The sequence below is a fragment of the Sander vitreus genome, chromosome 18 (genome assembly GCF_031162955.1).
Source record: "Sander vitreus isolate 19-12246 chromosome 18, sanVit1, whole genome shotgun sequence".
Taxonomy (NCBI): domain Eukaryota; kingdom Metazoa; phylum Chordata; class Actinopteri; order Perciformes; family Percidae; genus Sander; species Sander vitreus.
This window is the reverse complement of record NC_135872.1, coordinates 9,809,767-9,953,945: the sequence shown is the minus strand read 5'-3', so window position 1 is coordinate 9,953,945 and position 144,179 is coordinate 9,809,767. Positions and strand designations below refer to the sequence as shown.

The window sequence follows — 144,179 nt, the reverse complement described above, 5'->3', positions numbered from 1 at the left end:
TAATTTTCATTACTCGGGATGAAACGCACCAAAGCACAAGAAACCTCCATTCGCCCAAGCATTGGTCATCGCTGATGGCGCCCTACCTTTTCATTTAGGAATTTATGAGGGCTTTTTATTTTCCACCCTTAGCCATAACTTTGCGAGGTTTGACAGCAGACAATGTTCTTAATGTCTGCATCTGGGATGTCTGTGTCTGGAATATGAAATGTGATCTGTAGTTCTGGCCCCTGTGTTCACAATCTGATAGGAAAGCGTTTAACACGTCAACATTGTACCGGAGGATCAAAGTCTGGCCGAGCTAATGTAGGCTGGGGTTAGAGCCAGCTTCATCCAGGATTTGTACACAGGCCATGAAGGATTATAAGCACAGGGAGTTCCTTTGAAGCTGCTTTTGTTGACTGACAAGAACACACACAAGCATGCATTGGTGCCCATTGCACACAAATACTAGTCAGAAATTATGTTGGATTCTAACTCGTAGAATTACATCTTCATCAAATGTGAAACAAAAGTTTAAAAAAAGTCTGCTGTATCCAGGAGTAACAATGTGGGAGGTAAAATGTAAAGGTCACATTCATTTCCTGCATACAGTAGACAATGTTAGGTGGCAGGTAGTTGATAGCCTGGTTCCAGACCTCTGAATCGCTGCCCCCCCATTTATGATTTGTTCAGTGATTCAAATAGGTCTGGTCTTGTGCCCACTGACTGTTGTTACCTCTGGTTGGAGAAACAGTCAGTCAGAACTTAGTCAGCAGTATCAAGAATGGGGGCGTCATTTTTCTACATAGAAAGCTACTGTATCTTACTAGCGACGTCCATGAAAAATAGCATCAGAAAAATGGCTTACAATAGATGAGACTGATGCAGCTTTAAAGGATGACTTAAATCGACATATTTCTTTTAATGATGTTGAAAACACTAAGCTAATTGCTCCTAGCAATGGCTTACCGCAGCTTCTGCGTCAATTGAAAATCTTTAAAATGCCTCCTCCCGCTTTGCGACTCTATATTTACATGTACAGCACACCCCCTAATGCAAACCTCCAGGTATCTGTCTCAATCCACCACTGTGTTATAAATCACTCCGATGTGAAATTACTTACAAGACTCTACGCATTTCATTGTAATATTCTTCCTGATTCATGTGGCATAAAGCAGCATCATGTGGCTAATCCAGCAGCCACCTGGGAGCCTGGTTGGTTGTGACAGGAGGAGGAGGAGGAGGCACCATTTGGGGATAAAAATGAGAGTGTGGTATACTTCAGATGATTAGGTGAGGAAGACAATGAAGAGGATATGTGTGCATGCATTTGTGTAAATGTGGGGGGTAGAGATGAGCGATAGATTGGGCGTCGTGCTCTGTCACTTGCTCAGGCCCCACACCAGTGTCATCATAAGCCAGCGCCTGAGCACCTGTCACACACAATAGATGGAAGGCAGCAGAGTGTAAATACCTGTGCGTATACCTGAGAAGTGAAAATTGCAGTCCTTTCAGCTCCTGAAAAGTGTGGGAGTTAACAGCTCACTCCCGGCTCTTGCTGCTGCAGCTGGAGCCTCTTCACCTCCTGACCTGTATGGTGAGGAAGTATTCAGATGCTTAACTTGAGCTAAAGTAGAAATACTGCATTACAAGTAAAAACTTAGCATTTCGTTTTTTTCTTAACAGTATTTGCAGCAAAGTGTACTAAAGTGTTGTACTTCAAGCACACCTCGTGAATAATGGCTGCAGTCAGTGTGTTAAATAATTGATGCCTTAACATGTAAACAGCAGCTTAATTTTGCAGCTGGTCCAGGTGGAGGTAAGCTTAAAGGCCCTAAAACCCCATTGTCTTAATCAGCTCTATATTATAAGCAATGGGGTCCTGCAAGAACACACAATTATCAGCTAAAGGTAAACCCATACTGGTACTTCCCATGAAAGATTTCTGTATTTTTGTCTATGCTTTTCTGCCTGGTTTGAAGTGGGCAAGGCTTTATTAGAAAAAGATGGTGTCATGCACTTCCATGGACCAATCAGAGTTAAAAAAGGTAAGAATTAGAAACTGAATCTGATTACAGTTGTGGGTTGTGTTGCTAAGGAGACCACACTCACACAATTATGAGTCAAACTTTAACTTTGATTGTTGCTTAGTTAGTCTCTTGCTAGAGAAATGCATAAAATGTAAAACCAATTTTTCAGGTGTTTGACAAAACATCTCAATCCTAAACTAAAGCTTTCAACAGCTTATTTCCCTGAGATGTGGTTGACAGAAAAACTAAGTTCACAGCAAGTTTTTTTTACCGGAAAGACTAGGAGTCCTTTCTGAGCAGATATAGTTTCAGGAAGACCGTTGAAGTTGAAGATTTGTAAAAAGGAAGTGGACTTTCTAAGGTCAAGAATAGGCTTTTGTGGTTGTGAAGAAGCCCTTACCAAAGGTTCTAGGAAGGTGATAGGAGGCATACTCAGATTCAGATAAAAAAAGGGTGATGTTTTACAGCAGAGCAGCCAAACTACACATGTAACAAAAGTCAACAACAAACTATGAAATCACAAACTAGGCTTAAATGGGAAAAACTCAAGTCAAGCACGATATCACATGCACACAGCTACAAAGGCGTCCTTCTCTCCGGACTGACAAACATCTGCCCTTAAACAGGCCCTACAGTCGACTACACAATCAGTTTAGTCAGAACCACATTTCTGTCAGGGGTGTCTCAGTCTCTCACATTGCAACAGGTAGGCCTAAATGACAAAATGTTACTTCTTTAAGTCAACATATTGGTAAAATAAGTCAACTTTTCGCACCATTTTGAAAAGAAAACCCTTTATACTCTTTATAATGATAAACAAAGTCTTATCAACATAACATGTTACTCAATATACCCCCCCCCCCCAATACTTTGTTTAATCCATGACATTATTGTTGATGCCATCAAGAGCATAAAAGTAGGAAGTGTTTAGTTGCCTCCCCTTTTACCTCCAGGAAATCATGGTGCGTATGTAGAACAAAGGAAGCTAATGTTTAACTCCAGCAAACAATAAACAATAAATGAACTGTCTGCCTTCCAAATGTCTGTGTTTTGATTAGATGGTTTGATGATAACTGTAAAACAATAAATAAATAGAATGCTAAACATTAACAAACATGGGATAGTAAGTGCTAGCAATGCCACAGGTGGTACTGGCTAAACAAACGTATGGTAAGAAATATGTGTGAAAGGGACAAACTGACCAAATTTGTCACAATGCTCAAGCTTTTAGGTACTGTAACTGCTTAAAGTCTGTCTGAGAACGTGCTCTGTCTGGTCAGGGCCTAAAGGAGCATAACATGGAAATACTAAAGTAGTAGTAAATTAACATACGGTGTACTCTCATTAGCTCATTGTGTTTCTGTCAGATTTATCTGGCCAGGGTTCCTCAGTAGGTCTTCCTCATTTATTTATTTTTGCTTGATATTATTCGTCTGGAGGCTGTTTTGTAGAATCTGGTTCTCTGGACTCACAATGTGTCCTAGCCAGCTCAGTGTTCAGCGTGATCTCATGGAGAATGTTATGGCTTTGGATCTGAGCGTCTAGAGCTCTCGGTTGGATATCTTGTTGAGCCAGAACAAAAGGCAAACGTTTCGGTATCTGTTGCGAAAAGACTTTAGCTTTTTCATATCAGCCTTGACAAAACATAAAAATATAATCACCTTTCTGAAAATCAACTGTATGTTAAAAGGTTAATATAACAATGAATGAGAGCAAATCACAGTTTGGACAGATGCTCATATCAACCTGTTCCTTTAATTAAAGGAATATGTGGATATGTCGGTATTCATTACACACCATATTTTATATATATATACACAGTATATATGCATTTCTATTTTTTGCTTTTCAAAATACAAACTTTATGCTGTCAAAACAGCTTGAGATTAACTGCGTCTTAGCAAAAAATGCCCTAAAAATTAAAATATGAATGTGTGTGAAGTATTATGCAACACGTTTTGAGGGATCATTTCCTGGTGGGGGCTGCATCTCGAGTTTCAGTAAAATAACAGAATAAGGATTGTGTAATGATGTGTGCAATGATATACAGTAAACACAGTTCGCAAAGGACACAGAAACACTGGCAAAGCCAAATGAAGGCTTCCTGTTAAAATTAATAAATTATTCCACTCTGTGAAACTTGATTTTCGTATGTTCGTAAAAAAATGTTTGGAAACACATTGCTTCTTCTGAGGGGAAACCCTGTTATATTCAACTACGCTTGACTGCGTGCAAACACAAGCACAGATAATGTCAGTTATGGTTATTTGTAGAGCCCTTTATCACAGATGCAGTCAAAGTCGAAGGGCTCCATGAAACCCACGAGCAATGAATCAAAGTGACCCTCCATAAAATAATGAATAACTCAAATGTTGGGAGAAGAGAAATGTAAACAAATGGTACAAATATAAAAACCTTAGTGATTAATTTGAAGGCAGAGAAGGACTGAATTAAGGTCAAGAGAACATACATGTCCATCAAGCTCAGCTGGAATCAGCACTTTAGGTGTAAAAAAACATATTTTAGTCAAGACACCATCATCAAAATTGATGATGGTGTCTTGACTAAAATATGTTTTTTGCAACAATAACATACATTTGTCTGTTACTCCAGCAAAAGTCTGCACACACTTTCCTCTAAACTAAATACCCCCATGGCAGAGATCCATAACAGTTAAATGGATATAATCTTATACTGAATTGACAAACATGCTGAGTTCACATAAATCTAAATCCTTAAACTACTGGGAAGTAGGCAGTGGCTGAAGCAAAAGGATGCAGAGCTGTGAAGAATGTAGAGGAAGAATTAAATGTATTTATATGGATCGCCTAGCTGTTTTAGTGAGGTCATAGTTATATATGATTGGAAGGTGCATGTGGCTTTAAAGCTACGTCTATACCAGGAGGCTTCATGGATGATTGCACTCAACATGACATCATGACTTCACATAAACATACACACCACTTTCCTAAAGCCAAGTGGCTGTGTTAGCTGTACGCATTTTGAGCTATCCGCGTGTATGTCTACGCTGTATACAGCGGACGGCAGTCTGCAACGTCACAGCGGAAACATACACGCCACTTTTTAAAGCCACGTGGTGTGTTATTGCGAGGCTACGAGGAAAAGAAGAACGGGGTTGGGTTTAGGAAACGTGACACGCAGTTTGGGTTTAGGAAAAGAAGAACTGGTTGGGTTTAGCAAAAGAAGAACGGGGTCGGGTTTAGGAAAAGAACAAACATGGAAAGGAAACATTGCACGCGAGACACGACGGAAACGTCACACGCAGGGACACGATCTCCTGGGTGAAAGTCCTGTGTTTTACCCATCCACCACCCTGACCAACCTCCCTACGTGGATTTTCGCCCTTTCATACTACTCGCTACGGCGTAAATTCACACGTAATCGCAAGGTAATGTAAGTCAATGGAGGCCAAACGGCGTTGATATACACGCTAAAAAGCGAGTATGCGTCTTGATAACACGCCAATAATGGCGTACGAATTGGCGTGTCATACATACGCCACTTCATGAGATCAGTCTGGAAATACATGCGTTCCAGGCAAGAATATGATTTTAGTAGCTATAACCTAACCTTTAACCTTTACATCATGAATGTGTTTATTACCATGCCTTGCACTCAAGAGACTATCTCAAAACATTTCTCTTTCTTTACACCCATGGTTCCTCTTAAAGTGACACAATCTGCTTGTGATTCCTCGTCCCAGGTTGCTTATGTGTGAGAGTTGTGAGCAGTTCACCAAAGCGTGATGTTTCCTTATCAGAATATTATATTTTAATAGTTTTTAGAGTCTTGGAACATTTAAAATGATCTAAAATTTCAGAATAGAAAAGATTGGAGAAGGGGCGCCTGGGTAGCACACCTGGTAGAGCGTGCGCCCCATGTACAGAGGCTCAGTCCTTGCCGCAACCGCTGCATGTTCAATTCCGACCTGCGACCCTGTTTGCATGTCATTCCCCCTCTCTCTCTCTCTGCCCCCCTTCCATGTCTAAGCTGTCCTGTCAAATAAAGGCCTAAAATGCCAAAATAAAAATCTTAAAAAAAAGAAAAAAGAAAAGATTGGAGAAAATCTACATCCAAATGGTTGGGTCCATGGGCCCTGCTCCAGTTTGCTCTGGAGGAAAAACTTAAAAGACCTAATTACACTTGAATACTACCCGTTTTTCTCAGAATATTTTTATAGAAGTGTCCAACACAGTGAATTGCTCAAGAATCTCATCCACCCTATTCGCACCCACTGGTGTTCAGGCTCTGTTACAACAGACTTTCATTTATCATCATCAATATAAACCCGAGGGACCTCCACCCCCCACAAGCAAAGCTGTATCCTGCACATCTTTTTCTAACTGCCCTCCACTGGTTTATTATGCACACCGTCTACCTCACACTCTAACAATACTGCCATCTCTGCAGTCCACTGTAACAAAAACTCTCTGACAGCCTAGCAGCAACCATTTCTTACTTCACCTTTTGGTGTGACACCAACTTCCCAAGAGCTTAATTGCTCTGAGACAAGTGAACTTTTCATCAGGCTCGTCCACCATGTCTGACAGATCCCACTCATCAACTGTCTTCAGCCATCATTAACAGGGAGACAGAGGAGATACTGAAGGCTCTAAAAAAGCTTGCATCATGCTGACCAATGATCTCAACTTTTACCATTGTTCTGCCAACATCCATACACAACAACTGTACACACTGTCAATAAAGAGGTAAGCTGCATCCACATCCACGGATGGAGAAAGTGTGAACACATGGCATGCTGTCCCAATGTATATACTGTGTGTTAAAGTAGGCAGATGGTAGTCTACTCTCTTGGGACAACCAAATGGCTTTTTGGTCAAGACAGAGACCATATACTGGTTTGATTCCTGTTAACTCTCAACTGTCCACTATCAAATAAATGCACAAAAATGTCCCCCAAAAGAGGGAAACATCTAAGAAAAACATTCTAATTATAACCACCACAATATTTATTTGTATTTATATTAGTTACACCTTAATAATTAAAGTATAAAAAGGGCAAATACATAAGGCAAATAAGTAAACTAATTCCATTTGTTAAAGTGTGTTTTTCCATTTGATTTAAAGGTGTATCTTAAAGTGTATTTTACCATTGTCAGCTTTGAACACTGGGTGTGATGACCATAAACAAATGTAGCCTGTCACATCAGTGCTAGTGTTTTTCAAAATGTATCCACCTTTCGAATTGTTCACAACTGGGTATAACAAAAAGTTGAGTCCAAACATGAGTTACAACTGTTAGTAAGAAAACATGACAAATGAAAAAGTGAAAACAAGATGGTGCAGCAAAGTACAAAATGCAATTGATCCAAATAACCAAACCAATAACACATTACAATAAGGAACACAAAATACTAAGTAAAGTATTTAGGAACTGATTTACAAATAGTTTCTTGATGACAAACCAGAGACAGAATAATTCAAAAAGAATATTTTATGTATTTTTATTTATTCCTCTTGTAAAGTGTTACTGTACTAAACCAAAAAATAACACCTCTGAAAGGTAAAAATCCTTTTAAGAAGAGAAAAAGTAGTAAGGCCTGTCCAAAGTGTGGTCACACTCATACACCCTTCGAGCTGCAAAAAGGGTGTTGATACTGTCTCTTTTCCAATTTTATAGTGTTGTTTTCTCTGTGTTGAAATTGATTTTTCCATTACTAACTGACCTCCATCTCTGCCGCTACCACCTCTTGTTGTTTTGTGCCATACAGCAATCCACTGAAGTCCAGTTGGTGGTACACAAAGTCAAATGCAGTGTGACATCCAATATTCCAGTGTAATGTTCACTTATTCTTGCTCTGCTTGGGTTGAAGTTGGGTAGAGCTATGCTGGCACTTATGTAAAGTTATCAGTCGATGTATCAGTAAAGCTGCAGTCAGACTGAATTATGCCTGGAGACATTCTCGCATGTAGAAAAAAGCCGGAGACAGGAAATGGCGTGGTCAGGGTTTAAACACAAATTGTGGGGGCTAGCGTAGCAGGCTAACAACAGCAATCAAAGTTTTAAATTACAGTGTTTTATCAAACACTTTATTGTCATTAACCTCTGTCACTGTCTTTGCACTGTGCATCCAAGCAGCATCCCTCCTTTTATGCTGCTTCTATTGCTTCGCCATACAGTTATAAAACAAGAATACAAAACAAAAAATTCATAATTTAAAGAGGCCATGTTTCTTGGCCCGTTCCAGATAGAAATGAATGGGAAGCTAAATCCATCTGACTTCACCATGAAAATGATAAAGGTGTAAATTGACCCAGCTTAAGATGCAACAAAGCTTACAGAAAGTCAGAAAAGGGCCATTCAAGCACTGTCTTTCTTGACACGCCAATCAGGAAAATAAGGTCTAATCAGGCACATTAGGTGAAAGCACCTGTGTTGGTGTACTATGGTAAAGGATGACATGACATTTTGGCACCCTTTTTTCCTCATTCGTTTTGAAGTTTAGGGAACTGATAAAAAAAAAGACCAGTTTTCAGAGTTGCCAGAAAGTTGCTCTCCGGCTTGTGCTTGGCTTATCTTTCTATGAGATATGGTCAGACAGAGTCAAATGCTTTCACTACACAAAAGAGAAATGGCAGATACCAGAGCAAAAAGAATTTAAGAGCGTAAGCAGGGAAACTCTGATGATTTATATAGATTTAAAAAACATAAGAACAGGAAAGACAGAGAGATGAAACCAGCAATGAAGGTTTCATATGTGCCTCTGCAGATTACACTCAAAAAAAGAATTCATTGGATGAACATGATTTAATCATGCCACCTATATTCCATCTAAACAAACCAAGTTAAGTCAAACCACCTTTATCATGTTATTTGAACACAGCATACATGTGTTGGTTAAACATAATATTAGTATTTGCATTCAACTCATTTGCATCTTGTTGAATTTATATGTTTGTTTTTGAGTGTATTCTACATTGGTCCAAAACTTCAGTAGAACAAAATTTCAATTTCTTTCATATAGGGTTTGTCAGTTATATTAATGTCAGTGTTGTTGAATGAACTGATGTCAATCTTGTTGGTTTAATTAGTGTTGTTTTCATTCCTAGGACAAGAATGTATTGTATATGACCAAACATGCATACAAAATGACAACATGCAAATCCATTTTACATTTTTATTTATGCAACATTGGGCTTAAAGTCATCTACTAGGAAATGTACAACTGACAGATCAAGGAGGCCACCCACATTCGTGTTAAAGACTTGAACAGAGACAGGGGTTATGATCTCCCCCTATGTACATCAACCTTTACAAAAACTGAGCAAACTCCATCCACTGAGGAAGACGATGTGATTCAAAGTCCCAGGGAAAGCAAGTCAATTGATTGTTTTGTCAAACTACTGTTTAAGGCCAAGAAACTTTTACACACTCATTGATTAAATTAGAATAAAATCGTGATTATTGAGTGGGCGCATCAGCACCAGCAACCAGCCAGTGCAGACATTTTTTGTACAACAGAATAAAGGTAGAGATGTCTAATGTTACACATATGTCATGTGTGATGGTTAAGGTCATTCAAACCTCACGTTATAGTAACAGGTGCACGTAGGTACAAATGTTTGGAAAGGAGAGAGCTTGTTTTTTCATGACTAAACATGGGGGACGAAGTTTTTTAAACTCAAGAATTCACGTTGTTTTTTCCAACATTGGGAAACAATGGGGACACCTGTGCTTTGTTATTTGAACTAATATACTAAGTTACCCAGCAGACCTCAGATTTTCAGACTTTCGAAGTGATGCAGAAGATTCTTATGAATCTGGATGGGCAGAAGTTGTTGTCCAAGGCACAATTCCTAAAAAACAAGCTCATGGAGTAAATTTGCTCAAAGTAGAAGTCTACTATGCAGATTTCTTTTTGCTTCCTAGTTTTCACAAGGACTTTTAGTTTACAAGTTAAAACATCTTTTAACAGGTCTGAGATATTTCTACTTATGTGAAAAATGTGTTTGTACTTTTCCAGAAGAAGCTGTTATGTTTAGAGATGTTCCGATACATTTTTTTCCATACCGATTCCGATACCCAAACTTGCGTATCGGCCAATACCAAGTACCGATCCCATACCGGTGTGTTAAAATGCTTACATTTTATTATGTTTTAACAGCTGTACTATCTCTGTATGGATGTGATAATATTGCTATCATTGTTGTATGTGGCTCAGGTTAAACGTTTTGTGATCATACACAAACAATGAATGCCATAGAACTTTCTTTTATCTAGTTTGACGGTGAGTGTAACAGAAGAATTTTTTTTTCACTACTTTAAAGTAGATTTTCTTTCTTGGCTAAAATATGTATTGGCTAAAATACGTATTGGATCGGTGCATAAACTCCAGTACTTGCCGAAGAAGTTGTTCCAGAATGTGAGATTTCAGCTTTGGTGGCGGGCTCAAATAAGTTCCACTTGCATTGCATTCAGCATTGGCCGTTTCGAGTTTGCAGCGAACGGGTAGTCATCAAGTAGTTCCCCATGCTCAATCAGAGCCACCTCTTTCAGTATCTGTAGTAAACATAACAGACATTACTCAAGTTAATGCAGAGGAGCATATATTTAATTTAAAAAGAAAAAAGTAATATTATACTAACCCAAATAAAGATAATTAAATCAATAATTTTAAGAATGGCCAAATGAATTCCACGACTGACCAGTGAAACTCTAATACCAAGGAAACAATCATACTTATGATCTAATCTTAGGTTAGAGGCAGAAAAATCACATGTAATTAATTTTGACGCAGATACAGATTTATCTTTAACTTGCTTCTTGTTATTACCTTGCCAGAGCTGCTGCAACAGATCTCCATCTGTTGCCCTCCAGTTTTAATCTTACAGTAACATTATTTAGTCAGACCCCTAACCGAAAATCTCGAGGCTCACACACACTCTGCTAGAGAAGGGCGGTTGTCGTCACACTCGGCTGTAAAAAAAGAAATAAAAAGTTACAATAAAAACAAGTCCGCGGATGTATTACTTACAGCCTTGCGCTTCTCCTGGCATTAAAAGTTATGGTGACTTTAGCTGTTAACGTAACGTTAACCGCTCAAAGCCATGTTCAAAATACATTTCCCTGTGGCTACGACTAGTTGCTGGCACTCTCCCTCTTCCCCTTCCGCCCCGCACACCGTGTCTAATTGCAGAGCAACTTACAAACTTGGTTGTACATTTTATTTATTTCTCGCCATTTCACTTACATGCAGCAAAAAAGATATTACAAGAAATAATGTACCCGGGGTGTAAATTATTAAAACCTAGCAAGGCGCAGTTGAGCTAACGTCAACGTTAATTAGCTAATGTTAGCTAACTGAGAAATTAGTGACACAAATTATATTTCAACGTTAGGCCTAGAGAAAACAATTGCACTGAGAAATGTCTCACGAGGGCCAATGACTATTATTATCACTCACCAGGTTAAATTAAATAAATTAATGTTTAAATATATGTATTACTTACACGTGGATGGAGGATGGGAAGCGATGCAGCTGTAGTCATTCCTGGTCCGCTAATGCTGCTGTGTGTCCAACGTCAGTGTCATGTCCCCGCTTCCCATTCATTTCTATGGGAGCAGCCGTGCAATGCATTCTGGTAGCGTCGCGGGAAGCGGGGCGTTGAGTCTCCCGCTCAATCTTATGTAGTTGAATCAGTTGAATCCAACCAACTGTATGCAGATGAGTAGCGGTCGCTCGGCTCGCCGCCTCTCAAAATTTGACGAAAATCTTTTAAATTGACCTTTGTCGATCTGAAATGAAGACAGATTCAGCAACTGTACGGCCTATTTCTCGCTTAAAATGTTTTCAGAAACACGTTCCGGTGAACTATTTTCGTAAAATACGAGATTGTATTCCGAACGAGCCGTCATTATGGTTGCTTTTGAAATTCGGGAGGAGCCAGACCCACGTGGCGCGTTCGTCCAATCAGCTGCCGGTCAAGGGTGTGGAGCATGCGCAATAGCTGACAGTACACACGGTCGTTGTTTTGATTAATAATTCATCTGAATTTTCTTTTAATTACATTTTACAGACAATAATTAATCATTTAATGAAGATAAACACCATTAATTAATGTAATTTAAGCAAACTCCTAATTTGCTAATCAAACACATGCCCTTTTGTGTACTTTTGATAATAGATATTATATATATAAAATAACCTTTTATTAAGTCTTTCATAACCACAAGCATTTTACTTGCCTGGGAAGCTAGTACAGTAGCAGACAGCTGGTAATACCATAAGCTATACAATAACCTTAAAGATGATGTATGATTTAGACAATACTGTAGTGTGTTATCACACCTGTTCACATATGGGTGCTGTAATTTCTCTCAGATATATGATTAGAATCAATTTTCTATCTTTAGTATTGACTTTTATAAGTTGGATTTAATGCACAGTACCAGTCCCACATCACGAGTGCTGTCTGTGACCCCCTAAAATGATGCAGACACTGAAACACACACGTGAGGATGCTCCCCGAGTCCTCTAACTGTAAACCAGTCTAGCCAACAAACAGTGCCTTGAACAACTGAGTAACGGTCCTTACTGTATTTTGCAAAACTGTCGTCACTCTAAAGGTCAACAACTTTGCTTTCTCACACACGCATTAAATGTTTTATTTGAATACAACAACTACTTTCAAGTATACAGGACTACAACAACCATAACCCCTACACCCTAAACACTAATCCTAATCTAACTAGAAAACCAAGTCTTAATCCTAACATTCAACGAATCATCATGCTTAAACAACAAGTCATTTGGTAGTGCCTTTCAAAGTTAAATGATCATCAGTTACATGTTAGTCAAGTCAAGTTTGGACAACTAACAACTCCTTGGTTAAACCTTTATCACCAGACTCAGTATTTCTCTCCTGCTCTTTGGACTGTTTTAGCATCTTTCCGCTCATTGTTTATCTTTTCCGGCCTGCAGCTTTACTGTTCTGGTTCAGTCTCGCTCAACCTTATTTCCAGATGCATCAGGCAGCAGCCCAGCACCAAACGGCAGACAGACAAAGTTAGCAACTAGCTGGTGAGCATAGTGGAGCATACATCAGCTGAGTTGGTTGAGACCAAAACAGAGCTAGTGTAGAAAAAATAATTAATAATAGGCTCACATTCATCAGGTTGCGAGAAACACGACTATATACTGTATATAAATGCTAATGGTTCTCCGTGTCTGCTGGATGTGTAGATAGGCAACTGTTTGCTAGAACATCTTCACCATATACATTTAAAAAGATGGTAATGTGGCCGGGTTGGTTCAGTGGGTCGAGCAGGTGCACATATACTCAGAGGCTTATGCCTCGATGCAGAGGTCCAGGGTTTGAGTCCGACCTGTGGCGATTTACTGCATGTCTTCACCCTCTCTCTCCCTTTTCTCACCTAGCTGTCCTATGAATTAAAGGCGGAAAAGCCCAAAAAAATAATCTTTAAAAAGATGGTAATATGTCAAGCTACGGTGTGGTGCCCACAGTGGCCAAATCAAATAAATAAACTGATGCAGATTTAAAGTTGTGGAAAGATTGTGGCCATGGAGCCACATTGACATATTGTAGGGGACAGGATGAGGGCATTAGTCTCTGGTGTCAAAGTGAGGCACTTTGCACATCTTAACGTCCACCTTGACCTCAACTCTAAGAGGTTTTGTGGCACATGCTTCTTCCACCTTTGCATCTGAAAGAAGACAGCAATTACACAAGGATGCATTTGAACAAAAACAAATGCTGTGGATTTTCTTGCGAGAACAGTCTCTAAAATGTAGTTAACCTTAAGACTTTTTGTCCCCACATTGGAGTTGAGTACCCTTATCATGGGAATAGATACTTGTCCCCATAACCTGATTGATACAGGTACATACACACAAATGCCTCAGAGCCATGCCGCCAGCAGATGGACTCCTGTGTGTCCCCAGGCCAGGATCCAGCAGACAGCTAGCCTCTCTATGTCTCTGTGAAGTCAGCACTTTAGTGTTAGATCAAATAATTGGATTTCCATTTGTCAGCAGAATACACATGTACCCACACTCAGCAGATCCCAGGAAGAGTGGTGAGGGGGGATGGAGGGGGCGTCATTAGGGTTTCCATGTGAAGGAGGATTTAGACAAATTATTTTACCTATTGTGTGATTTGCCAAATCTTATCTCACAAATATTATCACTAGGAGAGTTTTCTTCATTCAAGAACACACTTCCCGAGCACAGTCTCAGAAATGGTGAAAAGACTTAAGGACACTTTAAAAGCAGACTGTCAGAGACTTTCAGGGCAATGACACTCGTCTAGTGGACGCAGGCAGCAGTTAAAACCCTCAATGCAATAAATCATTATGTTGCTTTCCCCTCAGGGACAAAAATCCAATATTGAAAATCTGAAAATTTAAATGACTCAGTGACCCCTTAAGGCCGAAGGGGAGAATAAAAATCGAATGTGAAATAGATACTGCGAGGAGGACAAAGCAAGCACAAGTGGGAAAACAGCAACTAATTACTGTGCATAACCACACTGAAGGTAATTGCTCAATTAAAGCATTCACATAATATACCTAATAACCCAGGTTTACGTTTTGTCTGATAATCAGGTTTGTCTGATAGCCTAGGGAACATTTCCACACATCAAAAAAAAAAGAAGCAAGAAGAAGAAATTCACTGCTGTTTATTGGCTATCATGTTGTTTAATTTATTTTCATTTTCCACTACCGCTAGTCATGCAATAAAAAAAATAAGGCCTGCACTTATTTTCTATGCCACCTCTCTGTTGAATGTGCCAAATCCAAATCTTGAAAACAAATCTAATGTGTAATACTAAGGTAAGGTGAAAGATTGATGACTATCAATGTAAATTGTGTTACTTGTATGTTTGCTGGTTATAATTGAATTATTGGCAAATTTCTTAAAATAATGACCCTCTTGAAGCCAGCCCATAGTAGCCATTAAAAGAAGCAGCTTAAGGCATTTCTCCATCAGTTTAGCACTCAGCAAGTAAAACACTTTAATCAAATTGAACTGGGACCCAGTGTATCAAAAAGTGGGATATAGAGATATAAGAAATATAGGTATAATATATGGTAGAAACAGGCTTTATGCTGTCTGAGGTTGTACAACTCCTACTAATTTAACTTGGATCTTGTCCAAACAAAAAGTCATAACGATATTCTAAAATATGCTGTCGGGTTTGTGGATTCATCTGAGGCTAAACCATTTGGAAATTTGACCATCCCATTAACAAAAGCAACAATTTTTCTATATTCTATATCTTATCTTCTCATTAGTTATTGAAATTCTGTCTGGACTAGCACTCACCCATATTGCGACTTATCTTCAGGCAGCAGAAACATGCAGTAAAATATAACAAATCTGCAAAACCAAGATACAGACATTACCTCAGTTCCATTAAAATGGTTTATTAAATGTTTACCAATTGAGTCACATGCAAGTAGCTCAATTTGTCATTTGTAATCAGTTGCTTAGTCCAGAGTAAAATATCTAGACAACAAATGGAATGCCATACAATACAATAAAACCCTAACATGTGCATCCTGCACATTCAACTCTGCTGAGCCTAAGTACAGCCTAGACTGATGAAAGTTGACATTGTAGAGCTTTGTGTAATGTCCAAAGTTGATCAATGTACAGGGGGCAAACCCTTAAATTATGGAACATGGCCTTTTCTAGTTTCCTAGTATTTCTAGTTGCACCCTCAAGATAAAATATTTTGTTTTGCCCCACTAGTGGTAAAGATTAAAATCCAATCTTTCAACAATTCTGTTTCCATGGTGTGTAATGAGCATTGCAGCCTCATGGGATCACTAACAAGGCATGAGACTATTGGTTCTATTGTTTTTATTTCCCTACTTTTGCTTTGATTGATATATTTTATGGCCTGCCTACTTTTGTTTACCTGCACCTGCATCAGTGTGATGTGTGTGCAGTGTGTTTCAAATAAGCGGTAGACTGGGGCGATGGGTAAAGGTATTGATGTGATAACTTTTAGCACAATTAGGGATCTGGTATTTGAATCTCTTGGTAACTTTTCTCATCATTTCTCCTGCATATCTTTCAGTATTTTTCTAGTCTGTTTCAGATGTGCAGATAAAACAAACCAAACATTTTCTACATACTTGAATTCCAGCTGGGTTTGGTAGTGTAGAATAGCTGCTGCAGAGTTCAAACACATTGTGTGATTAACATTGTATGTGGATGATCATTTTTTCATGTGAATGGAAAAAAACACATTGAAATACGGTGATAAGGATTAGAGGGGGCATTTTATTTGGAACTAAGTTGTTGCCTAATGGCAACATTGCATGAATATTAACTATGTAACCAAATTAAGTTTTACTCAAATACTACATTTATTAGAAAATAGTACTCCTCTAAAATATGCAGCCTTTCCTAGAACGCTCTTCCATATCTCTTATCTGACTCAAAATAAATCAAACTATCAAGAAATTGGAACACAAATTACTATAACATTCATATGTAAACACATTCCAAGTGACAGAATAACTTAAATTTCTCCAAAGCTTTGAAAATGGTATCATGACCATTAGAGTGACTGAAGACACCAGCTCTGCATTTAAGAGGAAATAGTTCCAAATGTGATGCTACCACATGGAAAGTATTACATGTTATAAGTTAAAGAAAAGGTGACATGATCTAAGCATGTTTTGATGTAAAATGCGTCTTAACAGATAGTGTTTATAAAGTTTCAAATGTCTGCTCAGTGTGTTGATGTGTTGATGATGCTGGTTCCTGTGAATGTGGAGATACAGGTGACAGAGGAAATAAATGTGAATGTGTATGTTTTTTCAACATTAACCTCATAAATCCCAGAAGAAATAAGGCTGTGTTGCCTACTAATGTCAGAGAGGCAGAGAGAGGCAGGGGGAAACCCATTCACTTTAGATTATGTGTAAGAAATGAGGATGGACACCACTGGATGTTCAACTCTGCAGGTAAAATGCAAATGTAAAAATTACAATGAAAGATGATCCATCAGATTGTCAGGGAAATTCCACTGTGTGTAAGTGAAAGTGTTGAAATATCCTCAGCAGATATATCCTTGACAAGCTGACTGTAGTGCTGGCCGTGTCACTGTGCAGTTGTTCTGTGCAGGCCTTTTGTGACCTGAGAATTTGGACAGAGCAGCAAAAAGGCGCAATGAGATGCCCATAAGGTCAGAATCCCTGGTTAGAAATTCATGAGACTAAGAAGCTTGTTGTTGGTCAAGACATCCCACATACACCTGGCCGATATGTCAATGACCTGCAGTTACCTAAGGGCCTCGTTGTGTTTTGAGTGCACTGGATACCTATATAACATAACAGGGTTATCTTTTTTTTTCTCCAAAGACTGGAAGTCTTAAAGATGCCCTAGCTAGTGTAAAGTTCATGCAAAGTCTAAAAAGATATGTTAATCTCCTTTGTACCACGCACCATGAATTTTTAATCATCTTAAAATGTAATTTAGTGTTGCCGAATACCACATGAAGCTTTAATTTAGTTTTACTGGATTTTTACTTTGTCTGGTTAAAATATCATGTAGATAATGTTCATGTATCATCTCTGTGCCTTGTACTTTTTTAATAAATGCAATAAAACTTTGATAACAGAATATAGCCTCTTTTCAAATAAGAGCACCCTTTTCCACTATGTGCTGCTTGTGTTGCATTAATTCTACATTTGCGCTAAATAATGTAGAAGTGTACACAATTGGCTGCTGTTAAAGAACACAAAAAAGGTATTTCTTTTCACAGATATTCTTAAGTAATCACCAAGTTTATACAAATCACTCTTTTTGACATTTAAATGTGGTATCTACCTTGTTACATATGCGCCACATATCTGGAACAAGCTCCCAGAAAACTGCAGGTCCGCCGCAACTCTCAGTTCTTTTAAATCAAGGCCGAAGACCTTTCTTTTTGATGTTGCCTTTCCTTAAATAATTGTTCATTTCTTATACTGAAGTTGCATTGTTGAAACTGTATGACAATCTATATAAGCATATAAAGTGAATTAAAAAGTAAGACCGGTGGGACCTCTTCCGTCCTGGGAACGGCAAGGATTGCGGGTGGATTACGTGTATAGAACAACGGCTTATACATTGTCCCATACTAGCAGCCTAAAATCTCGTATTTGATCTGCTTTTATATTTTTAATTGTTTTTAACTGCTCTTTAATGTTTAATTTCTTATACTGCATTGTGACTTTTATTCTCGTTTTATGTAAAGCACTTTGAATTGCCCTGTTGCTGAAATGTGCTATACAAATAAAGCTGCCTTGCCTTTCCTTACATGTCACTAGTGCATCCCTGTATCAGCGCTGACAGATGAAAAACACACCTTGGTGTCATTCTGCACATTCTGTCGATACAGTTGATGCAGGGCTTTTGCTTATTGTAAATTATGTTCATGCATGATCACCTCTGTATTATTTAATTCCAAATCCACAAGTTAGGCCAAATGAACCACAATGAAGTCCATGATGAAATATAAATGTTAATTAACCAGTTATGAGACACGCACTAATAGTGAGCCCTGCTTTCTACCGTGTCCTAGCTCAGTCTCCCACCCTCCCTATTTTGTCTGCAGGTCTCCCGGGATCCCAGTGAACTCATCTATCTGTAAGGAGCGAGAACAAGGTTTTTGATTTTATTTTTGGCGTGTATAAATTATTCAGAGTGCATCCCCCAACATTTATCTCCGATGGAGCCTGGCTGCTGAGTCGGTGTCGAACTCTCTCTCTCCATCTAACTCTTACTCCATCTGTCTTTCTCACTCGCTCTGTCTCACAACCCCCACTCCTTCCTCCTTCTTTCAAACACACACACACACACACACACACACACACACACACACACACACAGTAGATAAAATCTGTCTTTACCTCATCTCAGAGGGGCCTTGGCAAGCACTCTCAGGAATATTGATCATGACACCCTTGTATGGCAGGCCCTTCTCTGCAGCTGCAGCACACAGCAGGAACTCTTTTAGATTTTAGCTCCATGTTATGAGCTCCAAGCAAGCTTGGTGGCCCACAAAGCAAAGCAGGAAAAGCTTTTACATGCAGGTACCAACATACTGTGGGGCTCTCAGGGGCTCGGATTAGTCGTAGAGACTCTGAATAGAGTCACTGCATTATTAATCTAGAAGGAGACTGAGGCTTACTTTCTGTCTTGTCCTACCCCCACAGGCTAGACAAACCATTCTTGGCTTCCTCAGACCAGCTGGAAAAAAACCTGTCAGAGAACAAATAAGACTCTATCTCACTGCACAAGTGACTAACTGCTTCAAAGGTGCTTTTGAGCCACAAATTGACATTGAATTGCCCAAGTGAAGCTGCTCAGCATCCTACAGTTGAAGACTGTGGTTGCAGTCTTCTGTATATAGGCGTCAGACTATGAAGTAGAGCAGAGCTAAAAAAGAAGTATGCAAAAGAACATGCCCGCTCAGCAAAAAACATTCCCTGGATATATAAAGGCTCAACTAAGTTCATCCTGTGACAATCTGAAGACGCAATTCTGCACATTACTGCTTTGCATCTCATTATTCTAGTTGAATTTCCACATACAGTATGTATACTAGGGGTGTGCAAAAAACTCTATTCACATTCGAATCGCGATTCAAGCTCTACCTATTCACAGAATTCCAAAAATCTATTTTTTTTTTTTTTTTTATTCTACTGTCTACATGGGAAAAGTAACTACATTTACATACTGTGAATAGTTTTTAAAATCTGAAAATCCATATTGAATCAAATCGTGACATTTTCTGAATCGTGCACCCCTAATGTTTACCCATCACAGACATGTTGATCTGCAAATACAATACACATTGTCCTGTTCTTGAGAGGCATGTTAGAAGTGGAAACATTGTACACACTCATGGTTATTTTAACCCTTTAATCTTCACCTGCAGGTGGATCAGTCTTACAAACTCAGAGGACATCCCAATGTTTCCAAAGATACCAAATATGTGTCAGGTTAAATTTTGGAGAAGTGTGTATAAAATGATGCTGCAGTATTTGCGTATTAGGTATATTTCACTCAGCAAACATCCATAGTTAAGATGAAGAGCTGGAACAAGTCGATACACATTATGTATTAGGGCTGGACGATTAATCGAAAATGTATCAACATCAAAATTCTGAAGCTGTTATCAACGTATTTTTCCCATATCAATAATTTCAGTAATTTATTTCTGTTGATAGGCCTACTTTCTCCTTAAAAACATTCTACCACGTGTGTAGTCACGTGACTTCGCCCGGACCAGTCATGGAAAGCATAATGGAGGATAACTCAAACACCGAGTCCACTGAGCAACTTGTGCCTAAGTCATTAGCATGGCTTTGGTGGAAGAAGTCCTCAGACCTTCTACTTAAAGATGCAGTAGGTAAGACTTATAAAACTAACTGTCTGTCATATTTGCTTAAACTGACCCTATGTTCCAGTAGAACTATATGAAGCTGGTAATTAAAAAAAAAAATCTGACTCCTCTGGCACCACCTCCAGCCTGTAGTGCAATTTGCAAAAATCCACCACTCCCTGTTCAAATGCACCAATCATGGCCGGGGGGGTGTCTAACTGTGTGTCAATCACTGCTCATGCACACGCATTCATTCAGAAGTTGTCGATGTTCAAATTCTTTAGCTAAGTCCTGGATCTTTACAATCCTACCTACAGCACCTTTAAGTAGAAGTAGCAATACCACAGTGTAGAAATACTCCGTTACAAGTAAAAGTCCTGCATTCAAAATCCTACTTAAGTAAAAGTACAAAATGAATAGCATCAAAATAAACTTAAAAATAAAAGTACTCATTATGCAGATTACGTAGTAAGTAGTACTACCTCAAAATTGTACTTAAGAACAGTATTTGAGTAAATGTACTTAGTACTTTCCACTACTGATCGACACCCACAAAATGCTATATAAGGCCTCCTGCACACTGCCTGGGTGGTGTGAGCGTGACGTTTCTGTTGCGTGTCAGTTGCGTGGCGGCTGCGTGGCGTTTTCTGTCTTTGCACACCAGAAACGTGTCTGACGCGGCGCTGCTGCTGCTAGCCTTGTCTGTACACATGTATGTTTCCCATTGATAAAATGAAATACCATGTTAAACATAAATATATACTGATTTGATAACAGCAAAGACAACGTCGGCAGTATTGATGGCAAAATAGGCTCCAGAATATTTCGTTCTGTATTGACAGGTGCAATATTTGAAAATCGATTATTATTATTTTTTTTAATTACATTTATATCTGCATTTATGTCAAAACCTAGAGACTTTCAAACATCAAAATGTCATTTATTAAATGTATTCGTGTCAAAATGACATATAAAAATGTTTTCGTATTCTATTTTGCCTGGAAACGCTTCCAACATGCTTGCGTGTCGCGTGAAAAATAGGCGTCGGTCCTATTTCTAGCAGGCACGCGTTTTCGACGCGCCTGAGACGTGCTTGTCACGCAGGCAGTGTAGAAGCTCTAACCTGTTAACATGGGAGCCGAAATAAAAACGGACACGCCACGCAGCTGACACGCTCACGCCACGCAGCCAGTGTGCAGGAGCCCTAAGGCTACCTGTTCTGCTCCATTTGTGGGGAGGTTTCATTCACAAAAATGTCTCCCAAGAGTAAAAAGAAGAACTTTACACAGTGGAGCTTGAAGTGGTCTTATCTAAAATCAACAGAGAAGAAAAACAAATTTAGCACTGCAAGTCGTGATATTTGGGAACAAAAAGACAAAAAACACTACAAATGATGTCAACACTGTGTCATTGAAGAGCTGTTCTGTGACAGAAATAAAGAAGGAATGGTTTGACACATTAAGTCAGATGCCAAGTCAGATTGCTAAAGCAAAGTGGTCCACAATTTAGATAGGATGGTGGTCAAGGGGACGTGACAGTCCTCAGTTCCTCTTAACAGCAACTTGCAAGAGGACCCTGAGGCAGCTATTGGAGTGTGAGAAATCTCCTAGCTAGTATGAAATATGAAATTGTTGTAGCTGTCATGCCAAAATACTCATGCCAATACAAGCCGAAAGCAAAAACCCTGCTGTCACAGTCCAAACAAACTGGCAAGCCAAATCACACTAAACAGAATGTTAAAATAACATTAAGTTTTATTTTATTTTTTGTTGATTTCGGTAACATAATGAAGTCTAAATTCATTCAATATTCTAAATACAAGAAAGTTGGTAAATGTCACAAGTCCTTTTAAATCACTTCTACGTGAGAACAAATCTGCTCATTTGATTAGTTACTGCATTAGGCTCACTGTTTCTGGAAAGACACGGCAGGATTGAGTAACACTGCACTGAGCACCACAATCTAAATTGCATTCACCACCTTTGTGTCTGGGTGGATGCAGACCACGCAGTAAAACCAGGACAAAGAAAACGGCACTGGAGTTGAGTGTAATAAATATTATTTTTTTTATAATTTGGGTGAGCCGACCCTTTGAAGAGCTTTGAGTAAAAAGGTGTTTGCGGCATGCAGTTTGTTACACTCCAACTCATTACCGAATCTCCGCTGTGTGCCCCTTTGGCTGGGTGACATTAGAATTATGTCATTTTGCATGGAAACTGACAGCGCTAGACTCAGCCTCTCAGTGAGTAACCTGTGATTAGCCAGGGTGCTTGTTTGCTTTGGGGTATTGCATATGTTATGGATGTTAAGTAAATTGGCAAACATCTGGGATGATATGAATAACCTGAATTTTCCACAAAACTTGGGAAATGAAATAACCCCCACTGTGCGGCTGATGAACAGCGTGCTCAGGCATCCTAATAAACGCTTGCTCATAATTTCGACTCGCTCTCATACTGAGAGGGGGCGACAGGGGCGGCTGGCGAGGTCTCACTGCTTTGAATTGGGCCTGACAATAAAAACACCATGAACGCCATGTGTGAGTGCTAGCTTAATTTACTATCTATGCTCTCAATTCAAAATACAATCTGAATCTGCACTTGGCAAAGTATTATTGCTTAATGTTGAATTAATGTTGAATTCATTGATATCCTTTTTTTTCTTCATTTAGATTTATGATGAAATGTGAAAAATGTGATTTGAGACCCACTGTAATGTGTGTCAAGAGTGAAATTGCACCACAGTGAGAATAATAAGTTATACTGTTGTATGTCCTTTCAACAGCGACCACAAAGTGAGCAAAAAAAGGCCCATCGATCTTGGAAATACTGTCACCAAGGCCACAGTAAAATACGATCCAATGTACTATCTGCAGGGCTAACAATAGACAACTTGGAGGGATCAGGCGGGTGAGATGAAAGACAGCGATATGACATTTTTCCAGGTCAACAAAAAAGAAAACACAAAATTGTCCGAGAGCTCATCCATGTGTGACGCATTCTGCCCAGCAGACGTGTCCATCCTTACGCATGTATATACAAGCACACTCACAGTCTGCAGCCAGCAGCCTTCACTGTACCCGAGATGACAGTGGCTAGGATCACAGGGAAGCAGGTAAGTGTTGGGTCAAGGGCGAGGCTATATCATCACAGGGAGACTGGAGCTTGAGGCAGTAATCTAACAGCGTGTCTAATCAAAGCTTCAGACTCCATGACTTCACCCATCTGCATGGGGGGGGGGGGGAGAAAAAAGCTCCACTTGGAATTATACAACCTTCACCGAGCCAAGCTTCAAAAGCTACATTCTCGTGTCTTAGAGGAGAATATTCCTCACAAACCAATGGAGAGCAATGGAGAAGCTCAACACAAAAAAAGACAACAAAACTCGCTCAGATATGAGGTTTTTAGTTATTTGAAATCAAAGAGTTACACCTTGTAAATAGCTAAAAGCACTCTGCTTTAATCCCCCCAAAAGAGAAACAAAACTAAATCATGGAGAAAATATCATCTGACTAACATGAATGGGAACATTAGGGCTTATTCATTTTAAGGCTTATAGGTAATACCTTTCATCCAAGGCTCCTTTAAACACCCGCTTCCTCTAATATTAACTGGATAATTGTGGGGTGATGTCAGATGTGTCTGAATTAACATTTGATTAAACTACACATAATCAAAATGACACTGAAACCTTTGTTTTGAAACTCATGCCAGTTACGTTTTTTGGGGGGTCTATTAAAAAAGCCTGACAGTGAATGTATCATAGCAGGAGAAATTAATGAATAAGTCTTCGGCTGGTTGGGTGCCAACTGGCAAAAGTGGCTACTTTTCCATTGGAATGTCACAAGCACAGTCCATCATTTCCCTAGTGTTAATGGAAGACATTTTTTAGAGCACTTCAATTATCATACTCCATGCTGTGCAATTACAATTTTGCTTTTCTGCATTACTCGTTTGAGACAGAGAGAAATGTACAGTAGATGTTAAAAGAGGCGGATAAAATAAGCAAAGGCAGAGTTGGACAAGCTAGTCTGGCTGCTGCAGGGACCAGAGCTGTGATCTTTTTAGGCATGCAAGTAGATATGTTCCGATACTGATACCAGTATCGGTATCAGCTCGGATACTGCCTAAAACACTGGTATCGGTATCGGGAAGTACTGGAGTTTACGCACCGATCCGATACCACATAAAAAAGCCCTAAAGAAAATCTACGTTAAAGTAGTTTATTTATGTTCTTTTTCCGTTGTAACTGACTGTCAAACTGCAGAATGAAAGAAAGTTCTGTGGCATTCATTGTTCATGTTTCACAAAGAGTTTAACCTGAGCCAGACTGACAACAAAGATAGAAATAATATCACATCCATACAGGGATAGTAGTATACAGTTGTTAAAACTAGTGCTGTCAGTTATTAACGGCGTTAACACAAACCCATTTTAACGGCGTACATTTTTTTATTGCGAGATTAACGTTCTTTTTGGCCTAGCAAACGTTGTCGTTTTTTTCACATGCTGTTGCAACAACTAGTAACATTAGAAAAACTACAACACCACACCGGATCTAGCTAGACCGGAAACAAAACAACAGCACACACTTGTTTGGGCTTGCGAGCCGGCCAAAGAGTAGTAGGCTAACGTTGAGGTTTTGAGTGGATGGCGAGCGCGAGACGCCGAAATGGATGCCAATAAGATTCTGAATGGAAAGTTTACTTTTAAAAAGTTGTTGAGGGGGACAGTAGTTTCACGCATACACAGCCTGTACGACGCGGAGAAAGCAGCCCAACTGGAACTGCTGCAAAGTGCTGCAAACGCTGTCTCATTAACCGGTGATCACTGGACATCAGTGAGTAATCCAAATTATTTAGAAGTTAATGCACACTATATTGACTATGTATATCAGCATACGGTGTTGTTTGTATCGTTTTTTTGACTGTTTTTGTCATTTGGGACAGTGTCCACCCCCTTTTCTGTCCAGGAGAATTGTTACTTATTAGAAAAACGTAAAGGTTACAAATGTCCTGCTGTGGCAACCGGTTTTTGGAACACTTTGTTTGTACTGTATAAGCAAAGTGTTAGTGTTACATCTCAGTTAGGTTAGGTACTTGTAGGAATTGTGCAATAATGACAGATTCACACGTTTCTTTTGTTTACAGTAAATAAATAATAAACAATTACAAATCTTAAAGTCAAGTTCATAAAGTAACTTTCTTTGCATTCATTTGATTCCCAATTAAGATACACTGGTAAGAATGGCTTTCCATTGTTAATATGTACTTAAAAACTGTTCTGAAATGCTAAATAATAGAATTTTATTCATGTGATAAAAAATGCGATTAATCGTGATTAACTATAGAAATTTGGCGATTAATTGCGATTAAAAAAATGAATCGTTTGACAGCCCTAGTTAAAACATAATAACATATATGACACACTGGTATCGGACTGGTACTCGGTATTGGCCGATACACAAGTTCAGGTATCGGAATCGGTATCGGGAAGCAAAAAATGGTATCGGGGCATCTCTACATGCAAGTGGCCTGGCTTTAGAGATGGCAATGTCGGTCGGTCAGCCCAACACTTTAGGCCAGACTGAAATAGTCCAACAACTATTGGAAGGATTGCATTGCAATTCAGAGGATGACACCAATGTGTTGATCACAGTGACCTCTCCAGTGACCCAATGAGGTTTATATATTTTTTTATTTTAGTGACATATCTCTAAAATTATTAGATGGATTGCCATGAAATTTTGATGCTAATACCCATGGTCCCCACTGGATGAATCCTAGTGACTTTATTGATGCTCTGAAGTTTCATCTATCCCCACTAGCAGGACAAAGTTTTTACATGTATATCTAGAAGTGCATCCAAAACGCTTCGTAGAGGAAGCCTTTTAGTGTATTTAGGTTTACCAAAGACTGGTTTTGGGAAAACAAGAAAGCCGAGTCTTTTCTGTTGGAACAGTCATTCTCCCAGAGTTATTCTTCAGTGTGTCTGTGGTGTGGGAATCATTCCACTTGAGGCTCTCTGCCACTGCTCCCAGCCCCAAAGCAATCACCTCACTCAATCTCCACCATGAAGCTCCCCTTCCACACATGCACATCTGGCTTATCAAGCATCGCACACACAGGCCCTCTCATGTCACATGTCAGTATCAGCTCACCACTGAAAAGACACTAAACTGATATAACATCCAACAAACTGCTACTCAAAAGTCGTAACACTTGTCATTGCTAGCATATTGAGCATTTAGCTGCAAGGACAGAGCTGCTAGCAAGGCTGTAATGGAGACTTGATAACTAGGACTGTAACTGTAGCTGGTTGGGAATAGGTGACCACTGTGGTGCATCGGTAAGAATGCAGTTGAATGCTCTGATGCTTTTCAATAGATTTATTTGCAGCCAGCCAATGACTGTCTGTGTCTTTGTGAGTGTGTGTATAGTTCTACAATAATCAAATACAAAAGGGAAATATCTGCATACAAGTAAAAATGACAGTGCTGACAGGATGCAATTAGAAAGGCTAATAAATGTTCAGACATTTTTAACACCTCACTGAAGACATGCCACATGCCAGCCTGGTTCAAGACCTCAACCATCATCCCTGTTCCCAAGAAGCCAAGGACCACAGGACTTAATGACTTCAGACCCGTCGCCCTGACCTCTGTGGTTATGAAGTCCTTTGAGCGCCTTGTGCTTTCACACCTCAAAGACATCACCGACCCCCTCCTGGACCCCCCGCAGTTTTCCTACAGATAGGTCTGTAGACGATGCAGTCAACCTGGCCCTACACTACATCCTCCAGCACCTGGACTCTGCAGGAACTAGGGCTGCAGCTATCGATTATTTTAGTAATTGAGTATTCTAGCGATTATTCCATCGATTAATCGAGTAATCGGATAAGAAATACTTTTGTTTTATTGAAGAGCAATAATAAACAATAGTTTGGTTAAATTTTCGGAAAAAGCAACATTTGTGTTTGCCTACATTGCTTACAATATCATCTCTCCAAAAACTAAACATATGAAGTGCATTTAAGTGCCATATTACATTGTAAAATTTAAAAAAAACATTTTCTGAAATGACATCAACCTCACACTAAGGCATACATTAAACATACATAAACATGACCTTAAGTTGTGCAACTTAACTTTCAGAACTTAACGGAAAGTTCCATCCTGAGACTGATCTGTATATAGGCCTATATGTAAATATATGTAAATATTAATTATACTCAATCTATTTGTATTTATATATTTAATATTTAATCAGCTGTTTCTCCGACGGGATAGTCAACAAGTCGTCTCTTTAGATCAAATTGTGGTCACTGCTACGTATTTTCTTGTCTTTGTTTTTGCTAGTTGTTGTGTTTGGTGTAGTTTCATCGTCCATACAACTCCGTGATTTACTTTTGTCGGGTCCACTTCGTGGAACGGATGAGAAATGTTTTCTGTTGAGATGCTGAAGCATTGACGTCGTGCTATTATTGTGGTAAGCTAGTTCGGTTTTTCAGTAGACACACTGTACAGAGTTCTCGTTTTAACTACGTTTGAACTGATTCCAAACTTTGGACACTTTCTGTCGTTTTCTCCAGCCTGTCTCTTCTCTTAGCCCCGCACTATTTACGCTCTGGCATGTGTCGCCAGCAGACTGAGCAGCGTCTGGTATTATTCGAGTTATTCGAGGAATGGTTTCAGCCCTAGCAGGAACCTACGCCAGGATCCTGTTTGTGGACTTCAGCTCTGCCTTTAACACCATCATCCCGGCTCTGCTTCAGGAGAAGCTCTCCCAGCTAGGCGTGCCTGACTCCACCTGCAGGTGGATCACTGACTTCCTGTCTGACAGGAAGCAGCATGTGAAGCTGGGGAAACACGTCTCCGAACTCACAGACCATCAGCACAGGATCCCCCCAGGGATGTGTTCTTTCCCCTCTGCTCTTCTCCCTGTACACCAACAGCTGCACCTCCAGTCAACAGTCCGTCAAGCTTCTGAAGTTCGCACACGACACATCCCTCATCGGACTCATCTCTGATGGTGACGAGTCCGCCTACAGGTGGGAGGCTGACCACCTGGTGAAGTGGTGCAATCAAAACAATCTAGAGCTCAACGCTCTAAAGACAGTGGAGATGGTTGTGGACTTCAGGAAGAATTCAGCCCCACCTGCCCCCATCACCCTCTGTGACTCCACAACTAATATTGTGGAGTCTTTCCGCTTCCTGGGAACTATCATCTCCCAGGACCTCAAGTGGGAGCTGAACATCAGCTCCCTCGTCAAGCAAGCCCAACAGAGGAAGTACTTCCTGCGGCAGCTGAAGAAATTCAACCTGCCAAAGACAATGATGGTGCACTTCCACACAGCCAAACCAGCTCCATTTAAGTTTTTGAAGTAGCATATAAAAGGTTTGCAGTCACTTGATTTTGATTCACTCAAAAATGATTGGTCTTATAAAATCTAAGTAAGATAAACAGCATAGCAAGAGAATATTTATTTTTAAGCTGATATAAATTTTTCTAAAAACAATACTTTTGTGCTTGATTTTGGGTTTTTAACTGTAGGCTATTAGGTGAAATACTTAAAGCAAGAATCTATCAACAGAACGATTTTCACTAAAAAAAAAATTCACTTCTTTCATTTCACATTTCACTTCTAAAGTGGAAGAATCTGCGCGCTATTTTATTGTTTTCTTTGAAAATTGTGTTGCGACCCTTCACTTTTTAGAGCCTCAAAGCTAATACAATATTAAGTAAGCTGTTTAGTGCCCTTTATACGGTTAAATTTAAGTTTAAACAATGCTTTGTTAACTCTTTTTATGTTCGCGCCATTTTCATTTCTGTGCAATGTAAATAACAGAAGCTCTGCAGTCCAGTTTGAGTGTGTAAATTATGTTATTTAATGTTTCCCAGCTGGCATTCGACTGACATTAAACATTTTAATGTTGTTGAAATAATGTCAGTTTATGAAAAAACATTAATTCAACGTCAAAACAACGTTGAACACCAAATAGTTGAAGTGGTGTTGTTAACTCACTACGGATTCAACATAGAAATATCAACAATTTTTGAGTTGTACGTCAAATCAACAATATTTTTACAACCATGACTTTTAAACATTTTGTTGAAATTTATCAGTAGAAAAATAAAGTTGTTCCAACATCCAAACAATGCTGATCAATTAACTGCTGAAAAAGTGTTGATACATGAATAATGATACAACGTTGAAAGATCAACTCTGAATTAAACGTTTGTTGAGTCGTGATAAAAGCACTGTCTACATCTCCCGGCGTACTTTGAGAGCAACTTTTGAGAGCAACATCGTTCAATACAAGCAGTGGTGTAGTCTAATGTATTGTAGTGGGTATACTGTACTGTATATGTATGGGCCTATACTGTATGGACCAGAATGTGCCTTTTCCTCCAGGGAAGTTTTGAGCATCAAAGACTTAATTTCCTGTATTTTGACACACTTTTATGCACAAATTTACAGTAGAAATCCCTTTATTTAGCCTATGTGAAGAAAAAAAAACACAGGTGACAATTCTAAATATGTCAAAAATATAATGGAAAGTATGTTGTTGCGTGTCATTGGACATTTTTAAGAGGGTATATGGAAATTCTGGAGCTTTCTTAGTGGGTATATTGCTTATACCTGCGTATCACGTAGACTACACCACTGAATACAAGGGATTGATTGGAGGACGGCGGTTGTCCATCATACAAACGGTGACTAGAACTGGATTCTATTGGCTCTGACGGTTCCAGACAACACCCGCTTGCGCATGCGCGAAGTGGATCTGTGTCGTCATCGTCAGGCTAGCAGATAGCTATTTCTATGGCAGATTCTGACCTGGACCGGTTCGGACTGAATTTGGGGGTAACAGCTCAAACAGTATGCAAAGTTTTTGAAGTGACATTTTATAACTAGAAAATTCCTAAATAAATTTTGAGTGTGCCTGACTCTGGCCCATATAAGAAATCTTTCCATGGGAACCAAAACCTAACCAAAAACCCAACCTTGAGGGAACATTCCCACAACCAGAAGAACGTTCTGGGAACACAGATTCCAGCCAGTGGTGGACTATGAACTAGTTACACACACACACACACACACACCTAAATGTGTATCCATTATGTCAGTGGTTCCCAACCTTTTTTCCTTGGCGCCCCCCCCTACTTATGTCTAAGAATAGCTGAGCCCCCCCTCCGAAACTGAAGTATCTTTTTTGATACAGAGGAGTTATCAGCACTTTTATGTTTCTCCGCCATGTTTCATTCATAAAATAGTGATGCCGTGGCGGCAGGAAAAACGAGGATGATAGCAGCTGACCTGATGACAGCAAGGGTCCCAGGTTAAGAGGTCCCGGAGGTTTGGCCTACTAAGTAGCCTGCCTACAATTTTAAGCGAGAACAAAAATATATAGTTTTTATACAGACTTTTGTATACATTATATATTCTAGTGTAGTATTATCATAATTTGTTTAACATGTGCAAATTTTTTTTTTTACCTCAACCTCAAACCAGATAAAGACTTGCACACCCCCTGTGATCTTTGCCGCCCCCCTGAGGGGTCCCCGGACCCCAGGTTGGGAACCACTGCATTATGTGATTCTGACACATCACAAAGGTTCTGTTGAATGGATTGTAGATGCCACAGTTCTAAAAAGAAAGGGCCTAATTTTAGGAAGTTCAATGTGCCCAATCAGGTTCACATTTCAACAGTCAACCTGGTAGCTGAAGTACTCTTTAAACCACATTTAGCAGTATTTTTTTGTTCGATCTGATTACAGCACTTTAAAGCTAAATGTAAAAGCTCTTTTTATTTAACAGTTTTATAATTGAATTAAATGTATTTGAAAGCTGGCCAAAGCTTGGCACTTTTGCAGTTTTTAGTTGCAAAAGTTTTTTATTTTTGTATGAAGACATATAAAGTAATATCAAACTACATGTAATTTGTTATGTTTCTTTTCTTTTAAATTGTATGTCTACTGCAATCACATGGGAAAAGTAACTACATTTACATACTGTGAATCGTTTTTTGAATCGAGAATCATTTTTGAATCAAAAATCGATACTGAATCGAATCGTGAGCCTAAAAATCTGAATCAAATCGTGACATTTTCTGAATCTACACCCCTAGTAGCTACAGCTGCTTATATCAAAATAACCAAATAATATACCAAATAACACACATCAGCTCCTTATTAAACAGCCTTCTTACTGCTGGGATCTCAGTAACAGCAACCCAAACATAGTTCCCTAATACAAAACCATTGTAAACACGATAATGATTATAGTGTCATGTGAGTACACACATAAGCACAGTAGTGTAACACTAATAATACTAAGCATTAGCATGCTGCTAGCGAACTTTATGCTAACATACCGCTTTTCAACTGTATCCCAGAACAGACAATATCCATATAAACCTAAGGCACCGAAATACACATATGTAAACATTTACACCAGTGTACTCACATGTCTCTGAACGCACGCATGCACAGATGACACAAACGACAACTTAAGAAATATCTACGGTGTGTTTCTCTCTGCCACTCTCACTACTAACTTAGACTTAACTTGTCCTCTCTGTGACCCCGAAAACAAAGGCACTGATTGGCTGATCCACGTTACCCGAACATAAATAAGTCCTTTTTTTACACTTAACGTCTTGATGTTATTCGATGGGTTTTCTAACTACTAAGCCACCCTGGGACCAATCCCTCCTGATCACCCGAGTGCAGGGATCAAACAGACTTGAACGAGGAAGCACTCAAGACTTGGGCCATAATCTGCCATCAGGAGGAACGTATTAACCTGTGCAATACAGTTAATTTGCATATAGGCACTTTTAACGTTTGCTTGGTCATCAGCTTTTGAGGGGACAAAGGGTAAAGCGAGTAAGGGGAGATGGAGGTCTGAGAGGTAGAAGATAGGAAAGAGATGGACGTAGAGAAGAACGCTAGATGGACAGCCCACTCTTCTCTCAGCGTATGTCCAGACAAGATAACTTGTTGTCCTTTAGCTGCTGCTGAGGCTATACTGCTGTCACACAATGACACCATAATTACAGAGCAGGGACTAAAGGAAGACAGCCACTGCCCACTTAGCCTCCACAGTGGTGAAAATCAGCAAGCAGGGGCAATTATACAACTCCTGCTCCACATCTGAATTTAACAGTCTCTTTACATCCAATCTCCTTTGGATCATCAGTGTGTTTTTCTTAAGATAACAGGCATTTTTCTCTCATGCCCTAGAGATAGTGGATATTTCCTCACATATGCAAAACCAACAAGTATGAAGTAGGCTAATCCCATTTCCTGCTGGAGGCTGCCAAATATGTTATAGCATTAAGGTTTAATCACCAGTCTATTGGCATGTCAAAGACTTCTGAGCAATCAGTAGGAATGATATTTCTGTCATTGTCGTTGCCCTGCTCCGAGGTAGAAAGCCCTCAACGACATATAATGCCTTTTTCTGTTGAGGAATGATAACATCTCTGGAGCTTTTATTGGTGCGCCTACTGTGATTATGGTTTGGCACTGTGCATGAATAGTTGATGTACGGCAGCCCTGGGCGATTATTATCCCCACCACATTCATCTCACCAAGATCATTGATTTGCAATTAGTCCAGGGGTGATGTTACATACTTAGGTCTTTCTTTTACAACCAGGTACAGTATCTCTTGTGTGCTGCGCTCAGCTATTGTTGTCGAGTCCCACTGTTTCGCCCCGGGCTCTAAGTCAGCGTGGATAAAGTATTCAGCAAGCATGATGTTGTCAACTTCCACCGTGATCCTCTGTATTGCTGTGTGTATAAGTATGCAGGCGGAGTGGCGGTGTGTGTCTCCTCAGTCTCCCACTCCTCCCCCTTCGTGTGGTACGCAGGCGGTTTTATCAAACCCTGACTGGGAAGACAGATGGCTTTGAATAGGGGAGCCTAATGTAAAAGTGTGTGGAATATGGCGGAGGGGAAGATAAGCAGCAGCCGGCCATTTCTCTCTGGCTGTGTTGGGGTACAGGGCCCTAAATCACCTGTTATCTCCTGCAGCCTCAGCCAGACGCTAATGGTCATCACAGCGGGCTGAACCCTGCAGGCGGCAGCAGGGGGAGGCGGGGCAGGTGATGGAGCTGTGGACTCTCCTCTCCACAGCTGCTGCAGCAGGCTTCACATGGAGACTCAGAGGGATAGTGGATGTTTCAGCAGCAACATTAGTCTTTGTTTGTGCTTGTACAGTAGAGCCGAAGTCCAACAGACACAAAGCATATTAGGTCACTGTAAAGTGTGACATCCCTGTCCAGGCAGAATTATAGCATCAAAGACTGCACTTTAAAGGAATATTATTGTTTGTTACAACTTGGATTCTATTTTCTGAGTTTTGGCCATCATTTCTAATTGGTTATGATAATATTTTACTCACTAAACTAATTACTGAGAAAGACATCCACATCACACCAGCAAAGTCCAATGGGGCCAAAACATGAGACATTCTGACAAGTTGTCAATGAGCCCAGAGTTTAGCCAGAGTATCTAAATCAGGCGCAACAGTTGTGGTGGCTAATTAACGTGAGTCATTTTTCATGCAAGAAGATAAAGTTAAAAAGGGGTCTCCAGGTTCACCAATCATGTACATTTTAGTTCAGGTGTGACCTCTCTTTGTTTATCCTCCCAACACACAATCATAATATCAAGTTAGACAATTACAGAAAGAGACAGGGAGAAAGGAGAGCGCATGAGAGAGAGACAGAGAGAGAGAGAGAGAGAGAGAGAGAGAGAGAGGAAGAGAGATTGGATGAGCATAAAAAAATAACCGTTATTAGGTCTGTATTTCACCAAATATAAACATACAGGTAGACCTCCCAGCAACACTCACATATTGTCATCACAGATTTCATGTGCTAAATGCTTTTGCCTTGCATGCTGATGACCTACTGTTGTTAGACATCTGTGTACAGGTAGTCATGAGGAAAAGTGCAGAACAGACAGACTGCATCAAGTTAATCACCATGAAAAAAATTAATTCCCCTTAATAGAGTATAACGTTATATAATTAGTATTCAGCTTTTATTCCCCAACCATATCGTTTCCCTGCAGCCCTGTAGCATATGATCCACGATCCAGTACTGGTCTGTTGCCTGGCGACCTCTAGCTAAACCACTTTATTTAATGGTAAAAACCAAACTTGAATGGTAATTATCCCTCACGGCACAGGAAAACCATGTGTGCGCACAACAGTGGTAAGTGCAGTTGGTCTGAAACCGTCATGAATGTTTACTATGTACAATTTGGGGAATCATTTCACAGGTTGCCTTAATTTTCTCTCCAAAATAAGCTTGAAGTCTGGGGGTTTGATTACATCCTCTAACAACTTACTGTATTTTCTCAGTTGGCGTCTTACTTTGAGCAATAGGTTCTTACATGAGCACAGTCTTTTCTGCCAAAGTTACATACAGCAGTTTTTTTTCACATCAGAGATTTCTGTATTTCTCTTTTTCCTCTGTGCTTTTCTCACAGTTTTGAAGTGGGTGGGGCTTCTTTGGAAACATGTGATGTCACATACTCCCATGCACTAATCATAGTTGAGCAACATTTGGATCAGTTGGTGGGTTGTTTGGTCACTATCACTGTAAAAACACACAGTTTGATGTTGTTTTTTTTTAAACTTTGATTTGTGTTTAGTCATGAATATTCAATGTTATAGAGAAATACTTAAAATTTGAAGCGAAGACCTCACAGCCTTCAAAAAAATTGGATAATTTTGGTGCTGCTCAAAGATGCATTCCCATATCTCAACAATTACTGATAGCGATGGCCAAAAAACTATGAAAAAAAGACTTTATAATAAACCACAATTATCCTTTAAAACATCTTCATATGCTATCACAATATTACATGCACTGCCATCATTACCATGTATTAATATGCACTGTTATGACATCATAGCCACAGTGCTAATAACACACTTGGTCTTCATCAGGCTGGTAATACAAAGCGCTCTGTCTGTTTTACAACAAAGGAAGCTACAGAGAGTCGAGGAACTGCAGCTCCATTATCTGTGTGACATCACATAGCTCTCAGGCCAGCTGTGTTCTTCATGAAACTGTCAACAACTCCACTGCTAGTACATGCAACTCAGGAAACCGCTGTCAAGCGCGTTCTGCTGATATTTCTGACAGAAGAAAAAAGTGTTTTAACCTTGATCACCTATGCTTGCAGGATGAAAGCAATATGTAGAACTTTTATTGAATGCTATTACTGTGTTTCATAAATATGAACATGTAATCTTTTCTGTCTTTTAGTAAAAAGTAATCTAGGCACAATGCATGGCAGAGTATACAACTAAAAGCTTAATAATATAGTGTACAATCACAGCGGTCTGGCAGTCCGACAATGTAATACATCCTTGAAAACTTTCCAAATACACTACAATACAAATAATCAAGTTGGTCTTAATTCAGACAGACCTTCACCTCCACCTCCAAAAGAAGAGTGGAGTGGTTGAAATGTTAAACCTGCTGTATGAATCAAATAAGAAAATGACCATTCTTTATGTCGTTCGTAAAGAAAAGATATCTTTTTTCCAAGTAACACTATTGTCCTCAGGTGTGTCAGCACTCCATTAGAAACACTGATTTATTGGATTCACAGCAGGGATCACAGTTAAGTACAGTACGTGTGCCAAGCAAAATGCCTTTGTTCCTCTGAGTAATGATGTACTTCCCAGTGGCTTAAGTTGGCCCTGCTCTGTGCCAAGAATCAGGTTTATAGTGAGTTGAGACAACAGGTGGGATTAAAAAAACTGAGCTAATAAAAGCCAAACTGCGGCAGATTGCTGAGTTGATTTAAGGCGAAGAGGAGAAAGATTCACACCCTACAATCTTCTTTGCCTCGTGAAAACCCAACAGTTCCTTGTTAGAGTTCCTCCCCTCAGCTTTGATGTGGGCCAGGTACCGTAGGGCAGACATGACTTGTTACTGCTGCGCCACCAGAGTACTGATTGGAGCCGGTCAGGACTACAATAATCATTTCCATTTCCTCTCCCTTTTTCATGAGTCAGTCAGAATTAATTCAGCTGCCCTTTACAAGATTAGAATTCCACAAGGCGATGGCGTACCCACTTATCTCTATATTATATGAATTCCATCAAAGCTACACCGCCACATTGGAATCTTGGTCCATGTTCTTGAAGCATTAAAGGACAGGTTAACACGTTTTCTAATTTGTTTCTAACTTAAAGCAACACTCATGTGCCCACATGTACATTGCAATAGTTATTGGTCACTGTAATTGTTCATACAGGCTGTGAAGTGGTTTATCTCTAAGGTGACTCCAGTGTAAGAGATTGGGGACAAAATCCTAACCCCCCCTTCCAATGTATAGACTAAATAACACAAATAGTTCCTCTCAATCATCAGTTATGACCCACTAGAGGTGTGTATGGGCGTCAGCAAAAAGCCTTTAGGCCCCACATGGGTTTGTAACTCCCAGCCAATAACAGTGTGCAGATTGTGAAGCTTGTTCTTATTCCTAACCGCCGCTTTACCCCTCAGCGTCTCATACCGCATACAACTGACACACACACACACACACACACACACACACACAAAGGGTGAACCTCTGCATTTACTCATAATCCAACAATGTGACACCTTCCCACGGAGGTGTGTACTGGATGTGTGTTTATTGTGACTGAAGTATCTCACAACTAAGGCATTGTCATGAAATTTTGTACAGACATTCATGGTGCTCAGAGGATGAACCATAATGAATTTGGTGATCCTCTAGCGCCACCAAAAGGCTGATTATTCATTATTCAGAGTGAAATATCTCATCAACTATTGGATGGATTGCTATGCAACAGATATTCAAGGTCCAGAGAGGATAACTTCACATGACCAAATACTTAATCAGATACCTTAAGTGTCTCTGTGTTAGCATGCTGACACTGCCTGGGGAAACAAAAAAAAGGTTATATGGAATGAAACAAGGACTGGATTTCCTGCCCCATCTCTTACACGGTAGTCACCTTACAGTGGGAGTAGTATTGCATTGACAGACCTATCTCCACAGCAAGTATGGTTTGGCTGCATGAGTTAAATTTCTGGGATAGGGGAAAAAAACGCTTTCGCTTGTCTGTATTTCTTTGAACCAATGACAATTGTCTTGGGCGACGCTGCAATGGTGCCCTTGCAAAATAGATGGTGGAGATAGCGGAAGGGGAGGAGAAAGCCTGACATCCTGTGCATCTCAGGTTTTATCTCAGCACTGTACATCCGGTAAGCCAGGCTACTTTAGGAGAAGGATCTCTTTGTGACCAGTATGGAAAGAAGGAAGCAACCAATAACTCTTTCTATACACCTATGCCATGTGAGTATTGCTTTAAGACAGACTTGTACACATGAAAACAACTTAACCTGTTGACACATGCGTTTGGAAATGGATGAGGCACTCAGATGGGACAGGTTCCCTAGGCTTTCAACACACACAACTTCATGTAGGAGGCCTCACTCTGCTCTCAATGAGCTTAGATTTTTTTAAACCACTAATGCAAAGAAAGAAACCAGCCTGCTGAAAACCTGAATGCTCTCTATCACGAGCAGTGTCCAATTAACAGAATAATTAACTGAACTAACGTCTCTTTTAAACAACTGTTACAGGCCACTGTGACAGCAAAGAGTGCATTTTAATTAAAGTGCCCTCCAGTTAGCGTGTGCATTTATAAAGCCCACGAGGGACTCTTTCTCAGTGAAGAGAGATGGTTAATGAACTGCTGTACGCTGCATGTGCATTGTGAACGCTTTGTCAACGTGGGCTAAATTGGTTGCGGATTGTTGTCAGGCAGAAAAAATACCCCAATAAAACTATTCGCATTTGCACTTGCAAAAAAGCTCATCTCCGCGGCTTTCCTTATGGGCGTCCAACGAAGCATGCAGATCAGCGTTGAAATTAAAGAGGGATCTGTAATGAAACTCCCAGAGCCCCCTCAGTAAGAAAGTAACAAGACAGCCCATAAATAAGACACCGAGAACGAGATCATAAACGATTGAGACATGCAGGAAGTAGGACACTAGATGAAAGCAGGAAGTCTATGAGTGCGTTTTGGCTACATGGAGACAAATGTTTGGTATTTGGGGCAGAAATGTCATGTAGCTGTCACAAGGAATATTTAAATGAAGGATGGTAATGTCTCTGTTGAAGATACTGATCTCGGTCTTCAGTTTGAAATTTAAATCCAAGATAGATTTAAGAGTTTTTGCTCTGTAATGACTTGAAAATGGATTCAGTCTTACTGAATGATTAATAAAACAAACTACTGATACTTTTGAAGGTAAGAGTGTAGCTCTAATCCTGGGATGCCAAAATTATATCAGTTTCAGAAGCAGGGTCCTCCTTTTTATGGAGATATCAAAAGATGAACTTCAGGTAATGACTTTTACTCTTCAAAAATAGATGATACCCTTCAGGAAATGAACTCTTCAAATATATAAAAAGCCTTGATTCCCAGTTTGGAATGTGTGTAATGCAGTTGAAGCATTTTCAGCGTTTTTGAACGAGCAGGTGCTGCCTGTTAAGAGATGGAGGAGCAGATGGTGAACAGAATCAGACCGAAAGGAGAAAAAAATGCCGTGTTGGTTTCTCAAGTTTATTCGATCTGTGGTTATCAAAGACAATGCCCAAGAACATAAGTTATGAAAAAAAAGCCTTCATGATGGGGACTCTGGGTTTGATATGACATAGCATTATTTTTTTTAAACATAGGCATATTTTTCCTCATTTATTTTAAAACAGCAATGTTAAAAGTAAAAAATAAAAAATAAACAAACAGATGGACAGAAGAGACAGCAGAGATGCCGAAAAGGACATCATCTCAGTGGAGTGCTTCTTTTGGTGAGCCTTGGGACGGCTCCTGTGTCTGTGTGTGTGCGTGCACCACGAGTTCACCATACTCCACATAATCTTACCATTGTTCACTAGAGGTCACCAGCAGAGTGACTGGAGTTCACCATTGTTCCAAGTGCTGGAGGGGCTGAGGACAGTCCCTGCTGTCACTGCCAGTCTCCTGCTGGCCACACAAACACTATTCAGTCAGGAGGAAAGCCAGAAATAAAAACACACACTGCTCACCATTAATCAGGCTGTGACATGGCCCCTTAGACTTAAACAGCACACACAGGCACACTTGATCACGCATACATCCATCCACGCACGCAAACACACTGTACAGTATACAATCCACAAGCCCCATACGCACAAAATTAAGACCTTTAAAAACACTCAATAAAAGCACAATATGGTATTTTAAAATTAATTGCACATGTAAAGACGAGATGGATGAAGCACAGTGAGGGAAGCAGGAGGAGTGTGTGTGTGTGTGGGGGGGGGGGGCAGCGTTGAGCATGGCAAGAAGAGGATACAGTACATTCAGTAAACAAAACAAAAAAAACAGGAGAAAAAGATAAAAGGCAAGATTAGAATCAAAACCACTGAAAAGAATTAAATAAAAATCAAAACACTTTTTTTTCCCAGTTTGTCATCTTTTTTTCCAGTCATTGATCCGAAGCTCACTCTGGGTTGTGCGAGTCCTACAGTAGTCCCAGTCTTGTCTCGGGAGAGTGAGCTCGGTCAGTTGTGTAGATTAGAATTGTTTTCTTGCTTTATTTAAAATCAATGTTCACGTCTACATCTCTACAGACCCAACGTCAGAGCATCGGGCAGGGGGAGCAGTGGTAGGGTGCAAGTCTTCCATGACCTGACATATGCAGAGGCATTTACACAAGTGCACACACACGTCCGCACGCGCGCGCACACACACACACACACACACATACACACACACACACACACACACACACACACACACACACACACACACACACACGCTCTCACATAAACACACAGAGTGCCTTCTCATTCCTATCAGCCCTGGGTACAGGCTTTTTCTTTTCTTCCCAGCTTTGCGCACTAAGTACGCCTCTCTCCTCTGTACAAAAGCAGCCTCCTTCCCTGGAATCGGAGTCTGCATGTTTCTCCTCACTCCTTCTTTTATTTTTTTTCATTTCTTCTTCTACTTCTTTTGAGAGTTGAGCAGTTTGTCTGCCTCGGGGTACATCGGGTACTTCACGGTCTCGATTTTCTCTTTCACCTTGTAGGAAGGGTAGAGGCCAGTGCGGCCCAGTTTGCGGTTGATGCCTTTGGAGTATCCGTCCCAGTGGTTGCCGGCCACGCCTATCACGTCTCCGGGCTCCAGGGGAATGTCCTCGCTGTTGCGCGGCTGGTGGGGGTAGATGGCGATCTGGTTGTGGGCGTTTTGACCTCCAAAGTAGTAGATATCATCCAGGGAATAGAAGAAGGAGGAGGCGTCTGGATGCAGCGTCTGCATAATCTCATAGGCCACACGACAGACCTGAGACAGAAAAGGAAACAGGGATTATTTTCTTTGATCAATAGATGTACATGCATGTATTTGTCTTAATAACAAAGCCGTAGACTAGAGAACACGCTGGTAGAGGGACCAAAGGACTTCTCTAAGACATACAGCATACAGCCCTGGTTAAAGAGGGATAAAATGGGCCATGCGACTCATTGTAGTCAGATCCTGGTCCCTAAGTGGACCATTAAACCCAGGGTGTGAACAGGAAGTATGTGGCTCACACATTATTTTTAGGGTTGGAAGGAAGCCCGTCCACTCCACATTTTAAGTCTCTATAAAACAGCACTTTAGAAGCTGACATGATTAGAATAATGGAAGACAAATGCCATTGTAATCTCAAAGCTGTAATAAATAGGCTTTGAATCATGTAAGTGATTGTAAGTTGACAATCACATGCTTGTGATTAGCAAAAAGGTTCTGGTTTGCCTCATGACAAACTGGAAACATCAAGGGATGATTGTCTTTCTTGCAGCAATCTCTGTTGGTTGGTCTTCTTCATAAACTGTAATATGTGAATCATTTTAATATACATCCAAACATTATTCATTTTATTTCACTTACAGTACATGCTTCCTTGTCAACTAGCAAGCGCACATCAAAATTCCAGGCCGCCTTCCATGTTAGTTTGGACTGCTTTCATGCCAACATCAAATCCATCCCAACCAGTTGCATCAAAATACCAAAAACACAAAGCAAGAAAATCCCATTTTGTGTCTCTAAATGTCGATTGAGGAGAGTGGGCTGACCTGTGAGGAAAAGGTGCAGACCAGGAAGTCGGTCTGAGACAGGAAGTGGATGTCCAGGATGACTCCTCTCAGTGAGTTCTCAGTGTAGCGGTTGTGAAGGCCTGCTGACCACGAGATGGAGTTATCACTGATGAACTCATAGTCTGGATACCTGGAAGGGACAATAGGACAGGAGACTGAGTAAAAATAAAGTCACAAGACAAAAGACACTTAGAACACATATGGATAAAATCTCTCTCTCTCTCTCTCTCTCTCTCTCACTCTCACACACACACACACACACACACACACACACACACACACACACACACACACACACACACACACTGACTTGGTCTTGGCTTCCTGCAGCAGGGATGGATCGTCAGTGGCCAAGTAAACTCGTTTCTTGTCGATGTGGACACGTCTGGCCAGATTTTGGAACTGCTCCTCCACATGCAGCATGTACTCCTCTATCGGATGGAAGGCCGCCTCCGTCCCCACTTTGTCTGTCCTCCTCACATGGACTCTACAGACAGACAGGGACACGGACAGGGTTACAGACTAGTATTACAACTGCTGTAAATGAGAAGCTAAAAGGGGATGACACTGATGTACTTGTATGTATTTTATTCACGTACGTGTTTTTATCACCTAGTTTTGATTCAACAGTCGGTTTTTGTTTTCATGTGTTGTAAAAATGGCACTTCAACTCAGATGGCATATCTTCGAAATCTTTGTTGGTATAAATGCAAACCCCAAGATGATGGGGCAAAATACAACAACAAAAAAGGAAAAAAGGAAAGTGAAGCGGTGACAGAGCGAGAGAAAGAGAGAGAGAAGGTTTAAGAAATAGAGTGGGACAGAAAAATGGACAGACAGAGAGAAATATCCAACTGTAATTTCTTTTCAGAGTAATTGTCATTGCTTGCATTAAGCAAGGACTGCTGTCAGTGGTTGTATGTATGAGAAAAAGAGCACAGCGTGCAATCAGAACAAAAGATGAAACATTCCCTCTCCTGACACAGAAGCATCCCTCAAACTGATGGATGGCGAAACATAATTTTATTCCATCCAGAACTATTCAATTACAAACTACCAGCCCCATCTGCATTGTGAGTTATGGCCGTGAGGGGCAAAATTATTTTCAAAATCTAAGATGGGAAAAACTTACTTACTTACTTACTTATTGAAGGAAAATTGAGTGAAAATTCACATAGTTCCACCTGGGAGCTGCCCCAGTACAACTAGCTGTCTACTGCTGACCAAGGAGCAGCTCCACTGGAACATATGGGGTTATGAGCCTTTTTAAGGACACTTTGGTGACGAATTGTAGTCTTTCACTTCCCCCATTCAGGATTTCCCAGTTGCATTAGGGGTTCAAACAGCTTCTCTAAGCTCAAGGCTGTCTCTAGCTCTTTTGTGAGAATGAGGTAGAGGAAGAAAAAATAAAAGAGAACGAGTCAGAGGTTCAGAGAAAGAGAATAAACAGATTGTACCTAATTTCTACCCTTGGCCAGTGATCAATCAACGACTTGGGGATGACCCTTTTATGTATGTGGCAAAAAAAAATAAATAATGGAGTGAGAGCAGGTGGGGGGCAGGGGTGTCGGAGCGTTTCATTCGGTGTCTCTCTGATCAGAGAGAGGTCTTGACTCAAGGCTTTTCTATCCTTTGTCAGACTCAGGGTCCCTCTCTCCTGCTCCCTTACGTCTTTCATGTCTACAGTTGTTTGTTCCTGTGAACTCTCTTTTTGTCTTGCCCTATTCTCTCTCCGTCAGAGCAGGAGAGACTGCACTGAGGCATCGCTTAGCTCTAAGCCATCTCCTCCATCCCTCGCCTCCCCTCTCCAGAATTCTCCCACACTACAGGCACAATAATTCAATTCATTTCTCTCTATTCATACAGCCCTGGCAAGGCAGGGCAATCCTCATGGTGGGCGTAAAAGCATACATTAGAGACCTCAAACACACCCACACTAGATATAGCATGTGCTGATCCTGGCAGATTGTGACAATAACACATAGACTGAATAAATGATTTGTTTGACAATGACCTCTGGGTGCCTATCAGCTGAATATTACCATATTAAATCTATACTTGATGTAAAATCACTTCTTATGCAACATGCACTTTGACATCCATACATGTCAAAGTTCTTCTTAAGATTTACCTTTATTGTTCATAATTAGACCAGAACAGCTTCAGTACTCTTAGATTGTAAATTTGTGGAACTCTACTCAAGTTTTTCCGTCGTTTTTTTTCTCGTCTGTATATAGATAAAGTACAAAACCATAAGCTTTACTTTTCGCAAAATGATAGATGACAAACTCAAACTTGTTCCCCAGTATTATGTAAATCAAATTAAGCGGAAGTAGAGAATTATGAAAATGTTGTAAAAAATCAGCTCATGTTAAAGCTACAGTTATCAATATTTTATATTTACAAATATGGATCAAATCACATATGTTAAAGGTATAGCTTGTAGTGATGAAAAATTATCATTGACTCTTTACAGTTAATGCAAGCTTAAATCTTCATTTCAAAATTCAAGAGAATCATATTTTAATACTAAGATACCACTTCATGAATAACACTCATCATTTTGATCAAAACGTACCTAAAAAAACAATTTTCATTTTTATGTTTTGTGTCCCCATGCACCCTTTCTACAGAGTTTCCACTTGAAATTGTATTTTTAATATAACATTATCACACATATTTGTACCTGTTTTAAGATATTCTGTGATTTAAAAACAACATTTAAAGACATACCGTATATACACAATATATTGTAAGCCTTATTCATATAGAACAGATCTGAAACAAGATATTTTAAAAGATATATCCATATAATCCATCTCTTGGTAACCACATTGCCATGGCGATAAGGCTACTCTGGTATCTGCAATAGAAGCAGTAACTCTACTTTTTCTCTCTCTCTCTGACTAACCTTACTACCATTAGGAAGCATTAAACGTTGGCAGGGTGGAGCTGTGCTGATAGCTGCTTTTAGTCGGTGGCTTCCAGCCTTCTTGCAGCTCGTGTCCTGAGGGAGCGACAGGGAGAGAGTGGTGATGGGGGTTGGCTGGCGGTTGTTGGGTTCTCTGGGGACAAGCTGCCTTTCTATCCCTCTAGGTACTCTCTCCATCAACCCCTGGTTCTCCCACTGCTGCCGCCCTCTCGCCTTTTTCTTGCAATGACACTATGGATCTCGTTCAGCCCCACTTTTACATCTCACATCCCCCTGCTCACTTTTCATACACACATATCGCCTTCCCCCACAGTGCTGATGGAAGCGCATAGGCACTTTGTTGCAACATCAGTGCAGAGTGGAAAGGAGGTATCAAGAGCTGAGAAGGGACCGGACAAAAAGAGATGAAAACTTTGTTCTACCCAGCACATCATTTCAATAAGCCTTTCCCCAGTGATATGGAGGGAGAAGAGGACAGGATATATGAGTGTGTGGAGGGGGTGGGGTGGAGTGGGAAACGCAAAGAACAGTGATAGAGATGTGTAAAACTATGAGAGCAAGAGAACTGCGGGTAGGGATGTGCGCCTGTGGGAACATGAGGGAGAGGTGAGTGTGAAATATAAACATTTAAAAAATCTCGAAGCAGGATGAACAAATGAAGACAGAGCAACGATCGCAAATGAGTTGAAAGATTGAAAAAGTTGGGATGAGTCACAGAAAAGAAAAAAATTAGGGAAAAAAAGGGGGAGGAGAGTCAAGGGGGCTGGGAGAAAGAGACGACAGCTGCTGGGGTGATGAAAGGCATACAGGTAAAAACCAAAGAGAAGAGCATCTGAGGAAAGAGAGAGAGAGACAGAGAAAAAATGAGCGTGTAACAAGAGGGAGTGAGAACTAAGCAGAGCAGGACAGTAAAAGTGAGGAAGAACGGTGACGATCGCTTGCAGCGAAACATAAAGAAGACGGTGGGAAAAGAGGAGTTGAAGGGCGAGAAGCTGGCACAGAGACTATGAGCATATGGATGGGAGAGTTATGAAGGGGATGACAGAACTAAACCAGGCTGACTTCACAAACTATAGAACATAACTCTTAGCGTTTGTTTTAAACTACTTACTTTACCAGGCGGGTGGAGTCAGCCTCATGGGGCGGTGCAGAAACTTTAGACAATCTCAGCAAAGTATCTTAAAGTCATTGCATATACTTTCCCATGACTGGCAGCTTACCAGTCATCACGTGCATTGTCCTAATATGGTAAATCCCCTCAATCTGCTAGACCAAGTAGGTTAAAACAACTGAGTTATTTATGAGACAAAAGTGGCTGGCAGACAGCACATGAATGTTCATTTACTGAATGCCTGACATGAACAACCCATTTCTTAGAAGTTGCTATCAAAAGTGGCTTACGGTATTGTGAATGAATACATTCCCACAAGGGGTGGCCCTCATGGGAACTGAGCGCCTCACACTGATAAATACTTTCCAATAATGGACACTGGACCATTAGAAGTCCCAAGATAGTTTCAATCTCTGGAAACAGCACAATACTAAGTACAGTAGTCACAATCAAAGCCAGGATGATCTCAAAGACTGAAATCAGACCTGAAAATGGCACATTTGGAACGGTTGGTATCGGCTCATCTGCGCCATTTATGCCAAAAGTAATATCTGGGTTGTGTCAGATATCAGGGCACTGAGGAGCATTGTGTTGGAATGTGGAGACACATAAAACAGAAAGATGGTGAACATGGTTAACCTGCTAAAAAAAAGCATGCTAAGGTTTAGCATTTAGCTCTAAGGGCCCTATTTTAACGATCTAAGTGCACGACGTGAAGTGCATGGCGCAGGTGCGTTTAGGGTGTGTCCAAATCCACTTTTGCTAGTTTGACGGCGAAAAAAAGGGTCAAAAGCGTTGTACTTAGTGTCATCATTAATTCAAAGGTGTGTTTTCGGCGTAACATGCAATAAACCAATCAGGCGCATTTGTACCTTGGCGCATTGCTATTATGATGGCAGATTTGCACCGTAATATTTTTATTTGTAATCTTTTGCATGTTTGTGTACTGCTGCACTTCCCTGTGTGTGTGTAACAAGCATAGTGTGCGCGCGCTGTGCACGAGCCTAGGCACATTTTACTAATTTGCTGTTAAAATAATAATAATGAAATGCTGCGCCATTGACTTTAGACCAGGTTTTTGTTGGTCAATGGCGCGATCACTTTCCGCTGCCTCAAGATAGCAATACGCAAAGAATTCACCTGAACACACCTTTGTGTAAGACCAGCATGGCCATGGGCGCAAAGATGGGCGCAGGTGCATTTGCTATTTAAACGACATGGGCGCTGGGCGGGAAATTGACAACTGCGTCAAAGACCCTTGCGTTGGGCTTTGCGCAGCGCTGCGCTGGGTGCAAGATAGGGCCCTAAGCACCACTGTGTCTAGAGCCGTGAGCATGGCTGCAATCTTGTTTTTAAAGACCAAAACCAACTAGAGATGGTCCAATACCATTTTTTGCTTTCCGATACCGATTCCGATACCTGAACTTGCGTATCGGCCGTTACAGAGTACCGATCCGATACCAGTGTGTCATATATTTTATTATGTTTTAAACTGTATACTACTATCCATGTATGGATGTGATATTATTTCTATCTTTGTTGTCGGTCTGGCTCAGGTTAAACTCTTTGGGAAACATGAATGCCACAGAACTTTCTTTTATTCTGCAGTTTGACAGTCAGTTAAAACGGAAAAAGAACATAAATAAACTACTTTGACGTAGATTTTCTTTAGGGCTTTATTACGTGATATCGGATCGGTCCATTAACTCCAATACTTCCCAATACCGATGCCAGCGTTTTAGGCAGTATCGGTATCGGAACATCTCTAAAACCAACCATGTATTGTACCATGTTAGTCGTGTACAATACCTTTTGACTTCTCTCCCTGTCTGTGGCACTCATGCCTATTCGTCACTACTATAAAAATAGGTCTCAAATATATATATATATATATATATATATATATTTAATTTAATAAAAAGGCTAAATAATTTCCTAAAACAGCTGGGCACTGTAACTTTTAGAGAACATTATTCAAACAGGAGTAAATTGTGTATTTCTTGGGACTATTTTCAGCAGAGGATTAATAACAGTGAGTATTTATGGCACCAGGACAGTGTATGTGGGGTCAACTCAAAATAAACTACAGTGCCCATGTTCCTTGTAATAAAGGAACATGTTTGTCATTGCAACAGTGAGGCTCATTTACATATGTGATGTTAATAGGCTTTGGACAACAATGGAGCTCTGTGGCACAAAGGAATAAGATATATCAGGCTTTAACCACACAGACAATAATTATTAGTGGGATAGTCATTGTTGTTTCTGGTCTTTTGATGGAATTTGTTGACAATAAGAAAAATATAGACTATAGCCAGAATTATCCTTTTTATCAACAAAAAATACTGACGATAAAAGAAAAGCTGCCAGGCTATTCATTTTTAATGCGGCCATTAACTCTGTTATAAGCTTCTCTTGCCTCGTCTTGTTCAGTTTTACTGATTTTAAAATCTGTCAGAAATGCTTTTACTTTTCAGCTATTTAATTGCTTTAGCAACAATATCAGATCAGGAGGTCTTCAGCATTTAAAGCTCCATTGTGTAATTTTTTTAGTTGATTCTTAGCAAAAAAACCTTTGTTCTTTCACAAATACGTGCTCATTCACGTGTAATTACTTCCGCCAACTAATCAAAGTATTCTTGTACGCGTAGAATCTGCCATTCAGAATCATTCAGAATACATAGGAGCGACTCGCGCAAATGACGGCAGCCAGGTTGCACCTCCATCTTTAAAATACATTAGCCAAAGTGGGACATACCTCCGCCTTTCACGCTTTTACACTCAGTGGGGCCGTGATGAATGCCAGGGAGGGAGGGGGAGAAGATTACTTGCTACTGCCGGCAGATTTGAAAGCCTGTTGAAAATGGAGGATTGCGCCTATTCCCGAGGACATCTAACTGAGTCGCCAAATAAGTTAAAAAGAGAATTAAAACGACAACGCGACTGGCAAAGCAACAAGACCAAAGAGAAAGTAATATTCAGTTGGTTGTCATATACAATTTCACTGCTAGATGGGAGAAATTCTTACACAATGTAGCTTTAAAGACTTGGATTGGACAAGAGAATGAAAACCCTCATGGGGACGTTAAAATATAAAACAAGGCAGAATCAGACATATCATACCAATGCTATTAGGAAAAACAGAGTGATGAGTAAAGAGTGATGAAATTTCTTTTAATCGAGTCGATTTGCATGAATAGGAGCTGCATGAGTGTAAAGGAGGGAAGTAATGAAAACCTTCCAAGGATAAATAAAGGTAGAAAATTAGCCAAACAAAACACCACCATCAAATTAAGTTACTTTAAATACTATTGTATTAACCTCATATTAACCTCACCCAGAGCAGTGTTTGTATTCCACCACAGCCCTTATGGCTATGTCTTTGTTTTATTCTTCCTATGCCTTCTGTTTGCTTTGATTGTGAAGCACTTTCTACACTTTAATGTAGAGATATGCTATAGTAACAAACTCATTATTATTGAAGTGTTTATAACCACAGAAAAAGGTGAAAACAAAGCCACACACACACACACACACACACACACACACACACACACAAAGAGAAGTGATAGCTGAGTGTCCTTACCCGATGATGGGGTGTTTGAAGCCCAGCTTGGCGGTGGTCTGCTGGATCTCCTTCTCCAGCCATGTCTGTGGGCGCACCAGGTACTTGACAAACTGGGAAACCCACCAGACGGAGGGGTCGCCGTGCAGACGGTGAAGACGCGGGGCCAGGTCCTCAGGGATCGCCAGGGGCAGGTAGGGGGGCCGAGGGTGGAGACTGTCCACGATAGGCAACTCCACAACCTGGACGTCCTTATCGTGGGCCTCTCCTGGATGGTCCAAAGAGGAGCATGTTGAGTTTACACTCGATATTCAACACCTATTCAACATATTTGACAGCACAGCTCAAGAATAGGGCTGTAACGAATGATTATGTTTATTATCATTCACGCAAACATAGTTTCTATTCATAAATAATTTAATTTAAGATATCAGAAACTACAGAAAAATGTTCATCACAGTTTCCCAGAGCCCAAAGTAATGTCTTCAAAGTGCTTGTTTTGTCCGGCAGCAAACGCTCACTTTTCAAAAGCTGAAACCAGCTAATGTTTGGCATTAAGTGATTAATGGATTATCAAAACGAGGTGGCAGATTCATTTTCTACAGATTGGCTAAACATTTCAGCACTACTCAAGTTAAAAACCTGTTTAAGGGTCTTCCTTATCAAAACTGAGGTTCTAAGGGTAGAGGGTATGGCATGATGTACAGATTGTAAAGCCCTTTTTTTAAGCTGTGTAAAAGAAACTGACTTGACTGACTTGGCTTCAGACCTTGTATCGGTAACTCATTTGACTCATTTTTACCGATTAACCTGTTCAGGTAAAAACCTTGCACCTTTTATTGTTTTCTATTTTAAGTATATGGAGTTTGGAGACATGACCAAGTTGATAGTATAGCTTCCTGTCAAATAACAGACAAAACTGATTTACATCTGTGGGTTTGCTGAGCCTTTCAGTGTCTTTTTGTTTTACTGAAATAGCTACTATAAATTATGTTACTCTGTCAAAATAAAATATGATGTGATGCAGTGAGATATTTCAGCATTATTCTTCAGCCCTATTATATTCATTCCTATTCTCGTTCCAGCATGAATCCAAATCCCCCAACCCCATGTGAGTCTAGCTTTTGTGATTGACAGCTGCTCTTTGCCTGTCCTTGCTTAAAGGCCAAGGCAAGCTCCTTTCTATTGAGGCATTGTAGGGCCAGGGGCTGATGGAAGGACCTGGATTGGAGGGGTTTGAGGGGGAAGGGGCTGGTGGTCTGGAATTGGCCCCTTCAGGCTGAGTCCTGCTTGGCAGAAGCCCTGGGCAGAGAGTTGAGCAGAGCTGATTACAAAGGTCACATCTCTGGGCAGAAGAAAGCCCCCCTGCACTGCCAGACCTCCATGCACATCAAGGCCAACTGTCCATTCACAAAAACACATGCATGTACATGATGCACACCTGCATGTGTAAATAAAAGGTGGAAAACACACACACTTACAAGCATGCAATTTGTACAGTATGTACCTACCAACAGAATACTACATGAAAATGCATATGTACAGGGTCTTGTGAACAGAAGGAAAAAAGGTGAGCCAACAACGGCAACTAAAGCGGATCCCAAAAAAAAAAATATATATATATATAAAGAAATCCACATTCACACACACACAAAGACACAAACACACACAAAGAGCCCCAGCTAATCTCATCGCACCAGAAGGGATATGCCTGGCAGACAAAACCTTCACTCTCTTTCAGTCTTAAAACCTGAAGAGTTTTTTGTCCGTGTGTTTGTGTGTGTGTGTGTGTATATGTGTGTGTGTGTGTGTGTGTGTGTGTGTGTGTGTGTGTGTGTGTGTGTGTGTGTAAAACCCTGATTATGCAAAAATGAGTTTGAGGTCCGTGTTCTGTCAGACTAAAGTGGCTTCCCTAACTGCCACAGACAGGCCCTAATACAGCTGCAAACACATCCACAATACACTTCCAAATAAATGGCATAATGAGTCATTAAAAATGGCCTTTCACAGAAAGGGTACATAAAAAAACAAGGACAGAAACAGAGGCTTCAATTTATGTGTGTGTATGCCTGAGCATGAACTGAATATAAATTGGTGGAAGCATTAAATATTGAACAGAAAAAATATTCCCAGGCCTGTCTTTGCTTATATAACAAAATTGGCATGATTCACATAAGGGGGAATGGGCATATTTTGAGGCCTGCACTTCTTGGCACAATGTACAGAGTGCAGTATGTCTGCTTCCCACAGCTACTTAATTAGATCACAAAGCTCTTTTAAATTGCATCACAACTCCAAAGCATCTGCATATGGTTTCTGCATGCGATATGAACGCATATGGGTCTGCACTGACACAAAATTCCTACACTGTATTTTAAGCCTATGATGTATACTAAACCTCATAAATATTTCATAAGATTAACATAGCTATGAAACCAGAGAACCAAGAGTGACACCATCAACACACAAAATGCCCCTCCATTCATAATACATTTGAAACAGAGTTTATGAACTTCGAAAACTCTTGTTCCAGTTTTTACATGGCAGGGAACATTATGTTTCTCCTGCTGCTCTGACTCACTCATAAGGCAGTACTATCTTTACAGAGAACCTCAAAGGAATACACTCTCTTTGGCAAATTAGCTCTTTGATCAACGAACCATTGTTCCACAAGAAGACTGGTTTCCCCTTTGTGTGTTCAGAATTGAGTCTGTTATACCAGGCCTGCAAGATGGTGTTAAGCTCTCTCATGCTGTCCATTGAACGTAAAAGTAGTAAAACAGCAACATGCACCAGTGGGTTAATAGACAGAAGGGCTGGTTCTGAAACCCACCATTACTTTCTTTGGTACTTAGAGAAATGTGTCTGAGCGCCGAGAATCTAAAAATGCCAAGTGTTAAAAACTGCTATTGAAGGTCTGATTATATTTGTAGTCATAGCTCCAAACTAAAACCAGATTTTTGCCAATTTTAGACTGTTTTAATCTGGCAAAGGTTTTGTACAGCTGCTTGTAGCACAAGTATCCAGTTTCTAATCCCAAGAGAGAGACAACATGGGTCAACCTTTATCAATATTTCCATTACATCATCGTAATCTAATAAGAAGTGAAACTTGAGTGTTGTATCTGTACTAGTAAAAGAAATTCAAATAATGTTCAGCCCTTAAAGAGGGACAGGCCACTGGGTGAGACCAATTTGTATCAATATTCTAATTATATGATGATAATCTAATAACAGGTATACTTTTTCTCATTCACTTGAATGGGAAAGCGTGTCCAAACGTTTGACTGGTACCGTCACTTGTTTTCTCTGCTCAATTATTATCTTCTTCTGGCACAAAGCAAATCATAGAGGGGTACCTTGTATGATTACTTTAATGTGGATTTTCTTGTAATGTTTTGTTTTTCCCACTTCCCATTGGAGGGAAGAAAATCAGCAGGTCCCATAAAGACGTTATAACTATCTTTGATTTCCCCCCCAAGCTATATGTTTTCAAGACAGAAATACCCTGTCACAGATGCATATATCATGCTTCCTCTCTCTGTCTATAAATGACTCGCATCCTAGGGGAAACACTCAGAAGGAAGTGGGCTGACCTTGTAAAGATAAATGAGGAAAGGTGGTAATCTGGTACGGCTGCGACATAAAATACTAACTATGTCAATTTCCCACAAGGTTAGGCACACAATACAAATAATTGCTAAGTATAGATAACTAAAAGCAGTATGCTCATCACATTTCTAATTGAAGATGACCACCAGGATTGGTGGCATTTAACACAAAATGATAAAGCAGAGATAAGGTTTCAGGATTAACACAATTAGAAAAGTTTAGTACATTCAAATGCTTTAATTGTACTGGGCTGGCATCTGCTGAGAAATATTCAATGCATATCTACTTATTAATCCAAGGTTTTAGCATCCCTTCTGGTCCAGTGCCCCAAGGAATGTTATTGCTTGCACTGTTAACAAAAACAGGCATGCCCACAGGCGCAGCCAAGTACCCAATAGGCTTACATTAGCTATGCCTAGCTAGTTAGCTGGCTTGGTCAAAAGAAAATACTGCCTCTGCAAATTACAAGACTTGATAAGTATACAAATTCAGAATGCCAAAAGGCCTGGGGAGTGGCGTTTGTAGTGAATTTGCTGCAAGCAGCCAGATGGCATTTATGGATCTATAGGAGGCTGTTTGTAGGACAGACACCAGAGAAAGACATTAGATAGTGGAAAAGGACACATGAAAGGCATGAGAATAAGAAAGGGAACGCGCTAGGAGAGCAGGAGATAAGAAGGGAGAGCACAAGTCAAATGAAGTGATAGGAGAACAATATAGAGCTGAAAGGATACAGTGATGAGAACAAGAAAGCAATGAGAGAAGTGCAGGCACAGTCTCATAGTACAACCTCCAAATCATCACTGATTCTCATTAACAAATGCTTTGGTTTTTCTCATCTTAACAGAGGCAAACACACCCATACTTTAGGATTATCCATTAACCATATCAAAATCACAATTTTGACTCATCCTATATGTAATCTCATTCGTAAATGATTCTGCTGCTTGTGCAAACAAGCCCCCCAAACAAGCACATCGATCTTCCGTCTAACGTATTCTGGTACCAGGTATACATATGAACTACCTTATGCTTCAACATGGCGTTCATTATGGACAGTCAGCGACTGGCGCAGAATTCTAATAACACACATAAATAACAAGAAAAAAAGGTCTAGAGCCACGCTAGTAGCTCTGTGAGGCTGTACTTGAGGAGGTACAGCGGTGCTTTGAGCTCAATTTCATTGTCAGCATGCTGCTCTAAATGAAAATGCTGACATGCTGATGTTTTGCAGGTATAATGTATAATATCATGTTCACCATCTTAATTCAGTGTTAAGTCAGGGAATCACCAAAATCAGTAGAATTCAAAATCCCCTCCCAAGCCTGGCTCACCAAGAGGTCCCCTGTTTCAAGATTCATCAAGGCTGCAGTAGCCCTCTGACAAACATCACAAGGCTGTGTTGGTGTAGGGGTGTTGCTACAGATACCGGTGAGAACGTGAAATAGAAACCAGGAAGTACGGTTTGAAGGCTGATTACATGCCAAGACCCTGAATAGATGTTCACACTCCTTTGGGGCCCCCACTGACCTTCCTTAATAAAAAAATAAATACAAAAATGTTATATTTATGGCTTAATACTCAAGATATTTGATTGATTCATACACAACAATTGCTCAAGAGTAGAGTAGTTGCTCAGGGGGCTGTCAGTTCAACTAGATTTTCACTTCCAAGCATTAAGGCAAGCACAGATTTCTCATTGAATGCTAGATTAAATGTTGATGTCAAAGTCGATTTTCGGCAGGGAAATGTTTAGGTTGCACAAGACAAGCTTTTAATGTGAAAATATGAGGCCCTTAAGACGGTCTATGCAACGACCTGGGGCTGCAAGAGAAATGGATGCAGTCTTTCTCAGATTAAGACTCCATACATTTGCTGTTGTGGACAGTCCACGATAGATATTCTCAGTGTACAGGAAATGATGAATCAAAACTGTGCAGGGAGTTAACAATTAATGGACAACACAATTTCCTATAGGTCAGAGGAGCAGGCTGTTTACTGAAATCAAGTCACAGGATTTCTTGGCAATGAAACCTTTGAACAGTAACTTGCTGCTGCTACATTGGCTGCCAAAGTGCTTTAACAGGAATTGCACAGTCGTGCTTAGCCAGGGAATTCACACTTTGTTTTCGCTGTAGCAGCACAAAAGAGAGGTCTGGCAGACCCTATCTTTTAGCAGAGATAGACCAAAAAACAGCCAGGGTTATTTGATTATTAAGCAACCAATCACAGTCATTTGCAGGCAGCACTGAGGCTATGTGAGGCTGTGTGCAGCTCACAATGGTGCTGGTATGTGTGTGTGTGTGTGTGTGTGTGTGGGGGTGTGTGTACCTACCTGACCAGTGTCCAGTGGTGGCCCCAGAGCGGTCGGTGCAGGTGTTACTGACAGGCAGGAAGACGGTCTCCCAGCCGCCGGGGGCGTAGCGCCAGTTGTGGGACTCCAGGATGAGCGTGCGTTGGGTGCCATAAGCGATCATGAAGCAGTAGACAACATGGTGGAGCTGGCAGCCATAACCACAGCCCTTATTAATGTTACACACCAGCTTCCTCGCCTTACTGCAGTCTGGGGGGTTCTGGGAGGAAAAGAGAAAGGAATGTTTCAACACTTTTTATTGCTTGACCTTCTTGTATCGCTCAAAGCCCTGCTCTCTGACTTGTAATAACACATGACTGATATTGTTTTCTTTGTTCCTTTTGCCTGTCTGTCTCACACTCCATTCCGGACTAATTGTATACCTGTTCACTCTTTTTCTCGGTTTGCCTCGGTTAATAGTTAAAGGATAAAACTGGTGATGTTCTATATTTTTACATTTTATGGTAACAAGTATTGTCTTGGTAGACAAAGCCTGTTTGAGTAACATTTACTAGAAATTACTAAGCCACAGCAAAAAAAAAGGATTTGTGACCAGCTTTTTAAGATTTAAGTTGTCAGTAGGAACTAATGGGCTTGGGGCTGAGTGCCAATGAGGATGGGGGGGGAGAGATTATTGAGGGATGGGACTAACTCTCAATAAGATAAATAAAGAAAATCACCATCCTCATCCTTTAATATCTCTTCCTCCTTTATCTCCCTTTTGTTGTTCTTGCATTCTCTCATTCACTGCCCCTTTTTGCTTCCTGTTCTTTTCCCCGTCTTTTTCTTACTCTCATTCTCATTATTTTCCCCTCTCCCCCCTTTCTCTCTCTCTCTCTATGTTCTTATGCTCTGATACTTCCCCCCCCCTCCTCCTTTTCCTACTCTCTCTTTTATTCCCTGTCTCACTCTCATTCCTCATCTCATAAATTAGCTTCAATATCATACACACTCTGAGGGAAGGAATACCAAATAAGAGGCGCTGGGGGGAAGAAACAAGGACTTCTCTTTTTTCCATAAAAAAACAGGGAAACCAACAGAGTCACACATGCTGTGTTGTCGATGTGTCGCCGGGCGGTTTGTGATTTGCTCGGCAGCCGGTCTGATCGAATCTGCAACGCTTGTGCCAACCAGCTTCCTAAACAGCAATTACGGGCTGATGAGAGTGTTTTCCTCATTAGGCTGCTGCAGCTGTGGATGGTTCACAGTAATCAGGCCGCGCGGCACCCACCAGCTAGCAGAGTACAGCAGCCATGGAGCTGACAACAAACCACACAGGTATTTCCCTGGAGTTACAGGATGCCGGTTCATTACTAGCTCCATAGGTGTAAGCTACGTTACTGTGCTAATAATCTACATCTAGATCAATATGTGGCATGAGCCATGTGGCGTAGAGGCCACCATTAGATCCCTGGTTGATAGTGATGAGGCTGGAATGACTCCGAAACACTGAGAGACTCGGTTCAAGGATAATGACGGCAGATGCGTGCACAAAGGCAGTATCTGAGTACCGCTCTGTACTGTATGTTAAGTGCCTGTTTAAATGGTGAGCTTTTCAAGTGTCAAACATAGAGGCCGTTGCAGAGTGATTCAGTTCAGAGAAACCACAGTGATATTGTTTATGTAGGAAATATGGCTGAGAACAACTGGATAAGATAAATAGTATGTCAAGCTCAGGTAATTATCCACTGTGATGTCCATATTCCAAAAAACAGAGTGGAAGATGAAAAGAAGCTGTGCACACTTGAAGATATCTGAAGTAAAACTCCACTACATTTTGTTACTCTGTTGCCAGCAGATCTACACAATATCCAGCTCATTAAAGTCTCTGCATTTTCCTTAATGGAGGCCTTTAGAGGAAAACCACCTGTAGTGTTGTGACACTTTTTTTTTGCTTTAAGAAGCAACAGTGTGTCATTTAGAAGGAGCAGGTAGTTAGCGTGAGTACTAGGCGTGGGCGGTCGCTTATATTTTCAAATCATCCAATCATGGTTACTCGAGATCGCTGATATGCGATCTGATCCCCAGTCTGACAGGCTGGCTACATTGAACACGTAATTGGACACAACATTATTCATATGCTACACCGGCCTGGCTGACAAGCAGCTGTATTGCTACATTTGCGTTTGACGATGCTTCTGTGTTGCTGATAGCGTCTAGTTCACTCAAACACTCACAGCTCTCTCCCGCTTTTAGCGACTTTCTCGCTAATCCCACAGTTGTTTACACGTTATTAGCTCTGTTAGGTGCTTAAGTTTAGCAGTTAGTGATGGCTTCTCTCATTCACTCTCCTACTCTCTGTTGATCGGTGTGTCAAATGTTAGCTATTTCTCTGCCTCCTACAGCATATTGATAATTTTACATGTAATAGCTGTAGTTTATTTGCCGTGTGGGAGGCAAAGCTCCACACCGGGGAAATTCAATCATTAATGTTAGCTGCTCTAACTTAGTAGTTACTGTCTGAAAGAAGCATAGCCCATCAGATGTCCGATCCACGGAAAAGAGATGGAAAACAGGTTTATAATTAACATTTAGGATTTAAAATTCACCCATCACTCCTGGTGAATAATGTGGCTCAGTGAGCGGACTTACAGCTCACCAGAAACCTCTCTAAATGAACAGTAGGGCGCAGATAGTAAGCTAGTTCAAATTGCTTTAATATAGGCGTTGAAAAAAAACAAAAAACAATCGCCAATCATCTCTTCAATCGATATTTATCTGATCACCAATCGGCACAAGCATAGTGAGTACTTACATCCACAGTGATTGAGCTGACAAAGAGGTCCACCGAGAAAAAACTCAAATGTTATCATCTCAAGAAGACATTTTTCATCAGTTTTTATGTTTTCAGAAAAAAATATATTTTGGGAAACAGTTTTGGTACTATTACTGATGGCAATGTTTCTCAGCAATATCCATTTAATGTTTTGCATTCTGTAATTGCCTCTTTGTATAGTTAATTTTTGCTGAGCTCATCTTTCCCACTATTGGATTCAAATTGTGTACCTACACACAAGGGATTCACAGAAAAGGATGCGCACTGGACAAGATGTGGAAAACAAAAGCCAGTGCAATGCACGCATTTAAATGCAGAAGACAACATTTGATCATAGGTTCACACTTTTACTGTGCCACAATGTTGCCTGTGTGTGTTGAATGCTTTCACTCCACATTTCACTCTCTCATTTCTCTCGGCAGATCAGCTTCAAATGGAACTCTGGGATGTGTATTATCAACACGAACTTTGCATTTAGTAAGGCCTATGCTTTAATATGAATGTATTTTAAACACCCATCCTTTGTATCAACTGTTGTAACCTTACTGTTATATAACAAGTAAGTTGCCAGTAAGTCTGATACTCAAGTATTTTTCTAGACTTTTCAAATGCGTCATACCCTCAGTAACCACCGGTGTCGCCAAATCAACCAGGACTAAAATCTTAAAGCTCCAAAAACTATTTTTAACAAGCTGTAAACACAACACTAGTCAGGTTTCCATCCAAATGTATCGTAAAAGATAGGCAAAAGAATACTTTCCATCCTGTACCATTATGTGGTTATTGGTTCATCGAGATAAGCAGAAGGTGGCTTTGATTCCATTATACTGCAGAAAAAGAGGGTGCAACAAGATGACGTGATTAAAAGAGCACCAGTCAAAGCCCAAACAGTGAAAAACAATGTAGAAAGCTTGATTGAAATATGACATTTCTGTTTGTTTCATCCCCCTTGCCCTTGCTCTCTCTCTGTTCATCATTCACAAGAATTAGCTAGCGCACTAAGAAAGTAGTGGAGCCTCTCCTCTCGCTGTAGCGGAATTCGAGTTGCTGCAACACCTAAGGTCCCTGACAGCAGTGAGACTGAACAAAAACAGTAACGTTGTAGAGCTGAGGGGAACTGCCTGAGTCAGCTGATAATTCTCTAAGAGTTCATAAATTTGACCATCCTCTTCACACACAATATAAAAATACTGATTATAGCTGCTTTAAGGATTATAACTTTAAGGTACTGGACACGTTTGTTGAGTGACATTGTGATCTTTAGGAAATGCAGTGCAGAAACGGAAAAGATTGAAAAAAAAAAAAAAACACGATTTTTGTCACTACCAATTATAACCAGCATATAAAGGCTCACAGTGCAAAAATAGATGAAAAGCGTGTCCAACAGAAATACATCTGAAGAAGCCAGCCATGATCACCGAATGTTGTGAGTGGACAGATGGAGCAGACGCAGAGATGGAGTTAGTCAAACCAGCACTGAAGGGAGAGGCTGGTGCGGGTGGCAAAGACAGCATGATAGGAGGGTGGAGTCTGTCACTGTGTGTACATATAGATGTGTGAGTGTATGTGAGAGAGAAAGCAACGCACACACACACACACACACACACACACACACACACACACACAGGGCAACTCACTGCATAAGAGTGTGTGCATCAATCTTGTGGCTGTGCGTTGTGTGTGTGTGTGCCGCAATTGCTTGCGTAGGTGTGGGTGAATCCATCTGTGCACGACTCGGTGTGTGTGTGTGATGAATTAGTGACGGCAGCTGGTGGAGCGGTGTGATCCCTCAGCGGTGGTGACAGCAGCTGTTAGTGGTGCCGTCTCCGCCCAGCCAGACTGACTGGGTCCTCTTCATCAAACACACCGGCTCATTAATGCTGCAGGGCCCGGTGCCGCGGCGCACCACCCCACCCGGGAACCTAGCAGCACCAGAGATGGGGGAGGGGAGCAGAGCTGCTGGGGTTGATTGGATGTGTCATGGGTCCCAGGTTGTGTGTGTAGCTCTATGCATATCTGCATCTACCTCAGCCTGAGTAAATATGTGTGTGTCTGTCTTTGTACAGTGTAGACGTTTTTTGCATTTCTGCATATGTGTGTCTGCCGATCTGTCATTTTGCAAATCTGTATGTGTGTCTGTGTTTGTGTGTGTCACTAAACTGCTGACAAGCAACAGGAATTCTGCTTGTCAGATCCGACTGCTGAGACAGTCTGCTATCACACCCCCTCACCTGCTCCTCGTGGAAACTGATGCCGACAGTTATGGATGGTGCAAATGAGACAAGCAAGTGTGAAAGATGTCCTAAAAAACGCATATACGCAGTCGTACCTGTGAGAGACCCATTCGTATAAATGCTTACCGTGTATTTGTGTGTACATGTAGGTGTGTATATGACACTGTGTGTGAGTGCGAGAGTGCAAGGCCAGTTGGCTGAGCAGCAGGTGGGTCTGTAGATACCTGTAGGTAGGTGATTCTGTTCTGGACCAGATCCGACAGGTCTTTAGCTTCCTTTATTCTCCACTCGCCCACTCCGTCTGCCTGGCTGAGGTAGTACAAGTCTGTCATGATGGACCTGCAGACACATACACATTTCAAAACTTTAATTATGTATGTATTATAATGAGCTGAACAGAGACACTGATTGCTACAAACTCTGTTGGGAATGTTTTAACGTTTGTAATACAACGTGCAAATGTCCTTAAATAACCCATCGACAACTCTGTCATGTCTTGCTTTGTAAAGCGCTTCATTCCCATGATAGCAGCCATTTTAAATGTGTGGCAATGATTCAACAACAAGTTCATGGTCATGACGCAGTTAAAACTTGTTTGACTTACAGATCCAGTCAGTTCCTGTTAGTCCATATCAACGACGTTTCATTTACGGGATAGTTCCGGTGCTGTCGGAAGTTGCAGTTTTCTCCTATCCAGGAATGTTGTGTTCACTTGCCAGACCTTCCTCTGCAGCGCTGTGGAGAAGGTCTGGCAATGCGAGACTAGTTCCTGGTAGACCCGATCAGGGACCTGGATCTTCTTTCTCTATTTGGCTCTGTTTGGGTCAACTGCATTTTTGATCGTGTCTGGTTCACGCTGCCTCCTGCTCCTTTCAGATCGGGTCTTTTTTCTTTTTTTTTTTTAACTAATATATTAATGTTGTGCTCAGGTATGTTTTCCAGGTGTCCATTTCAGATCGGCTACAAAATAATGAAAATATTTGCTAGTTGTACCAACTAGAACATAGAGCAAATCAATCAGCAGGATTGTTTTACAGGATTTATGCATCAACGTGATGACGTACAGTTACTGAATTTTTCAGTTATCTAGTTCACTGGATCAAACAAAAACAGCCAGTTTCTAAACTGTTTATAGAAAGACAATTTACAATAGCACGATATATCTATATGAAAATATAAAAAGACGTATACTGTCCATATCAATACTGCCCACCCCTACTTAAATATGCAGACGAGTTTTGTCAACATGAGCTTGACTAAGTGAACTTGCATATTTTATACATGTCGCATTACATACTTGCATATCTTGTCTGTGACCTTACTTTTAGTCCAGATAGGATGCTTACTTACTTACTCTGCACAGAAATTCTCCTCAACAAAACGTACAGCCAGATGATAGCAAACTACCGAATCATGTGACTGTGTTCTCCAGCAGGAAGATTGCGAGACCAAACCCTTCGCCTACAAAAGTCCCTACAACATGACGTAGGGCTTTAGATAGAACATCCACTAGACAGCATATGTTAATAGTTGGTGTGTTTAACATTACAGAGGCTCATCATGGTTTCAGAATGTTTCAAGTGTTGTTGTGTCAAGCTGACTGATGACAACAACGTCTTTCTGGTTGTTTAGCTCGTTTTTGGATTAAGTCTGCCATCTGCAAAGCCTCTGACAGCGAATTTGTGCCATGTCACACACCGCCAACTATTGTGACCATCCACTTACAAACATGCCCAAGAGCTCTGATTCTTGCAGCTAAGGGGAGATATAAACACATCACACACTCACACACACACACACTAGCAAGCTTCATTTATTACTCACTTCTTTGACCTAAATCAGTCACATCCTGTGTGACTGAAAGTTATTTTGCATATATTCAGTAGTGCATGCAAAGACACACACACACACACACACACACACACACACACACACATAAATGCAACATGTCCCATTTCAGCAGTGTGGCAGGGTGAATAGTGCATTTTTCTACAAATAAGACAGTATCATTACTCATTGTCCCATTTTGAAGCTGGAACCACAATGTGTGCACGGATGTCAAACTCTCTTCCAGAAACGCACGGGGGAGCAATCACCAACTCTCTGTGGGAAGGAAAAGCTAACCTGATTGGCCGCAAAACTTAACAAGAAGGAATCGACAGACAAGCCCTGAGGAATTTGGCAGCAAGACAGGGGTACACCACACCGCCGTGATGTCCCTATGCATCGGGGGGGTGTATGCTCTTATGTGTGTTTAAATGTGTGAAGCTTGTGGGCTTCCCCAGTGCTTCTGATTGGCTGCAGCCGCTGGGCTTGGCAGCAGAGCACAGCTTTTCTGAGTACTGATGCTGCACCAACGAGAGAGCTTTTACAAGGTTTCAGGCTTACATTACAGCATGAATATCACCAGGCCAGGTAAGCCAGAGGATAGGCAGAAGGGAGGGAAGAGAAATGATACTCTTTCACTGGCCTATAGGCCCATAGCAAGCTCTTCTATGACACAAAGTGAGCCATTTGGTGGGAACTGAACAGTGAGTTTACCCTATTTGACACTGAGCCCTTAAAATGGGTTGATTTCCCATCATTCCTTGTTTCCCCTCCAACACAACAGTTTCAGCCATAGTGTCCTGTCCATCCTGTTGCATCAATGATCAGTGTTTTACACTATTTTGGGTTTTTGGGATTCACCCTTAGATTGAATTGTTACACAGTTTATGTCTATCATACTTTTGGGAGGTGATTCTTCTTAAGTTTTCTTTGTGTTTCTCTTCTTTGGGTTAGGTATACAAATTACTGCAAATATGTTTAAGTTGATCATGTTAGTTTATTGATTTCAGTTTCAATTTTGGGTTTTTAGTGAGACCTTTATTTTCTAAAGATACAGTGATACAAGTTCAGGCTACACATTGCATTTCTTTGCAGCATGTACAGTTCTGTGTAATACAATTTATAAATACATCCCTAAATATCTCAAACATGTTGTAATTATTATCTACACAGTCACTTTTCTCTGCCCAAAATTCAATATTTCATTCGTAATATGCTTTACTTAGTTTATAGATTAGATTAGAGTATTAGATACTATTACATAGTAGAGAGCAAGTTAAAGAGTAATTAGAGCTGCAATGATTGTCGATTAATTGATGAACAAAAAAGGAATTTGTAACACTTAGGATTTTTAATTAGTCGTTTAAGTCATTTTTTCAAGTAAAACTGGCAAAGATTCACTGCTTTCAGCATAATATATAGCTTTGGACTTTTGGTTGGATACAATTATATATTAAGATATTTGAAAACATCACCATTAGCTCTGGGAATGGTATAGACTAAATTATTAATCGGAAAAATAATCAGCACACTAATCAATAATGAAAATAATCAATAGCAGATTTAAAGTGGAGTTAAAAATTATAATAAGAATAATAATCTCTCCTCATTGTCCATTTGTTACCTCTTCTAGAGCTTTCAACCACAACGCATAATCTCCATCAGCAGATGGAATTTGACCAGTTGTCATGGAAATATACGTAGATGTTTAAAACTTTTTTCCTGAGTGCTTCAAGTACCTTCTAACTTTGAAACTCAATAAGATTTTTTCAGGTCATTTTTAACTGAGACTTGGTATCAAGATACACTGTGATGTGGCGGTTTACTACAGTATATGTTACTGATACACAGGCACCAGTATGGTGATGCACTCTTTTGTGATGCAGAGGTGTTGATTTCCCGTTTCCGACATTTGAACTTCAATTTGTTGTGATTTCTGCAAACTTTTACGGCGTTTCATTTCAGCTGTCTCTGAAACTAACAGCTCTTCATAACGCAGCGATGATTTTCATTGGGAGAGCAGGTAAGTAATTGCATACTTTTTTTTAATGTACTACATTTCTCTTTTACTTGGGAAGTATAACAGACAAGGACCTTACCCACTTCCTGAGCAGAATTTAAATGAGGAAGCCGTGCATTTATACGAGTCAAACGTTTCATTGCTCTTTCCACCTCTGCCCCTATCTGTGCTGGCTCTCCCAGCCTTTGCCTTCAGCACATAGAAACAAAGCAGGGGGGCTTAGATGTAGAGTGAATGCATATGAAAGTCTGTGACTGTATGTGTGTGTGTACATGCATGCCTGTGTGTATAGGGTGAGGAATCAGTCTTTGGAAAGCTGCTTAGGTAGCAATGACTAAACAATGGGCCCTGTAAGCCACTTCAGCAGGATTACAATGAACACCTTGGCTAAGTAACATCGGGCCTTTCTTCATTCAGCTGTGTGGAAGCCATCCACATGACAGAGAGAGTGTATCTATGACCTTTGCCCTTTGTTTCTCAGCAACCACTGCCAGTGCTGCTTTCAAGTTCTCCTGTCAAAAGCGTCAACTTTTGACATCATGAGTAGGCAGAGCCATGAGCACCGCCAACTAGGGCTGCAGCTATCGATTATTTTAGTAATTGAGTATTCTACTGATTATTCCATCGCTTAATCGAGTAATCGGATAAGAAATACTTTTGTTTTATTGAAGAGCAATAATAAACAATAGTTTGGTTTAATTTTTGGAAAAAGCTACATTTTTACATTGCTTACAATATCATCTCTCAAAAAACTAAACATTAAGTGCATTTAAGTGCCATATTACATTGTTTCTAAAGAAAACATTTTCTGAAATGCAATAACAACCTCACACTAAGGAATACATTAAACATACATAAACATGACCTTAAGTTGTGCAACTTAACTTTCAGAACTACAAGTTTCAACCTGAGACTGATCTTTATATAGGCCTATATGTAAATATTAGTTATACTCAACCTATTTTCATTCATATATTTGATTACAATGTCACACAGCTCTGTTACACTTGTGCTAGTAGATCGTTGATCAGCTGTTTCTCTGTGAAGAGAGAGAGTGAGAGAGAGTGGTGCGCAACAATCAGCTGTTTTTCCAAAGGGATAGTCAACAAGTTGGCTACATATTTTTGTAGTTGTTGTGTTTGGTGTAGTTTCATCGTCCATACGACTCTGTGATTTACTTTTGTCGGGTCCGCTTCGTGGAATGGAGGAAAAAGTTAGAGTCAATGTTTTCTGTTGAGATGCTGAAGCATTGACGTTGGGCTATTATTGTGGTAAGCTAGTTTGATTTTGCAGTAGACACACTGTACAGAGTTTTCGTTTTAATTACGTTTGAACTGAAACTTTGGACACTTTCTGTCGTTTTCTCCAGCCTGTAAAAGTTACTTAAATAATGAATCAGTTATCAAAATGGTTCATTCTTTGTCAATTCAATCTGCCTTTTCCATTCAGGTTCTGAGACACTCATAACTGGCAAGTGTGAAGTGTCAAGCTTTCAGTTTTACTTTGAAATCATCATCAGAAGGATGTAGGAACACCCAATTTATAAAAAGGGCTGGTAGGCCTACTCTTATAAATGTTTCAAACCTATTGCTGATGCAATACCTGAGTTTCAATACTAATACTTACTTACCTCAAAGTAGCCAAAGTTCCTAAATGTTACATTTGTCTAAATGCAAGGAAGAAGTAAAGTAAACGAAATAAAAAATGTAATCAAACATCGAATGTCAACTTTTGGTACTTGACAGTTCGATAATCTACGATTGCTTTTTGGTCGACACCAATTAAGTATTGAGGTTCAATACCCAGGCCTGTATATACCAGGTGGGCCAGCTGATTGCTCAGTAATATCAGTTAGATAGGCTAATGGAGTCACAGACCTAGATATTAGTGATGTGTGAGAACATCGGTAGGGTTTACATTTACCAAAAGGTAAAATCCTGAAGGAATAAGAGTCCCAATACTTGATGGGAGTGTGTTAAGTTGAAGAAACAACACACAGAGAAGAAAAACAAACAATCACACTCACATCTATGGGCATGTTTGAGTTTCAAATTCACCAAATGTGCATGACTTTTTACTTGGGGAGGAAACCGTGACAAACATAAGAAGAACATGCAAACTCCACACAGAAAAGCCCCGTCAGCCAGGTCTGCTTCAACCTCCTTCGTGTGACAGTGTAATTCATTGAGACACTGCCCCAATAACAACAGTCAGCCACATATGTAATGGCTTTCTTACAATTTGGAACATTTTGACATCACCACTTTAAGATAATTTTTTGGGGCTTTTTCCTTTGTTATAGTGACGGTGGATAGACAGGAAAGGGGGAGAGAGATGGGGGATGACAAGCAGCAAAAGGCCGCAGGTCGGATTCGAACCCGGGCCGCTGCAGGACTCAGCCAACATGGGGCACACGCTCTTACTGGGTGAGCTAGAGGACACCCTGACATTTCCACTTTGAAGAAACTACATACTAACCTCTCCTGGTGTCCCAGGTCCTGCAGGAGCGTGTCGGCGTACTTCTGCCTCTCGCTGAGCTCGGCGTTGGCCAATTTCTTCACCTCGCTGCGAACAAAGTACCAGAACTCCTTAACACCGTTCTCCACCGTCCTCCGCAGTTCCTCCTGAGTGGGCCCTGGGCCTGGGGGGGGGGGAGGCAGAGATAGGAAAGGATGCCAGGTCTTAAGGAATGTTTGAGCATTAGATTACATGAGTCTAAACAGGCTAATGGCACAAACCAAGCTTTCGGAATATAACCATTAAAATATTCTTCTTTTATTCTTTGTCCCTTGGTGTTGCTTTGACCTAAATAAGGAGCACTTGATCACTTTATTTTGTGCGTCGTGGCCCTCTCTCATGTCTTTTCCCACACAGTTCTACCAACAGGAAGGAACTCTATACCCCAACTGAGCCAAACAATGTGAGGTAACCCACATGGATAACACAGCTGACTGCTCTGGTTTCTGCGGAGAGAAACAAAAAACTAAACAATCCAGGAACGGGAAGGACAGCCTCAAGCGTCAAGAAGGAGGAGGTGGTGGTGAGGGAAAATCTCTTTTCTTCTACCTTCCTATGTTGCACTCTCTCTTTTCTCCTCACTCTCTCCCTGGGTGGAGGGTATTTTTAGCTTTTTCCTCCCCTGCGGCAAGATGGAAAGGCTGACCCCTTGCTGCCCTCTACGCTCACATGTCCTTTATTTTCTCTCTGTCTGTCTGTCTTTTCTCTCCTCTCCCATTCTGCCATCGGGCGGCTTCCACTTCATTCACACTTTTCCCCGCTCACTTGACAGCTTTCATGCCCCTCTGACCACTGCTTAGAGTGGCAAATACACAAATAACCCTGCCCATCCGACGGCACAGCTCTGCCGTCATCGCTCCTGAGCTACAGCAGGTTTAACGCCGGACACGTCTGAGATTCTCGCTGCAGGTGTAAGCTCACATGAGACGTTGACTGGTTTCCACCATATATAGTCAAGACTGGTGCGGACATTCAAAATCAATCCTTTCCCAGCTCTGTGCCAAATCCTTCCCTGCAAACCTTTACATGGCCCTGCCCTGCTTACCATCTCCAGTGAGTTTCTGGAAGCTGTGGATCTTCTGTTTGGCTCTGGTTAGCTGGTCCTCCAGGGAGCGCAGTCTCCCTGCAGCGAGGGACCCGGCTTCTGCCTGACCCTCTGGTATCCTTGGGGAGAAAAACACAAGGAGAGGATGTAATGGGTGAGCATGGGAGCATGTGTACAATGAGAGAAGAAACACGGCGCAAAAATGTCTTACTCTGCAGAAATCCCCTGCTGAAATGGTATAACTTTATCTCAGTAAAAGTCTAATTAGAAAAAAAGTACTCAGTGTAGTGTGTAAATAAAAGTAAATCATTTCATTTTTCAAATAAGCTATCAGTCTTTACTCAATTACTCAATTAAGAAAAAAAGAAAGAAAGAAAAAAGAAAGACAAATCATGCCCATAAGTTTCCAAAGCCCAAGTTGCAATTCACTTTACTTACTTTGCTAAATTCCTTAAAAAACAATCATTAAAATTGTCAATTGCTGACTAAGCAAATGGTTCAGCACTCACTTCATGTAAAACTACTGGATAACGTGTTATTAAACGTGATCTGTCCAAAGCAATGCAAACTAGACAGGAGACTGAATTTCTGCTTCACTTATTTTGATCTGGCAACACCATGGATGAATTATCTTGAGACATACATCGTTTTTAAGTGGGCTGCAGATTAGATGATTGACAGTTTTCTCCCTCACTTAGACTTCAACAGCAACCATTCCTACACCTGACTGGATGACCACACCACTCACTTCAAATTCCTCTCCCACCATCAACCAAAATCAGCCTCTGAATAAAATATTTCAAGAAATAGTGCAGGCCACACATTTGCGGGATTCTGCTTCATTTTATATTTGCAGCACCTAGTTTTAATAGTCATTAACGACGTGCAGGGGTTTGGAGAAGCAGTGTTAAGGTTTAATACATGAGTCGAAATAGACTTAGATAGAATTAACTTTTAACAAATTCCAAAAAACACAATGACATCAAAGCTATTACAGTGCAGTCAACAGATTAAACATAATTTGTTGCTGTCCTTTGACCATTTAACAACAGCCAAACTGGAAATCCCCTTACATTATTGTACGTACTGTATGCCGATTGGTGCTGCAGTGGCCAATGTGAGCATGCATGACTGAGATTTGTGCTCAAAAGCATCATATTTAAAGAGCGTGGCAAATTAACAGCTGATAATCTTGCTAACTGCTCATTATAGTTGAAATGATGTTTGGGCAGTCTTTCAGTCCATTTAACACATTGCACATTATAATAATTAATAAGCTATTTTCAAATGCATATATGTAAATGGTCTGTGTTAAAAAGTGTATGTTTCCAGTGTCAATTATGGCTCCCTAATAAATAAAAATATATAAATAAACATTTTCACAGCTCCGTGACGATAAGCTATTAATAACTACTGCATGCATGCAATGAAAAACACAAACGATTTCAAATCAGTCGAGGAGAAAAAAAGACCTGCCACTGACATTATACCAAATCAATTCCTCTACATAAACTACTAAAAATGGAATATGTATGAATGCACAGGGGCATTGGCGAAGTGCTGCAAAGGCAATGTTAATGAGTCATCAAGGCATGCAAACTCAATTTGCTCCCTGAGTGAGGAACATCAGTCGCTGGCAGGCATAAAGATGAGACTTTTAAAGTTGCAACAGCCCTTCTTGCTGTTCAAGCCTCGGTCCCTGAGAAGCCCTGTCCTCCTACTTCACTGAGCACTAACTGAGCATTGTGCTTCAAAGCAATGGAAATAACAAGAGAAAAGGATGGATATGTTAACTTCTACATTATGTAACCATGTGATGGACAAGGATACCTTTGCATCATGGGTATTTATATGTAAGTCTTAAATTAATGCTCCCTTTCTCTGTGAAATCTGTAAATGACAATTCCAGCTGCCTGACACAGATCTCTTGAAATAAGACCCAGGTGCATTTCCTTTCCAAGTATCAACTCTGCTGTCTATTCCCACAGCTGTCTGTTCAAACAATATTCAACAGGATCTCCCAAAGGCCACACCCTAACCTGCTTGTCACACAATTGTACAGGAAGTAGGCCTATTTCCTAAGTGACATCATTTCCCAGGGGTTTTAAGTGCTGCTAAAACTGTAACATAAAGCAACATGATACATACTTGAACAAGGCAGAAGAAATAGGCCAGACCAGCACAGGCTAATAAGTAGAGACGTGAGACAGAGGTTAGCTAACATGCTCCAAAGAGACATAAACTGCTGAGACACAATACTGGTGCAGGCAAACCACAAGCATCCCCAAACAAGATATGTAGATATAAAATATATCCAAACACTCAGCGGTATCAAAACCCACAGAAACACACGCAGGAAGTAGGCAAATACTGTACCCAAATGATCCCTGACGGTACCTCTAGAGGACCTGATGCGGAGACGAGGCAGCTGGATTTGACAGTCTCTTAATCAAACGATACAGGAGAGGTAACAGATGAGAAAAACTCTGGCTCGGGGGAGACAGGGCAGAAAGGTGGGGGGAAATACTGTGGAGCGAAAGACTAAAGCTATGAAAGCGCGGGGTGATGAGCCCCACCGGCATTAAGCACTGAGCCGGAAAGCAGGTGAGGTTCAGCATGCAACCCAGTTTCTTCCGAAATGCTGCCCCAGCTGTCACTCCATTGCCTCCTTCCCCCGCACCTGATAACCATGGAGTTCACAGGGTGATCAGAGCCGGGCGGAGCAGTTTGAACAGTGGAGGCCTAGGTGGCACTGCAGCGCATATATGTTTCCGTGGTTAGATTGAATATAATCTACTTGACTTCAAAAGAAAACCTTCTGTATGTGCTGACCTGGAAATCCATACATATGGATGGAGATGTAAAGTATTCTGGGAGGTGTAGATGAAAGCAGGCTACATTAACACAATTTGCCTTTAAGAGGAAAACATTAAGAGGAAACTCTGTTCCCATAGTCTGCACGTATACGGTACGTGTGCGTATGTGTGAATGACCACACTGTGATGCATCAAAGACGGGACTGACATGCTCCAGCTTTTAAACTCACTGTGTGTTAAACAAAACCACATGACTCCAATAAGTCAAGCTTATAAACCACTGGAATGTGCCAGTGGGAAAACACAAGTAAACACTATAAATGTGTGGAAAGTGTTGGTCATTACCATGAAAACCTGCTACCGCTGCTCACAATCGAAGACATAACGATAGGAACAGTAATTGTATGACTGTATAATACTGCATTGTATATGTACTACAGTAATTATGTATATCAGTTGTTTGTGCGAATATTTCTGCATTGTGTCGAATCAGTTAATCTTGCCTTGACGTCTCCTTCCTTTGCTGTCTCCGTGTTATGTCCACTGACTGAACAGTATAATTCCAAGTAAACTGATTCTGAATGGTGCATTCTTGCTTTGAATGCTTCAACGCCTCAGTACACCCAGAGCGAGCCAGCTCCTCTCCGAGCCCTACTTGACAGAGATGTCCTGACCACAGACAGCTCACACAATAGGGCTAGTGTATGTGGTAGTAAACCTTCACTCGCCGTGCCTGAGCGACGGCAGGATCTATGGGAGTTCAGGTCGTGAAGCAGCTGCAGAATTTGTTTGGTGGGGCTGCACTGGGTTAAAACCATTACAGGATAAATGAATCAAGGCCTTCTTGTACATGCGTGGACAGTGGCTTCACTACACCAAACTATTTTTGAAGTTTGCATTTTTATTTTACGTGAAAGATAGAGACCCAAAAAAGGCATAAGCTAAGACATATGCAAAACGTAACACATGTAGACAAGATTTGAGTGCAATGACTGCAGCCTCCACAACTCTTCTCATCCCCTCATTCCTCATTTTCCATTTCCTCCTTGCTGCTCTTTACTTAGTGCAGTCCTCACGCCATCCATCATGCTTCCCTCCTCTTGGCCTCCTCTGCATCGCCCCCTCCCTCCCTCCATCCCTCTGTTGGCATGCCTGGGGGATCGATCAGGTCCTCATCACTCAGCCCAGCTGTCACTCTCGCCCCTCCCTCCCGCCGATGTCACATCATCAGGCAGGCGCGTGTCATTGTCTCCACAGGAGCCGTGGCTTCGTGCCCGAGGTGACTGACAGCTGCAGAGAGGGCGGAGCCAGGCAGACTGAGCAACTCGACCTCGTGCTCACCTCTCATTAATGCTGCTGGGTGATTGGTAGGTTGACATGCCGCCTGTCACTCAAGTCACTCAGGAATGGCCTGAATAACCGAGCCACTGGACTGAATCAGTGGGCCAGCCAGGTGATACTAATTTGAATGTGAGCAGTAATTGATAGATTGATTGATTTCACATGACAATTCTAATTCTAAAAATTATGGAGAGTTCAGCGAAAATAGGTAAACCGTGATAAGTAGTGTGTGAAGAATCCATTTAGCCGGTTGCGTAACTAAGTATCGTCCTCCTCTCAGTGATGCTACACAAATTAGAAATTTCTGATCAAGAAAATCAATATCCAATGCACACTGCTTCAGCAAGACTATCACTCTCCATCATAAAGCGAACGAGACAATGTAAACAAGATCCCTTCTGGTATATAATGAATGCACAACACTGCCCAATAATGCATTACACATCCATCTAGTGCTGTTGTGGTGTGATGATGACAGTAACCAAGTTAAATCCTACTGAACTATAAATCAGTCTCAATGCAGTTGGGTTTCTACTGCGCAACAACTCAACACAAAAGTGTAATAATGTCAGTTTTATGGGTTTAAATCTCTCTGAGGCTACTCATAAAAAACAAATGCAGTAATGTGAAGGTTAGGTACTTTGAATGAAACCTTTATTGTCTAATGTCAGCGCGATGTCAGCGGTTCTGCTTCTTGTGCAACAGTCAGAGATTCATGTTTTCAGTCCAAATCTGCAAAAAGTGCATGTCAGTGAATTGGGTTAGGCGTGCGTTGAGCTAGTCGATAAGTGAGCTAGTGAGTTGTTACATAGTCAGTCAGTCTGTGACAACCTGCAAGCTGGAGTCTGGCTCGGCTCCATGCCTCTGTCAGCAGTTTGGTAGTGGAATAAGAGGGAGGAGGGAGGTGAAGAAGGAGCGAAACGAGGAACAGGAGGAGGCAATGAACGGAGAAGGGAGGGGCTGTGGCAGGAATGATGGGCAGCTCACTAACAGCCTCTTTGCGTCAATTAGGGCTCTAATATAAGGATAAGAGACACTACAGGGAGGTGCAGTTCACTCCTGGGCCTGTATCTGACCACTGCGTGCACGTGCACACACACAAACACACACACACACACACACACACAAAGACACAAAATTGAACAGAGGACAAACCAACCCGTCTCTGTCGATAGCTCACAAAGCTTAACCTCAGAAAGCCAGTTGCTTGCTTTTGGCTTGCTGTGCTGGATACTTAGTTGAAGCAGAAGCTTAGAGGGACTTGAGAAGGCACTGTAGTGCGGCCCCAGTGAACAACTGTGGAGGCCTCGGTCCCAGATCAACAACTGAACTCAATAACAAGCAACAAGCGTGCAGTGTGTCGGGGACCCATCTGGACACTGGTCGACTGAAAGCTGCACTTGTTTTTTATCTCATGAATTACACCTTTGTTTCTGAGCCAATTTTGAATAATTACAAAAGCAAGGGATTTAATCAGGGACCAGCTGTCTGAAGCAACGTGTGCGCTTGTGTTTTTATGTTTGTGTGCGCCGATAAGGGGCCCTGCATCAAAGGGAATCTGAATATCACAGAAGAGCAGCAATGGCAACATCTGAAGCTCGAATTCCCTGTAATATGACGCACACTACTGCATTCCCTGCACATGCGTGCACACTCAGTCGGACGTACACACCCATGTACAGACCCAGAGTTTGTGTGCGAAGAGAAATGCTGTCAGCATGCGGAGATGAGAGCAGAACCATCTGTCTTTCTATTACTCATAGCTTGAATGTGTGAATGATGCTGTGTGGTTAATGGGCTCGTACAATGTGCTATTGTCTGCCAAAATAACACAATAAAATCTGGTGAGGTGTGTGACAGTCCATCCATCTGTCTGTCACACACAGTATCTCCACCTCCACTGATCAGCTTTTGATGAAACTTTGCAGCAACAATTGTTTAACTGTACAGGGCACAATATGCTGATTTAATCATATGCTGATTACATTTTCACAAAAAAAACTAAAGAAACAATCATCTCATCGCCACATTCTGGGATTTGTAAAATTACTCTGATTAGACTACCAGGGAGCTGGAAGCCATACTTAATTGCTGGACTTTGCAGAAACTTAAGGGAATGATGCATTGCACCATAGTTTTTTTTCTAACTTCAAAAACAAAAGTATACTGACCTGGCAAACGAAAGTGGCACATTACATTTAGGGCTGCAACTAACGATTATTTTCATAGTCGAATAATCTGTTGATTATTTTCTCGATTAATCGATTGGTTGTTTGGTCTATAAAATGTCAGAAAATGGTGAAAAATGTGGATCAGTGTTTCCCAAACGCCCAAGATGAAAGAATCTTTACTTTTGTCTTAAAAAAATTACTCAGACCGACTAATCGATTATCAAAATAGTTGCCGATTAATTTAAAAGTTGACAACTAATCGATTAATCGTTCTAATCGTAGCGCTAATTACATTTGTTTGCTCAATTGTGCTTTTGCGCAAAAACCTTAGATCCACAGGTCCAGTAGTGACAAAATTCTGGGAACTGATGCATTTTACCAAAGCACTCAAAATGTGATGTTACATCGACTGGCCCAAGCAGGACCTTGCCAGAGCCAAGGAGAAGGATATGCTGACCTGTATGATTATAATGGAAAAGGAAGACAGTGATTCAGCTATTCCTGTTGGTGAGGTTTGTTTCTAAAATACCTTGCTTAACTTTCATTACATTTACTTGAATAAGGATGTTCTTTGTTTTGATCGTATGTGGGATATGGTGTTTACATGGGAATAGAAGGAGAAACCTGGTAATTCATATAGGATTTGAACAGTGTCCAGGTTTCTGAACTCCGTCTGTGTGCAGGTAATTTTCACTCCTCGACATCTAGGCCACACTATTATTTCTGCACCGACTGAGTCGCCTCAGTGGTTGACGATGAACCCTCTTTGGTTTCTGGCTGCCTGGACTCACATGCCGTATACTGGTTTCAATCACAGTAATCTAGCTAGCGTATTCAGGTTTCTTAGAGCCAGGTATGGGCTTATCCAGTTATCTGAAACTAGGATATGATTTCTGTAACCACATAAACAGAATACTAATACACATTTAAACAATAATTTCAGGAAAAGAACATTTGGTGTTGTTACAGTCAATCCAATCAGTTTCTAAAAACCAGCTTGTTGTTACCTGAGCGATTCGGCCATGCGCCGCAGGTCTTCATTCTGCTGCTTGAGCCGCTCTAGCTTGGCCAGGATCTTGGAGAGCTCCCGGCTGGACCGCTCTGGGTGTTCGCTGTCCCTCACCAAGTGGCCACCAATGTAGAAAAGGAGCGTGCCCCAGGCCAACAGCACCAGGGTAATCCAACGCCATGAACCCGCCCAGGGCCGCATGGTGCAACCTTGCCCACCCAGAAATGCCTCTTGGTGTGCCTGTACACCCACCGACCCACCGGCCTGCCTGCCGGATGTGCACACACACTCTGTGCCCCGTCACCACAAGTGCCACAGCGCCACCCTTGGCATCGGCATCTTTGCAGGGATGGTGTACAGAAAATGACAGATGTGCGGGAGATGCGTGTTCTTGTGGCTCAGGGGTGTGTAAGAAAAGGCAGCAGGTGTTTCTCCAGCGATCAACCAGCCTTTCCTGCGTGTGCTAAAGCATGGCTAGCATGCTCTGATGTCTGTGTTTCAATGTCCCGTTTGGTGACTCCTCCCCTCCACCCAGCTCTGTGTTAACCAGCTTGTCCCACACCGTCTTGCTGTTTCCTTCCAGTCCCACAGGATTCTTTTATTGGAGTTGTTTCCTGTTAAAACAAAGAAAGACATGGGAATTAGTTGAACTTATTGTTTTGTCTTGCAAATACAAAAAATGTGCTTGTTGGTTAAACAGAAGCAAATTCAAATCAGAAAAGAGCTAGGCCAGCAAACCAGATTGACAAATACTCCTGAAGAGGAGAGCCAAGCATGACACATGCCTCATATAGTGTCACACAGAAACAGAGAGCACAGAACAGGGCAGACAGACCGACAGTTAGATGCTGCAGACGGGTCCCGACACAACCCTGTCTCAGCAGCCTACAGGACTGATCAGCATGACACTGCAATTTGCATTTACATAGCGATGTGCAGTCCATGAGCTATGCTGCATTGCTGTTGAGGCAGGACAGGGATGTTCAACTTTACACGTCCTGCCTGCATTCACATTACACGCACACAAGCACGCACGCACACACGCAGTACCAAGAATACGTCTTTTATTTCCTCAACAGCCTATACCGCATCTTCAACCACATCCTAACACAACCCACTTCCAACACTTTCTCTCTCACTGTAAGTTAAGGCATGACTAAGCCTGTCAGTTAATGGATTTGTTTGGAGACAGCTAAAACCCACAAAGTTCTCCACGAGCATTTTCCTCCTTCCCAAATGCCCGCTGCCATCCCCGTAGCCTCCGTGACAGAATGCAACATTGTCAAGGTGATACGGTGAGCTCACTGGAGCAGAGGAAAAGAAAAAATCCCTGGATCATCACTTCCCTTCATCCCAAAGCAGCGGGGGAGATGAGATCGTCGCGTGCCGGGTTTACGAAGCAACCTTCGCTGTCAACTCCCCAACAAAGCCCTGCCACGCAACTGAGACTAGTCGTGTGATGGGATGAAGACTGGCAGGTGTGTCGGTGCACACAACATCCAAGTGTGTGTGTATGTGTGCTATCATCTCTGAGTGTGTACCACAGCGTGCTGGAATAATGACAAGCATCTCAGACTTCATGTGATTGGCAATGGTGGGGTGCGGTTGATTGACATGTCGCAGGAACACTGGTGCCTCTGCCTGTGAGTGTTCAAGACAGAGGAAAGTGTTCCTGCTGGGGTTCGCCTGGCAGCACAGAAGTAGGTTAACAGTAACTCATGTTTACCATGGCAGCATGGTTAATAGGTAGGACGTATGGTGCCATGCTGTAATACCATAGAGACTGGGGTGCTGCGAAAACTGCCCAGAATGTAGCAGCTGAGCTGAGATCACTGGAACAATGAGGTGCAGACTATTCTCCTTTATTTCTTATTGAATGATTTGGGATTATTGAAATCTGTGCAGACATTACTTCCCTGCCAGTGCTCCTGTTGTGACTAACCTAGGCTGACACAAAGGTGGCTCTTCTTTATGCATGCAGCACAAAGATGTGCTGAGCTGTGTTTTATTATTTTTTTTTTAAAAGAGCTGCAAGAGGGTAGTACTCCACCAGCTTTTGCACCACTGGGACTTTACTAAAAGGCAGGCTACAAAAACCCTTGTCACTGTGTTTGAGGAGCCATAATGAGGTTTGTGCTCAGTAGACTAAAACTGATAAATATTAAACTGTTGGATGAGGCAGGCAACTGCTGCCAAATAGGATATGGGAATTTTTTTGAGATAACACTTCTAGCTAGTTGTTTGGCTTATACTTGAACATCAAGCTGAGCTGGTAATATATGTATGGCATATTAACAGAACTTTTGGGAAATTACCATGAAGTCCTTGCAGTTAATGGCCTACCTGGGACACTGGTTGTCAGTGATATCAATTCAGATAACACATAGGTAAAAGCTAAAATGTGCTATACACCAGACTATAACACATGCAGTAAAAGTTTTATTTACCGGCGCTGATGATGTCATCAGGGCACTGATGCTGTCATCAATTGTTTGTCTCCAATTTGGCTTGTGACTTGAGGGAAGGTCTAATGAAAAACTGGGAATTGTAGGGTCTAGCATTTCTGAAGCTTCACTCATACTGGGGACTAAAAGTCAGAATATCTCACCTTTGCTGCTTTGATTTTGATTACTAAATTGCTTGAGCACCACTTTAATAGCCTTAAAATTCAAAACATAATTTTACAATGTAAAAAAAGGATCAGCGTAATCAAAGGTAAAAGACCAAGCACACAGAAAAACACATCCGTCACACTAAAGGTCATAAATGTTGGTTTTTGATTGTTAGAAATAGCAGCATTTTCAGAGTCTGCTGACCTAACACTTTTGGTGAAACTGTTACACAGTCTAGCAACATTAATAGCCAAAGCAAATTCACCCTACAGTTTGAGTAAAGGTTTTAGAACAGTGTGTGCTCTCTGAGTAATGTGACCTTATCTCAGTGTGTAGAGGTTAGGTAACAGAACCTGAGATCAACTGCCTGCAATTAAATACTGGAAGCACCCAATAATCATTATTAAAGAGATGTACTCGACTTCAGAGGGTATCAATCTGCAGGATTAATCTGTTAATTTCCGTTTTAAAATTAAAGCCATCTTACCTAACTGCATATTATGACAATTATCAAATCCAGTGAATGGCTTCAAATGAGTGAAGAAGGTTTAACCGTTTCTTTTCAACGTTTAGCCTTGGCTGTGATGCAGTGGCAGAGAAGGAGAGAAGAAACACATTCATAGATCGCTGTGTTTTCTAACTAAAAGAATGAGGATACCTCTATTGAGTCCTTTGTCAGCAGAATGTGGCCTGATTAGAGAGAAAATGATACTCTACTACAATTTATTCCACCGATGAAGATCTGGTAGTGTAATATTTCATAAGAGATATTACTGGGCTCACATTTGCCCTCGAGTCACCACGAACCGGGGGCCTAAATAATGGAAATTATAATAATGTCGGTTAAATAAATAAATTAAAGTTCCCTACTATGGCACAATCATTTCTAAGTTGGACTATGGGACAGATATGCTGACAGTGGGATTTTAGAGAAATTGGCCATTGGCCTCTTTTTTTTTTATTATTCCACTTCCTTCCACCAAGCCCCTCCTTCCTCATCTTCCCAGTCAAATGCAAACATGATTGCAAGGTCTTGGCTACTACGGACAAAATGAAATATGTCACAGCTTCCTTTTGAATGCGCAGTCTTCCTACTTTATAAATGGAAGGAATTCTGTTAATTAATGGGCTGCTCCACCTTCACGCTCGCTCCCCAAATCTTCTTCTCGACCTTGCATTTCAAACATCATCGCTCGCCCACAATGCCCTTCACCTAGCTGTCGCAGCAACCGAAGGGGCTGCTCGGCCGGTAAAGACTGGCGTGGTACATGTGGCACTGCGGGGCGGACTGTCACCGCTGTCACAAAATGCCTGTGTGCTGCAGCAACATGCAGGAGCCCGAGGGGTCAGCAGAGATGACCTGTTTTCAGTCCTGCTGGTTAATCTTCAGCGTGACTCAAGCCACAGCAGAGGTCATCCATCAGCGGCTCCGGTCTCCAGGCAATAAGCACCACGATGAGGACCACTGTTGAATTATGCATGGAGCTCGGCTGAGGACGGCTTCTATTACACCAACACAACCACTCCAGCTCGGGGACAACTGGAAGGGACTGCATTTATACCATATATGTCACTTCTCATCCATGTTGGTGCAGGAGGGTGTATTAGTAGGTGTTGCTAGGGGCAACCCTAAAACCGCCTACACGTGATAGGCGGCAAAACCAGTTTGCGCTGGCCGTTCCATAGATTTCCTATGGGGAGAGCGGCGCCGCCCAACTATGCGCTGCGCTCAAATTCAAATTATTTCAACTTGACCTAGTTGCTGCTGACCTTTCGAAAGTGCAACCAATGAGATAACAGCTGTCGTTACCTAGCAACGGGAAATAGCTTCCTTGCCACCCTCAATGACAAATACCTTGCTCTCTGCACTTTGCTCTGCGCCCTGCCTAGCGGTGCTCAGAGAGCAAATCGCCTATCATGTGTAGGCGGCTTAAGAGGAATATGCTAGATGTATTACATGTTACGGCATGTAGCATAGTGGCAGAGATGTGATGTGTGTGTCTGGAAAACAGACAGGTAGGAGAAGATCAGGAATAAATGCAATGTAGCATTGAAAGGATACCAAAGGAAAAACATGTAAGATTGGACAGGAGTTGTATTTTCGTGTTGATACTGTCAAAAGTGTTTGAAATACATTTTCAATCCCAGTATATGACCAGTTTGATTTGAGATGTCTGAATCTCATTATCAGCTTATGAGCACAACGGAGGGGCCAGCTTGCAGGTGTTTGGACTACAGAAATGCAGCAAAGGAAATATCAACTCTGACTCTGGCAGCAATTTCTAATTCTAATTATTTATCCAGGGATGGTTTGCTGAGCAAGCTGTTCTTGCGAAACAGCCTTCTTTATAGCCATAAAGCTACACTTATTTTCACCTGATAGCTGCCTGGTGCGGCCACAGTTTCCTACAAATAGCCACTGAGCAGCCTTTCTGGCTATTTTCTCAGCTGGTCTGGAGGTTCAATCTGGCGACCTTTCAGCCTCTACCCCAGTTCCCAAGTAATGGATCACACTAATGTAGGGAACACAGGGGTTGACACATTTCAAATACAAGCGCCAGAACCAGACACTACATAGTAGATCTAACAAAGACAACAAAAAGAAGAATCAGCGGATGGCACTTAACATGGATCCTAATGTATTTAGTCCAAAAAGCTGCAGCAACAGGGAAGAACACAAATGCTTCAGGGAGGCTTGCAACCTTGAATGTTTTCTCCCTTGTTTCCTGCCATTTGCATTCAAAAAACAACATTACGATTACATTTTGAGTCTTTTTTTTTTTTCTTTATCAATATGACTATCAGCAAATGTCTGACTGACGCATACATGCACGCACACACGCACGTGGGAGGTTTTTAAAAGCTGATATTTGATATATTTTTTGGAGTCAATACCTTTACAATTACGTTTAATTGAAATAAAATGGAGAGATTTAGTGGTTCTCCACCAGAATGCTACTTCTAGTAGAGTGAAGAAGTCTTTAAAACAGCATTTAGACCACTGTGTAGGCAGGGACGCCGGCAGGAATTTTGGGCCCCATGACAAAAAAATCAAATTGGGCCCCCTCTGCACAGCTGTTGTCACCACATCTCTAGGACCTAATTGTCCCATCAAAAGCTTTACATAACTCTAATTAAAGGCTTGCAACTGTCTTGCTTCTTGTAGTTCAATATAGTTAATATTGTCTGTATCTTAAATGCAGGCTCGGGTAAGCTACTCACTGTTTCCAACTGCCCAGCATCCAGTACAGACAGTAAGTTGTTTTTTTATTTTATTTCATAATGATCATTATGTGAGAAAATAACTGTTATTAATGTGTTTGAATTTCTGTCATTAATAAATATTTCATTTTCTTTTTTATAATGGTAAAAAGAGCAAGAGAGACAGAGAAATCCCCACACACTCCCTGCAATGATGCTAACTGGCATGTCATTGAACACAATGTTGCTCACCTTCTTCACTGGGACAGGGAGGGGCACAGTTAGGGGGAGACTGGGGTGCTGCTGACTCATCTGTTGTTAAGTCTGCTAAAAGGGGCAGGGACAATGATTTAATATGAATATCTTGCTAAACATTTCCCTGCACTGATTAAATGGTGATTAAATGTAGGCTAACACTAGTCTGTAGCTAGCTAGCTTATTTCACTATGGACATTAAGCCAACAGGTTAATACCACTCACAGACTATAGGCTACCCACCTTTCTTGGTGAAAAACTGGGTTACAGTTTGACACCCTTTCCTTTTCCTTTGTCTTTCCTCTCTCTCTTTTCTCTCTTTCCATTTTTGAAAACCAGATTTTGATTTAACGTTACTTGGCAACATTGTGGTCACTTTAATTCTGGCGCAACCTCAGCGGGTCATACATACAGCCTATCTTGAATTTGTAGAGGGCCCAGATATGTCGAAATCTAGATTTACGAGCATTAATATTTTGGGTTTAAATTGTGCTCACATGATGCATCCTAATTTATATCTAATCAAATTATCATAACTCACATAGTAGTAGAAGTATTATCCCAGCATTGGTGTACTGGTTGCACTTGACTTAATGGGAACTTGGAGGCCACAGTGTACATACACACACTTTCATCCCCGAGCACCGACTATCTGAGCGGGGCCTCCACTTGAAAGTACTGAAGGCAGCCCACCTCATTGTAACTTTGAGATTAAGTCTCGCAGAAGTGGCTAAAGGTCTCAGAGAAGTTCTAGCCATGCAACCGCTGAGCCCGCTACAGCTTGGCATTCAGTATCAGAGCTAAGCACACAGCCTCTCCTTCAAGGTTATCTCTGTGGAGAATTCGCTGACAGCAGAATCCACATGCACACGCATTCACACACGCACATGCACTCACACGGTGACACAAAGATAGGTACCCACACACACACACACCTCATTGGCCCGGTGGTGGTGGGGGGGGCTGTTTGTGCTGCTGGTTATGCAAACAAGTTTTTAATTAGGATGGAGGGACATATGATTTGCAGTAAAGCACCAATCATTCCTCTGTTTATTACTTTTTATGTCCAAATAAAACAGGGACCTGGGCAGAGGTCCCAACTGCCAACCCAATCTGTCTCCTGACGAGTGAAGGTGGATCTCGGGGCTCAGACATGGTCAAGGACAGCATTGTAAATTCACTGTGTCAGTGAGGGTGATGAACTGCCTCTGCAACGGTGTGTGTGTGTCTGTGTGTTTGAGGGAGAAGGGAAAAGAGCCAGAGTCGATGCCACTCAAGCAGCTGCATTTATCATGCCTGGAGCAGAAAGGGCATTAAAAGGTGCAAGTGTTTATTTGGGAGGGTTGCATTGAAATTGTGGGGCTAAACATCATTACATATTGGTCATTTACTTTAGGGCCCTGACACACCAACCCGATAATCGACCGTTGGACAGTCTGGCGAGGTCAGTGACTCGAGTCTGTTCAGTGTGTTCCGTGTCGTTGTCCGTCGGAGGAGCTGTCGGCCTTTATTTTGGCCGACCCGACATGCTCAGTCGGAGACAGGGCAGTCGGGACTCACCTGGAAATGGCGAGCGGATGAGCCTCTCAAAATCTGACAAAAATCTTTTAAACTGACCTTTGTCGATCTGAAATGAAGACAGATTCAGCAACTGCATGGCCTATTTCTCGCTTAAAATGTTTTCAGAAACACGTTTCGGTGAACTATTGACAGTCTGGCTGTGAATTTCCAGAGAAAAAAGACCCACGTGACGCGTTCGTCCTATCAGCTGCCGGTTTTCATTTTCTGGGAAACAATACAGAGACGCGCCGCCTGCTGTTATGGAGACGTATTACGTTTCACGCACGCGCAGAGCTTACGCTCAAGTCAGCGTCGCCTCAGTGTGTTTTGAGGCATTTTTTTGGACCTCGGGGATCCGACTGATCAGTCCGACTGCCTTTTCTGCCGACGGTCGGCCGTCTGGTTGGTGTGTAACAGCTCTTAGGCACAGCAGTGTTGAAGATTTGCAAGAAACAGAAAGCGGGAAACTCAAGGTCTGAGTTATCCATCTACCTTGAGCTATATGGCTGCTTGGACACAGACAGACACACACACACACACACACACACACACACACACACACACACACACACAACACAGTCTGTTCCAGTTTCTATTCTTCGTAATGAGTCCCGATGACAGCTGACCTTTCACGGCCTGGGGTGCCAGGGACGAGCTAGAGAGGTGGGGGCAGTGAGGGAGGGTGGATGGGCCTGTGATGACCCCATACAGAGGGTGCCAACCTTCATTCAGTTACTTTAAAGTGGCCTAATGAGTGACTGACTACACAAGAGAAAATAGAGAGCAAAAAGAAGGGATATGAGAAAATCAGTGGTCAAGAGAGGGAGAGAGAGGAGGAGGAATAAAGAGGACAGCCAGAGAGAACAGCTACTGTTCACTGCTTCTACACTGTGCTAAATTGTGTGATTTTATCATCTGAATATGCGGTGACGCATATTGTGATACACATGGACTGAATATGGATTTTGCTCAGATTACAATCAGACCTTTGAAACAAGACTTGAAAGTGGTCAGGCTCACATTGTGATTACAATTCTATGTAATTTGGCCACAATCAACAATGAGAGCAACCTAAAAAGATGGAATTAAAGGTGTTCTAGAGCAGTAATGGTGAGGTGCAGGGCAAAAAGGGGCTGGATACAACTGAAAAGAATGAGATGCCCGCACTCTGCCAATACTCCCATACGTTTATTGTGCTGCAACGTTTTGACCCTGCTGGGTCTTCCTCAGGCAAATGGCATTCAACAGTGGCTCAAGCATATACATAGGGCACAGACATGGTCAGCTGATCATGCATCAGCTGAGCTCATTTAAACGAATTACCAAGGCCTTGATCAGCTGAGCTCATATAAACTAATTACCAAGGCCTTGATCAGCTGAGCTCATTTAAACTAATTACCAAGGCCTTGATGGGCCTAAGTACCACCTTTACCATAGTCACCACATAAAACCATTAGTGATAAAATTACATATACACACAGACAATGAAATAAATGAAAAAAAATGGCCAAAACCCTAACTTACAAAATAGCATTATGTGCTACACTATCCCACATTGACACTATTTTTCACATTGCCAATATTTTTCACCTTAGACCAATCCCACACACAATATCATGAGAAAAGACATTACAGAAAAGGCGTTTATATCAAATTCTTCATTTAAGCCTTGTGCGCGCACACAACGATCTGTGGAGCAGCATTAGGACGGGGGACGAACGCCTTTCTGTAGCTGCCCACTTTAAGCGAGCTGGTCACAATGTTAGCGCATTGAGATATGTTGGGGTGGAATGTGTTACAGCAACTCTATGTAACGTTTCCCACTTTGGTCCCCCTACAGGTTGTCTCATTGGAACTACAGCTCGCGTCGCTGTAGTTCCAATGAGACAACCTGTAGGGGGACCAAAGAGGGAAAAGTTACATAGTGTTGCTTTAAGAACCCTCCAAGAGGGGGTGATCATGGTAGAAGGCTTCTTCAGAGAGACACTTTTTGGATTTATTACCTCAACACAATGTCTCCAAACGGCTTAAATGAAGAATTTGATACAAAGCCTTTTCTGTAATGTCTTTTCTTGTGATTTTGTGTGTGGGATTGGTCTAATGTGAAAAATAGTGTCAATGTGGGATAGTGTAGCACATAATGTTATTTTGAAAGTTAGGGTTTTGGCCATTTTTTTCATTGTCTGTGTGCATATTGTGTATATGTGGTGACTATACATGGATTTCTCTGCAACGTCATCACTGCTTGCGCACGCAACCGGGGGGCAGAAAGAAGATGTGTTTCGTGTAGCTAGTAGTAGCAGCATAGCGTAAGTCAAAATGCCAAGGAGTTGTTGGGTGGTTAATTGTACAAACAGAGCCAGTGATGGGTGCCTGATGTTTAACATACCTACGGGGAAGCATGCTTTTGCCAAAAACCTGCAGAGGTTATGGCCTCAAGCCATAAGAAGGGCAGATTGGGGTCATATGCAAGAATCAGGCTCCCATTGTATCAATCAGAAAAGTTGCAGCTTGTTCAGTTGTTCAGCTAAGTGAAATCTACCTGTCAGGGCTGTAGTACTCGAGTCCGGACCATAGGCAGTTAAAGGTCCGACTCTCGAGATAAGTTTAGACTGCTAGCTAAAGTTACACCGATGTTTTGCTAACGCGAAGAACAGCTGCTACTTAGCCTGCTAGGTAAATATTACGACTGCCTTTGGAGTTTCTTATATCTGCGCCCACGTTGTCAACATAAGACTCCAGCGTTAGTGCCCTTTGTACCATCATTTTATTGAATGAAATATTAAGCTTCTCGTCTTACGAGATGGGTGGGTTTTTATTACGCTACACACAAAGCTAACTGTCTATAGTTAGCCTGTACGATGCTACGGACATTAGCTAACGCGTCGGAGACACGGCAGTAGAGTTTCGGGGCGGAGCTAACCACCGACACTGCTGTCGCCTCTCGTCACAATCAACCTTCTGCTGCTAAAAACAGTCAACCTGCAGTGATGTTTTGAAATGGAGACACACATATCGTACCTTTTGCCGGAAATCCTGGCCATTATTTTAAGGCATAAACCAACCATAGGGGTACACTCAGGGGTAACCCTGCTGCTAACATTGGCTATTACATTAGCCTAAAATGACAATATAGCCATAGATATATATCACAGTAACAATGCAAAATTAAAGACAGACAAACAGATCCAACTAAAATCACGTTTTATTGAGTCAGCAGTTATATACAAACAATAAGTAAAGCTTCAATACTTAAGGTTGTTGCAGTAGCGGACCAGCTCACCAATCTGGCTTTCTGCCCCTGGTATGCGCACGCACCCTGTAATGTTTGTAAACCGGAAACCCGTGTATGGTAAATGTGGTACTTAGGCCCATCAAGGCCTTGGTAATTAGTTTAAATGAGCTCAGCTGATGCATGATCAGCTGACCATGTCTGTGCCCTATACAAATGCTTGAGCCACTGTTGAATGCCATTTGCCTGAGGAAGACCCAGCAGGGTCGAAACGTTGCAGCACAATAAATGTATGGGAGTATTAGCAGAGCTCGGGCATTAAAGGTGTTCTAAACATAACGTTTTTTTAGTTTTTACAACCAAAGGAGATTTAATAGGCATTTCCAGGTGTGTGTATGCATGTGTGAGTGTGGATGTGCAGCTATGTTAACCTATGAAACACTCTTTGTGATCAGATTTTTTTTTTAAATCACACTGAAATGGCCTGAAGTGTAACCACAGTCCAAGTGACAGGGCTGGCATGAAAGTAATGGGAGAAAATAGGAAATGGCAATGCATTGAGAACAGTCAGAGAAGGAATGTATTTGAGGTGGAAACCAGCAGTTAGTGGACACAGTCAAAGAAGAAGACAGTATGAAAAATTGTCCTGATCTCCTATCGCAAAATCCCAATTAAAGCCAAGATTGACTAGAGCAGGGGGATTGGCGGTCTCTTGTGCAATAAGTTACATTGCCAACACAATAGGCAGTGCACCCCACCCCTGAACTCCCTACCTCACTTATCTTCTGCAACAGAATTTATGGTCAGCGGTTAACTCAGTTAACAATTATACCCTGGCTCGGGGCAAAAGTCAAAGTGCCCTCTCAGAGGCGGAGCCTTGAATGACAAAGCAATGCCAGGGGGAGAAAAAAAATGGAGAGGAGAGCTGTGGCAGAAGAGATCCAGACAGCAGCAGTGGAGGAAGACTAAAAACAAGGAAGAGCGAAAAGTAAACAGCACAAGAATGCCCAGACAGCAAGAACACCAAGGAAGAAAAACAGTGACAGGGTAAAAATAAAAAACAGGAGTGTGGTAGGAAAAGTGGGAGCCAGAGAGGTGGTAATCTGAAGAAAGCTGGCGGCTGTAGACACAGAGACAGAGCCGAAGAAAGTTCCCAGAGGGTCCCGAGTCCTGACACATACAGAGGAGTTCTATAAACAGCAGTAACACACAGCTCCCACCGATTCATTGCTCTCTGCTACATTACCTCCATTCTCTTGTCTTCAAACCTTAGCTCCTTTGCTCTGTGACCTTTAATCCCCACACTTCGAAAACACGTCAGCAGTGAGACAGGTGACATATCTATTCATCCTCTGCTCCGCCTTGAAATCTTGCCGATTCCAAGACAAGAAAGAAAAAATACCTGGAACATGCAGGAGGCTGTTGATTATAAGATTAAACATTTGTTGAAACAAATGCCTTACTTTTCAAATAACACACCATTCCATATGTTTTTAAATGCCACCACTCCAAACCAGATAAATTCTTGCATAAGACGTAAAAAAAAATTCGTTAAAATTTGTCTTTGCATTAATGCATTTTAAGACAGCTCTGCAGATATGGAAAAAGGCCTGGTGGTTCAGTTATAGTCAGGATGTCACCTCCAAGCAAGAAGTCCCTGACTCTCAGCTCACTGGTCTTTTATGCATCGACTTCACCCTCCATGTTTGCTCTTCCCTTTGAGTTTCCTCCAGGTGCTCCAGTTTCCTCACACACTCCAAAGACGTGCATGGGAGATGAAATGAAAACTCAAAATTGCCCACAGCTGCATGCATTAATCCGTCTGTATTGGCCCTGTGATGGACTGCTGACTGGCATGAATAAATGTTGAAGCGGACTACGAAATTAATAATTGACAAGTTGAGATGGGTGTTTTGTGCCACGCTCCTGCCTGACTGCTGTCCTCCTCTTTACTCTGCTCCACTCCCTATTGCTTTATTCTGGTCGCTGGCTATCTCTTAACTCCATTTCCTCTTCCTCATCTTTGCAGATTTTTGTGAGAGCTTGACATTAAAACCCAAACCCACTGGGATCCGCCCAGAAGTTTGCACTGAATTTACCATTTAATTGCTTTGCTTTGGGTCAGGATTGTTTGAAAATGTTAAAAGACTCTTACCCTAACTTAATGATGAGAAATTACTTAGCAACGTTGGGATTCAGGGGGCTTGGATATAACCGAGTTTGGCTGTAGATTAGACAGAAATTATGAGAAAGCTTGGGCACAGCTCCAATTTTTGCACCTCCTAACCTATGCTCACCAGCCCTCCTTTTTTTCTTCCATTTTTCTTTAAGGAGCCTCACATCTTCCCTGTCCCTCCACCACAGCAGCCTGCATGCGTCACAACACAAGCTATATTGACGGAACTCCTCGTCCCTGTCGGGTTGTGTTTTCCGCTTGGGGTCCGTACTTGTTCGTGTGCCTGACTTCTCCTAGGTCTCTTCCACTCCGGCTCTACGTCTGGCACTGTGTGTCTGCTCAGGCCATCAGCTTCTGCTTGGATGCTCCTTCCACTCGATGTGACCTGTTTGTATGTCTTTTGTAGTTAATGTATAGATTGTGGAACACGTGTAAACCCTCATGTGAAAGGAGTTTTTTGTGTCTGAGATATAGCACTGTAGCGATGATTGGCATGATTTCCTTTGACCGGTTCAAGAAGAGTTTATTTTGGTGTTGTAGGAAAACAATCCTGTCATCAGGCTGAAGGGTTTCTGCTTTGCCGGAGACACTAATCACATCCACTACATTCAGCCTTGACTCGGATATACCATTGGTTGTTAGTGAGTGTAATGAAACTGACAATTACAGGCTACAGTGCAAACATTCCCTCTGTGGCTTTTCATAACCAGAGGTTTTTTTAGTGTAGTCATTCGGACTTGACCCTAAATGGTTCAACTCTGCATTCCTCCAGAGGACAATAAAAAAGACACAAGACTCATTGAAAAACAAAACCCTGCCTCACCTCTAGGGGATGAAGTCTCCTAAATGTGCTTAAAGATAAATACTGGCACACTGTCCCCTATTAAGGGAGCCAGAGAAAAAAGCCACCACATCTCTCCTCTCCACACACCCTGACACTAAGCAGGACCTGTTGCTCAAATCACATGAATTAACAGCAGATGAAAAAACTCAATACACAGTGTGCCAGGCAGTGCTAACGCTGAGCTGATGCAATCACACCTACACAAACAATCCCTCCTTTTCTATTCCATCTCTCACAGAGGAAAATAGAGAAATAAAATTCCTTCTATCCAGTGCAGGCACAGCTATGGCCTTATTAATGCTTGGTAAAGCCAGAACAGGAGTTTACACAACACAACTTTGTAACACGCTGAAAGTGAAGGAAGAGACTAAACACTTCAACTGCTGGCTGAACATTGTGATCCAACTGGGAGCAGCTGCATCCTTGTTTCAGTAACGCACCAACAACACACTGCTCCCATTCCGGTTGCGAGGATCCGTCGAGAGACATCCTGTAGGGGGGAGTGTCGCTCTCCTTCACCGTGCTCTCAGACACTCAGCCAAGTAGCGCATCAGACATGACATCAATGTTACATATATGTAATGTTTCGCGTGCATCTTGTCAGTTGTCTTAAACATTGGTTCTGACACAAGTCTAGACATCACAGGGAAGCCCATTAATCTTTCTCTGGGGAGGGTACCAGTTTTTTTGCTTACTCAGTTCCCTCGTGCAATGATTGGGCTTCCACCCCCTCACTTGCTTGCAGCTCCTATTCTCTAAGTGTGTAACCAGCCACTGCGCACAGCTGTCATGTGTCTGGTGAAAGCAGTGTGATTGACATTCATTGTTCAAGATTGAATATACATTTCTCCCTCCAGGACTGACGCATGCCAAATGAAGGACATTCCCCTGATTGATGGCATCTATTTATAACAGAGCTCTCTCTTTTCACTCTTGTACAGACTCTCTTTCTCAATTTCTCTCAGCCTGCTGACCTTTGGCAGGCCTAGAACAATAATCCAACACTGGGTAAACTGAGGGAGCTGAACTTGAATGCCGAATCCATAGTGGAATAGTGGAAATCTCTTACAGTTCACCCAACTTTCTATTAAAAGGTCCCATGGCATGACATTTTCACTTTATGGAGGTTTTTTAACATTAATATGAGTTCCCCCCAGCCTGCCTATGGTCCCCCAGTGGCTAGAAATGGCGATAGGTGTAAACCGAGCCCTGGGTATCCTGCTCTGCCTTTGAGAAAATGAAAGCTCAGGTGGGCCGATCAGGAATCTTCCTCCTTATGAGCTCATAAGGAACAAGGTTACCTCCCCTTTCTCTGCTTTGCCCGCCCAGAGAATTTGGCCCACCCATGAGAAAGAGAGAGACATCATGGCTTTCAAACAAGCAAAGTGGCAGTTGGTCAAGGCCACACCCCCACTCTCCACCTTGTCCCCCCCCCCCCTCTCTCCTCCTCAATAGCTACAGACACAGAAATGGCACAGCCTAAGGAAAGCTCATTGTGGGACTGGCTCTAGTGGCTGTAATTCTGCACCAAGGCTGAATTTCGGGAAAGAGACTTCAGATACAGTATTAGGGGACCACTAAGGCCTATATAAAAGCATCCAAAAAGCAGCATGTCATGGGACCTTTAAGGGGTGAAAAAATGCACCCCTTTGCTGCAGAAATTATACATGGGCACAGGGAAGGAGGAGGAGGGGGGTAGTCCTGAGCATCAGGTTAGATCACAAACATAATCAATAATGCACTGCCTATTGTGTTTCTGCACTGCAGTCAGCTCAGCTCAGTTGCATTCAAGTGAAGCCACAGTGCCGGACTAGCCTGTGCTAAGTCAACAGTCCAGACAAATAATGGGTCTTCTCGAATTCAACGGCAATAGAAAAATGCAAGGAAGGGGAAGAAGAGATGGTGGCCTGAGCAGATGAGAGGGAACGTGGGCGGACTTGGCAGGAGAATGAGGCAAAGAGGGAGTGCCTGGCTGCCACTACTGCAGATGTTGTTTGTGAATCTTCACACAACGTTGCACTCGATCCGCAATCCACCAAAAGGGATGGAGACTATTGCCCTGGGCTGAGGCAGTAGATAGCACATTTTGATAATAATAAAGATAAAAGTACTAACATATTCCCTGATACACTCACAGTGTGATAAATACTTTTTACATTTTATATATTCAATTTGATGTAAACTGCTAATACAAGTCTTGCTTGTGCCCGTCTTTGCACTTCTTTCCCAGCTCTCTTGCCCTGGTTCACAACTACATACCTGCTGCAACCTATCGATACCAGCCAAGCCAAGAAACAAAATGCTTCCTCAACAGTTAATCCACCTGTCAGGCAGCATTGATGGTTTCATCTTAGAATCTGCAAACTAAAACTTTTGCAGGCAAAAAAGCAGTTGACTGCATTTGTGTCTTTGGGATTTTGTCCCAGACACTGATCATTGTTTATGGGCACTTGGGGTTCATTAAAATGTATATTACTATCCATATCCACACATTTATTTCCAAGCGGCATACAAAAGAGTTATTCCCGTTGCTTTTCCTGGTGACCATTCAATGGGCATGGTGACAAACGGGCCATTCCGTGTTATTGCTGCTATATTGCCTTGTAATGCAGATTGCTCGTGTGTCTCTCGCTAAATTATTGATCTGCTCATGTGTAACGCACAAACAATAAACCAACGCAATAATACCACTCTATCACAGCACACAGGATATGAGTGTGTATAGATCGCTAATCATAGATAAACATAGACCATCTGGAAACTTTTAAACACATGAGATCATAGAAACAACTCAACTGTGAAATGCACTTGCAAATTTCTTTTATGTACTAAAACACCACAGGCAGAGCTTGTTTTTATTTCATTTTGTATCTTGAGATAAAAGCCAGTCTTATTTGATTGTGTTGGAAGATCCTCAGCTAAGACGTTGCCTATTAGAAAGTTCTCCAATTCAAACAGCCGCTTGGCTTAGACATTCTAATCACATCCCTGTGAATATATGATCCTGGAAAACCTACGAGGCACATTTTGTACAAAGTACGCATTGATCTTAGCGCTGCTCAGCTAGCATTGATCTACTTCCAGGTCTGTGAACAGGCGGGGTGCTAGCTGGATCGCGTGTGCTTGTGTGGGAGTCAGTACTGGTCTAGCTTGGTCTTGGTTTGTCCTGAGGTAGAACTCTCCTCCCCCCTTCACTCCCTTTCTGCATTCTCAATCTGTCGGATCTGATCCTCCCAGTGTGTCTTCTGTGGAGTCTGCTTCTGTTCCCCTTCCTGTCAGTGAGCTGAAGGCCAGCAGAGGGGAACTGGCTTCCAGCGTCTTGGCCTGGTAGGCTGGCTCCCCACAGCCTAGTCATTACTGCTGGTTAACAACCAGAGAGCAAGGGACGTCTGCGCCTGCTCTTTCCCTTAACTAACAAAGAGAAAGACCTCATGGGTAACTGTGGTAGCAGCAGCAGCAGCAAAGAGGCACAGGCTCCTCTTCGACCCATATTGGTGCTTTCTCATTATATGCCGTCTTCTTGGGGAAAAAAGGACATGTAATGAGTTTGCCTTGATTTGATTCCTGTGGCTCCATTAGAGCCAGGGGCGACACGGGGTGAGACAGGACTCACAGAGCCCATGCATACTCAAGCGTACAGGGCCCCAACCAAAGCACAGGCGCACATGTTCACAAAAATATACATCTCCCCAAACACAGACACACACTGAGGCACATTCTGCTTTCCTAAAGGCCCACAAGCGTGTAGTGCATGCAGCGTTTCCCAATAGTTGGCAGTCAATTTCAGTGATGGGGGACAGAGGGAGGCATGGGATATGTTTATTGATGACTTGTAAAATACTCTTAATTGTCAGCCCACCACTTGTTTGACAGTTGTTTTCACCATTTTTCATTTGTGTGTCCATATTGAAGTGGGCTGTAGTTTGGCAGCTTTTTTGTTGATATTTCATTTAGTCAGCTCAATATCTCATCTTTGCTCAGGCACAAAAATCTCTCACTCTATTATAAGCTTATGACAAAAGCGTTACCTAACTTGCTCATGCAAATTCACTGGACTATTATACTCCCAATTGATCATCGCAAGTTTTGTGAAACAAATATACCATCAATTATTTCCACAGCATCTTGTACAGGCTGTGGTTCAAACGTCACTGTATTGACTACATGGCCTAGTGACAGCTCTTTCCATACAGGAGGTGGACAAAATACCATAAGATTGGTACATTTTAAATCAACCCAATAATGTAAAAATGTAATAGCCCTGCTATATGTGCTTCTTTTGAACGTTGTAATATTTTTTGTTGACACTGTGTCAGAGATGTGTTGACTCAACTCTGTAGTAATTTTTGAGGCTGTAGTTTGTGGTGGTGCTGTAGTGGATTACATTATGTTGTCAGTGTTTTAATAAAAAATAAAAAAATCCGATATAACAGAAACACCTTAGTATTGTGTTGCGACATGCTGTTAGGTGCTATTTTTTTCCCATTGGACAAGATAACTAGCAAGAAGAAGCACTATACATTATAACCAACTGTGACCTCAAAACTGACTGCAGAGTTGGCTCAACATCTCTTTGACACAGACTCAAAAATAATCAAACATACACAAAGGTACAGTAGTATAGTATTTATTGGAAGGCTATTGCATTGGATTGCATTACAGTTTACTGCATGTAGAAATAAAGCAAATGCTGCTACCTAAAATCATAAAAACTGTATGAAAAAAGCAGATCCAATTCCCCATACTTGAGATGCATTCGATATTGCCTGAAAACAGCTGTTGTTACCCTCCTTGTTCCCTCAGTAGCTCATACACCGGTGATACGCAGCAGACACCAGTTACCTCCTCATAATCCAGGCATGCCCCACATATGTACTCAGGTCACGCAGCTGATCATTGGCAGGTTGCACAACGAGGCCTGCGCAGAGCCACCCCAAGACCAGAGCTCTGACCCCTGGTAATGGGTCTCTGAGGGGAGGTGAGGGTGGGGCGAGCCAAGCCTATTCTGCTCTGTACAGCTGTAAACTGGCTGGACCCTCCCCTGGGACTGACCTGATGCAAGCTCCCATCACCTTCCCTCCCTCCTCTACCCTCCACCGCAATGAAGCAAACTGACGCTGTTGCCTAGGTTACTTGGGGATGAGAGGGGGGCGGGCGTTAGGTGGTACAGATGAGGTGGTTTATTATCGGCCTACATGGTTGATGTGAGACGAAATATGATTGTGTCCGGGTGTTATAGGTAGTGAAGGGTTGATGGAGGTATAGGAATTTTGTAGTCGTGGGGGCATACAGGAAAAGTAAATATGTATGTTTCTGAGAAATTGAAAATATATCAGCGTGTGTGTGTCTGTGCGTGTGTGTGCGCGTGTCTAAGCAGAGCAGAGGTTGGTGAAGCTTAGCCGACTCTGTGGAATGTAAACTAGCCACTGCAGCACTCCTGCCTGGCCTCAGTCAGACGCTGCCCCACTGGGAATCCAGCGTGTTGTTCGATGCCCCCCCCCCATCCCTCCCCATCACACAGAGCATCCAGCACACAGGGCCGCCATCCCTGTTAAAACTGCCTGCCTAGCACCCACCCTGCGTTCCAGTTGCCACGGTGATTTGCTCGCCTTGTCTCCATTTTCAAGCATGTGCAGATAAGTAGAGTTTGAACAAAAGCGAGCAGTCACTTACCATGCATTATCATTTCACAGCTATTTGAAACCTGTGCCTCGCACAGCCGCAGCTATCTCCCTAGATGATTGCCCAAGGGGAGGTTCAATGCTTTAATCTAATCTGATGACAAATGATTTGATTAGCTTGGCCACTGATTAACCTTTTCCTCTGTGTTTTGTGCACCTATAGCTAAGCAAGTCTCATTTCATTCCCCCCCGTCCACCCTATCTCACTAGATGTGGCTCTACAAATGTCAGTGTTGGCTGCGTGTGTCACTGACTTGATGCATTGTGTTGTGCTGTGTGTATAACGGTGGCCCCGCTGCACCCATGGCTCACCAGCCATCTGCAGCCCACTGAGGGACACATGATGATGACGGCTGAGTCACCCATTAGCCCAAATTAGAGCCATCCTTCCACCATTCAAGACAGGGCCGCTGGCAATGCCACGCAGTCAAAGCCATTACGGAAAAACACGCGCTAAACTGATTTTGCTCTGCAAATACCATTAGCTGGTGCCCCAAGATTATAAATATCCAAACTCCCAATCTGACGAAGGAAATGGACTCGGATGGGAAACCGTGTTAAGAAAATCCTGCATCAATGTCATGGACTTCTTCACTGGTTGCCAGAGGGCAAATAGTAATGGCTACAACAAGCAAAAGATGAAGGAACAAAGAAAAACAGCGTTGGTGAGAGAGAGAGAGAGTTTACATGGACAGCAATAGTTGCTGCTGGGGGAGTTTTGTGAGGAATCGGTTTTAAAAGACACACAGTGAGAAGATACAAAATTTCAGCTTTGTGTCTAGCAGAGAGCCCCTTCATTTAAGCAATCAAAACAGTTATATGCACAGCAGCTTTACATCACTTTAAAACGCACTACGTTATCACTGTAACAAATCTAAGAAAAAATTATTTGAAAAGTTTAGATCTCCAAATAAGAGTTCTCTAAAATGGCTGCAATAATGGTGGGCCACGCTGTTCAAATGGCTTTGCTTTGGTAAACAACTGTCCTGCATGTGGGCCAATTTGTCAAAACAACTGGGGAAATTGCCATTTTGGCCATACAGCCTATTTTTATTCACTCATGTTTCAATTTTGCCACAAACGCACCACAACCCCACCCGGCTCTTTCACCACTTCCTTCACTTGAGGGTTCCTATCGAATACCAACAACTGTTGCCAAGCAACTAAATATTCAGCCTGCAGATTATCATTTCTTTCCAAGTTTCACATTTCTGAGAGAGAAAAAAGATATCTTTGTGATTTTACAAAAATAAGTTTACAAATCCCTGTGGTACACAAGCAGTGGTATGGTCTTCAAATGAAATGCACAACCCTCCGTCACATCTACAGAGGGAAACAGTCGCAGCAACACCGCATTTATTTTAGGGCAAATGTGTTAATAACTACTGAAACCAACCAAAGGTACTGGTTGTTAGCACCACATTACAGATGACCTGCTGTGCATGTGATGATGTTAAGTGAATACAAATTAGAAAGAGCATTTGAACTTGAAGGGATTTTTTATTGACCTGTGAGATGCACAAGCCAAAATGTATCACATTTGAAACCACTGCTTGACTTTCTAAATGAGTTCTAAATGTGTTCATTTTCAAGCAATAGTTAAAAAGCGCACTCACTTGATTTAAAGCGTAACTCTCGCCAAAATGCAACCTAGGGTCTTTTTGTGAATGTACCCGAGTCAAACTTTTGTTTAAGGGGCATAATTAGGCCGGAAACGCCTAATTATTCCCAGGGGCTCTACACATGAACTCGAGCCTTGAGAAATGAGCAACTCACGTTAGTTGTCGTTTACGCTATCTGCCATTTTCCCAGTCAAAAATAGTCGATCTCCAAATGCAACTTAACAGGGAGGAGAGTAAAGATGGAAAGCTCCTAAAGCTTAGTTCCATATAAATGCACGGATTATTTGTTGTTTTGTCGTTAGTGAAAAACAATATTGACCTTGCAGTTGAAAAAGGAGCCTCATATAAGAATGACATTTCCTCCTATGGAGTCCGTTCATTCGCATTCGACTATTTTTTGACATGGAAAAGTGGCGTTTCCGTCCTAAATATGCTTTTGAACGAAAGTTTGACTCGGGTACATTCACAAAAAGTCCCTAGGTTGCATTTTGGCGAGAGTTACGCTTTAACTTCTTGTTATCCTTGTGTCAAAGTAGTTGTCTTTATTGAAATAAATAATATGTTAGGAAATTCTACATTTCTACTATTTTTATGTTGCTATCATAATGAACTGTGTTGTGGTGTTTCCATCCAAATGCTCGAGCAATGAACATGTCTTTCCCTTAAAGACTGAGCGTGTGCCTGTGGCAGGCAGGCAGTGTGGGCTGGACTCCCAGTAATATGTCTATTTATTCAAGACAACAAAGGCCCTCTGTGATAAATACCATTGGGTGGGGACTCACAATGTACACAGTCAACACTGTGGTAATGTCTCATTTCCAATCAGACTGTGTCTCTGACCACTGCAGGATGCGTCTCAATGCGCAATGTGACCAATTTTTTTTGTGAAAGTATGTTTTGATGCAGATTGGTAACTCAAAGCTTTTGAGAGGAAAAACAGTGATGGCTTATTTTTTTTTACTCTTCTGAACGGCATGTTTCTTAGCCGCTACATTGTGCATCGGTTAATAACAGTTGCGGAGGAATTATTTACTTTAAATCATGGGTACAACAGTAGTGCGGCTTCATACAAGGTAGAGACAAACTATTGTACACATAATGTACTGTGAAAGATAATGAAGCATAATCATAGTTCTATTTCAGCATTGTTCAGTCACTAATTTAAAATGAAATGTTATTTCACATAATGCACATGTTTAAGGTAACAAAAGACAAGGAAACAACAAAGATTACAAATTTGAGGGTACAAGTTATACATTAAAGAGAATTAATAACTAGTTAATCGACACATTTTTTATTTGAGGTTAGGAGCTGCAAATTTGGGGCGCAAAAACTATCAATATTTTAGCAATACCTGCTGGGCTCTGTAAAATGAAGATGGTATGTTGGTAAATTGAAATTTGCAAGCATTGTTTGAGAATCCCGATGACGGAAAGAGGCCAAAACACACCAGCTTTAGCTATAAACTTGTTGTCAATGCTGCACATTTGCTGGTGCATCAGTCTCTCTTTCTACATGCCAGTTGGGATGTACTTGAATCCATTTTTTCAGTAAAATAGATTGGACAACTTCTGTAAAAGAATTTAATGATGCACAGGAGAGTTCTGGCGCTTGCAGTGGATACATTTGCACATTTGTGACTATGCACTTAGGGAAGTAAGAAAATAAGTGTACCAACACAGACAACTAGAGGGGACTGTTCTTTTTTCATAATTAATGACGTTCTTCTGAGACCTAAAAGAGTATACTTATCTGATGTAGGCTCTATGCACGGCTGCTTATTAGGATCATGCCATATCAATCTCGTGCATGAAAGGAAGGATGTCACAAGTTCACGTCGGGCCTCTTACTGCTGTTTTCATTATCAGATCCTGAACCTGGGAACTATTAGCCAATCAGAGAAATTGCCTACTGCTCCTCAGTTCTAGGTATATGTGGATATCAACAAATCACCACCAGTGAGGGTGTGAAAGAAATCCAAAATGGCCACACAACTCTTTGGCCGTCACAGAGGCCCACCTTGTGCATTTGCGCTTATGCAAATATTTATCTGAATTCACACTTGGCTTTATTTGACAAGAGCAACCCAGTCTTGAATGGCTTTGGATGCAAAATGGTAATTACTCCTAAACCACGCTGGAATAATGAATTTGTTTGCATGCTCAGCCTCCTGGAATTCATTACCCCGCTCGGCGCCGCACTCCTGATGGAGCAAAACCTGATCTGTTTTCATTCCCAACTGCTCAAAGGTATGCACTCTTTGGGGAGCTCTGAATCAAACAGCCATGCTGGTTGTAACATGTCCAGCAGACACTCAAACTACTCACATATGTACAGTAGACACACATAGGCTCATCTAATAACACTGATCAGTATTGTCCCTGCTTCCTGCTGTCTCTTGTGACCGCACAAAAAAGCATGACCCGTGCAAACCAGAGGAAGCCGGCGCAAGATAATCTTAACTTGTACATTTCACTTAGCCCTCTGAAAGAATGGGAGTCAATGACAGTTTCAAAGCAACAAACAGGACACAATGAAGGCTGTTAATAGTCACCAATAAGACAACTGAAAATACTTTCTCTTTTTTATTAAATGGGGGAAGGCAGCAATCTGACTCTTATTGGAACTATTTTTGGTATTGTTAAGTGTTATCCTGCCTAAAAAGGATCATTCCAGCTTAATTTGAGGGTTTGCTCATATTTTACATGTACAATAAAGTTCAAATTTTTTTTCCATGCATGCACCCTCAATAAAGATATTTTCAAATCAGTTAACAACATCTCCTCATTGTCATTTCATTCCAAAAGAAAACGACCCTCGAGACTTTGAATTTAGAGTAATCCATTTTTTTAAATTGCATCAGGCTATAAACTTGCACATTTTTTATGAGAAGCTCCAGCTTCTGTTTCATATTAATGCCCACATTTGAGAACGATGAGGAGCAGAAATGAGACAAGGGGGGGGGGGGAAGTGCCTTGCTTCCTCTTTCTGCGTCTTTTTTGTGTGGTTATCGTTGTATCCACCTCCTGTTAAGGCCAAGAGAGAAACCAAAGAGACATGCTTTCACTGACTAGTTTTTAAAAGTAACGCTTGAATTTACATAATTACGACTTAAAAATAGCCACCCGCAGTGGCACTTCACTGTGATATTTATGCAGAATTTGATGCTACATATTGACAGTGGAAAAAAAACCTAAAACAAGTAAGTAGCAAACATCTCATTATATGATACAAAAAACAAGAAAATGACTTCTGACTTAAAACAGTAAAGCAATGCAGCGATACATCAAAACATATTAAACTGGAATTGATTCCTGAAAAAATTGTATCCAGGCTCTTATTCCCTGAATGAAGCAAACTGCTCTCATTTTCTGCTTTGCAATCTCGGTTTCTCACTGTCTTCCCTATCAGCTGGGTCAAGGACAGATCAGGGGCGACGCGCCTCCAGTCAGCATTTGTCCCTTTTATCTAAGGAAAATGCTCGCAGGCTCTCTGCCTGTTTGTCCTGCGTTTGAGTCAATCACACCACCAAACAGGCTTACAATCAATGCACACACTGCTGATTACATTTCAGATGGGTATTTGGGAGGTAAACATTTGAATGACAGTACAAACAGACACAGTACTGTGACAGACACCGCTCTGTGCCTTGCCAAGTCTGTCACAGAGCAGCATCTGTAGATTCACAAGCGCATTCTGCCACAACGCAACTATGCCAGTTCCTTGTAGAGACTGATATTTATGCAATATTGGTTCCCTCTAATGTTGGCAATTTACGCCTATAAACTAATTTCTATCGTTGCCCTCCCTGTGACTCACTCTGGATACAACCATTGGCTAAACGCCTAATTTCTGTCAAATATAACACAGCTTTTTACCAGTATATTTCAGCACCTGGAAGTGAGAAAGCTTTATTAGGGTTGTAGTGTATCTGGTGACAGCTAAAGAGATTTTCAGGACCGCAGCGTTTAATGGAAACAGCTGGGCAGCATGTGGATTAATGTAATGGCTTTGCATGTTGAGCAGAAGTAGGGCTAAGCTCAGGCTATCAGAGAGTCATCGACAGAGCAGACCGGCCGCTCCATCTCTCTCACGCTCAGACTCTCTGGCCCTGTATCTCCAGCTCCCCTTTAAGCACCCATCAATTGAGGCAGTGAAGCCATCAGTGCCCACGCTCAGCCCGCCTGTCTCATTGCTTGGAAAGCTGTGTGTGTGTGTGTGTGTGTGTGTGCGTGCGTGTGCGTGCGTGCGTGTGTGTGTGTGAGAGAGAGAGAGCTTTAGTGTTTGAGGGTGCTTGTGTGTGGAGCCCCTTGATTGGACTCTACAGCAGAGGCTGGAACATTAATGAACACTGCCTGTCACAGTCACAGTCCTCTTTGCAGATCTCTCACCCATCACTCTGGGCGATGGATCAGCGTAGCTGGATCTAAATGGCCTCTCTTTTACTTTTCTCTCTCCGCTGTCTGCTCTGCTGGGTGGGGATCACCGAGATCAGTGGAGGCATCTAATCTTTCTCACTGGCCTCTCTGCCCACCTCCCTCAAGTGTTTGTTACAACTACCTTGGTAATGTTCAAGTCAAAATCAGGACCAGAGTGAACTGAGCCTCATACATGGATCATTCTGTGAGATTCTGTGACAAACCTTCTGGTAATGACACACCTCAAAGTTGTTTTTTCAAGCTTTGAAAATGACACTGGCACACCAAATGTCCTAAATGCCAGTGCAGGGGAAGAGAACATTTGATCATTTACTTTTATTGCCTGATGAAAAAAAAAAAACGAGGAATGCTGATTAGCTTATAACACTAGTATTCGGGGCACAGGGAAAGTAAAAACAAATCGCTATTTATACCGCTAAAAAGGCTCAAAGGATCACCAAACTTCAACGGTAGCATAATAGACCTAAATGTTAACCGAAGCATTGAGAACATTGTAAGTGTACAGACAGTTTATTGAACGAAGAGCTGCGGGAGCTCCGTGAAAGGGCTACAAGAGAGAGAGAGCTACCGGTAGTCAATGCCGCAACACAGCCTCGTACTTCGGGAAACTGGTGGTGTACCTGCAGACATTGTGAAGCTATGGCCACTGAACAGGAGTATCTGTGTTGCACGGAGTGGGACCTGTTGCATCGCAACACCCAAGAGACGCAGTGTTTTGTACAGTCTGAAGATTTCCCCTCTCTGATAAACAGGGCTGTACTTGAAACTTTTGTCCCGAAAATAAATTGGAGACGGCAACCCGGACCGGAGGGACCAGATGGACAGTTATCCACTGAGTGAGTACACTAGACAAGTTATGCAGAGTGTGATTATTTCAGATATATTGAGAAAATTGCCAGCTGTAAGTCATGACTGGTTTTCAAGACGGCGGCGGCATGTAAACATGAACACGAGTGTCTTTATAATCTATCTTTTCAATAAACTGTCTGTACACTTAAAAAGTTCTCAATGCTTCGGTTAACATTTAGGGACCCTCATTATGCTACCGTTGACGTGTGGTGATATTTTGAGCCTTTTTAGTGGTATAAATAGCGATTTGTTTTTTTACTTTCCCTGTGCCCTGAATACTAGCGTTGTAAGCTAATCAGCGGTCCGCGCTAGCGTCTTTCAAGCTACAAACACATTCGATTAGCATGAAAACATGTCCCAGAGAGTGACAGAGTGGGTACACATCTGTTAATAACCCCTAGGTTCGTTTTGCGCTGGAATTGTCCTTTAATCAATCATTTAATTTTGACCATATGGCCTTAGCAATAAACAAGCCGTTCTTTAATGTCACCAACTGTCGTTTTGTGCTCCTTTTTTATATCTTATATACATTATACATATTTCGGTTCAGGCACCGGCACCGTTTTAAAAGTATCGCCTTAACACCGGTAAAAAAACAAACAAACGATACCCAACCCTAGATGTGACTGATTCACACATACAGTTTCAAGTGTCATTACAACATTGATTGTTTCAGCTATTAGTTACCTTCATTGAGTTACAGTGTGCCCGCTGTAACTCAGGTTCTAGGGCCACGATCTCATAAAAAAATACCTAAAATATGCACAGGTCTACAAATATTGATGGTGTATGAACATCTCCACTTATTGTAAATTTAAGAAGTTTGACGTTACTTCCTTGCATTACTCACAGCGCAGCAACTAGGCCTATCTATTTATTTTAATTAATTTTTTTTCAAACCATTTCCTAAAGGGAATGAAATTATTCCTTTCCAGAACCAGGGAAATGACAATCAATTAAAATTAACTAAAATTAAGTGTGTTTTTGTTTCTTGAATAACACCAAAACACAGTGTAATCTTGAGTACCCTAATATATACTGACCTCTGGTATAAGTGCATTTAAAATAGTTTTTTCAAATTCTTCATTGCATTTATGTGCATTTGGTCTGGCTGAAGATCAATTACTGTAAATACATTTTTGTTTCACAACACAACAAGTTATTGGGTGCTATCCGATTCTATGCTGAGCCTGAACAGAAAAAGTTAGTGATGATCAACCATTCTGGATTGTCAAGATCCTTGTTGTATTGATACCATACAGAGTCAAAACAAGTGTGACAAAGTCTTCCATCCTCGTCTGAAAAATTAGAAAACAGAAAACCCCTGTACTACATCCCACTCAGAGTCTGCACAGCACACACCAAAAAAGCACCCAGCCACGTAATGTCAACCTGCGTTACATCCTTCCACTCCACATTAGGAAAGAGCGCTCATTATGAATATGCAAGGTTGCAGTAGAAGGCAGGCTTTTGTCCTTACTCCCATGTTTTATTTAATGAGCCTGGGGTTGGTTTGACTTGATTTGCATGTGCTTGTTATAAAATCACACAGTGCCACTGCTCATGCCCACACACACTCCCCAATATAAGGCCATTTTGATTCCATTTTTCGCTTGGCTTGTCTGTCAGTCAGTTTACGCAAGCAGAAGGACCATGACTCAATTTTCCACCAAGGAGGATGCTGGGGCTTTCATTTGTGTGCACTTTGGCATCAAGGCGCGCATGTGAGCATACGTGTGTGTGTGATCTGAGGTGTGCCGTTTGAAGCAGAGTGCGTGGGGAAGAAGTGGCTCCCCTGTGAGGGAAAGCTGCGAAGAGAATAGTGCTGATGTGGTCCCTCTCTCCGACAACAGCCAGATAGTTCCAAGCGAGAAGACAGCAGGATACAAACTACATAAAAAAAGACTAAAAACCTGAAGCCAGCTAGAATGTCTCTTTGATAACAGACCAAAGAAAAGGGAAAGACAAAGATGAAAAACTCCCTCATCTCTTTACCCTTCTAATCTGGAAATGGCATGGATGAAAATGTGGCTCACACCAACATTTGGCAATTAATAGCCCCTGGGGCAGAAATGTGGCCCACCCCCTTTGATGATGTCAGTGCTTTGAGGAGTGAGGGACAGGTCAGAACTAGCGTCACGGACATCAGAGCCCCTTAGCGCTGTGGTGAGATGTCAGCCCGGCTCGCAACGTCGCCGTTTGATGAGGCCTGGACAGACGCGCAGGGGGGCCAAACATGACAAGGCAAGCAGAAACGAGGATGATTCAACCCTGCAGTAAGGATGGAGGCAGGCAGGGAGAGACAGCAATGCGAGGAGAGGGGGAGGAAGGCTACAGAGAGCACATGGCAAAGAGAAGAGAGACTGAAAAGAAGAGGCATAGGAAGAAGAAGAGGAGAGGGCAGCGGGAGAGATGATCATGATAGGGACAACAAATGGGGAGTTTATACAGTAAAAAGGGAGTTCACCAGGGGGGGTGAAAGGAGGTATGTATTATAGAGAACAGCACGGAGTGAATGAAGCACGTTAATGAAAAGGGGGTGCTGCTCAGCGAATGGAAATACACCTTTTGAATAGCTGAACCTCGCAGCAATGATGACTGAAAGACGTGATGATGGGAGCAGAGTTGAAAGACGAACAAGTCGACTGAATCAAAGTTGAAATCAGCAACACGTCAAAGAGATGACCAGAAAGAGCCGGGCTGAGAATAAATACCCCTCATCCCCCCTCATCAACATCCACATGTAACCAAAAGCAAAGCACACGCTGTCCAATCTGCTCCAGTGTAGTTGCTCTGTAGCACAAGAAGAAAACAAACGTGTGGTTCTCCTTCAGAACTCCCCAAGTGAATGTGAGTTGCTGCATGAATGTGAAACGGGGCATTGCAGGAAAAAAAAAAGAGTGCACATCCTCTGGAAACTTTCACTGAATAAATGAATGATCTGTGTTTTTAAGAAAAGTCTGTTTTTCTATTTTCTGTTGCTGACTGATCCAACGCTATGGCATTTCAATCTATAAGCAGTTTGTGAAAGCTTTTTCATTTTCTCTTAAAACAAATCAGGTCTGGTAGAATCAACCTTATGCTTTGTTTAAATTTCTGCTTGTCTGCCATGATTTTTCAGTTCTTTAAAAATGTATAAATACCCCAATTCATTGGGGTTTATTTAAGGGTATTTTGTTTTACTTGGTTTAGTTTCTTCTTATTTGCTGTTAAAAAGCAAATATAGAAATGTCCATTGAAATGTCAAAACGTTAAAGGAGGACACCATGTTGTGCCTATTACTAGCCTATTATTCACTTCTGCTAATAGGTCAGGCTACGTGCCAGACAGTTTACACACAACTTAAATATTTCATGTCGTCTGCAATCTGCAGTAGCGGTAATCAACTATATTATGAGTGTGTTTGGGGCATTTTGGTCTCACAACAAATGAGTTCTTCATACCACAAGTAGTAGGAGTTTTGACCTCTTCAGACCATTTCACTTCTACATGCACCTTGGACATAGGTGAAGTTGTGCCAGAAATCCCTAAACTGTAATCATTGATAGATTAATGCTAATGACAAATTTTGTACAAGACGTCTTTCACTTCATTTGCAATTGCGCACTTTGTAATGGGGAGCAGCGGGTGTGGGAAAGATGTAGGGAGTGTCGTGTGGGCAAAAGGTGTGGTGCTTACACCATGGCCATCTGGAAGGCTAGTGGGAGCTGAGGACCTAACAGTGAGAGCAGACTGTTACCTCATACACACACCTGATCTCAGGCCAGTGTCTGTCTGTGTGCGAGTGCGTGCGTGGAGAGAGAGAGAGACAGGGAGGGATTGAGTACAAGGAATGTTACGGATATCAAGAGGGGTGGGTTTGTAAGGCCATTTAATACAACTCTACATATTTGTCAGCCGTCTGGAAAATGGGTTGAGAAATAGAGAGAGCCTGAGGAACAGTGACAGATGGAGGGAAAATGAGATATCATAAGTGTGTCAGATCATATTGACAGGGGTGTCTCTAAGCAGAACTACTGTTCCTTTGATATTAATCACATGATCTGAGCCATTTGTGTTCACATGCCACAGAAAATCCGAGAACGACAATGACAAATATGATTAGTGAGAATGATGCAATAGTGTAGCAGGAAAGGTCAAATTCCAGGATGAGAAAATAAGAAAATGCCCAAAAAAGAACATTGCTGGGTGGACAGATAACTAGCTAAAATCCTTCACCGCCTTCATTTTGGAGATGAAGGCGGTGAAGATTTCTCTGACAGAGTACACTACTATCAAAGCCAATGGTAAACTTACTGTAAAAAATAATTTCAGCAGACGGAAGGTGGCATTTGGGTTAGTGAAGGAAAACAAAGCCCTGTATTGGAGTTAGACTCTACAGTGTGGACAGGCAGGCAGGCTGGCTAGACCAGTCAAATCCTTTGCAAGCAGGTTCCCACCGCATGCCAGAGTGCAACTGGACTAAAACATGAGAAGTGCACCAACAGTATCTGTAACTGATGAGGCTGCATCAGAAAATTAATTTTTCAGTTTCAGATACCAGAACTGATACTTTTTATATGTCCTTTAATATGTCATTTCCCCCCTTCTCCCCCTCATGATTTGAAAATTCTTAATAGTCAATGTAGATGTGTTAAAAATCAAATATATGAGGCTTACAGTATCGTCTTTTGTGAATTAATTTCTTTGATGCACACTTTCATCCAAATGGTTGATCTATTAATGAAATACTCAGATTGTTTGTATAGTTTATATGCCTCTATTAAATATAAAATGTTGCTTTGCAGACACTTTCTATTTCATTTTCAAGGTTCAGTGCTCCCCCCCCCCCTTTCTCTTTGCCAAGATCCTTGAGTCAGCTTTTTCAAAATGAATCATTTTGAGGCATTATTTGCTTAGCTTATTAAAAGGATATCTTCACCGTCAGTATTCCTTCAACTGCCCATGTTGCTAATTCACCAGAGCAGCTCTTTTTCTTTAGGTTTTTGGTTAACTGTGTGACTGTAAAAGAGACTCAAGCTCTTTTTGGTAGTGGTGCAACTAACGATAAAGGAACAATTATTATATTTAATCAGTTATTTTCAATCAATCAGTTGATCGTTTAGGTTATGAAATGTCACAAATTAGTAATAAATGCCTATATTTCAGAGTCTTTAAGTAGCCTATTTTGTCTCACAACATCATAAAACCCAAAGATATTAAATTCAAGTCTGCAACTGACAATTACTTTAATTGCTGGATTTCAGATCGTTTTGTCAATAAAATGTCAGAAAATAGTGAACAATGGCCATCAGAATTTCCAAATACTCAGTTAATGATAAAATACAACAAAGAAAAGCAGCACATCTTTACAGAATATTTGGTCTCTCAATTTTCTGTCAGACCACTACTCAGTTAACTATTTCAGCTTTATTTCCTGATTTTCATGGTTACCTCTTTCATTCCTACAGCACCATGGAGTGCACATAAACAAACAATGCAAAGCTGCAGTAAGTGTACACAAATGTGTGCGCTGTGATGTGTTTGACAGTTTCTACTTCTGGCAAGTTCAACTTTGCTGTTATTACACTACTGCCTAAGCCTGGTTAGAGCAGGTCTGACACGGTCTGGGTCTATTGCTTCTTGCAGTGTTGCCTACATTGTAGGTCAATGCGCACACTAACACAATTGTACAAAAACGCACAGGTATGCATACACAGTGAGGCCCCTTGGCTACAGAACCACTCTCCATGTCTCCAATATAATATATGTCGTTTGTTTGCTGGGTCTGAGCTGGCCAGCAGCATTACCCTGATGCAGCCAAGCGTAGCCTGCACCGGACACACACTCTGTCAACGGCAGTAAGGAAGCAGGAGTACTGCACTGCCAGAGATATGGAGCAACAAATCTATACCTCTCACAGAATGGGAGAGTGTGCAGGGGGGTATCTAGCTACAATATATGATAGAATTTGATAAACAGCAGGGGTCAGGAGGCAGGTCAGCACACCATTAAGTTATTCTGACAATTTTGATACATTGCACAAAGTACTGGGACAAGGCACTGGGCAACAACTAAGAGTGGTGAGAGAAAAATGAATGGAAAGAGAAAAAACTGGCAGGTAGCATAAAACAAACAGAGACCGTCTTAACTGCAGGAGATGAGAAGAGATAAGAGACATCAGAGAGAGAGTATGCTTTATCAGAACGCAACGAGAAACCAGGAAGAGCAACGCACTCCCTCCAGGGAGAGGGCAGGGCAATATGGAGGGGGAGAGCTGATGTAGAACTGAGTTAAAAAAAAAAAATCACATAGAGCTCCATTAAAAGAAAATGATACACAAGTATTAGTATAGTATTGCAAGATTGTTAATGCCTGTAATGACAAAATCCTGTGTGTGGATGCTTTTGAAAATACAAGAATTGCTTGATAAATTTAAAATAGCTCTAAAACCATAAGGACTATGCTATTGTTGTCGATGCTATACCAGAAAGTGTCCTTATACTTCTACGAAACTGGTGCTGTACATCTACCTTTCAATGTTGAAGACTGTGTGGAAATTATTTATATTGGTGGAACTGATCTATTGAAAGAAAAGTGCTCTAACAAAAACATTAGAAACACAGTTATGCTACTGGTATTCCTTATTTAATGAAATGCAGTGGGAGAAAGCATGGACAATTTGTGATAAATACTGTATTAATAACAAGTTTAAGGAAGTGTCTTTCAAGATTATTACATAGAATTTACCCAGTTAAACTTGTGTTACAAAGATTTAAACTAGATATTGATTATATGTGTGATTTCTGTGGACTAGAAGAAGAGAGTATTTCCCATCTATTTTTTCACTTCATACAAGAATGTTCTTAAAGTGGACACATTTCTAAAAAGGAAACTTAAGATAAATATTGAAGTAAATATGTTTGATGTGATGCTATATTTTTTGCCAAGATAAGATTGAAAATAACATGATGTATAATATACAAATATGTATTATTTTTGGAAAATTCCATAAGAAAAATGGTCAGGAACCATGCCAACTTTTTTGCACTTTATTAATGAATTTCAGCAATGTAAGACCCTTTTATTTAACATTAAAAACAAAAAAAAGCCATTAAGACCTTTAAGTTATTAGATGAATATAATATAAAAATGATATGACACATGCTCTGGCATTATGAAATGTAAATGTATTTTTTTGTATTGTCGTTTCTTTTGTTCCTACTACTACTTTATGTTATCTGTGTGTACCTTTGTATATGAACTTTTGTACAATAAAGAATTTTTTGAAAAAACAAACAAAAAAAACAAAAAAATACAATGGAGGGGAAATGGGTGGAGTGTTAATAATCGGCTCTTTACTGTTTATTTCTGTTTTTTACTGTATATAATGGCCTTCAGCTCAGTGAGGGGAGTTTGGGACTGAATTGGGGAAACAAAGGCCTTTGTTTTGATTAACAGTTTAATTATCAGGCAGCTTGGTAAATATAATGGTTTGATAACTCAGCAAGCAAGATCAATCTTCTCTTATTTTGTGAAGCTGGAGAAAGTACCAAAATATGTAGAGTAGGGCTGCACGATATGAGGAACATATGCGATAATGTTGTTGAATATCGCGATAACGATATTACTCGCGACACAAACAGATTTGGTGTGTGCATTTCCGCTGCTTTCAGTATTCTTCTACAATACAACAAATTGCTTGTTGAATTTAAAACAAATAAAAGGAAATGATTTCCAACATTATTTTATGGACAAATTGAACATTATGTTGAATATAAAACGGCACCACTAAAAAAAAAGAATGACCGTTACATTTTAAAGTGCAGTTTTCTACCGATATTTTCTTTCAACTAACACAAACAATCTGTTTTGTGTCTATCGCGATATGTTGCAGCCTTTCGTGATGTGTATATTGCGGCAGTTGATATTGCAATGACAGGAAAAAACAATAGTTTGTGTATGTACGCATGTGTGCGTGAACGTATGTCTGCGCTGCTATATCATGTGAGAGCACAGAGCAGCAGTCATGCCTGATGAGCCTGATGTTTGACAGTCTGACATGTTCACAAAGTAGCTGTAGCAGCTTGTAGAGTGTAGGTCAACTGTCTAAAATGAAAGCATGAATATCTCCAGTCTCAGTAATGGACAAAAACTATCTTTGTATTGCCTTTATATCCTAAAGTCATGTTGAATCATGGTAGTTTCAAGATAAGATTATGTACAGTGGATTCATTCAGATTAAGTAGTTAAAATGTGTGCGTGTTTAAGGGCATGCGTGTGGGCATGAGCCCAATGAGGCAGAAATGGTGCCAGTAGCCTTTGAGGAAGAAGCATGTGTCCGGCATCCACTGCTGTTGTGCTGGGTCACAGATGTCACCTGCTCCAGCAGCCTGCCTCACACCACTTGCCCTAACCCACCGCTTGCCCACTTGTAAACTGCACTACACTGGAGGGGGATACAAGTGGCCTGCAGTGTTGTTAGTTATTTGGATTCTGTCATATTGTTTTCAGATTCAAACATGGGTCACAGAATGATCACAAGTGTCCACAACAGTCGCTCAGATTAACTAAGAGAAATGTTATCCAGGGCTGCTGGCTATGTTATGTTGCCATGGCCTTGCCACGTACTGACACTGCAAAGTTAAACTGCTGGCTGGTGGGTTGGTGGCCTTAAACACAGCAAATTAGCCTGGAAAGAAGCCCGGTAAAGGAAAACCTACTGAGATAATGTCAGCCACAAGAAAAAAAAGTGTGAAACCACCATCCCACAAAGTAAATCAAATATGAGACAAAGAAGTGTGTGTACTTGTGTGTGTGTCTGTTTGTGGCAAGAGCATATAGACTGCTAATCTTTCAAAGGAGCTCCCTTGCACTTGTGTGGTCATCTTTTTTTGAGAGGGCCCGAAATTCCTTTTGCACGCCTCACCACTTGTTTGCTTGGGAAGCCGAGAATGCTTTACCACAGGAATCCTCCATGGAGATTGTTGATGTGTGCGTACTTCACACACACTTATTTTCTTTTCCCTTCAGGACTTCACAATCTTTTGATTGCAACCACTATAGCGAATTCAACCAATCTCCGTGAGTTTAGTGCGACTCGCAATTTTGTCCAATCACCGCAACTTTACTTTACCAATAACTGGAGCTTCCCGCGACGTCCACCAATCACAGCAGTCCCACGTGCCAGACTTTTGACGCTAAGAGCCACTGACCAAGCGGGAGTGAGAACAAGCTGACGTAACACACGTACGTCGCCAACCTCATTTCCTTGTTTCTGGTATGAAGGTCAAACGTGTGTGACTTGAACACCTCACATTTACCAACAAAACATACAGCGAAAGACCATGCAGAACAATTCAGACCATCCTGCCAACCTGTGCACATTTTAACATCAAAGTACGCTGTAACGATTAGTCACTCTAAAGTCGCTAAAAGCTGCTGCTGTTTCAATCCTGTCTAATCTCTGCAGCGGGCGGGGCTGCTGCTCAGTTCTCCCTGCGACTTAAACACACACACAGTTATTCACACACACATATGGTAGATGCAGGAGAAACGATGACTTGAGTTGAGGACAGCTACGCTTGTTATCGTAAGTGCAAAAAGTTAAACGCCAATTAGTACTTTATCAAACCAAAGGTGAATGTGTCCCAGACCAGGATGGGAAATTAACTTTATACAATGTGAACACTAACCAGCCACTGACAGACATGTTCAAATTGTATTAATTCAATTGTAAATTATTATTTTATGTCATAAATCCACCTGCCATTCATTATATTATACCAACATTTGCAGCATCCTGAACTTTTTTGGTAAGGGTACTAGGAAAACTCAGTCCAGAGTAGTTTTATTCTCCCTGAAACAAGTTTCCATATGCAATTTGCCCGCAAGTCTCCCGCAATTTCATCGCAAGAAAAATACAGAAGACATTGCAACTTTTTAATCGCAATTTTATTTTACAAAAGCTGCCGCAAAATCAGGCATTTTGGCCATGAAATCCTGGAGGGACTGCATCTTTAAATTGCCATGAATATTAGGGAAGCACTGCCAAGACCCCTTTATATTATTCCTCTTAATCTTGTGTGTTTACACGGATTCAGCTGCTGCCTCCACTCCATCCTCTGCCTTTCCTCTCCCCTTCACACCTCTGCCTCTCTCTAGCTCCCCTCTCCCCTCTGCCAGCAAAAAGAGACAAGTGGTTACACCCAGTCCCCCGTGGAGCCCCTACTGCACTGCATCGACAGATCAGGATAGGACAGCACGGCACGCTCCTGCTACACGCCTGCCTCCTCTCCCTACACTTACCGCCAACCAAACCCACTCGCTACCAACTGTGACACGTTTCTCAGAAAACCAGCCAGGCAGTTCTGCATGCCAGTTCAATGTTGTTAAAACACCACATGGTCATGATTTTAATTGATAATTTCTTTTTTCAAATTTTTGGAGTTACAGTTGGGTGACAAATAGTTTTTGATTTCCAAAGATTAAGGTGTCAGTATGCTTAAAAAACAAAGTGTTTGTTTGGATCATCAAACAGCATCTGAAATCCCCTTTCCCATACCTTTTTTTTTTAAACTGACAATTTCAAAAAAATTGGCAGTTCTCGGCAGTATTTCAGGCAGTTCTGCATGCCAGTTCAATGTTGTTAAAACGCCACATGGTCATGATTTTAATTGATAATTTATTTTTTCAAATTTTTGGAGTTACAGTTGGGTGACAAATAGTTTTTGATTTCCAAAGATTAAGGTGTCAGTATGCTTAAAAAACAAAGTGTTTGTTTGGATCATCAAACAGCATCTGAAATCCCCTTTCCCATACCTTTTTTTTTAAACTGACAATTCGAATAACATGCCCATTTCAAGCAGGAATTGGTCAGGTGTGCGGAGCTGAGAAAGTATCCAGGATTTGGACATCTGTTCACTAGTCTGCCGGTCTCCAAAGTTGACTGTGCGAGTCAACTTTTGCAGAGCGTTAGAACGTAAAACTTATGAAAAGTTAAGTTAAATTCTCTCGGCACCGCCGCTCTTACTCCCTCTCTTTTGCACGAGACACCCGTCTGCAGACTGCAGTTCAGTATGGCTGCTGGGTAGCACAAAGCTCTCTTTTTTCTTTCTGTCTTTTTAAAAAATGACTCGTGAAGCCAACAGCAAAACCCAACTTTTTTAATGAAATTAAACAAAGACAAATGTTCTTCCCCCCCTCATCTTAAAATAGTCAAAAATCGATACTAGAGTAACCTCCTAGTCCAGCTGCTGCAATACATATGCAGAGGAGGAGAAATCCAAATCTGCACAAAATCATCTGATAAGTGTTTGATTATTATTTATTTGTGCTTTAGAACGTAATCACCGCGAGTGTGTATTATACACATATATATATACAGTCAGGTCCATAAATATTGGGACATCGACACAATTCTAATCTTTTTGGCTCTATACACCACCACAATGGAGTTGAAATGAAATGAACAAGATGTGCTTTAACTGCAGACTTTCAGCTTTAATTTGAGGGTATTTACATCCAAATCAGGTGAACGGTGTAGGAATTACAACAGTTTGTATATGTGCCTCCCACTTTTTAAGGGACCAAAAGTAATGGGACAGATTAACAATCATAAATCAAACTTTCACTTTTTAATACTTGGTTGCAAATCCTTTGCATTCAATTCCAGCCTGAAGTCTGGAACGCATAGACATCACCAGACGCTGGGTTTCATCCCTGGTGATGCTCTGCCAGGCCTCTACTGCAACTGTCTTCAGTTCCTGCTTGTTCTTGGGGCATTTTCCCTTCAGTTTTGTCTTCAGCAAGTGAAATGCATGCTCAATCGGATTCAGGTCAGGTGATTGACTTGGCCATTGCGTAACATTCCACTTCTTTCCCTTAAAAAACTCTTTGGTTGCTTTCGCAGTATGCTTCGGGTCATTGTGCATCTGCATTGTGAAGCGCCGTCCAATGACTTTTGAAGCATTTGGCTGAATATGAGCAGATAATATTGCCCGAAACACTTCAGAATTCATCCTGCTGCTTTTGTCAGCAGTCACATCATCAATAAATACAAGAGAACCAGTTCCATTGGCAGCCATACATGCCCACGCCATGACACTACCACCACCATACTTCACTGATGAGGTGGTATGCTTTGGATCATGAGCAGTTCCTTTCCTTCTCCATACTCTTCTCTTCCCATCACTCTGGTACAAGTTGATCTTTGTCTCATCTGTCCATAGGATGTTGTTCCAGAAATGTAAAGGCTTTTTTAGATGTTGTTTGGCAAACTCTAATCTGGCCTTCCTGTTTTTGAGGCTCACCAATGGTTTACATCTTGTAGTGAACCCTCTGTATTCACTCTGGTGAAGTCTTCTCTTGATTGTTGACTTTGACACATACACCTACCTCCTGGAGAGTGTTCTTGATCTGGCCAACTGTTGTGAAGGGTGTTTTTCTTCACCAGGGAAAGTATTCTTCGGTCATCCACCACAGTTGTTTTTCCGTGGTCTTCCGGGTCTTTTGGTGTTGCTGAGCTCACCGGTGCGTTCTTTCTTTTTTAAGAATGTTCCAAACAGTTGATTTGGCCACAACTAATGTTTTGCTATCTCTCTGATGGGTTTGTTTAGATTTCAGCCTAATGATGGCTTGCTTCACTGATAGTGACAGCTCTTTGGATCTCATATTGAGAGTTGACAGCAACATATTCCAAATGCAAATAGCACACTTGAAATGAACTCTGGACCTTTTATCTGCTCCTTGTAAATGGGATAATGACGGAATAACACACACCTGGCCATGGAACAGCTGAGCAGCCAATTGTCCCATTACTTTTGGTCCCTTAAAAAGTGGGAGGCACATATACAAACTGTTGTAATTCCTACACCGTTCACCTGATTTGGATGTAAATACCCTCAAATTAAAGCTGAAAGTCTGCAGTTAAAGCACATCTTGTTCATTTCATTTCAACTCCATTGTGGTGGTGTATAGAGCCAAAAAAGATTAGAATTGTGTCGATGTCCCAATATTTATGGACCTGACTGTATATATATATATATATATATATATATATATATATATATATATATATATATATAAATAAATAAATAAATAATGGTGAGGTGAAAATCGTGATTTGCCAAGGGCACGAATAGGGTTCACTGTGCACTAGGAGCACAATGTGGGGGCTTGGTGGGTGCTTACAGCCAATGCTTCTAATCCTAGTTAAGACAAGCCCGGCAGGCAGCCGACACAAAGGAGCTTGGTCCAGCGTTAGTGGAACTGAAGCAAAGCTTCTCCTCTGTTGTTATGCTAATCCACAAGACAATGATTATCTGCAGGGCAACGTTGCCACGGTGATAAACATGGCTCAATTAGGGCGCCAATTGCCAGAGGAGAGCAAAGACCGAGTGAGGCCAATGATGCTGCTATGAATGAAAAAGAGGCGTTTTGTTTTTTCAACAGAGTGGATGGGTCAAGTTTTCAAATAGAAGGGTAAGCTTACAGATGAAGCTTGACCCTCACAGCTTGGCCTTGGCCAGGCTTGACCTGCTCCATGCTGTATAGACTCCCCCACTCTCTAGTACAAGTACATGTTATTACCTTTAAAATGAGGTGTTGAAATTAATCAAATAATCGATGCATCGGGATGCGGACATGGGCGATGCTGCATCGATGCAGTGGCCCACCATAATCGATTATAGCGAAATGACGTCGCTCGTTAATTTTCCGGCCGCGGCATAAACATTCAAATGAAAAATAACATTCTCAGTAGCCTAACCCGTTTCTCACACACACACACACACACACACACACACAAACAGATGGAGACAGGCAGACATGCACACAGACACACAAACAAACAAACACAGACACACGCAAAACGGCTGAGCGGAGACACAGGAGAGAATCACAAATCGAGAAGAGAAAAGAAGACACTAGTTAGCTTGGAGAAGATATAAGTGGAATAACGAAGCTGAAGAGGTCTACACTTCTACACTACAGCACTTTTCCTGTCTAACAGCAGTGGTTTAGAACAAACGTTGTGCTAGTGTGCCTGGCTAAAGTGGGAGCTAACGGACTAGCTAAAGTTGGAGCTAACGGACCAGCTAAAGTTGGAGCTAACGGACTAGCTAAAGTTGGAACTAAGGGCGGAGAGTTGCTGATTCGGGGGACGCTGATTTTGGACCGGAGAGGACGACAGCGTGTTTCCCTGCTGAAGAGGACCTTGCCGTAGCTGGTGACTGGTTTTCGTTTTCGTTTTTGAGTTGTGTTTCCTGGACTAACAGCTAACTGTAAGTTGGATTTCTGTGTGTTTGCTTCACTGAAGATAACGTCCTGCACGTCCACACCAGCTACCATCATGCCCGCAACTTTTCTTTTTTCCTCTCTGTGGGTGTGGGTGTGTGGTAACACAGTGATTTAATAGGGTTTGTGTAAGTTTTACATTGAAACTGCTGTAAGGAGGAATCATGTTGTGTAGCTGGAGTGTTTTAAGTGGAAACTGATAGAGAAACAGGTAAAGGGGTAGTTGTGTGTAATATCATTTGAAGAAATATTGCAGTTAGCATATTTGAAGGGTGTGATTTGTTTCTTTTTTTTTGTTATTCAAGTTAACGGCTAAATATTATTTGTACATTTAAGTTATCGTTCAGTAAACAATACCTTTTTTGTTAAATAGTTGTCTGGGGTCAGTTATTCCAATACAACACAATAGATTTGCTGGTTAAAAGTAGGGTGGCATATGACTAATCCAAAATAGGTAAACCTTCGTGGTAGCTACCTTAAAGAAACAAACCCAAACACTTCATCATTCCAGTCTAAAGTTACTTATTGCAGCTTCGGCATTGCACTCGACAATGCAAGTTTGTCAAGTCAAATATCCTATATGGCTTTTGTTTGTTTTTGACGCATCGTGATGCATCGAGATATCGAATCGAAGACCTGATAATCGTAATTGAATCGAAAGATCAGTGAAGATTCACACCTCTATTTAAAATACAGACAGGGACTATAGGGTTAAGGCTGAGCAATTTTATCGATTCTGCGACATAAATCGATATTTTTTCCCCCAAGAAAGTATCGATTTTTAAGCCGCGAGTATCGGTACATAAGTCCCATTCAAATCCCCCGTGTTTACCCCCGTTCGCATTGCAGGGCAGTCGGGACTTACCCGGAAATGGCGAGCGGATGAGCCTCTCAAAATCTGAGGAAAATCTTTTAAACTGACCTTTGACGATCTGAAATGAAGACAGATTCAGCAACTGCATGGCCTATTTCTCGCTTAAAATGTTTTCAGAAACACGTTTCGGTGAACTATTTTAGTACAATATGAGAATGTATTCTTCAGCTGCCATGACAGTCTGGCTGTGAATTTCCGGAGAAAAAAGAACCACGTGACGCGTTTGTCCAATCAGCTGCCGGTTTTCATTTTCTGGGAAACAATCAGACTGTTAGTGGAAACAATACAGAGCAGCGCCGCCTGCTGCTATGGAGACGTATTACGTTTCGCGCACGTGCAGAGCATATGCTCAAGTCGGTGTTTCTTTGGTGTGTTCTGAGGAGAAGCTATGGTACTATGTTTACTTACCTGGTGGCTAGACTGGCTACCTCATATGTTCAGTGTCAAGCTAAAAAAGCTGTCAAAGAAACTGTTCAGAACAGGCCACTTGCTGCACTTTTTAACTCTCCATTGTTAATTGCAATACTGCACTTTATTTATTTTTCAAAGGCTTGTAAGCTTTCAATAAATGGAACTCATTTTCTCAACACATCTTTGATTCAATTTGTCCAGCATTTGCAAGCTGTAGACTCTCTGTCCAGTCAGAGACATATATTGTGTAATTGATGTTTTTAGTTTTCAGTTCAATTAATTAAATCCAAGTAAATGGAACACTCACAAGATGTCACCAAAATCACTGTCCCCTTTAAATCTTTCAGAAAATAATGTAAGTGTATCGAATTATATCGAATCGTATCGGTGGCTAAATATGGTGATATATATCGTATCACGAGCTGAATATCGTGTATCGTATCGTGAGATTAGTGTATCGCTACAGCCCTATATAGGGTACCATTCTGACTCTGAATAACATGTTCTCTATGCTGTAAATGTAGAATAATGATAAGTAAGTATGCCATACGTGGTTATGGCTTGCCTCATTCATCCTCTAATGTGACAGCACGGCAGTTCAGGTGGTTGCACTCTTTTAGTTTTTGTTTAAACATCAAGAGTTGGAGGACAACCATAACACTGGATTCATCTATAATAATCCTTCATTTTCTCCACAAATCAAAGTGAGGAGGCAAAGCCCTCGCCGGTTGTTTAACGCTCCTCATTGAGTTGATGTGCCAACTTCAATTCTTTGCTGTTGTCACAAGATCAAAGAAAAGTACAAACCAGGCTAGGGGAGGCTGTTTTCTGAAGCGGCTTGTCACGCAGCTATTTTACAGATGCATATTTGAAAACCTGGTAGTGTGGCTGGCATCACAAGAGTGTCTTTTCCATCCTCGTCAAAACTAGCTCTGGGTCACAGACACACAGATAGCATACATTGGTACAGACCACCTACAATCTGTCTATCCAGTCTTGTTACACTTTCTTGTTTCCATGAGGAATGTTTCATGATTTATTTGGCATGTGGTCAATCACTTGCTCTTGCTCTCTCCCTCCTCTCCTCTCCTCGTTTGTCCCACAGCTACAACAGCATAACAGGCCTTGGACTGCTGTGTCATCTCATTGAGTCCTATTAGGGGCTCTTATATCTGACTGGCATGTTGTTATTGCTCTCCCAGACCACAGCTAAAACTGAGGAATGGGTCTGCCAAGCAGGCCCTTTAAAGTCCCATCTGCATTGATGGCACTGGCAATGAGGTGCAGTGGGTTTGCGGTGGAGGATGGTACCACGACAACATGAAAAGAGATGAAGGAGAGGGTGCTGACACTGTGTGATGCACCACCCCTGGGGCTACACAACAGACATGTCAGATGCTAATGGTCTCATGCTGGTTTGCCAAGGGCTTTGCCATAAGTGAATGCCAGTGCTGCCACTCTCACAAATGCTGAAGGAGGACTGAGGGGTGTCAACAAGCTTGCAGAGGCAGCAGGAGGCATGTAGAACAGTGCCCGATAGGTCCTAGTCGGCAAAATACCCGGATATGTTAACAGTTTTTTTATTGAACCATTTATCTCTCCTCATTATTTATTATTAGCTTTAGTATACCTGGAAATTATGAGGGGTTTGGAAGGATTCAGATTCAATAAAATGGTACCGAACCCCAACTCTTGTGCTGATGTAGTAAAGCAAAGGTTGTATGAATCTTACTGGGAGCTAAGTGAAGGTGTTGGATTTGGACAAGGGTGTAGCACTGCAGGGTTCACCAGAATAGGGAAAAATAATAATTAGGCAATAGAGAGTGCTTTGTTCTTTTCCCCTTTCTGTGGACCATGGAGCCTCAACAAGCATCAAAGAGAAGCAGCAACTGTACCTCCCAAATCCAATACTGATAAAAGACCACACTATCGTCCTGCCCCTCAGGCAGATTCTTCAAAATCTTGAGGCTCAGGCTCATGCTGGTAAAATCACACTTTTCCCCACATGCAACCAGCTAAACTATGTATGGACTATGTCCGACTGATGCTTCAGAGATACTAGACAACACTTAACCATCCCCTGTATCAGTCACTAGCTCTAGCCTCACAGAGATGAAATCCTGTAGACAGATGGTTAAAGTTGTATTGCAGACTTCCACACTGCACTCAAAAGCTATTATAACACAGGAAGAAATTGGTTTCTTAGACATTATTTGTGAAGCAATGGTTCTGCAAAGTGTGACAATACAGGAAAGATGGCAGAGGCCAGAGGGTTGCATGTGACAAAGATAATGAGTCAAACTTACACACAGCTTTCTAGCAGATGCACAGCTCAATTTGCCCTCAACATAATGGTTACTGTTTACACAAGAATGCACCAGCCCTTTTCATTTCTGCAGTTATTTATTTTAGAAGTCATGTGGAAGTGAAAAATCAATTTCCCCCTTTTTGATGGAAAACCCATGGTAGCCAATAAGATCTGTGTTGTCCTGAGACGTAGCATGTTACTTTTCAACATTATTTAGTATGTGGACTGCCCGTGCAAAAACGCCTGCCGTCTGCACTGTACAAGGGTTGAAAGTACATATTGATATTGCAGTATAAAATAATGCAATATATATATATAAAAAATGAAAAGCCTGCAACATGAAAATTAATTCATTTTATAACTCAATCAATAACTGAAACGTTGGGAATGAGACTCTGCTTGGCACACAGAACTCCTTAATACCCAGAAATATCATTAAGCAACAAGAGATTGGATATCACTACATTCATCCAGAGGCTACTGGAACTGTTTCAAGTCACATCTATTAAGTTAATATATCCTTAAATCAATTCTTCAAATGCACTGCAACTGCAATATACTGTATGTCAAAATAATGCTGATGTGATGTTTTGTCTACATTTTGCAGATCTAGCTCTCTGTGGTACTCTTCTATCTTTAGGTGAGCAAATTGCAGAGGTGTGCATTAATATGAAATCATTGTGGGAGGATCACGGTGTAATCCGCTCCTTAAGACTTCTGTGATCCCTCCATTTGCAGATATTACGTTCATTCTTCATTATTTGGAGGGAACAAAAGTAGAAACACCAGAATTGTCCACCAAAGTACTGCTGTTACATGTAATGATTAGGTATATACAACTCAAAGCCAACAGCAGTATACAAGTATTTGCTACATCCTGATTTGAGTCTGTTATACAAAACCTAAAATGTTGGGTTTCAGTCACGTATGTTGATGATTGCAAATGAACACACCATTCACAGTTATGTGGTTAAAATTCTACTCCTTCTTTGTAAAATACCACCCCGATTCTTTGCCGACATCCTCAATTAAATCCACCTTAGCCCTACAGGAAAGTTGTGAGAAAAGAAATCAAAAGAACAATCCACCCTCAGATATTCTTAAGCTGTTGAAAATTATCAGTATGTGATCAACAATGCATTCCAGGAGTTATTCTGTGATTGTTATAATTACAATTTTGTTGTACCCACTTTCTTTCAGCCTCCCTCGTCTAATTTGACTTCAGTTAGTGATTTCCTATATTTCCCAGAGTGCTTTTCAACATCCCCCAGAGAAAAGTCCTGACAAGCTCAATGGAACAAGCTGTTTTATTCAGCTATGGGTTGTAGACCTATATGTGGGGTGGGTTGGGGGGGGAGATAGTAAGCATATCAGAGCTTTCTTTTTTTTTTTTTAAGTCAAGAGCACAGTGTACTTTAGTTAGAACACAAAATGTCTTGTTGCTGCATTGCATTCTGGTCTTTTGAGGCTACTTGGAGAAATTAGCATCACAGTCTGGTTAACAATGGATTCCTGCCAGAGATCATTGATCATTTAAAGTAATGGGCATGCCCTTCACACCATTCTGATCTCCTAAACTTTATTCCATCCTGCACTCTTTGCTCTCACAATACAGGGCATAGGTCTGTCTGTCCCCTGAAAAACAATACCAGGTTGAAACCTAGTATATGGCTGGACGGTGTATGATCAATGTGCTTAATTGTGGCCAAATTGTTAAAGAGATAGTCAGCGGTGGTGTCTATAACATTACTTCCTGGATATTAAATGTGTGGTAGTCTAATCTGTAGTGGTCCTAGTCATTTGTTTGTCATGTACTGAAGTAGCATATCACATGACATGGTTGAGCTACTTTCAAATATTTGAGGACTGCTTTAATTTTATGAATTCAACAATATAATCATGCTATTTTTTGTTCTGGATGACTCATCTGAAGTGTAATTGTGTAATTAATGTTACTTTGTTAAACAGACCAGACCTAGGTTTCACCCCATGACGATTATAAACCACAGCCTCAAATGTTAGTCTTGAGGAGCTGCTGCATGGGCAAACTAAAATCTACACTGTACATTTTTTTTTTCCACCTGACAACTTTACAGTTTATTTCTTCTCTGCTCCCTTCGCCAGCATCCGTTTGCTCCAAATCCACCGTCTCTCTTTCTCTTCAGAGATGCACCGATGTGGAAACTGAGAGAGAAACTTAAGTTCCACCGGCATTGTTTCCTTGCACTACTTTCAGATGGTTCTATTTAAAAGATGATTTTCCATTTCTTCATAATGTGTACTCTGGTTATTTAAGTAGTCTATCTTTCCATCCCAGTTTTACCTCACACACAACAAACGGCGACGGTGGCAACAACAACAACAACCGCGTACTGAAGAAGTTGATCAGCTGACTGATCAGCGATAGTGGAGGCAAAGAAAAGCCGTTACTAGAGGACTTTGCACGCTAATGTATTTTGAAACAGCAACAGCCAATGTGGAAGCTTCCACTTGACCGACGTCTTCACTCACTTTGACCAATGGTGTAACTTCACTAAGCGGCAGACTATCGCGTTTATAGGGCTGGCCTCCCCGGCCCAGCCAAAAAAGAAGTCAGCAGATTGCAGGGCCTTTTCCTATCATGCTTCTTCCTCTGGGATGCCCTCTCTGCTCACATCAGACAGGCATTTAAATCCAGACTTAAAACACATCTTTCCACCTTAACTTTCAGTTAGTTGTTTATTGTTTGATTACTTTGGGCCTTGTAGCTGTTACCATTATCCTTTTGGTGGGTCGGTCTCTGCGTCAATGAATCTATTAACCCTAGTACTTATAGTCCATGTCTGTCCTGCAAACGAGAATACTTTATCTCTCCCTTGTACAGTATGCTTGTCCCTCCTTCCCTCCCTCTGTGTTTGTTTCCTTTCTCCTGTGAAAGGTGTGCTTGAGCTTTGTCTCTTGTGTGTTTGTGTAGTCTGTCCTCTTTCCAGGTCTCCAGAGTGAAGAGGTTGAAAAGGTTGTGTGGCTCAGGTCCTATCTATAGGTGGTACCTGGAATTTAACCATCTTCCTTCTCCTTATCTTTACAGGTGCGGTCATATAATTAGAATATCATGAAAAAGTTGATTTATCTCTGTAATTCCATTCAAAAAGTGAAACTTGTATAATGTATACATTCATTTCACACAGACTGATATATTTCAAGTGTTTATTTCTTTTAATTTTGATGATTAGAACTGACAACTAATGAAAACCCCAAATTCAGTATCTCAGAAAATTTGAATATTGTGACAAGGTTCAATATTGAAGACACCTGGTGCCACGCTCTAATCAGCTAATTAACTCAAAACACCTGCAAAGGCCCAAAGGTCATTGCTAAAGAGGCTGGCTGTTCACAGAGCTCTGTGTGTCCAAGCACATTAATAGAGAGGCGAAGGGAAGGAAAAGATGTGGTAGAAAAAAGTGTACAAGCAATAGGGATAACCGCACCCTGGAGAGGATTGTGAAACAAAACCCATTCAAAAATGTGGGGGAGATTCACAAAGAGTGGACTGCAGCTGGAGTCAGTGCTTCAAGAACCACCACGCACAGACGTATGCAAGACATGGGTTTCAGCTGTCGCATTCCTTGTGTCAAGCCACTTTTGAACAAGACACAGCGTCAGAAGCGTCTCGCCTGGGCTAAAGACAAAAAGGACTGGACTGCTGCTGAGTGGTTCAAAGTTATGTTCTCTGATGAAAGTAAATGTTGCATTTCCTTTGGAAATCAAGGTCCCAGAGTCTGGAGGAAGAGAGGAGAGGCACAGAATCCACATTGCTTGAAGTCCAGTGTAAAGTTTCCACAGTCAGTGATGGTTTGGGGTGCCATGTCATCTGCTGGTGTTGGTCCACTGTGTTTTCTGAGGTCCAGGGTCAACGCAGCCATCTACCAGAAAGTTTTAGAGCACTTCATGCTTCCTGCTGCTGACCAACTTTATGGAGATGCAGATTTCATTTTCCAACAGGACTTGGCACCTGCACACAGTGCCAAAGCTACCAGTACCTGGTTTAAGGACCATGGTATCCCTGTTCTTAATTGGCCAGCAAACTCGCCTGACCTTAACCCTTTAGAAAATCTATGGGGTATTGTGAAGAGGATGATGCGACGCGCCAGACCCAACAATGCAGAAGAGCTGAAGGCCACTATCAGAGCAACCTGGGCTCTCATAACACCTGAGCAGTGCCACAGACTGATGGACTCCATGCCACACCGCATTGCTGCAGTAATTCAGGCAAAAGGAGCCCCAACTAAGTACTGAGTGCTGTACATGCTCATACTTTTTATGTTCATACTTTTCAGTTGGCCAACATTTCTAAAAATCCTTTTTTGTATTGGTCTTAAGTAATATTCTAATTTTCGGAGATACTGAATTTGGGATTTTCATTAGTTGACAGTTATAATCATCACAATTAAAAGAAATTAACATTTGAAATGTATCACTGTGTGTGATGAATGAATATAATATACAAATTTCACTTTTTGAATGGAATTACTGACATAAAGCAACTTTGTCATGATATTCTAATTATATGACCAGCACCTGTATACTCTGTACAGTGGATGTTTGTATCTGCAATGACAGAATGCAGATTTAGCTGTATATTCAAAGTGTGACTGCTGTCTGATTGCTACCCTGCTGTGTTCCAGAGTGCCATGCTGAGCCAGGTGACAGGACTCCTGCAACGGAAATCCAATCAGGCCAATCCTCTACGATCCCACACAATCCTCTCAGGCGCCGTCGTACACCGCCAACCATCGGTAACACACACTGCACTTGCCACACACACAGACAATGAACTCTCTGATAGCTATGGAGATGGACACATGCATATTAACCACCTCACCTCCTCTGAACTTGGTACAGACGTTGGGGGGCTTAGTGCTAAGCGAAACACTGAATCCATTCCAGCTACGAGGACTAGGCAGTGTAGCTGACCTTACATTCTGACCCCGCAATGGAGGTCTCAGAGATGAATTTATCCCTTGGGGATCAACATTGTAAATCAAAAATCCACAAACACTCCCCCCACCATGGCAAACAAACCCTCCAGGAAGCACGACTGGCACCAGTGACAAAAATTGCCCCTGCCTGTGAGAAAGATAATGCAGGCCTTTCATCCCGATCCAGGTCCCACTTTCTAGGGGCCTGGGGTTGAATCCTCTCTGGACCTGTGTGGAGGTCACGCACAGGCCACCCGATACTGGACAGTACTGGATCAGATACCACTGGCTAAATGGAGGCCATTCAATAGTCCTCATGTGTGTGGGTAGAGGTGGAGTGGCTGCTGGGAATTTGGGCTTCCTGTTAAAAACAGAATAATATCCACAAACCCCCATGCAGAGGCAAGCCTGTCACACAACTTTTCTACCCAAGTGTGGGAAATGTACTCATTCTGTCATATGAGCTCATAGTCTTGTTCTATTCTATCCCCATGTGTGTGTGTCTTTGTGGGCTTGTGCATTCGGTGTTCTGGCTGCAGAATGAATTTGGGCTATTGTCACTGTGATCCTAATGGCCAGCATCTGGCTCTCTGGTGCTGTTTTTTTATGTTTTGGGGTGGGGAGAGTGGGGGGTGGGAGTGAGGTGGGTGATCTGACTACTTACGCCTCAAGCTGCACAGCTGTCCCAATTACTACCTCTCTCTTCTCTCCTAATTTCCCCTCCGTACCCATCTGCCTCTTCTACACTCCAAATTTCTGTCCCTTCCATCTATAGATGCCACTACTGTGGGTTTGTACTTCCAGGATGCTCCTATGCTAGAAAGAGCCCTTTAGAGACCGAAGTAGGTTCAGATCCAGTTTTAAGTTTGATGCTGTGGGGTGCATAAGACTCAGACAGTGCAGTATATTGTCATGCGGCTGAGCCTTTTTTAGTAGCATCCCTGAATCCCTCCAGCCCTCCATGCGTGCTCTGATCCTGGCCTGAGCTGGGGACTCAGAGGGGCTGACAAGGCTGTTTGATGGGCCATAGGCACTGAGCATCAGGGGATTTTGTGGGTAGGTGGGTGGGTGGTTGGCAGAAAGAGGGGGGCTGTTTGTGTCCCACAGTGAGTCCCTCAGCAACCTCTGATGAGCTATAAATTCTCAGTGTGTGTCATACCCATGTGAATATAGTTCCTCAGTCAGAGAAGGCGCCACAAACTTCACTGCATTCTTCTTGTTCTGGTGCGGAGTATTCACAGAGATACGGTAAAAACTAGAATAAATACACAGACAGATACATATATGCATATACATAGACCCAAATTATGGGAATGCACAAAGAAAGCTGTGCAACAATGGGCACTTAAGTGCTTCCTACTGAAAAGGAGAACAAAGGGGAAGGAGAGAATTTAAGCATGCCTATTTCTGGACGGCTCCAATGAGCCAAGAAGAAATGTCGTAAGACCCACTTCCCGGCTCAGGCTGCAGCAGCAATAACTCCCCGAGATACAGCAAAAGCAAACACACATAAGTGCGCACACACCAACACAAATACACATCTTGTCTAATGTGAGTGCACTGTGGGCTGGGCAGCCTCCCTGTAGGGCCAAACAGAACTGAGGCAGCACACTCTTTGAGGGGGAGTTCAGGTCAGGATCTCTGACTGGTCTACCCCTCAACCCAAACCCAACACACATTCACACATCCTCCAAACCCACCTAATGGCGTTTTTCCATTACATGGTACCTGCTCGATTCAACTCTACTCGGCTCGACTTGACCGTGGTGCCCCGTTCTCCTTTTTCCATTGCAGATTTAGTACCGCCTCATACCTGAGGCGAGCGTGGCTGGTCGTCATAGCGGCGCCGCAGGAAACTGCTGTGACCTAACGCGACACACACACAGAACGTCGAAGGTGTGTTGTTTTTGACTCACGGCATGTGGCTGTTGCCGCAGCCAAAAGACAAATTTAGTTTCAAAAGAAGCTGGAGGCAGAAAAAAAAAAAATGGCTAAACTATTTAAAAATGGCGGTTTTGTTCAGGACACCCCCGTCTGTCACTAGCAATGATGACGCAGTGATTAATGACGATTCTCTCTGACCAATCAGTAGTCTGCAGGTTTTCACGTCACCTTTTGGTATCGGCTCAGCTCGCTCGGAGGTGGTACTAAAAAAAGTACCTGTTAGCAGGTACCAGGTACTTTTTTTTTTCGTAATTGAAAACCAAAAAACGCGAGTAGAGTCGATGCGAGTCGAGCAGGTACCATGTAATGGAAAAACACCATAAGACAGCTGTGGCTAAGGCACTACAGTATGTGATCTAGATCCAGTCCCTACACAAATCCAATCTGATGCCACATAGCTATCGGGCCAAACTCCTATTGTGCCTGTCTGACTGAATTCCTATTCAGAACTCCCCTTTTTCCACCCTGTCTTTAGACATTCAGCTGAATAAGACAGGTAGACAAGCAGCGAGACATTTAGACAGGCAGACAGCAGGGCAGGCCTGCTGGGGCCTTTTCTTTTTCTGCTGCCGGAGAATGCTATCAGCCTAGATCAGGCTAGGCTGCTCAAGCTGAGCTTCAGCAGCCTCATGGCCCGGCTCGCTTTTCTCCATGGAAACCTGCCCCACACTCACCCTGTGATTGGCTCGTACGATTACTAGACAGACACTCTGTCTTACAATACAGATAATAATGGCCCTCTGGTAGGATGAGAGCAGGAGAAGAGTGATGGCAGAAATGCATTTTTCCTGCAGACGTTGCCCTTTAGAGAGGCTGCATTCTGCAAGCTTACAATAGACTAGAGACTACAGGTATGTTCCTGCACAAGGCGTGCAGTTGGCTAGCTCTACAGTCCCTACTCTGATACAAAAGATGTCATTAAGATTCTCCACTAAGTCATTAACATCTTAAGAGGTTAATGATTATTTTCTCATCTCTTTACTGGGGTCTTCAAAAGCCTCGAGGGTGGAGGAGACAGAAAACAGACATTAAACACCACTCTCACATGAAAAATGCCAGCCAAATGGCAACACTGAACATTGTTCCTTGAACCATATGCATGAACCAGCTACTCTTCATCTTTCTTGTCTTGGCCGACCAAGTGTTTAATAAGACTCAGAAATGAAATTGTGTCTATGTATCCATACATAACAATTTCAGTATTTCCCTTCTTCTAAGCAGATACAACAAAGGCAAACACTTCTTTTCAATGGCTTCTGCTCTATTTACAGTACATTGTCTTGAATTGGAGAGCAGAAATACCCTGCACAGAGATTAACAATACCAACAAAACAATGCTTCCTCTTTTGGTAACACTGTTACATAGCTTGCTACAAGCATTGCTGTGTATTGCATAGACACTTCAATGTTCTTTTTGTTTGTGGCATGAGGCCCCCAAACTGGGAACATGTCTTCAAAATGTGTTGTTTGTTTCTTCCATAGCTCTATTTAGCCTTCTCTTCTCATCCATCTTACGTTTAAAAAAAAAAAAAAAAGGATATATCTGGGACAACAGGGTGCAAAAAAGGGGTGTATGAACAGCACACTGAAGCCAATATCAAGCATTATACACACACACTGTACAGTGAGCCAAAACACTGTGATGCTTGAAATTAGAATGGCTTTTCATGCAAAAAGAGGCACTTGCTGTGCAGGTGACAGGCTGGTATTGCAGACAGAACTGAAATGAAAAACAAATCCAACTGCTATTTTAAATAAAACTCCACTTGGCAGTGGCTTGCTGTGCTAAACTAAACAGAGAAATGGAGCTTGCCACGTGACAAATGTGCACAGTGTTAAATACAGATAAAACTATGAAATGAGTCACCGCCCATTTTTGCTCACCACACCGCATCTAACCTCTTTGGCAGAGCAACACTAATATGTTTAATGAACTCATTAGTCAAAAATGAAGACAGACAGTGGCATGAGGTATGGAAGGTGGAAGCACAAAGGGCAGAGAGAGAGGGAGGGAGATGAAGGAAGGGGAAAGAGAGAAAATAGCTTTAGTAAAGAATAGGGGTGGGAAAAATAATCGATTCTTGGATGCATCGCAATTCTCTCTAGAACGATTTGATTCTCAATTCAGATAAATTAATAATCAATTTAAAAAAAAAAAAAAAAACTTTTTTTTTTTTAAATGTGTGGATTTTTATTTGAAAGTTACTGTCTCCAGACAAGTACAAATCAGAAAACAGAGTGACTGAAAGAGGACGGGATAATGGACAACAACTTAGAGTTTAGGCAAGAGTGCAGAAAGAAAACACAAAAATTGCCAAAAGGAGAAAAATAAAATTACATTTTGTATATATACAAACATGATCTAATTAGATATACATAAAATAATTAGGCAAAACACATATAGGCTGTTCATCTACTTTATCACATTACATCTGACACCTTCATGTTCTAAGAAGCCAGTTATCCACCTTTAAACATGACTGAGCCTCTGACATGGAAGATTAGAGAAGGTGACTTTCACAAGCATGTTTAAGGCTTAAGCATGGAATGACTACAAAATAAAAACCTCAGTAGACAAAACATTTCATTAAAACTTGTGTGACAAATACTGTATATGTCAAAATCTAAGCTTTGTCTAGCTGCTTGGTCTAGGAAGTGATTAGCAAACTCTGATTTATATGTATATTTTTTTAAATTACGCATGGAAATGTACATAAAATAATTGTTGCATCGATAATCGGTTTAGAATCGAATCGTTAGCCTCTGAATCAGAATCGAATCGTGAGGTGCCAAGAGATTCCCACCCCTAGTAAAGCAGGGGGGGGCTACCTCTCTAGAAAGCATATTCTTCTGTATTAAATATGCAGTATTATGTGTTACAGCAACATGGTAGCAAATGAAACAGTTGTCCAATGCAATCAACTCAACAAGCAAAAAACACAATCTGGGAAGCATTCTGCAAAAAATTCCAAACCTGCCAAGTAAATGTCAAGAGTTAGTTTGAGTGTTATCACTACTATTTAATGTAAGTGCTTTATCAAAATTACACAGCCTGGAATGAACTGCACTAATGTATTTATGTACACTGATATGAATGGGTCCACCCATGGCTATGCCTATCATTCCCCAAAATGGAAAAGCCCAGATCAAAGCAAATTGTTAAGTCTACATAAAGCAAAGAATAAGTCACTTTGCTTTATGTAGAATTATTGGCCACTGACAGTTTATAATAGTTCAAATTCAAACAGGAGTCTATCTGAAGCAGCACGAGCTAGAGTTCCCCTGCCATGGCATAGACTGCTGTCACCACAATATATATATATATATATATATATGGCTGTTTACTTATTCATGAATGGGGAACTCAATCAATCTGCTTCCAGTTACCCAGGCTGACTTTATTAGATAACATTAATGATGCATTGCTTGTAGGTGTTGAGTTTCTCCCTTGTCAGCAACTATAATTCAAATGAGAACACAGTGGATATTGGCTGCAAATAGATAGAAACTTAGGGATAATTGTGGCAATATACAACATTATGAGCTAATAATCTATCGTCAGACAATATGCTATCAAAGAAATAAAAAAAAACAATGTGCTTCACAGAGTTGAAATGTCTTGTAATAACACCTGCAGACATTAAGCGATATTAAATACTACAATTAAGGGGACAAAAAAGCCATACGTCATTCATATCACAAATCAATTTCATGTGAAAGCATTAACATATTGTACTTATTTTCCATTGAATCTGTCATATTAAATAAGATAAAAAGAGGCCTGTCTGTGCTATATTATCACAAGCAAATTGTAAAGTGTTTGTGAGGAGGAAAGCAGAAATCACCTTGCTTGCTCCCTCTGACTGCCCAGATGTGATGAAGATGACGCTTGGACTGAGCTCAGCCGTTTTTATATCATAATTACACATTAGAAGGAATTATTACACATTAACCACACCTCCAGATACTGAAAACAAACGCACGCCTGGCTGTGGTGATGATTATTACAAAGCAATTCCCTGATACTAGCAGCAGTGCACCGAAGCTGAAACACATGCAGCTGCTTTGTCTGCTCGCCACACATAAAACACATACATGTTAGACAGTGAAGGATACACGAACTTGTCAGACACCTCCCCATGTCATGTGTCTTTACTTTCATGTTGTGTGTGCGAGGGTGGAGGTCAAATGCATTTCACTCTCATTTAACGGCGAGAACTCATATATGCCTACACAGACAGACAGTTAGCTTACAGGCTACACGCTTCTAGCCTTGTTGATGCCTTTAGCCTTAAATAAGGAGCACACTACTTTAATACCCATTCATTTACACTGCACGGTCCAGGTAATGCTGCGGTCTTAAAATACGTTTCAGGCTAACTGCCGTGGTCGTTACGCGGAAACACTGTAAATTGTTTTGAACATACCCACTTGCTTTTCCCAATGCGAATAAGCAACAAAGGAGAACGCGAGGCAGTTTATTTGGATATAACGAACCGAAGTATCAACGGAGCATCCCTCTAAAAAAAAAAAAAAACAAGTAACGGCGCTAATATAACGGGACCAGAAATTCCTACCTACCGTGACCGCTATTTGGTCACCGTGATCTCAGCAGCGACGCAGTCAACAGGCCGGGATGTAGCGGGGAAATCTATGAGCTGAACCTCCGTGGCTGCTACATTTCCGCCATGCAGCAAGGTTAATATCACCTACCTTGACATGATACACCGGCTTCCAGCGGCATCCGACCGCGGAGACTGGGGTCTGACGCGGCGGCAGCCGAGATTTGTTGCTCCAGAGAATTGAGTAGAAAGGCTGCGACGGAAACAGGAACTGGGAGAGCTGAATACGGCGGTCGAGGCTGCTCTGTGGGGATCTGCTGGATGGCCGGTGTCAACGCAGACCAGAGAGGGGGGAAACTTCATATCCGGTCATGACTTTTCAAAATAATGGCTGGCTGTGTGGGCACTAAGTAAAGCAACTCAATTGTTTCTGCTATCAACAGCTAATTAACACTATAAATAAAGACACATGGCTGTGCTCTGAATTTGAACTTTGTGGTAAATGTTTGTATAATTCTTTGTTAAATTTGGGATTCCCATTTTGCGTTTTGGTGACCGTCTAATTAATTAATAATAGTAGTATTTGTTATAGGCCTGTGTAGGCTACCAAATAATGGATAATAATAATTCAGAGATAAGTCGTTATTTCCTTTGATACATTTGGGGCTATTTCTACCACACTGAAATTGTAGAACTTTTATTTAAATTAGATTTATTTTATTTGTTGCATACATATCTAAATAGCTTAATATATTTATGCCCTGTGCAAATACTTTAAATTACCTCTCTGTTTCAAAATGGCTATACAAATTAACTTGACTTTCATGTCCAGATTCAGACATTTTAATGGGGACTCATTTGAAACACAGTGACTGTTTTCCCCACATTACCTACTTTTTGTGTGTGTTTACTCATTGGGTAATTTATTTTGAAGACACAGTGGTCTGATTTCCTGATTGTGTCTGACTCTCACTGGCTAACTCGACTTTTCTTATTATACATCCATGAGTAGGATGGAGTGGAAGCTGCAGTGCGCGCACCAGTGTCAGGTTGTTGTATTGCAGTTGGGCTCATAGACAGACAGACCTAGTGCTATTGGGGCGATGGAGGGCGTGCGTGCGTGCGTGCGTGTGTGTGTGTGTGTGTGTGTGTGTGTGTGTGTGTGTGTGTGTGTGTGTGTGTTTGTAGACCTACTTGTAATCATATTGTGGGGATAAAAATGTACTCATATATTCACATCATAATTATGTAGACAAAAAAATTGGTGCTTACCCGGTAAACCATCAGAATAAAGAACTTAATTTTTGTTTAGGGTCTTAAGGTAAAGGCATGTAGTGGTTGTGATTAAGGTTAGGGTAAATCCCCAGGGAATTAACATCATTGCAATGCCCACACAAGTAAAAAAAAAACGTGGGAGGTATCACAAAGAGACTGAAAAGAAAGTGTTTTCATAATGACTATTTCTTGTTTCAAGGAAAGCATGTGTCATTTATTGTACGTTGGGAACCCCAGGCAATATTCCATTCATCTCCATTGTGTTGAGGTGATGGCAGAAATCTCAGAACCAGATTTCTCAGTACCAGGCCAAGTAAAAGCAAAACTCTTTGCAAGGTTATATACTTGTTGTAAGAGCAATTACAACTATATTTAGTTTCAATGACAATGAAAAAATATAAAAGTATAATCTAAGAGCAGTACATTGTTTTCCCAGCATAAGTAAAGTATAAGTTATAGGATCAGTACTGAATGCCAGTCTTCTTGTCTTTTTACATAATGCAATTTACAGATCTGCATATATCAGCTTTTTGAGAGATTGATTATTTCTATATTGTAAAAGGCCTGGTGCAAAGTGTCATTTACATTTATAGTGTAACTGAGTGGACAGGGCTTCTGGACAAGTCATCAGTTACGCAGCTATAAACCACCAGACATAATCGAGCCGAGCAGTCTTCCTGTGGAGACCTGCTTAATCAGTAATTCACAGTCATGGTTCAGATTACATAACATTCATTTTAATTTGGTCAACTTTATACAACAGAAATGTTTATTAATTGGAAACTGACTCAACAAAGACGTTTCACATTTGCTTTTTTATGTAGGCTATTTTGCCACAACATACGAATCATAAATTAACCCCAGTTGGGGTCAAGTATGTTTCCAAGCAAAAGGAAAGAAAAGAAAAGCCAAGTGTGTAAGTGTGTGTGGATGGGTGCTGTTAAACAGTGAATAGGCTTTCAGGTAGTAATTTGTTGCCCTTGAACATGTAATTTACTGTACCACTCTCTGTGAACTACTGCATATGGATGTTTTTCTATCCCCCTTTTTCAGTCTCACTTGAGAATTCAACTCTGAGAGGTCTCACTCTGGTTGCGAGGGGCTGAATCACAATAACAACCACCACCTACATTTGGTACACACATATTTTCCATTCTCACTTAGCCAGCTTGACTCCTAAAGCTGATGCAGTAGCGCCTCCATGTGGTGCAAAGGCCACAGTGCACTGTTCCTGAGCAGGGAGGGGAGAAAACACTCTGAAGCATTTTCCTGTTAGTGTAGGTGTTAGTTTAAAGATGAAATATGACTCAGAAGACCTGTCAGTTTAAGTATATCAACCAGGCTTAATCTCACGACTCACGGTTAAAAGGGTCACCAATAATTGTCGCAGGCACACATGAATGCAGAACACCAACTGTACATGCACTGCTGCAGAGAAACACCGACCCCCACAACCCTACCAACCACACACACACAATAGCATTCCATCAGTCAGCTGTGATATCTTTATCAGTGTTGTTTTCTGCGTAGGCGAAGGCAGGTCGATCACCCCTGACCTTTTTGTATTTGCTGACCTTTTCAGATTGAGACACTGAGGAAGAGTTTCTAAAGGAGAACATGTGAACTCTATTCACCTGAAGCAAAAGCTGGAGTTGAATGGCGCAGAACCAATATGGAGGATATGGAGCACCAAGCGTCTGATGCCACATTATGTATGCGAATGTTGATCAGAGATGTGGGCAGCAATTCCGTAAGCAGGCTCGCACAAATGCATATCTGGGTGAGTGTCACCTTTCATGCCTCACGAAATGCATCTCATGCTATGAAACAGAAACAAAATGGAACAGAATAATTAAAATCTCATGCGAATTAGCATATTAATTTGTAACACTTGGTAAGGAAAGCATCATCATGGCACTTGTGTGTATGTATTATGTGCTACAAAACATTTCATGAAATGTGTGACATCTAAAACGTTTTAATAAAGAAATGTATTAATAGCAGTCTCAGATTTAGATTCATAACATGTAGCAGCAACATCCCTACTTAAATTCTGGCCGGGGAGCTTTGTGGTGGAAGATTTTTGGAGGGATAGTAAGATCCTCTGCATTCAAGAGACATGCTTAGCAAAGCAAGATATTGTAAGCTCCTGGAGTTGGTAAATTAGTCCAAGATTAAATACCTGGTGAAGCGGTAATAGATTGAAATGTAAAGTATGATCCAACTGTTACAATTTTAGGATTGATTGTAGAGTGAGGTACGGCCACTGAGATAAACTATAACATTAGTACACAACATGTTTGTGTCATGGGGGAACTTGCATAAACCCCAGACAATAATTTGTTGTCTGTTGAGTAATGAATTGTTACCTGTAAACAGCTTTACACAGTGAAGAGACAACATAGTTAGCTATAGTTATAGATGTACAGTATTACAGTACGGCTACGACAGATCATGTAACGGATGCTATGACAGTAAATTGTGAGGCTATACCTGCATTATTTATTGAAGAATAGCAACAGTGGAAGGATTGACTGGTCTGGCCTCGGTACAAACAACGTAAATTAAGTATGCCAGGCAAATTGAGCTACCCTTGAATTGCATGCTGGTAAGTGAGCTGTGATAAATGTAAAAATAAAACATATAGTATTACACCTAAATAGAATACACAAAATATTGTGACCAAATAATGTGCTGGAATCCAAATGAAAAGAAATGAGAATATAACAAGACTGCAAGAAAGTTGTTGCTAATTACAGTAAAAGAACCAATAAAACCCCATGGCAGAAGCATTATTATGACTTGTATAATAATGTGTGCAGAGCAAAAAGTCAAGCCAGCTGTTAATGGTGTTGACTTCACTCAGGGTATGATAGCAAGGTTGGATGTGGTATCTGAAGCATGGGTGTAAAGGGTGCTAAACCTCTGTCCATTCTAGCCTGGTCCTACCAGACTCTCGTACATTTAATTTGTACAGAGAGTCTGGCCACTCTCCATTGATAAGTGTTAACTTCCTTGAAGGCGGGTACTCTGTTGAAGTTTAAAACTATTGGATCTGCCCAGAGCCACTCTGGATCTACCATAACCAATCGCTAACGTTTGGTCGTGACGTATGTCATGCGCATGTGCAACAAGAGGGGAGACCGACAAGGCTTATATTTAGCATTAGCATCGCAAGCGTAAGCCTTAGCCAACTCCTTCACCACTAATGGAGTGAGCTGGAAAATCAAACTTTTCCCGAACCCCGTGGGGAGGAGGGTCACAACATCATGGCCACCAACAAAACTCAGCAAAGACTGTTCTTGCTCGGCCTTTAACTTCTGGATATTCGGCAGCGCTGCCACAACGGACCGAATGGCTTTGCTCGCATCTTTCTCCGCCACCATTACCGAACTACAATTCTAACTACTGTTGACGAACTGACCAAAGAGCCGGTTAATTAACCCGAGTCGTGTCATTGAACCGGGAGAATCAAGTGCCATACGTCAATGAACCGACTCACTCCTGTTATTTTACCTCATTAGCGCCTCCACTGGAGTGGTGGTAGAATCAATCAGGAAGTGGTCAACCTTGAGCAGCACGATTGGACCGAAAGAGTTGTTGAAGAGTTGTATATTGGAGACCGCGCACCAGGCTACTGAACGAGACCAAATGTAACCGTGCAACCACTCAAGTCTAATGTAATCAAGCGATGTCTTGGTTCTCGGCAAGTTTGAGTTATTAACGAAGCCTTGTTTCTGGTGCATCTTAGATGATTGTGTTCATGGCAATTCACACATTATCGATGAGGAAGTACATCACATACAAATACACGTCATGTTATCTTGGTAGTTATGTTAAGTTAAATGTTAGAGAAGTGAATGTTGCAGGCTACATGGTAGGTAGGCTGTCAAGAGGAGACCGCGCACCAGGCTACTGAACGAGACTGTAACTGTGCCTAATGCATGAGTCTATGTAATCAAACAGGTATCTAGGTTCTCGGCAAGTTTGAGTTATCAACCGATCCCAGAAGCCTTTATGTCTCGTGCATCTTAGAATTGTGTTCATGGATATTCATAGGCTACATTAACACCATTTTTCCAGACGCCAGTGGGAGAAATGAATGGGAAATTTACTTCTGGAACACAAGTTCTCTCGGAGGAGGGGCATGACTGTTGAGCTCTATACCGCGAACCCAGACGTAGTACTGAAGGGAAATGAAAATTGAGCGTAAGTACGTAGGACGGCAGAGCCAGGCTATGTCCATTCTACTTAAAAGTAGCGTGGCATTTATTAGGGTGAATGCTTTTTCCGCATGCATTTCCTCTCATCGCCACGGGGAGGCACTGCTGCACACACACAGAGTAAAGCGCGGAGAGCTTCTTCCATTTGTACAAAGGCAAATGGCAGACATAACAGAGCAATGGAATTAGAATGAACCAAAAGTGAAGTGGTTGGAAACTGAAATGAATTGACAGATCTATTGTAAAAACAAGAAGCAAATTAATAAAAAAGACTGAAGAAGATGGTGAAAATGCAGATTTTGAGCACAAGTCAGGAGTCAGGAGACAGAAACATATATATATATATATATATATATATATATATATATATATATATATATATATATATATATATATAATATCTAAATGTTAAAGGTTAAATCTAAATCTAAATGTTAAATATATATCTAAATGTTAAATCTAAATGTTATATCTAAATGTGTCGCCAAGTGTAAAGCTAAATATTTAGAAAATATTCAAATCCCCAAGGAAACCACGCCCACTGCGGTGGCTTCAAATCGCGCTGCACCGCAATTTTCAGTCAACACCTGTTGGTACAGTAAATACTGACTACAGTGGAGCTGTTCGACTAATATTACTGGATTAAAACACATTTCGGTCAGTATTTTGTAATATTGACTTATATCACAGAAATGTCTTAATATTTGTTTGTACTATAATGCCGTTGTTTTGTTTGACTCATATCTCCTTGTGTGTTTAACGTTAGTTTGACTCACCCTTCACAAGCAATCTAGCTCACACACTGCAGCCGACATGTCATCTGAACAGGCCTCGCAGCACTGTAACTAGCTGAGTTAGCTAGGTCTCGCAATGCGAGACTGAACAGCAGTAGGCCTGTCGCATGTAAGTAGTTTTCAATACTTTGGTTACATTACCGTATTTTATTAACCTGAATTATGTTGCTATATTAGCTTGCGAAGGAGCTAGCCGTTGCAAACGCTATTTTATCTCAAAAAGCAGAAACGTTAGCTAACTACTGCCAAGATATGATTTCACTAGAGACCAGAGAGGTGTTGTAAGACTCGTCAAGTGTTGTCATGTGTTTACACTGTCTTACAATGAAACCATATCTTGGCAGTAACATTAGTTAGCTACTGCTTTTTGACATAAATTAGCTAGCTAATGTTAGCAACGGATAGCTACTTTGCAAGCCAATAAAATATAGCCTTGGCAAACAGAATTAAGGTTAATAAGACACGATAACTAGCTATGTAACCAGTATTACAAACTTCTTACAAGTGGCTGGATTGTGACATTTTAGTTGTGTTCGGATGAATATGTTGGATGCATAGCTGGACTTGTTAGATTTCTTGGGAAGGATGATGTTAGTCACACACGGAGATATGTAATTCAAACAACGGTATTGTGATTAACACAACTATTAAGGCATGTCTGTAATATACCGGTCGGTCAATAATATAAAATACTGTAGATCAGTGCTTTCCAGCCCTTCTGGTCTGAAGTTCCCCCACAGCCCTGTCAATGACAGTGTCATATAAACTCACATACCCCCCCTATCAATTCCCAATGTGTTCACACTATTTATCATATTAAAGTGAATATTCTTACATTTAATGCAATTGAACTGTAAACATTTAGGTTGGTTTGGTCAGAAATTCTACTAACTAGACCTTTTACTTGAAGTGTGGTTAATGTTTCAAAAGTCATCCATTACTTTTAGCTAATCATTTCAACTGTTAGCTAAGTCAGTAGGCCACTTTAGCTGTTTTTTTCTACCATTGATTACTTTGCTATATGTTTTAACATATGTGTTGAGCTGTTTTAGCTGATATATTGTTTTAAATCAATCATAATTCAATTATTATTTTGATTAGTTAAACTGCTCCACAATCTTTCCAAGTATCCACTGGCTACAGCAGAGATAGCCCTTGCTGGGGCATCACTGGGTGCAGCGTGATTTGAAGCCACCGCAGTGGGCGTGGTTTCCTTGGGGATTTGAATATTTTCTAAATATTTAGCTTTACACTTGGCGACACATTTAGATATTAGATTTAACATTTAACATTTAGATATAGATTTAGATATTTATGATTTAGATTTAGATATAGATATAACATTTAGATTTAACATTTAGATATATATTTAGATTTAGATATATATTTATGATTTAGATTTAGATATAACATTTACATTTAACATTTAGATATATATTTAGATTTAGATATATATTTATGATTTAGATTTAGATATAATATTTACATTTAACATTTAGATATCAATTTAACGTTTAGATTTAGATTTAACATTTAGATATGTTTAACATTTAGATTTAGATATAACATTTAGATTAAACATTTAGATATATATTTAACATTTAGATTTAGATATAACATTTAGATTTAGATATAACATTTAGATTTAACATTTAGATATAATATATAATTTCTGTCTCAAATGTGAAGAAAATGCGCTAAATGTGAGGAAAGTGAGCTAAATGTTGAAAATTTAACAGCAAAAAAATTGTAACCGAACTTTTACATTCGGCACCCCATAGCTCAGTGCCTCAGAACGTTTATGCCTGCTTTCACACAGAACAAACACCTGCTCAGAGGTAAGACAGCTCACTCTGTTTGTAATCACATCTTTCATGTTTATTGAGCAGTGTAACATTTTGTGATTCTGTATTATCTAATGCTTTGCTTATCAGTTTGCAAGCAGCGGTCTCTATTTAGTTTCAGTGTGTGAATTATTGCTGCCAGGTCCTATAATTCCGTTTGTATAGGTGTGAAGCTAATGGATTTGGATGGATGAATAGAGCATTTGTTAGGATTTATCAGAAACATGGTGATGGATTCACTGGTGTGCATTGAGTGAGGCTGTTTCCACTCTGATGTTTCCCCACAGCTGATAAAATCCTGTATTGACATTCAGGTGCTTATGAGTAGAAGCTTGCCTGTATAAAATCAGCCATCTAGGGCAGGGAAATAACTCAATGTTACTGTATATCAACTTTGTATTTTGATGATATGATTATATTATATAGTGTTTTACAAACTCCTGTTGTCAGTTAATTTAATCCAAGTAAATTGTGATTATAGAACATGGAAATTAGTCATTGAGGTTTTTGTTTTATATGTGTGAAGAGATTTGTCTGATGTAGTAATTTTGCCATATCATGCATGCCTATGATGTTTTTTTCATGACACTTGAGCATTTAATGCCACTAAACTGCAATGTGTGTGAGGTTTGGGTGTATATGTTGATATACATATAGCAAAGTCACAATATAAAATCACACACACTGTGTTCAAGGATTTTGTGTCATAAGAGCATTTTCCAGGGATTGCAAAATTACTCTGCTATTGATACACCAATTATGTTGTATTTTCATCCCATGGCATTTTAGACCCTAAGGTACATTTTATGCATATCAAGATCCATTTAAATGCAGCGTGAGATCCTTGGGGAGCCTACCGTTTAGTAGACAACTTGTTTGCTAAAACGTAACACTAGTTAAAGGATTTTCTAAAAGCACAGTTTTCAATAAATAACAAAGACGATTATCTGCAAAATATTACCTTATAAATTCGATGACCTTCTGATAAAACATGTTAGAAAGAAAATATTTCATAATTATCTAGTACTTTTTTATGTTGTTTAATATGCCAGTTTGTTTAAATTATGTCATGCCAACTGTTTGAATGAAGACATCTCACCGGGAGCAAATTTTCAGTTTTGTACGGCCTGCAACTTAAGAAAACACACGCAAATAGACAAAACACAAGCAAATTAAGAAAACAACTTCATTAATTTGACAACACATGCGCAGCTATCAGCAAACGCTCTGCAAATACACACAACACAACCAAATACATAAACGTGCTGCAAATACACACAACACAACCAAATACATAAACGTGCTGCAAATATGAAATGATGCAAAAAGAAAAGCACACAAACCCAGAAAACAAATGCAATAAAAAAACGCAGCATCCAGATTACACAACGGAAGTTCTCCAGACCTCTAGAGGGAGCAGCTAGTGGAACAGCTGGATTTTCGACTCCACGGGGAGAGAGCTGTCTGCCTTTTTATTAGAGTCAGGTATGGCTGCAGCCTGGAGAACTCCATAGACTGTATATTAAATTCTTAATATTATTAATAACATAATATATTAATAATATAAAGTTTATGCTCCCGTCTCATGCCCTCCCGGCTGGTGCCGTCCCCGAGCTTCGACTTTTCAAAATAAAAGCTGGCGTCTGGTCCCCTATGTGTTTGTACTTTGGTGTGTTGGATGTTTGTGAACTAAACAGTACGGCAATCATGCTAATAAATACAATAACCCTTTTCAGCAGATGTCTTACTTACAACACGATGGAGTTAGCAAAACAGTTTTGTGTTTATATGTGCGAGCAGGGATTTATTCAGTTTGATAAATCCCACGGTAACTTGGCTGGTTTACTAAACAGGGAGGGACTATAAATCCTGTCTGTTTTTTGTATTTCAAGAGCGAATTGCTCCACAATATGAATACAGATTGATCACTTATTTTGTTGGTAACCGTTGTTGTATAATCACAATATCACACTTGAGGAGGCCTATACTTCAGTAATGCGCCTTTCGGACCTCGAAATTAAACCCTCTCATGTAATATGGCTTAAACAAACGTCAACGTTAAACGCTGATGCAGTTTTAAATGTTTTATTACCACGAGTTTACAGACGTCTCTGCTGATTGAGTATCACCTGTGACCTGAGCCGAGACACCAAACAAAGGCAACCTCCATGAACTTCGGATCTGGGGAGGAGGGGGCGGGGGAGACGACTCTCTCCAGTATTTTGAATTTGTACTGCAGTAACTATTTTAAACACTAGCTGTCAGTATTACATATTGCACCTTTAAAATGTTTTCAGAAACACGTTTCGGTGAACTATTTTAGTACAATATGAGATTGTATTCTGAATGAGTCGCCATTAATGGCCGTTGAAAAATCCAAAATCCGGAAGCAGCAGCCAGACCCACGTGGCGCGTTCGTCCAATCAGACAGACAATACAGATTAGCGTCGCCTGCTGTTATGGAGATGTATTACGTCTTGTCGCTTTGGTGTGTTCCGAGGCAATTTTTTGACCAACTCGGGGAGACTGATCAGTCCAACTGCCTTTTCTGCCAACGGTCGGCCGTCTGGTTGGTCTGTAACGGCCTTTAGTGTCACATGGCAGTCATTTAGAAGTCATTGGAGTCCCATGTCACATTTAATTTTTAAACAGTAGATGGCAGTGCTACATCATGTCTGCATAGTGTCAGTCTACTCACAATCCTGCATCACACTGTAAATCCTGCAGGCCACAGCAGCATCTGAACACGTTGGTCTTTATATTTAAATTGTGTGAGGTGCTGGACTGTGTGCCTGGATTATCCAATCCTTGCTTTTATTACACACTCTCTGTAATCCCTGTTTACTTTGCTGTTTCAGGTATACTACCTCACCAGGGCTGCTGCTGGTATACAGTATGTAAACATGGCTTGTGGTTAAAATAACTGGGGAAATAAAGGGACACCTTACTGTTGGTCAAAATTAGATAAATGTTGCAGTAACAGAAGGCTCTCTCTCGTGGGTATATGCCTCCAGCAGGTGTCACTGAAGCATTAACATAGCTCTCACTGCAGTCTCCACCATACATCCGTGACCATGTCCACTCTCACTGCTCTCCATCATCACCATCATCATCATCATCATCATCGTCATCATCATCTTTCAAATTGTGTGAGTCATGATGACATACTTACAACATATACTGTACATATGGTACGAAGTTTTGCAAGATTACTGAGGTGCAAAGACATAGGTAAGGTGGTAAGAAGTAGAGAATGTCACTAAGAAAACCCTTGACTATACGCTTTAACTAACCATTACTTTCATAATCACTTATTCTGTGAATTTCTGTCCAGAAAAAGGTCAGACATTATTCAACATTCCCATCACTTTTTTCCAGAGACTCAAGACAACATCTTCAAATTGCTTGCTTTGTCTGCCTGACAGTCCAAAACCAAAAGACATTTAGTTTACTCACATATTAGTCTAGATCAACGACAGTTCATTTCCTGGATAATCCCAGATGTTCCGGCAATGTGTGTTGCTGTTGGCTAATTCCATTCGCTTCTGGAAACAACAACAAAATTCGAGCTACCAAGCTACACACTGAAAATGGCAAGTTTTGAAGAAACTTCACATGGATCATGCAACAAGGCAAGCCTGCTTGGCTCTTTTTGGGGAATGATTGTAAAGATTTACTGTTAACGTTACAGCATTTACTATCTAACTGAGACGTTTTGGGCCTATTGGCAGGGATTTGCTATGGACAAAATACACACAGTGATACACTGGTAAGAGCAAATTACGTTTCACCATGTATCCAACTAATTTAAATAGCTCACGTTACTGTATTGTGTGAATAGTTAACTTCATTTAATATTCAATGTGGCATTTCCTTTTGCAGGGTGCAAATGTTTCACCAAAACAAGTTCCTTTCCAAGACCATTTTGCAGAGCAACCGTCTCTGCGACCGGAGCTTAGCGCCGCCCAAGACGATTGTGATTGGTTTAAAGAAATGCAAACAACCCATAGCGTTTTTTTCTCCAATCCGTTGAATGTATGTGTGGAGGAGACAGACCTTACTCCCCAGCGCTGTGGTGATAGGTCTGGCAATGTGAGACAACTCTCATATAAGATAAAGAAAAGCAGCAAATTACCATTTGAGAAGCTGGAACTTGCTGCTTTTCTCATTTTCTCATTGGTTTTAGGACTGTTGGTTGAAGACAACGAGCAACAATTAGATTTTCTGACAATTTGCAGACAGAATAGTATATAATAGTCAATATAATAGATCAGTTGATAAGGTTAGCTGCAGCCTTAATTAAAAACAAATGAAATTCTCTCCCCCTCCTGTATTAAGTAAGTGAAAAGCTGCACACACTTGCTGTGTAGCTTGTCAGACATTTCACCACTTCATTAATTCATTTTAGTGACGTGTGGCGAGTTCCCAGCATTTGTTCATTTTCACTTTCCAGCATTTCCAATTTAATTCACACCTTTGTTTTTCATAAAAGCTGCTGAGTCACGTGGCTGTTTTTGCACTGCAGAGTAAATATAGCGAATGACTGTAGTGGCACACTGCTCCACAATACCTCGAGGTCAACAACTTTCAGTTTTTGGAACCAAGTTGAGAGATTTTAACGTTTATGATTTGTGATTTCAAGAGCTCTCCATTGCCAAGCTGACATCTGCTCCCAAATGGTTCTACCTGTACCACACCATGGATGTTAAATGACTTAAGCTCTTCCATCTGTGGCAGCGCCTGACATTTAGACGTTATGAGGAAATAAAGCTGTGCAACTATGAAACTCATCAGTATCTACACACGTTTGAAAATGCCACCAACTTGACTGCATTGCAAAATAAGTACGCAAGGTCTAGCTCTGTACATAAGGGCACTTCCAAATCTTGCCGTAGATGAAAATCCTTGTCACCTCCGTAAGAAAGATTGTGCTACCATCTCATACTCAGCATGTCAAGTGGAGATTTAAATTGAATCCTGGTGGTTGCGACTGTCACAAATCTGCAGCCATTAAAGAATGTGCTGAAGAGGAGCTGGCTGAGTGACTATTCTAATTTGTGAGATAGTGGGTTATCTGGGAGATCTCTTGCTGTCGATGGGAGGTGCAGCGGCAGTGAATGGTTGGAGAGACATCGTTTATATTGTGTGCACTGCGTGTGTGTGGCAGGTATCAGCTTTTACTGCATGCCTGTGCAGGTTGTAGACTATACAAGCAAACTCCAAAGCACACAGAGAGTAGAACTTGCTCTGTGTTTAGTAAAGACAGTGTGGAAGAATTAAAGAGAGTGACTTTGACATTTAATCTTCTTTACAGTTTTTGAA

The 144,179-nt window shown here is 41.2% G+C and overlaps 1 protein-coding gene across 1 annotated transcript; it reads right to left on the bottom strand.

Annotated features, from left to right (window-relative positions):
- Positions 1 to 39,017: 39,017 nt before the first annotated feature.
- On the bottom strand, positions 39,018 to 131,065 carry fut8b (fucosyltransferase 8b (alpha (1,6) fucosyltransferase)). The gene is made up of 10 exons (XM_078274901.1): positions 130,873 to 131,065; positions 74,918 to 75,533; positions 67,583 to 67,701; positions 66,499 to 66,661; positions 60,398 to 60,512; positions 55,146 to 55,383; positions 49,221 to 49,467; positions 41,902 to 42,078; positions 41,571 to 41,721; positions 39,018 to 40,797 (listed from the first exon to the last, which is right to left on the bottom strand). Exons 2-10 carry the CDS (start codon positions 75,118 to 75,120, stop codon positions 40,459 to 40,461), a joined length of 1,752 nt encoding a protein of 583 aa, XP_078131027.1. The 5' UTR covers positions 75,121 to 75,533; positions 130,873 to 131,065; the 3' UTR covers positions 39,018 to 40,458.
- Positions 131,066 to 144,179: the final 13,114 nt, after the last annotated feature.

Coding starts and splice junctions, on each gene's coding strand:
- fut8b (XM_078274901.1), bottom strand. CDS start 75,120: ATGCGGCCCTGGGCGGGTTCATGGCGTTGGATTACCCTGGTGCTGTTG. Junction 55,384..60,397: donor ACAGAATCACCTACCTACAG/GTATCTACAGAC, acceptor TTTTCCTCCCAG/AACCCCCCAGACTGCAGTAA. Junction 41,722..41,901: donor CTGCAGGAAGCCAAGACCAA/GTCAGTGTGTGT, acceptor TGTCCCTTCCAG/GTATCCAGACTATGAGTTCA.